Source organism: Taudactylus pleione, unplaced genomic scaffold (genome assembly GCF_031769625.1).
Source record: "Taudactylus pleione unplaced genomic scaffold, aTauple2 ptg001337l, whole genome shotgun sequence".
Taxonomy (NCBI): domain Eukaryota; kingdom Metazoa; phylum Chordata; class Amphibia; order Anura; family Myobatrachidae; genus Taudactylus; species Taudactylus pleione.
The window spans coordinates 249,138-391,566 of NW_028285737.1; the positions used below are offsets into that span (position 1 = coordinate 249,138).

Below are 142,429 nucleotides of genomic sequence, written 5' to 3' on the forward strand. Positions count from 1 at the left end.
ATGCTATCCTGCTGCTTCCCCTCTGGTTGGGACTACTGTCCCTGAGGATGACCAGAGGACCATATAGAGGCTGCTTTTGTTACATATATATCCACCTGGAGAACTTTGTGTAGTGTGGACGCAGTTGTTAGTAATTAGCCGATAAGTTTTCTGTGTTTATGTGTGAGAGCGGTCTAGATGGATATTGTGGTTCACCAACATCACTGGCTAATGAGGCTTCCTGCTCTGTGATGATGGCTAGGGGATGTTAAATAAGTCTGCATTTGGGGGAGATATACATTGGTGATGTACCATCTGCCTGTCCCTATGACATGTGCTGATAATGTACATGTGTCTTTATATGCCAAATTTGTATCTGTTTATCTATAGTCTTATTTGTTGTTTGTATATTTGTAATTGTAATAATGTGGTCACAGTTTGCAAGTGCAAATTAAACAGCTAAATATCTTCATTCATTATAGTAACACGGTGGTGAAGTGGTGAGCATTCCTATCTCACCCCACGGAAGTCTAGTTCAATTCCCAACCAAGTATGCTATATGTGTAGTTTGTATGTTTTCTCCAACCCTCTTAAAATCACACAGATGGGTTAATTGGCTTCAGACACAAATTAACTGTACTGTGCGTGTCCATGGGTTAGGGAAGATTGGGCCTTATTCAGATGTGGACGCTAATGCATTAGTTGCTGCGATCCTGTACTCAGCTGCCGTGCGTAAATATGCCGCTTGGAAATGTATTGAGATTCCCACCGGCGGCCTCTCAGGTCCAAGCAACTGCGCAGAAATACGCAGTGGTGGTCACAGATCCTTCGATAAACGATCTGACTAACCCTGTGGCCGCAGGAACTGAGGCACTGGCGCCATATTTTCTGCGCACGTGATCGCAGATGTAAGTAAACACCACATAAACCGTCACGACACTCCACCACTATTGCCGTCACTTGGAAATAGATCATCACTACAACCGTAGTCGCATTTTAATTGCCGCTCGTGCTCATTGCCGCAATGCATGCTCAGTCCACCAATCGCTCAACTACATGAACATCGAAATAGCCAAAAGATTGTAAGCTCCACTGGGGCACGGCCTGATATCAATGAGTAAATATCTGTAAAGTGCTGTACAATATGTATACACTATGTAAAGAACTGTGACTAATAATAGTTAGATTTCCAGCAGATGGACGCACAAGCAGAAATGCCTTGGAGGGAGATCTCATCGTGTCTGCGGATATTAATATAGAAGATAACATCACACAGGAATCTCCAGGAGATAATCCCGTTACTCTAATTATACATCCAGTACCTCACAGTGCAGAAATATCATGTGATACCTCTAATCATCAGGACTGTTCTCCTGATACCTCCGCTTTTGTTACACATAGTGCAGCTCATGCACCTGATAAATTATTTCCCTGTCCTGAGTGTGGGAAATGTTTTACATGTAAATCACAGCTTGCTAGACATGAGAGAACTCACACAGGTGAGAAACTATTTCCATGCTCTGAGTGTGACAAAGGTTTTACTAGTAAATCAAATCTTGTTGAACATCAGAGAACTCACACAGGTGAGAGGCCATTTTCATGCTCTGAGTGTGGGAAATGTTTTTCACACAAAGCATATTTTATTATACATCAAAGAAGTCACACAGGTGAGAGATCATTTTCGTGTTCCGAGTGTGGGAAATGTTTTACGTGTACATCAAAGCTTGTTTTACATCAGAGAAGTCACACAGGTGAGAAACCATTTTCGTGTTCCGAGTGTGGGAAATGTTTTACAGATAAATCGACTCTTGTTGCACATCAGAGAAGTCACACAGGTGAGAAGCCATTTCCATGTTCTGAGTGTGGGAAATGTTTTACACAGAAAGCACATCTTGTTACACATCAGAGAACTCACACAGACGAGAAGCCATTTCCATGTTCTGAGTGTGGGAAATGTTTTACACTTAAATGGCTTCTTGTTATACATGAGAGAACTCACACAGGTGAGAAGCCATTTCCTTGTTCTGAGTGTGGGAAATGTTATACACAGAAATCATATCTTGTTAAACATCAGAGAACTCACACAGGCGAGAAGCCATTTCCATGTTCTGAGTGTGGGAAATGTTTTAAACTTAAATGGCATCTTATTATACATAAAAGAACTCACACAGGTGAGAAGCCATTTTCATGTTCTGAATGTGGGAAATGTTTTGCACAGAAATCATTTCTTGTTAAACATCAGAGAACTCACACAAACGAGAAGCCATTTCCATGTTCTGAGTGTGGGAAATGTTTTAGACAAAAATCATATCTTGTTACACATCAGAGAAGTCACACAGGTGAGAAACCGTTTCCATGTTCTGAGTGTGGGAAATGTTTTACAGATAAATCGACTCTTGTTACACATCAGAGAAGTCACACAGGTGAGAGGCCATTTCCATGTTCTGAGTGTGGGAAATGTTTTACACAAAAATCATATCTTGTTACACATCAGAGAAGTCACACAGGTGAGAAACCGTTTCCATGTTCTGAATGTGAGAAATGTTTTCCACATAAATTAGCTCTTGTCGAACATCAGAGAAGTCACACAGGTGAGAGGCCATTTCCATGTTCTGAGTGTGGGAAATGTTTTCCACAGAAATCAAAACTTGTTACACATCAGAGAAGTCACACAGGTGATAAACCATTTCCATGTTCTGAGTGTGGGAAATGTTTTACACAGAAATCAACTCTTGTTAGACATCAGATTTCACACCGGTGAGCTAATAAAAAAACAGTTGTAGCAACACTCCAGTCACACAGTATTTTAAAATTTTAAGTTAACCATCCACAGATAATTGGAATATGTGTCATTAATATAAGACTGGAATTGATTACTCAGGTATTGTCTTATATTAGATATCGGCACCCCTCCAAAGTAATAACAGAACCATGTTGTTTATGGTCTACGTTTTATGCATTTCATTCATACACATAAAAAGATAAAATGCATTTATGATTTTTAAAAATAGATCGTACTATGGAACCTTATAGGTAGAGTCCAGCTTTTTGCGGTTTTGGAATAGTGGATTAATGGTGACGCACGAACTACAAAGTGTTTCTTGGTGGTGGTTAGAAAAAATATATTTTAAAAGAATAAGCTCTGCAGGGAAGGTGGAGGATGGAGCATGTGTGTTCTTGCAGTAACCATTCCGGGTTAGCGGGTGGCTGCAAGGTCTATTTTCCTACCTGCAAGAGGATTAGAATATTGCACCTTCTCTTTGGACTTGATTCAGAAACTGAAGGATATTTGCTTAATTGACAAAATCTCTCATCATTTACATATTGGATAAAATAATTGGTGCTCAGATGACCTCTGACACATGACACTGATGGCTTTTGGTCTTATGAAAAAGTGGATTGCTTCGGGGCCATGGCCAGGACAGGCATGGTGTAGGAGGGTAACTCCATAGCTCTCCGGCCCTTATTTCCGTAGTCTAACATCCTGAGACTTCCACTCGTGAGTTGACAGTGGTATCTGCTGGGTTACTTACCCCTCCATGTCCTGAGCTATTCTGGAGTCCCTGAGGCTGACTGCTGCTGAGTACTGGGAGCTGTTTGTTCTCTGTTACAACTCTGGTAATGGCCGCCATCTTGGATTTTGATCCTGGCTAATCCTGGCTCCACCACAGACTCTACAGTGTCTCCTGGTTCCAATCCTGCTGTGGTGGGAGTCACTGCTGTGGACTGCTGCAATTCAGCTGGCTTGCTATTACTATTAGACACTGGATCATACAGAATCAATGTAATCGACATTGATTACTTCTGTCTGGTGCTTATATCTGCAAGCACCTAGTATTCCTGTCCTGAGAATCTCCGTGATTACAGAGATCTAATTGGCCGGACTGCAACTGAAAATAGGGAGAATCACCCAGGATCCGCGCTGTCTAATCTGGTCGTCCATATGATATTCCTGCTGATATAACTTTCCTGTGATTTCTGCCTTGTTGATATTAGCTGCTGGGCTGTGTGGTATTTTTGTGCAGTGGGACATATAAAGCTCCCAGTGATATATCTATATATACTGCACTGCATATCCTGGTTCATATCTCCTGAAATTCTGTACTACCATCTGTATATTATGGATCATCTCCTCAAAGCTATTACTGATTCTGGAGCAAGGTTGATGGCTCAAGTGATGAGATTGCAAGAAGATTTATCTTTATGTTATAGTTTGTCCCAAGATGTGGCTCAGTGTCCTGAAATGGAGACTCATGTTCTCATTTTGGAAGGAGGTGATACACTTGTTACTTTTCGGCCGATCTCCTTTAAGTCTCAGAAAGTTGCATATTGGATACTCTCTGCTGCACTTGATGGCTGTTCCGATGATGTTTCGTCTCCTTCATTTTCCAGTTCTATAAATCTAAATACACCTGTTCAAATCCGATTTTTGGACTTATCTTCTTCACTCTCTGTGCATATATTCAAGTTTGAGGAATCCTCAGCTGTTGGGTTCTCTGAATCTACACCAATTCTTGCTAAAATCTGTTCTCCTTTCCTATGTACTTTGATGAAGATTGGGGACTTGTTAGCAGAGACTTTTCTATTCTATATTTACTCACCAGAGGTTGAGACCTGGCCTGAATAATACTTTAGAATCTACAGTATTGTTTGTTTCACTATTGAAACTTTATATATCTGTTTCTCTGCTTGGAGGGAGAGGTGGGGGTAGAGGAAAGGAAATATTTTTCTATTAATGTATAATCAAAGTTTTTGAATTTATATGCCTATATCTGTATATCCTGACTTTTTGCTACTTTATATTCTGTGTGGGGTTTATGTTTTAATATTTTCTAATGTGTGGAAGTAACCTATATTGTCTAGGCCGGAGAGCTAGGCTATGCCTATGGTCATTAGTTTTTTGCCTTGCTTAAAAATGTGACCTTAATATTTTATTTTTATTTTTGTTGCTCATTTTTTGCCCTTAATATTTATGTAAATTTACCATCCGATATTCAAGATTAGGGGGGTTGGGTTTTGTAAGTAGATTAACATAGTTTAGTGGGGGGGTGTTAGGGGATCCAAGTATAACTATGTTGGGCTAGGCTATACAGGGTGGGGGGTTATTGGGAGGTTTGTTTTGGGTGTATTTGTTTATGTTTCAATATTTTGGCTGTTTTTTGTTTGTGTGGGGGGGAAGGGGGTATTTAGTGGCAGAAACTGTTGCTAGGGGGGGAGGGTACTATGGGATCCAGTATACCTGAGTTGGGGTTAGGTTATACAGGGTGGGGGGTTATGAGGGAGGTTTTGCTTTGGATGTAATTGTTTAGTTTAGTTTTAGGTCTTACTATTTGGACCAGTGTGTATATTTTATTATAATGATCTCTTTGCTATTCTGGTATGTGATTTTGTATACCTTAGCTGCCTAGGGTGAGACATATGTATCATTTAAGGGTGTATTGTATGTTTTATCTCAGTATTCATGTGCTCGAATGGCGCCTTCGAGTTCTTTCTGCTATAACAACTTACATCAGGAAGTACTTAATATATACTGTTATATATATCTATATACCATATTGTAATCTCTTGTATTATACTATGTTTATGCTCAACATTTGATATGTTTGATTTTCATATCTGTCCTATATTTGATGAGTGTATTCTTGTATTTTATTTTATTTACTTTTCCTTATTTGTTTATGTATGTCTAAAAATAGCAATAAAAACTACTGAATTAAAAAAAAAGTGAATTGCTTCAGACAGTTATATTTATTGTACAAGCACAGCGCCATAGGTGCCATATCGTCAGAATTGTCCACTGGTTAGTATAAGATGTATTTTTTTTTTATCTACTCTGCTAAAGAGCCTCCTTATTTGGGTGTGATCAGCCCATTGAATAGCAAATATGGAATCCCTTAATGATCTTCATGAAAATTTGTCAGAGCGAACCAACCTCCCTTGTCGACGCGTTTCAACCATTATGGTCTTTGTCAAAGTCTTGATAGACCATAGTGGTTGAAACGCGTTGGAAGCTGAGGGTGGTTCTCAATCACAACAAGCTACCTTCCGGAGGATGGCTGGAAGAAGCAGCATAGTATAAACGGAGTCCCGGGGTGTAACAGCGTTACAGTGTATATTCTTTCTGCGCTCAAATTAGCCTAAATCTGATAGCCACACTTGTAGAGACTTAATGTAGGCTGTAATTGTTGTTTTAATTTTCTGAATGATTGTTTTTGCTCTTTATAATAAATTGGTAATGCACAAGATTCACTCTGGTTTTCCTCTTTCAAAAATTGTGTCTGGGAGAACATTTGATGTGTGATGAGAATATTTTGGAAGTCTAGACTCATAGGTGAGTTAGAGCTGGGAAAGTTACATATTATACATCACTCTCATATCATCACTGAGATAGTAAGTACATTACCATACATGGTGACCAGTCTCTGAGAGGTGAGGGAGCTGGGAAAGTTACATATTATATATCACCAATGAGATAGTAAGTACATTACCATACAGGGTGACCAGACTCTGAGAGGTGAGGGAACTGGGAAAGTTACATATTATACATCACTCTCATATCATCACTGAGATTGTAAGTACATTACCATACAGGGTGACCAGACTCTGAGAGGTGAGGGAGCTGGGAAAGTTACATATTATACATCACTCTCATATCATCACTAAGATAGTAAGTACATTACCATACAGGGTGACCAGTCTCTGAGAGGTGAGGGTGCTGGGAAAGTTATATATTATACATCACTGAGATAGTAAGTACATTACCATACAGGGTGACCAGACACTGAGAGATGAGGGAGCTGGGAAAGTTACATATTATACATCACTCATATCATCACTGAGATAGTAAGTACATTACCATACAGGGTGACCAGACTCTGAGAGGTGAGGGAGCTGGGAAAGTTACATATTATACATCGCTCTCATATCATCACTGAGATAGTAAGTACATTACCATACAGGGTGACCAGACTCTGAGAGGTGAGGGTGCTGGGAAAGTTACATATTATACATCACTGAGATAGTAAGTACATTACCATACATGGTGACCAGTCTCTGAGAGGTGAGGGTGCTGGGAAAGTTATATATTATACATCACTGAGATAGTAAGTACATTACCATACAGGGTGACCAGACTCTGAGAGGTGAGGGAGCTGGGAAAGTTACATATTATACATCACTCTCATATCATCACTGAGATAGTAAGTACATTACCATACAGGGTGACCAGACTGAGAGGTGAGGGAGCTGGGAAAGTTACATATTATACATCGCTCTCATATCATCACTGAGATAGTAAGTACTTTACCATACAGGGTGACCAGACTCTGAGAGGTGAGGGAGCTGGGAAAGTTACATATTATACATCACTCTCATATCATCACTGAGATAGTAAGTACATTACCATACAGAGTGACCAGACTCTGAGAGGTGAGGGAGCTGGGAAATTTACATATTATACATCACTCTCATATCATCACTGAGATAGTAAGTACATTACCATACGGGGTGACCAGACTCTGAGAGGTGAGGGTGCTGGGAAAGTTACATATTAGACATCACTCTCATATCATCACTGAGATAGTAAGTACATTACCATACAGGGTGACTAGACTCTGAGAGGTGAGGGAGCTGGTAAAGTTACATATTATACATCACTCTCATATCATCACTGAGATAGTAAGTACATTACCATACGGGGTAACTACATATACAAATATAAAAGTTCTCTTGAATCTGGAGATGTATTTACATGTGATTGCCAAACACTCAGGTCCATATAAGTAATACTATTATATGTATCACTTCATACATGTAAGGGGAACACAGTGTCCCTATTGTTAGTGACACAGGCTGCAGAGAGCTTTGATGTGACAGTCAGGATTGATGTATTATATGTGGACAATTCTAACATCACTGTCATAAAACGTAACATCATACACACATTTGTTCTTCAGGAGATTGCCCCATAGCACCAGCAGGTAGCCCCAGGCAGCAAGCCTCCGCAGCCTCTGCTGGACGGCAGGGGAGTAATGGCATTTATCAGTAACATGCACACGGAGAACTGGACGGGGCTCCTGCATCACTGAGGCCGATCTCTCAGGGCTGGATGATGGAGTGTCAGAGGCTGTGACAGACGCACTATTTCTCCCTATGTACAGTATAAATGGACCAATTTCTGCATAAAGACTCATAGGAGGCGGCTCCGTCACATTACAGCAGCCATCACCTGCTCATACCTCACTTTCTAAAGATTGGGAGTCCGACAAAATGGTGATGTCTGCAACCACCAGATAGTCAGTGACAGGCAGCCCCTACAGCTTGGTTTTATTCCTCTCATTGGTCTTTTCACTGAAGATTCAGCATATATATATATATAAACAAAGTTTCTTCAGGGTCCATAGGGCTCCACAGGGAGATCTTGGGGTGTAGGTGGTGGATAAGGACACCGGGCACCGTGCAGGTAAGGCTTTAGCTCCCAGGATGCATCAGTCCTTCCCCCTATACCCCGCCCCTGAGCCAAAGGCACCTCAGTTTCATCAGTGCCTGGCCGGGCTGGTCACCATTATGCAGTCGGTTGCTTAGGCAGCCCAGATAGCTTTTACTTTTATAATGTATTGATTTAATTTATATTTTATTGTGAGCGCGCAGAAGCAGACTGTCCACAGGTCGTCTACGTAGCCGCTCCTTCACCCCTCTGGGCGCCGCAATGCCAGTTTTCGCTGGTGCACTCGACGGGCATCCCGGGGTCTTAGCTAGCCGGCCCCACGGACAGACCCAGACTGCAACCCGGACATCAAGGGGACAGGTAATGCATTGGCAGTCATACCTCCGGCCTCAGGGGACAGACCGAAGGTACTGAGTGTGGACACAGCATGAATACCTAATGAGATATACACCCTAAATGTCGCTATTTAGCATTGTATGTCACAAGAAATAATTCCTTCCAGACTTTGATTGTGGTTCCAAAGCACTAAAATATATTATTCACCAAAAAGCATATAGTTACACGCTGTGATCTAAATACAAATAGCGCAAACAAATTATACAATCACAAGGTACAGTCGATGCATGCGCTCTGGATCCAGATTTCCCGGCATCAACTATGAAAACTCCGCCAACAGAAAAGAAAGATGACTAACTAGCAGATCCAGGGTGCCTGCTTATGTACCCTTGCAGAGATAGGCAATACAATAGAACGAGTTGGCATGATCCTATTGGTTCTTCCTCTTGGTTCTTCTATTACGATACAGTTCATAGGTCAGTTTGTATTGTGATAGTTCAGCCTTCCAACAGCTCTTTGTGTGCATTTTCCCGCTGAAGAACAAGGTAAACTGGCTAATAAACATTACATTACAGAGTACATTTCAATGCCTATCTCTCTATAATCCATAATTTCCTTGCCGATGGAACCGGAAGTCTGCAAATAAACAGTGGTTCAGAATAGCACCAAACACGGTCTGCTTATCATGTACTAAATCTTAGATCTTAAATACAGTCACTTCATAACATAATAAATAATGAATATAACCTTGAATATTAACCTTAATGCTAGGGAACCTTTCTATTCAAGTGTGCAGTGTGTAAGTATAAGGATATTAAGAAAAGACACTAGTATGCGTTGTGCGTCTGCGTGTTTGTGGAGTACACCATGGTACGTGCTTTGCAGGATTGTTCATATTATATGTTTTAGTAAATGTATGTATTTATATAATGAGGACTTTTAACAGTGCTCTATTGTGTGGTAAAAGGCACGACGCTAAATAATAACATTGCCGTATGTACTGATATTGTGTGAGATTCACTAAAATGGGGTGTTGAGCAGCCATTCGCAAAATGGCATCTTGTTGCCATTCACAAAATGGCGTTGTGCAGATTTTGATTTTAACAGATTCTGTCTCAGCCAATCATCCGGTTTCGACAGTCCACCCTTTGATAGCAAACAATACGCTATCACACTGATTTTAAAATTAATTTAGGCTTCCACTATGACATATTATTTAATGTTATATTATGGGATGGCACAAGATGGTTCATAAACCATCAATAATGTGTCTCTGAGGGGGACATAAAACTACCCTTATACGCACACCGCGGATCTTGGGAGAGCATGTGAGAGATGTGGGGATGCATCTAACCTATAAAGGAAGTCTTTAAGGGGATAGGGACTTACATTATTGGGATGTCTAAAATAACATTTCATAATAAATTTCATGCATGGCTATTTATATAGATCATCTGATGGTACATTGTAGTTCAGGGTTGTAATGCAATCCTTCATTTACCTCAGTATTCATATTGTTACTACTGAGCACCATCATAATTTCATTCCTTCGGTTTACCTTATTTTTACATTTTCCACATTTCAACACAGTAGGAACACAGCTGACACACAAGCCAATTACTATGATGACACCCAGTATAAGGATCAGGAGTTTACCCATACTAGCAACCATTTTTCTGGACCCACTCTCCTAGACCTGAGAACCATTTCACTGGGTTCAACCAAGAAACCCATTCTTCTACCTTCTCTACTTCAGCCACTGAAGCATTATGGTTCTTCCGAAAATACCATTTTAACTGCAGAATTTCATCCATCTTACGGAGGTAGTTGGGTCATTGGGTCATAGGTGCCAGACATTCCTTCTCCATTCTAAGTATTTACCAGCACTCACTCTATCCCAAACACTCAGAAAATTATTTAGAGGTTTATTATGTGTATAGAATCTGCATTTAAAGGCACAGTGATTAATGATAATACCAAGACCAGAAAACCTGGCACTGCTTAAACTGCAAAAATCTGAGATACAAACTTTTTACCAAAGATAGACACTTTTAGGAGTGTTGATAGTATGTACAAAATTTGCATTTGAAGTGTTGTTAATAAGTACAAAATTTGCATTTAAAGGCACATTGCTTATTTACCTAGACCAGAAAACCTGGTACTGCCAATAACTGCAGACTTATTAAACCTGAGATATAGTGTGCTATCATAGACAAATGTTTAGATGACCATGAAGAATGTTGCTAATGTGTTTGGAATCTGCATTTAAAGGTATTGCGACCATTGAAATTGCTGAAACCAGAAACTCTGGTATTACAACTATATATGTTTAAAGCACATATCTGGCAACTACATGTCAGATGCCTTGGGTCTGTCTCTGATATTCTAGCTACAGTATTTTGATATATACATACAGGCAGGTCTATATTATCTTTTGAACCTGCAATTTTTATATATCTGTGGAACTAAGTTCATCTGTGTTTTTCTTAGGTGTCTGGTTATGCATCTTTTTCCTTTTGGTTACCTGTGAATACTATGTTATATATTACACACAATAATTTAACTATTCATGCCTATTAATATTACATCAACACCTGCATCTGAGCAGCGTGGTTAATAAATATTTTCGCCCAACCATTAAGGATCGCTTCTCTGGGATATCTTCCCATTATCACTTGATAAGAAGTAATTGTACCCTATTGTCCCTTTATAAGGACAATTTTTTCTGTTTTTTTCTGTGTGTCTTTTATATGTTTAAGTACAATTTTTAATGCATATCTATTAAATATAACTATTTTAAATTTAAACTGAATAAGAGTGCCCCCAAAAAGAGTTTTTTTCTTTTTTGTTTTGCTCGCTTGCCAAAACCTACCCATCCACTCTATAAACATAAGCCCTGGGAAGCACCACCAACAATTAAGATTTATACTACCTGGTATTGCTCATAATTTCAGTTATGTTGGTGTACTATATCAAAAATAATAAATATTGATCATATTACTAAGTTTTGGTGCAGGTATTCATTTTTTGCTTTGAGGATCAACAAGTGTGTTATGTGTCTTGGGCAAAAGATACAAAATTGGACAGATAGGATGATCTGTAGTCAAAAAACCATGTGTGTTCTTATCTATCCAATAGTTACAAAGCGCTATCCCAAGTAAGGAATCCAGTTTATTTTTAAACCCAGCCACTGATTCACTCATCAACCCGGTGAAAGTACCAATGTCAGACAATTGACTTCTAATTTCCTTATCATAATCAACAGTGTCCTGTAAGACCAAAGCACCCCCTTAGGTTCTTCCAAAGGTTGATCAATGCAATTTTCTCTTAATGGGTTAAATTGTACCAAGTACATTTCTGTTTTTGAACTGAATCATGGACAGATTGATCCAAAAGTTGAGAAAAAGTTTTAATATTGGGGTCTTGTGAAGAAGGGCCTTAAGTGCTATTTTCTTTAACTACATTAGAACTGTCAGCTAGTTCATGCACTTCGAAATTGTTCCGCACCAGTATATTTTTGATAAAGCAGCCAACAGGCGAAACGCCCGTCGGCGTTTCCCCCAGTAACCACTGGTCACCATTATGTTATAAGACATTGATTTTGCTACCATGCACTTTTTGTTCCGACCTATCGCTATGTAAAAATGGTGGGGTAACACCACCCAAGTTATCATGGTGCTAAAGTATAGCCCGCACAAACAAAAATAATTAGGGAGATATTATTGTGGAGTTGCTAGCTAGTGATAGCCGGGGGTACTAATGAAGTTGAATTGAAACACAAATGGACATAGATACAGAACCCATCGAGTGTTACAAGATATGGATAGTTATAGTTGACATTGTTGATATCATGTTGCAATACATTTAGCTCAATTTGTATTGGAATAAAGTTAAAAGGAACTGAGGTCCCTCAGCCAGTATCACTCTTGCAACTAACAACAGTTAACTTTTCCAAGTAATATCACATCAAGATTATACATCTTTCAAATAGTGATATAGGACAATATAATCACTCCTTTTGACACTTATACAAGTTATTATAATCCTTTATAACAAGGATTAGGACTAGTCAGGATTGCTAACATGCAAAGTGACTAGCGGCAAAAAGGGATTTTAAATAGATTTTCTAGAAATCATATTTTCTTCTTCACATTATAACTATATGCACAATCTATTATTTTAATCAATATTTCGCCTATTTGTTTGAACACATTATTTTAAAGATGGAACTAATAATGATTGAATACATTTTATTTATTGTTGACAGGAAACTAATTTATTTACTGATTCTAAGTGCACCAATTAAAACTCTGTTTCTTTTCTCTTCTAAGACTGTCAGCTAGTTCAATTGAATCACAATTTTTTTCTTTTAATATGAAATTCCGTGCACGTTTATAATTATGAACCGACCACCTGAAGCTGTTAAAAGAAACGGTTACAATAAAGGACAGATAAGAGCTACATTTAAGCCTGACTTAACTTATAGGTAGAGAGATTGGGAGTTTGAAGAAATGGTGAAGTCTGCAACCACCTCACAAAGTGGCAGATTCAGTGAATCAGGGGCCGTCTGCTGTACTATGTGACTGATTCGTGACTGCTGTACCCTATGACATGATGAGTAAACAGCATTTTTGCATGTTTTATTGTGTCTGTTGGCATTATGTTATATTAATACACTTTTTCATTTTTGCATAATGGTGTGTTGGTTTATTTCTTGAATATGCTATATAATATAATACAGTATTGTTGCAAAAGTTTTAGGCATGTGTGGAAAAAATGCTGAAAAGTGAAAAAAAATTCAAATAGTTTATTTTTATCAATTAAGAAAAGCAAAGTGAATGAACAGAAGAAAAATCTAAATCAAATCAATATTTGGTGTGACCACCCTTTGCCTTCAAAACAGCATCAATTCTTCTAGGTACACTTGCACATAGTTTTTGAAGGAACTTGGCAAATATGTTGTTTCAAACATCTTGGAGAACTAACCACAGACCTCCTGTGGATGTAGCTTGCTCACATCCTATCTCTTCATGTAATCCCAGACAGACTTGATGCTGTTGAGATCAGGGCTCTGTGGGGGCCATATTATCACTTCCAGGACTCCTTGTTCTTCTTAAAGATAGTTCTTAATGACATTGGCTGTATGTTTGGGCTCGTCCTGCTGCAGAATAAGGTTGGAGCCAATCAGACGCCTCCCTGATGGCATTGCATGATGGATAAGTACCCGCCTGTATTTCTCGTGTCTTGAAAAAAGCTATAACCTGATATTAAGTAGCTGCATTGTAGAAAATGTGGAGCTATGGGGGAATAAGCAACTACATATTGTGTAATATTGCGGCCCCTGGTGTAAGTAGGCATGATTTAGGGGGAGATCTGGGGCTGATTCCACTGTGGGCCACAACTGTTTAGTTATTGGTATGGGCACTGGAAGTACTAAAACAACTGCCCAGGGAACTTTTTGTTGAGTAGATTGCTTAACTGCAGGGTTAAGAATGTTTTATCTTTTCAGTCAGAAGACTTTCTTTTTGGACTGCCATAGACCCTTTATTGAATAACTTCTAAACAGGGGCGGACAGACCTGAATCCAGCAAGTAAGCATGACTACTCCCAATCGCCACCTCTTTGCCTCTCAACCACTCCTCCTTCCCTCCCCTCACTCCACATTGACACTGGAGTCATGGACAGTAAATGTCAATTTGGTAGGGACTTCTGAAGAATTGTGTCTATAATATCACAAAAAATGTCTTCTGTACCTGTCCAAAAAATATAAAACATCGTCTATGTATCTCTGATATGATTGAATGTTGTTCTGAGCGTCATTCTGAAGGTCGAAAAAATAAGGCTTATTCAACACCATACATGTATGCATTGGCGTACGATGGGGCCAGGCAGGACCCCATCGCACAGCCTGACTTCTGTATGAAGACTGTACCATCATACAAGAATTATGGGTAAGCGAAAATTCAAGCAATGTTAAATAAAAGGTGATGTTTGGCCCCTTATAAAAGGGTCATCAGTAATTAGGTGTTTAACTGACGCTAGTCTTTCTACATAAAGGATGCAAGTACAGACTAGCAACAACTACACTACGCAACAGACAGTGATTAGGTAAGTGATTAATAGATGATCATTTCACTAATAATGCTGAGGTATCTTTCAAATACATAAAAATATTTTTAATACATGGATGGAGTAAAGCATCTAAATATTCAGTAATAGGCTGGCACAGAGACCCATGGGCAGAGATGACGGGTCTGCCAGGGGGTCTCTGTGCATTCGTATCAATCTTTGGTACTGTATAAAACAATGGGACAATTGGATAATCTATAAGTAAGGCCTTATGTGTCTCTGCTGAGATAACATTAGTTGAGACAGCATCAGATAGAATAGCATCCAGCTCCCTTTTAAACGTTTGAAAAGGTAGGGAAGACTCCGCACAGAAAGTAATTATATTGTACTACATATGTTGAACCAACATTAACTTTATTCAATACAAATGTAATCAATTACTCAGTTGGTGGTGCTCCCCAGAGCCAAAAAGTCATGTAAACAGACAAAAGAAAAAGAGGGCTCTTTTTCTGGGGCACGCTTATGTAAATTATTTGTATTAAAATATAACTTTTAATATTATCATTAAGAAAATATATCACTAGAAGATATCTTGGAGAGCAAATTCAAAATTCCTAGAACTATCACAAAAAATTTATATTCCACATAGACACTTGACAAAACACACACAAAACATACATAGAAAAATTTGGCGAGAAATATTGTTTTATAATCAATAGAGAACAAAGTTCTCATGTAGAGTACCCCTCACATGAATAAAATATCTATGACATTGATGCTCAAATATGGCAATATTTAAGGATATTACTATCTATGTGCTTGTCTGCAGACCATATGTGCAGACAAACACTAGATGTGTATAAAGAGTATAAGTGATAGCTATCTATTGGTGGTCAGTGGGTTGTCATCTGAGATCATGAACATAAATAATTACCCTTCAATGAAGAGATAATAAATCCGAGGCTATAACCTTGGAAGGATATGATGGAATATATCCCTCTCACGGCATATGAAACAAAAATCAGATATACAATAGATATTTATATATATATATGAAATATCTATTGTATATCTGATTTGTGTTTCATATGCCAATAGATAGCTATTGATACTTAAATATTGCCATATTTGAGCATCAATGTCATAGATATTTTATTCATGTGAGGGGTACCCTACATGAGAACTCTCTTCTCTATTGATTATAAAACAATATTTCTCGCCAAATTTTTCTATGTATGTTTTGTGTGTGTTTTGTCAAGTGTCTATGTGGAATATACATTTTTTGTGATAGTTCTAGTAATTTTTAATTGCTTTCCAAGATATCTTCTAGTGATATATTTTCGTCCATGATAATGTTCGTCCATGTAAGATGACGTTTTGCCTCTTTCTGAGATCCGTTTTTTTTGAGGGAAAAATCCGAACTCAACGTGCAAACTCGAACCTATCCGAGCCTGCACATCCCTAGTATTTATTGGTGGTAGTTATAGTAGTAGTGTAGGTATATATAGGAGGTAATTATAGTAGTAGTGTAGGTATATATAGGAGGTAATTATAGTAATAGTGTAGGTATATATAGGAGGTAATTTTAGTAGTAATGTAGGTATATATAGGAGGTAATTATAGTAGTAGTGTAGGTATATATAGGAGGTAATTATAGTAGTAGTGTAGGTATATATAGGAGGTAATTATAGTAGTAGTGTAGGTATATATAGGAGGTAATTATAGTAGTAGTGTAGATATATAGGAAGTAATTATAGTAGTAGTGTAGTTATATATAGGAGGTAATTATAATAGTAGTGTAGGTATATATAGGAGGTAATTATAGTAGTGTAGGAGTATAGAGGAGGTAATTAAAAATTATAGTAGTAGTGTAGGTATATATAGGAGGTAATTATAGTAGTGTAGGAGTATAGAGGATGTAATTAAAAATTATAGTAGTAGTATAGGTATATATAGGAAGTAATTATAGTAGTAGTGTAGGTATATATAGGAGGTAATTATAGTAATAGTGTAGGTATATATAGGAGGTAATTATAGTAGTAGTGTAGGTATATATAGGAAGTAATTATAGTAGTAGTGTAGGTATATATAGGAGGTAATTATAGTAATAGTGTAGGTATATATAGGAGGTAATTATAGTAGTAGTATAGGTATATATAGGAGGTAATTATAGTAGTAGTATAGGTATATATAGGAGGTAATTTTAGTAGTAGTGTAGGTATATATAGGAGGTAATTATAGTAGTAGTGTAGGTATATATAGGAGGTAATTATAGTAGTAGTGTAGGTATATATAGGAGGTAATTATAGTAGTAGTGTAGGTATATATAGGAGGTAATTATAGTAGTAGTGTAGATATATAGGAAGTAATTATAGTAGTAGTGTAGTTATATATAGGAGGTAATTATAATAGTAGTGTAGGTATATATAGGAGGTAATTATAGTAGTGTAGGAGTATAGAGGAGGTAATTAAAAATTATAGTAGTAGTGTAGGTATATATAGGAGGTAATTATAGTAGTGTAGGAGTATAGAGGATGTAATTAAAAATTATAGTAGTAGTATAGGTATATATAGGAAGTAATTATAGTAGTAGTGTAGGTATATATAGGAGGTAATTATAGTAATAGTGTAGGTATATATAGGAGGTAATTATAGTAGTAGTATAGGTATATATAGGAGGTAATTATAGTAGTATAGGTATATATAGGAGGTAATTATAGTAGTAGTGTAGGTATATATAGGAGGTAATTATAGTAGTAGTGTAGGTATATATAGGAGGTAATTATAGTAGTAGTGTAGGTATATATAGGAGGTAATTATAGTAGTAGTGTAGGTATATATAGGAGGTAATTATAGTAGTAGTGTAGGTATATATAGGAGGTAATTTTAGTAGTAGTGTAGGTATATATAGGAGGTAATTATAGTAGTAGTGTAGGTATATATAGGAGGTAATTATAGTAGTAGTGTAGGTATATATAGGAGGTAATTATAGTAGTAGTGTAGGTATATATAGGAGGTAATTATAATAGTAGTGTAGGTATATATAGGAGGTAATTATAGTAGTGTAGGAGTATAGAGGAGGTAATTAAAAATTATAGTAGTAGTGTAGGTATATATAGGAGGTAATTATAGTAGTGTAGGAGTATAGAGGATGTAATTAAAAATTATAGTAGTAGTATAGGTATATATAGGAAGTAATTATAGTAGTAGTGTAGGTATATATAGGAGGTAATTATAGTAATAGTGTAGGTATATATAGGAGGTAATTATAGTAGTAGTATAGGTATATATAGGAGGTAATTATAGTAGTAGTATAGGTATATATAGGAGGTAATTATAGTAGTAGTGTAGGTATATATAGGAGGTAATTATAGTAGTAGTGTAGGTATATATAGGAGGTAATTATAGTAGTAGTGTAGGTATATATAGGAGGTAATTTTAGTAGTAGTGTAGGTATATATAGGAGGTAATTTTAGTAGTAGTGTAGGTATATATAGGAGGTAATTATAGTAGTAGTGTAGGTATATATAGGAGGTAATTATAGTAGTAGTGTAGGTATATATAGGAGGTAATTATAGTAGTAGTGTAGGTATATATAGGAGGTAATTATAGTAGTAGTGTAGGTATATATAGGAGGTAATTATAGTAATAGTGTAGGTATATATAGGAGGTAATTATAGTAGTAGTATAGGTATATATAGGAGGTAATTATAGTAGTAGTGTAGGTATATATAGGAGGTAATTATAGTAGTAGTGTAGGTATATATAGGAGGTAATTTTAGTAGTAGTGTAGGTATATATAGGAGGTAATTTTAGTAGTAGTGTAGGTATATATAGGAGGTAATTATAGTAGTAGTGTAGGTATATATAGGAGGTAATTATAGTAGTAGTGTAGGTATATATAGGAGGTAATTATAGTAGTAGTGGTAATTATAGTAGTAGTGTAGGTATATATAGGAGGTAATTATAGTAGTAGTGTAGATATATAGGAAGTAATTATAGTAGTAGTGTAGTTATATATAGGAGGTAATAATAGTAGTGTAGGTATATATAGGAGGTAATTATAGTAGTGTAGGAGTATAGAGGAGGTACTTAAAAATTATAGTAGTAGTGTAGGTATATATAGGAGGTAATTATAGTAGTAGTATAGGTATATATAGGAAGTAATTATAGTAGTAGTGTAGGTATATATAGGAGGTAATTATAGTAGTGTAGGAGTATAGAGGAGGTAATTAAAACTTATAGTAGTAGTGTAGATATATATAGGAGGCAATTAAAAATTATAGCAGTAGTGTAGGTATATATAGGAGGTAATTATAGTAGTAGTGTAGGTATATATAGAAGGTAATTATAGTAGTAGTGTAGGTATATATAGGAGGTAATTATAGTAGTAGTGTAGATATATAGGAAGTAATTATAGTAGTAGTGTAGTTATATATAGGAGGTAATAATAGTAGTAGTGTAGGTATATATAGGAGGTAATTATAGTAGTAGTGTAGGTATATATATATATAGAAGGTAATTATAGTAGTAGTGTAGGTATATATATATATAGAAGGTAATTATAGTAGTAGTGTAGGTATATATATATATAGGAGGTAATTATAGTAGTAGTGTAGGTATATATAGGATGTAATTCTAGTAGTAGTGTAGGTATATATAGGAGGTAATTATAGTAGTAGTGTAGATATATAGGAAGTAATTATAGTAGTAGTGTAGTTATATATAGGAGGTAATTATAGTAGTGTAGGAGTATAGAGGAGGTAATTAAAAATTATAGTAGTAGTGTAGGTATATATAGGAGGTAATTATAGTAGTGTAGGAGTATAGAGGAGGTAATTAAAAATTATAGTAGTAGTATAGGTATATATAGGAGGTAATTATAGTAGTAGTATAGGTATATATAGGAAGTAATTATAGTAGTAGTGTACGTATATATAGGAGGTAATTATAGTAGTGTAGGGGTATAGAGGAGGTAATTAAAAATTATAGTAGTAGAGTAGGTATATATAGGAGGCAATTAAAAATTATAGCAGTAGTGTAGGTATATGTAGGAGGTAATTATAGTAGTAGTGTAGGTATATGTAGGAGGTAATTATAGTAATAGTGTAGGTATATATAGGAGGTAATTTTAGTAGTAATGTAGGTATATATAGGAGGTAATTATAGTAGTAGTGTAGGTATATGTAGGAGGTAATTATAGTAATAGTGTAGGTATATATAGGAAGTAATTTTAGTAGTAATGTAGGTATATATAGGAGGTAATTATAGTAGTAGTGTAGGTATATATAGAAGGTAATTATAGTAGTAGTGTAGGTATATATAGAAGGTAATTATAGTAGTAGTGTAGGTATATATAGAAGGTAATTATAGTAGTGGTGTAGGTATATATAGGAGGTAATTATAGTAGTAGTGTAGGTGTATATATAGAAGGTAATTATAGTAGTGGTGTAGGTATATATAGGAGGTAATTATAGTAGTGGTGTAGGTATATATAGAAGGTAATTATAGTAGTACTGTAGGTATATATAGAAGGTAATTATAATAGTAGTGTAGGCAGGGCCGGACTGGGACTAAAAATAGGCCCTGGCATTTACAGCACACAGGCCCACCTCGCGTCGGCTCCTGGCATAAACGCCTCCCCTTACTATTCCTGACTCCTCCCACATCTTAGTCTATACTCTTACAAATATAATTAATATCAGAACACCATACAAGTGAACATCATCCTCTGTATTAAAATATACACAACAGAGCACATCCTGCAGGGGATTCAAAAATGTGCCATAGTCAGACATAAGGGGCGGTATGTAATAGAGATCGAGTCTGCCGGAGGTGCGGGATTCATCCTGATTTCAATCGTTTTTTGAAAAGTTGCAGTCATTTACAGGGCAAAGCCATATCGGCTTTGCCCTGTAAATAACTGCAACTTTAAAAAAACGATTGAGGGCAGGGGTGCTGAACTCAGAGGATGACAAATGTGTGCACACGAAAGCATAAAAATGATACATGTTGGTTACATGTGTACATAAAGAGCATTGGTGCCTCCATCCACAATTGAAGCAAGGAGAATGCGCGCCAAAAAACCTTATGTAGTCTTGCTGAGAAGGGGCACGACCACACAATAGTACCCCACATTGGTGCCCCTTGCTCACATTTTACTGCACAGTGGAGCCCCATAGTCCGGTTATGTCACACAGTAGTGCTCTTTCTACATTATGGCAACACAGTAATGCCCCCAGAACACAGAGAGAGAGACTAGGGGGACATAGAGAGTCTAAGGGGACAGAGAGAGAGAGAGAGACTAGGGGGACAATAATAAAAATAACCCCCATTTTTGTGTATGGTGGGAGTTGATAATTTAATTAATACTGCCTCCCTATACTATCCCTACCAGTATGCAGTTTCCCCAGAGTATCACTTACCAGCCTTTCTAATGCTAGTGCTCAAAACCCCCTTTGTGTAGGAATGTAATCAATGTCATCATCATACAACAGTGCCTCCTTCCTTACTGTGTCACTCCAGCTCCCTATGTCTTTCCAGTCACGTGTACCCTCCAGCCCCCTTCGTCACTCCATCCACATGTCCCATGTCTCCCCTCCAGCCCCCTGTCACTCTAGCCACATGTGTCCCCTCCAGCGCCGTCACTCCAGCCATATCCCCCGTGGGTCCCCACTAGCCCCCTGTCACACAAACCACATGCCTCATGTGTCCACTACAGCCCCCTTTGTCACTCCAGCCACATGCCCCATGTGTCCACTACAGCCCCCTTTGTCACTCCAGCCACATGCCCTGTGTGTCCCCTCCAGCTCTGTATTTCTAGTCACCTACCCTCTGGGGCATATTCAATGTGGGAGTGAAAAGTCCGTGCTGGACTTTTCGCTCCACATCGGAGGTTTGAGTGGGGATAAAATATTGGGCGCGTGCCCGCTTATCCCCGTATTCATTGAAAAGGTGCGTAATCGGGACCCGGCGAAAAACTGACTGGCGAAAAGTCCTATGAGTTTTCAGGAATTGATCCTAGCACACCCCAAAATATGTCCTGACATGGGGAATCACTATACGTACCCCCGATTTGGCCTTCTGCATATTGTCGGGATTTTTAAATAGCCGCGGCAGGTGTTTTTCCCGACTTTGAAGAAGTGATGAAGAATAGCACTTAGGTTTTTTTTGGGCAAAAATTAACTATGCCCATCAAATTTGGGGTACATGAAAATGGGTGCAAGTATATTTTTAAGTCCCTAAAGTGCATTTTGAAATTCTTCAAAAATGCACCTGCCGCTACCACCCGCATTCTTTTAAACACCTGCTGCATACTTGGGGATCCCCCCCTGACTTAATTTCATTAATTAAAAAGTTGTCCCCCATATTTTTTTTTTAACCCCAAAATTCAAAAAATTTTTTTTTGGGGTGTCCCTATTTCTTTTGAAATTCTTTTTTGACACAGTTCATTTTTAGGGGCTATTCACAGGGGTGCAGGCTATTTTTATTAAGCCTGCACCCCCAAACCCCAATTCTCCATTTTTTTTCACCATATAAAACATAGTGAAAACTTATCCCCATTTTTTTTCAAAGACTTTTCGCACTGGCAAAAAGTCTTTGAAATTGAATACGGGGATAATTGTAACATGCGAACATTACGTAATCAATTAACGCCAAATCTGACTTTTCGCGGGCAAATTGAATATGGCCCTATGTGTCCCCTCCAGCCCGATCTGTCACTCCAGTCACATGCCCCATGTCTCCCATCCAGTCCCCTCTGTCACTCTAGCCACATGCCCTATGTCTCCGCTCTAGCCCCCTCTGTCACTATAGCCACATGCCCCCTCCAGGCCCCCCTGTCACTCTAACCACATGCCCCATGTCTCACCTCCAGCCCCCCCTGTCACTATAGCCACATGCCCCATGTCTCACCTCCAGCCCCCCCTGTCACTCTAACCACATGCCCCATGTCTCCCTTCCAACCCCCTCTGTCACTTTAGCCACATGCCCCCTCCAGCCCTCTTTGTTACTCCAGTCCAGCCACATGCCTCGTGTCTCCCTTCCAACCCCCTCTGTCACTTTAGCCACATGCCCCTAGTGTCCCCTCTGTCACCCCAATGACCTACCCTGTGTAGCCCTCCAGCTGCCTCTATCACTCCAGCCACCTGGCTTGTGAGTCCCCTCCAGGTCCCTCAATCACTGCAACCACATGCCTTGTGTGTCCCCTCCAGCCCCCTCTATCACTCCAGCCACCTGCCTTGTGTGTCCCCTCCAGCCCCCTCTATCACTCCAGCCACCTGCCTTGTGTGTCCCCTCCAGCCCTCTCTATCACTCCAGCCACCTGCCTTGTGTGTCCCCTCCAACCCCCTCTATCACTCCAGCCACCTGCCTTGTGTGTCCCCTCCAGCCCCCTCTATCACTCCAGCCACCTGCCTTGTGAGTTCCCTCCAGGTCCCTCTATCACTCCAGCCACCTGCCTTGTGTGTCCCCTCCAACCCCCTCTATCTCTCCAGCCACCTGCCTTGTGAGTCCCCTCCAGGTCCCTCTATCACTCCAGCCACCTGCCTTGTGTGTCCCCTCCAGCCCCCTCTATCACTCCAGCCACCTGCCTTGTGTGTCCCCTCCAGCCCCCTCAATCACTCCAGCCACCTGCCTTGTGTGTCCCTGCCAGCCCCCTCTATCACTCCAGCCACCTGCCTTGTGAGTCCTCTCCAGGTCCCTCTATCACTCCATCCACCTACCTTGTGTGTCCCCTCCAGGTCCCTCTATCACTCCAGCCACTTGCCTTGTGTGTCCCCTCCAGCCCCCTCTATCACTCCAGCCACCTGCCTTGTGTGTCCCCTCCAGCCCCCTCTATCACTCCAGCCACCTGCCTTGTGTGTCCCCTCTGGTCCCTCTATCACTCCAGCCACCTGCCTTGTGTGTCCCCTCCAGCCCCCTCTATCACTCCAGCCACCTGCCTTGTGTGTCCCCTCAGGTCCCTCTATCACTCCAGCCACCGGCCTTGTGTGTCCCCTCCAGCCCCCTCTATCACTCCAGCCACCTGCCTTGTGTGTCCCCTCAGGTCCCTCTATCACTCCAGCCACCTGCCTTGTGTGTCCCCTCAGGTCCCTCTATCACTCCAGCCACCTGTTTTGTGTGTCCCCGCCAACCCCCTCTATCACTCCAGCCACCTGCCTTGTGTGTCCCCTCCAGCTCCCTCTGTCACTCCAGCCACCTGCCTTGTGATTCCCCTCTTTCACTACAAGTACACGTCATGTGTGTTCCCTCTGTCCATTACTTTTAATTACTTTTCTCCCCTCTCCCCTCTAGAAAGTGCCTGTCAGCCTGCCAGTCTCACTAGTCACTACTCACTACAAAGACGTCCTCTTCCATGAACTGCTGCTTTGCTCCTCCACTGCTCCTTCTGTTACTGAAAAAGGAGTGAGCGCGCAGGTGCGGTGTGACATAACGTCGCGCTCGTATATTGGTTGATTTTCCAAGGCATGGGAGGCGGAGCTTATAGGAAGGCTTGCCCTGCCACCTCATCTCAGTCTGGGCCAGCGGCAGTGAGTACAGTGCTGCCAGGTCACAGGAGGTGCCTGGACTCCCCACATTTCTTTCCTGGCTGCAGCGGAATGATGTCACGATGCGTCCGCGTCATGACGTAATTCTGCAATGGCGCTGCTGTCTGAGCGGCAGCGCAGTTCCGCCCGGGAGGCAGTGCGGGCCTGTGGACATCTAGACCAGCCCATCTGGCCATCGGCCCTTCTGGCATTTGCCAGAATTGCCCGATGGCCAGTCCGGCCCTGAGTGTAGGTATATATAAGAGGTAATTATAGTAGTAGTGTAGGTACACTACCGTTCAAAAGTTTGGGGTCATCCAGACAATTTTGTTTTTTACATGAAAACTGACTTCTATTTATCAAATGAGTTGCAAAATGAATAGAACATATAGTCAAGACATTGGCAAGGTTAGAAATAATGATTTTTATTTGAAATAATAATTTTGTCCTTCAAACTTTGCTTTCGTCAAAGAATGTTCCTTTTGCAGCAATTACAGCATTGCAGACCTTTGGCATTCTAGCTGTTAATTTGTTGAGGTGATCTGAAGAAATTTCACCCCACGCTTCCTGAAGCACCTCCCACAAGTTGGATTGGCTTGATGGGCACTTCTAGCGTACCATACAGTCAAGCTGCTCCCACAACAGCTCAATGGGGTTGAGATCTGATGACTGCGCTGGCCACTCCATTACAGACAGAATACCAGCTGCCTGCTTCTACCCTAAATAGTTCTTGCATAATTTGGAGGTGTGCTTTGGGTCATTGTCCTGTTGGAGGAGGAAATTGGCTCCAATCAAGCGCTGTCCACACGGTATGGTATGGCATTTCAAAATGAAGTGATAGCCTTCCTTATTCACAATCCCTTTTACCTTGTACAAATCTCCCACTTTACCAGCACAAAAGCAGCCCCAGATCATCACATTACCTCCACCATGCTTGACAGATGGTGTCAGGCACTCTTCCAGCATCTTTTCACTTGTTCTGCATCTCACAAATGTTCTTCTGTGTGATCCAAACACCTCAAACTTCAATTCGTCTGTCCATAACACTTTTTTCCAATCTTCCTCTTTCTAATGTCTGTGTTCTTTTGCCCATATTAATCTTTTCCTTTTATTGGCCAGTCTCAGATATGGCTTTTTCTTTGCCACTCTGCCTAGAAGGCCAGCATCCCAGAGTCGCCTCTTCACTGTAGACATTGACACTGGCGTTTTGCGGGTACCATTTAATGAAGCTGCTAGTTGAGTACTTGGGAGGCGTCTATTTCTCAAACTAGAGTCCCTAACGTACTTGTCTTCTTGTACAGTTGTGCACCGGGGTAATTTCTCGCATGGAATAGCCTTCATTTCTAAGAACAAGAATAGACTGTTGAGTTTCACATGAAAGTTCTCTTTTTCTGGCCATTTAGAGAGTATAATCGAACACACAAATGTTGATGCTCCAGATACTCAACTAGCTCAAAGGAAGGCCAGTTTTATAGCTTCTCTAACGAGCAAACCCATTTTCAGCTGTGCTAACATAATAGCACAAGGGTTTTCTAATCATCCATTAGTCTTCTAACGTGCTTAGCAAACACAATGTACCATTAGAACACTGGACTGATGGTTGCTGGAAATGGGCCTCTATACACCTATGTAGATATTCCTTTAAAAACCAGATGTTTACAGCTGGTATAGTCATTTACCACAATAACAATGTATAGAGTGTATTTCTGATTAAATTAATGTTATCTTCATTGAAAAAAAACAGTACTTTTCTTTCAAAAAAAGGAAATTTCTAAGTGACTCCAAACTTTTGAATGGTAGTGTATGTATGGGAGGTAATTATAGTAGTGTAGGTACTGTATATATAGGAGGTAATTATAGTAGTAGTGTAGGTATATATAGGAGGTAATTATAGTAGTGTAGGTACTGTATATATAGGAGGTAATTATAGTAGTAGTGTAGGTATATATAGGAGGTAATTATAGTAGTAGTGTAGGTACTGTATATGTAGGAGGTAATTATAGTAGTAGTGTAGGTATATATAGGAGGTAATTATAGTAGTAGTGTAAGTATAGAATAGATAGGAGGTAATTATAGTAGTGGTGTAGGTGCTGTATATATAGGAGGTAATTATAGTAGTAGTGTAGGTATATATAGGAGGTAATTATAGTAGTGGTGTAGGTGCTGTATATATATAGGAGGTAATTATAGTAGTAGTGTAAGTATAGAATAGATAGGAGGTAATTATAGTAGTGGTGTAGGTGCTGTATATATAGGAGGTAATTATAGTAGTAGTGTAGGTATATATAGGAGGTAATTATAGTAGTAGTGTAGGTATATATAGGATGTAATTATAGTAGTAGTGTAGGTATATATAGGAGGTAATTATAGTAGTAGTATAGGTATTTATAGGAGGTAATTATAGTAGTAGTGTAGGTATATATAGGAGGTAATTATAGTAGTGGTGTAGGTATATATAGGAGGTAATTATAGTAGTGGTGTAGGTATATATAGGAGGTAATTATAGTAGTGGTGTAGGTATATATAGGAGGTAATTATAGTAGTGGTGTAGGTATATATAGGAGGTAATTATAGTAGTAGTGTAGGTATATGTAGGAGGTAATTATAGTAGTAGTGTAGGTATATGTAGGATGTAATTATAGTAGTGGTGTAGGTATATATAGGAGGTAATTATAGTAGTAGTGTAGGTATATATAGGAGGTAATTATAGTAGTAGTGTAGGTATATGTAGGATGTAATTATAGTAGTAGTGTAGGTATATATAGGAGGTAATTATAGTAGTGTAGGTATATATAGGATGTAATTATAGTAGTAGTGTAGGTATATATAGGAGGTAATTATAGTAGTGGTGTAGGTATATATAGGAGGTAATTATAGTAGTGGTGTAGGTATATGTAGGAGGTAATTATAGTAGTGGTGTAGGTATATATAGGAGGTAATTATAGTAGTAGTGTAGGTATATATATATATAGGAGGTAATTATAGTAGTAGTGTAGGTATATATATATATAGGAGGTAATTATAGTAGTAGTGTAGGTATATATAGGAGGTAATTATAGTAGTAGTGTAGGTATATATAGGAGGTAATTATAGTAGTAGTGTAGGTATATATAGAAGGTAATTATAGTAGTAGTGTAGGTATATATAGGAGGTAATTATAGTAGTAGTGTAGGTATATATAGGAGGTAATTATAGTAGTAGTGTAGGTATATATAGGAGGTAATTATAGTAGTGGTGTAGATATATGTAGGATGTAATTATAGTAGTGGTGTAGGTATATATAGGAGGTAATTATAGTAGTAGTGTAGGTATATATAGGAGGTAATTATAGTAGTAGTGTAGGTATATGTAGGATGTAATTATAGTAGTAGTGTAGGTATATGTAGGATGTAATTATAGTAGTGTAGGTATATATAGGATGTAATTATAGTAGTAGTGTAGGTATATATAGGAGGTAATTATAGTAGTGTAGGTATATATAGGAGGTAATTATAGTAGTAGTGTAGGTATATATATAGGAGGTAATTATAGTAGTGTAGGTATATATAGGATGTAATTATAGTAGTAGTGTAGGTATATATAGGAGGTAATTATAGTAGTAGTATAGGTATATATAGGAGGTAATTATAGTAGTAGTGTAGGTATATATAGGAGGTAATTATAGTAGTAGTGTAAGTATAGAATAGATAGGAGGTAATTATAGTAGTAGTGTAGGTATATATAGGAGGTAATTATAGTAGTAGTGTAGGTATATATAGGAGGTAATTATAGTAGTGTAGGTATATATAGGAGGTAATTATAGTAGTAGTGTAGGTATATATAGGAGGTAATTATAGTAGTGGTGTAGGTATATATAGGAGGTAATTATAGTAGTAGTGTAGGTATATATAGGAGGTAATTATAGTAGTGGTGTAGGTATATATAGGAGGTAATTATAGTAGTGGTGTAGGTACTGTATATATAGGAGGTAATTATAGTAGTAGTGTAGGTATATATAGGAGGTAATTATAGTAGTAGTGTAGGTATATATAGGAGGTAATTATAGTAGTAGTGTAGGTATATATAGGAGGTAATTATAGTAGTAGTGTAGGTATATATAGGAGGTAATTATAGTAGTGGTGTAGGTATATATAGGAGGTAATTATAGTAGTAGTGTAGGTATATATAGGAGGTACTTATAGTAGTAGTGTAGGTATATATAGGAGGTAATTATAGTAGTAGTGTAGGTATATACAGGAGGTAATTATAGTAGTGGTATAGGTATATATAGGAGGTAATTATAGTAGTAGTGTAGGTATATATAGGAGGTAATTATAGTAGTGGTATAGGTATATATAGGAGGTAATTATAGTAGTAGTGTAGGTGTATATATAGAAGGTAATTATAGTAGTAGTGTAGGTATATATAGGAGGTAATTATAGTAGTAGTATAAGTATAGAATAGATAGGAGGTAATTATAGTAGTGGTGTAGGTATATATAGGAGGTAATTATAGTAGTAGTGTAGGTATATATAGGAGGTAATTATAGTAGTAGTGTAGGTATATACAGGAGGTAATTATAGTAGTGGTATAGGTATATATAGGAGGTAATTATAGTAGTAGTGTAGGTACTGTATATATAGGAGGTAATTATAGTAGTAGTGTAGGTATATATAGGAGGTAATTATAGTAGTAGTGTAGGTATATATAGGATGTAATTATAGTAGTGGTGTAGGTATATATAGGAGGTAATTATAGTAGTGGTATAGGTATATATAGGAGGTAATTATAGTAGTAGTGTAGGTGTATATATAGAAGGTAATTATAGTAGTAGTGTAGGTATATATAGGAGGTAATTATAGTAGTAGTATAAGTATAGAATAGATAGGAGGTAATTATAGTAGTGGTGTAGGTATAGAATAGATAGGAGGTAATTATAGTAGTAGTGTAGGTATATATAGGAGGTAATTATAGTAGTAGTGTAGGTATATATAGGAGGTAATTATAGTAGTAGTGTAGGTATATATAGGAGGTAATTATAGTAGTAGTGTAGGTATATATAGGAGGTAATTATAGTAGTGGTGTAGGTATATATAGGAGGTAATTATAGTAGTAGTGTAGGTATATATAGGAGGTAATTATAGTAGTAGTGTAGGTATATATAGGAGGTAATTATAGTAGTAGTGTAGGTATATATAGGAGGTAATTATAGTAGTAGTGTAGGTATATATAGGAGGTAATTATAGTAGTGGTGTAGGTATATATATAGGAGGTAATAATAGTAGTAGTGTAGGTATATATAGGAGGTAATTATAGTAGTGGTGTAGGTATATATAGGAGGTAATTATAGTAGTAGTGTAGGTATATATAGGAGGTAATTATAGTAGTAGTGTAGGTATATATAGGAGGTAATTATAGTAGTAGTATATGTATATATAGGAGGTAATAATAGTAGTAGTGTAGGTATATATAGGAGGTAATAATAGTAGTAGTGTAGGTATATATAGGAGGTAATTATAGTAGTAGTGTAGGTATATATAGGAGGTAATTATAGTAGTAGTGTAGGTAGATATAGGAGGTAATTATAGTAGTGGTGTAGGTATATATAGGAGGTAATAATAGTAGCAGTGTACAGGTATATATAAGAGGTACATATAGTAACAATATAGGTATATATTAGGCGGTACATATAGTAGCAGTATATATATATATATATATATATATTAGGTAGTACATATAGTAGCAGTTTAGGTATATATACTGTATATTAGGTAGTACAGGTTGAGTCTCCCATATCCAAATATTCCGAAATACGGAATATTCCGAAATACGGAATATTTTCAGCATGACTGAAATAATGAAACCTTTGATTTTTGATGGTTTAATGTACATAAACTTTGTCTAAGGCACAAATTATTAAAAAGATTGTATAAAATAACCTTCAGGCTGTGTGCATAAGGTGTATATGAAACATAAATGAATTTCATGTATGTACACAAACTTTTTTTGATGCACAAAATTATAAAAAATATTGTCTAAAATGACCTGCAGGCTGTGTGTATAAGGTGTATATAACACATAAATGCATTCTGTGTGTATATCTGGGTCCCATTTCCAAGACATTTCATTATAATATGCAATTATTCCAAAATACGGAATATTCCGATATCCAAAATACCCCTGGTCCCAAGCATTTTGGATATGGGAGACTCAACCTGTACATATATACAAATCTCGGCATCGGGAGCCCGACAGAGGTGGAAATCCCGATCGTCCCCAGGTAAGTATAAACTAACCTAATTTTACTCCCTAGCCCTCCTTTAGGGTGCCTAACCTTAACCTCTCCCCCTGTGCCTAACCCTAATCCCCCCTCTAAGTGCCGAAACCTAACTCCCCCTTCCCTTCCGCCTAAACCCTAACCTCCCCCCGGGGATGCTTAACCCTAACCCTCCTTCCCCCTAGCCTAAACCTAACCTCCCGGGGGGGTGCCTATCCCTAAGTCCCCCCCGGGAGCCCTAAACCTAATCCTCCACCCCTCCGCAGCTGTCCGCACCCGGCACCCGGCATTCCTTCGATCGGGTGCCGGGCGTCAGTAAAATGACAGGCATCTAGATTTAGATGCCTGTCAATTAACACTCGCCAGGATTAAGTAGTCTGGAAGCCGGTGGTCGGCATTCCGTCCGCCGGCTTCATAAACGTATACAGTGCAGAGGTAGGGTTAGTACACAGTGGACACCACTATTTGACTACTGTTGTAATCCACATTATGGCACCAACCACTCAACTCAGTAAAGAGAAACGACAGTCCATCATTACTTTAAGACATGAAGATCAGTTGATATGGAAAATTTCAAGAACTTTGAATGTATCCTCAAGTGCAGTTGCAAAAACCATCATACGCTATGATGAAACTGGCTTTCAGGAGGAGCGCCCCAGGAAAGGAAGACCAAGAGTTACCTCTTCTGCAGAGGATAAGTTCATTAGCGTTACCAGCCTCAGAAAGTGCTACTTAACAGCACCTCAGATTAGAGACCACATAAAGGGGGTCATTCAGACCCGCTCGCGAGCAGCAGTACGCTCGCAAGCGGGTCGATATTCCCCACTGCGCATGCGTATGACGGAGGGAGCTCCGTCGTGCGCATGCACGAGACCCGTCGAGCGACGGGCTCACCATCGCTCCGGATCTCGCACCAAAGGGGGCGTGCTGTCCATGTTGATTGACAGCACGCCCCCGTTGGTGGGAACGCCTACCGTCTGAGGCCGGCCCCACTGACAACACTAGTGATGTCAGTGGGAGTGATTTTGGTTCTGATAGAGCCAAAATCACTCCAGGGCAGGGTCTCCGTCGCAAGTCCGATGGTCGCGATGGTCAAGACCATCGCGACCATCTTTTTGGCCGCTCGCATATGCTGTGGGTGGTCACCCACAGCTATGCGAGCGGCCAGGAGGCCGCTCCATTTTCAGGGAGGAGGGCCCTGATTCAGAGCGAACGCTCTGGTCAGAGTGTTCAGCTCTGAATCAGGCCCAAAGTCTTCACAGAGTTCAAGTAGCAGACAAATCTCAACATCAACTGTTCAGAGGAGACTGTGTGAATCAGGCCTTAATGGTTGTATTGTTGTGAAGAAGCCACTACTGAGGATGAACAACAAGAAGAAGAGAATTGTTTGGGCCAAGAAACACAAGGAATGGACATTAGACCAGTGGAAATCTGTACTTTGGTCTGATGAGTCCAAATTTGAGGTTTTTGGTCTTTGTGAGACGCAAAGAAGGTGAGCGGATGGTTTCTGCATGTGTGGTTCCCACTGTGAAGCATGGAGGAGGAGGTGTGATGGTGTGGGGGGTGCTTTGCTGGTGACACTGTTGGTGATTTATTCAAAATTCTAGGCACACTTAACCAGCATGGCTACCACAGCATTCTGCAGTGCCATGCCATCCCATCTGGTTTGCGCTTACTGGGACCATCATTTGTTTTTCAGCAAAACAGTAACACCTCCAGGCTATGTAAGGGCTACTTGACCAAGAAGGAAAGTGATGGAGTGCTGTGTCATGTGACCTGGCCTCTACAATCACCCGACCTAAACCCAATTGAGCTGGTTTGGGATGAGTTGTACCGGAGAGTGAAGGAAAAGGAGCCAACAAGTGCTCAGCACCTCTGCGAACTCCTTCAAGACTGTTGTAAAACCATTCCAGGAGATACCTCATGAAGCTGATTGAGAGTATGCCAAGAGTGTGCAAAGCTGTCATCCAAGCAAAAGGGGGCTACTTTGAGGAATCTAAAATATATAACATATTGTGATTTGTTTAACACTTTTTTGTTTAAAACATAAATCCATATGTGTTCTTTCATAGTTTTGATGTCTTCAGTATTAATCTACTATGTTGAAAATAATTTAAATAAACAAAATCCATTGAATGAGAAGGTGGGTCCAAACTTTTGACTGGTACTGTATATTAGGTGGTATATATAGTAGCAGTATAGGTATATATTAGGTGGTGCATATAGTAGTAGTATGGGTATATATATATTAGGTGGTGCATATAGTAGTAGTATGGGTATATATATAGTAGGTGGTACATATAGTAGTAGTATGGGTATATATATTAGGTGGTACATATAGTAGCAGTATAGGTATATATATTAGGTGGTACATATAGTAGCAGTATAGGTATATATATTAGGTGGTACATATAGTAGTAGTATGGGTATATATATATATATATTAGGTGGTACATATAGTAGTAGTATGGGTATATATATATAGTAGGTGGTACATATAGTAGTAGTATGGGTATATATATAGTAGGTGGTACATATAGTAGTAGTATGGGTATATATATATTAGGTGGTACATATAGTAGTAGTATGGGTATATATATATTAGGTGGTACATATAGTAGTAGTATGGGTATATATATATTAGGTGGTGCATATAGTAGTAGTATGGGTATATATATATATATAGTAGGTGGTACATATAGTAGTAGTATGGGTATATATATATTAGGTGGTACATATAGTAGTAGTATGGGTATATATATAGTAGGTGGTACATATAGTAGTAGTATGGGTATATATATATTAGGTGGTGCATATAGTAGTAGTATGGGTATATATATATAGTAGGTGGTACATATAGTAGTAGTATGGGTATATATATAGTAGGTGGTACATATAGTAGTAGTATGGGTATATATATATAGTAGGTGGTACATATAGTAGTAGTATGGGTATATATATAGTAGGTGGTACATATAGTAGTAGTATGGGTATATATATATTAGGTGGTGCATATAGTAGTAGTATGGGTATATATATATTAGGTGGTGCATATAGTAGTAGTATGGGTATATATATATTAGGTGGTGCATATAGTAGTAGTATGGGTATATATATATTAGGTGGTACATATAGTAGTAGTATGGGTATATATATATATTAGGTGGTGCATATAGTAGTAGTATGGGTATATATATATATATATAGTAGGTGGTACATATAGTAGTAGTATGGGTATATATATATTAGGTGGTACATATAGTAGTAGTATGGGTATATATATAGTAGGTGGTACATATAGTAGTAGTATGGGTATATATATATTAGGTGGTGCATATAGTAGTAGTATGGGTATATATATATAGTAGGTGGTACATATAGCAGTAGTATGGGTATATATATATTAGGTGGTACATATAGTAGTAGTATGGGTATATATATATTAGGTGGTGCATATAGTAGTAGTATAGGTATATATATTAGGTGGTACATATAGTAGCAGTATGGGTATATATATATTAGGTGGTACATATAGTAGCAGTATGGGTATATATATATATTAGGTGGTACATATAGTAGTAGTATGGGTATATATATATTAGGTGGTACATATAGTAGCAGTATAGGTATATATATTAGGTGGTACATATAGTAGTAGTATAGGTATATATATATATTAGGTGGTACATATAGTAGTAGTATGGGTATATATATATTAGGTGGTACATATAGTAGTAGTATGGGTATATATATATTAGGTGGTACATATAGTAGCAGTATAGGTATATATATATTAGGTGGTACATATAGTACCAGTAAAGGTATATATATATTAGGTAGTACATATAGTAGCAGGATAGGTATATGTATTAGGTGGTACATATAGTAGCAGTGTAGGTATATATATATATATATATATGAGTTACATATAGTAGCAGTATAGGTATATATATGAGTTACATATACTAATAGGAAAGGTGTATATACAGTATATATATTAGGTGGCACATATAGTAGCAGTACAAGTATATATATATTTGGTGGTATATATAGTAAAAGTATAGGTATATATTAGGTGGTACATATAGTAACAGTATAGGTATTGTCAAGCTGAATAATTGGCTGAGACAAGTTCAGTTTAAAATGTAATCGCAGCGATGCCATCTTGCGAGTGGCCGCAAGACTCCATTTTGGAAATGAGATCGCAAGACGCCATTTTGTGACCAGCGTCAATTCAAGTTACAACTCAGGAGCTAAGAACAGATGGCAATGTTTTTGTTAATCTACCAAGGGCAACTGGAAAAACAAGCTTTCTGAGTAAAAGTAAATAAGAATAGACAATGGGTATTTTTACATACAAATTGGGAATCCCTGGATGCAGATAAAGTATAGTTGTGGCAATTGTAATATAATCCAGGCATTGATCTACACAATTGGATTTGTCTGACTCCTAAACAGGTCTTAGCCCCACACACAGACAGGATGGCCCCAACTTCACAGCTTGATTCACAGTTCACACAAGAGTCTAGGAGAACAAAAGAGGTTTTTTTCCTTTGAACACAGGATAGGTGGGGGCCTGCTGACAAAGGGCATGTGGAACTACAACCCTCAGAAATCCACACTGCTGGATGTTCACTTCGTGTATGAGAAATTATGCACTTAAATCTCACCCATTAATAACTAGCGTCCTTATATCAAACCCCGAATACCCACACATTACATATTCACATATAAGGTTCAATAAGCTCTAAAGTGTATGATTTAAGTTGGTTCAGTTAGTTAAATGCTGAGAAATAAAGATATTTGATAACTAAGGTATTATACACGCTAAACAAGTCGTGTTTGGAGTTGTACTGATGCGTATTCTTTTTACAGTATTCCGGTGTTATCGGTGAGGAGATCACATCATGCAAACTCAAGTTATGGATCGCAGAGCCTACAAGCAACAAAATGTATATTTTAGGAACAACTGTTTAGGATGCTGCAGGGGGCGTGAAGAGGAAGACCCCCAGCTGTTAGAGGCAGGGAGTGTCTATTTGAACCAGCCTGTTAAATGTGCTGTAACAGATGCTTCTCCCTTGGGAACCAATGACATCAGGAACAAACTTCCCTATTGTCCTGTTTATTCTGGGGGGGTATAAATATGAGTGCACGAATGCTGGTTCTCAGTCTTCATGCTGAATGCTGTATGACTAGGGGGTCTCTTGCTGATGCCTATCTCCAGGTCCGGAAGCGCCTGCGTATGTATACTGTACTTGGGGTCTGTATAATTTCCTTTTGTGCCTAAATTGTGTCTCTCTCTGTGTCTCTCTCTATGTGTCTCTCTCTCTCTCTCTCTGTGTCTCTCTTTCTCTCTCTGTGTGTCTCTCTCTGTCTGTCTCTCTCTCTCTGTCTGTGTATCTCTCTGTCTGTCTGTGTCTCTCTCTCTGTGTCTCTCTCTCTCTCTATCTGTGTGTCTCTCTCTCTGTCTGTGTCTCTCTCTCCCTGTCTGTGTATCTCTCTGTGTGTCTCTCTCTCTGTGTGTGTCTCTCTCTCTCTCTGTGTCTCTCTTTCTATGTGTCTCTCTCTCTCTGTGTCTCTCATTGTATTTTGAAGTTTAATCATGCATATGACTGTATGATTTATTTGCGCTTATTGTACACAGATCATAGCATGTAACTGACTGTACTTTTACTTGAATAATACTTTGTGCTTTGGAACCACATGTTCTGAGTCTGGAGTCTCTATTTATTGTATGACTGCGTACGCAAATTAGCGTCATCCTTAGAGGTTTATAGGAAGGATTTTAGAAGGTACAGGCAGGGGTATATAGAGGTTCTTTTTAATATCAACAGATGGGGGCTCATCGAGTGAAGTCACTTACCTACTCACACGGCACATACGGCTATCGATGTCTCAGCAAAGGGTGGAGTGGCCACATGCAGGGTTTTCCTGCAACCGCTTTGTGCTGAAAAATCGCTATCCGTTTTCGTGTGAGCAAAGGAAGCTGACTAGAATCCAGGGACAAGAAAGGAAAAAGTTTGTTTTCCTTTGTTGATAGAACCTAATGCTTAGAGGGATGCCGCAGTATTGAGTACACGGCTGAGACGCATTTTTGCGTACGCAGTTAAAAAAGTCATTTTACGGTTGTGCGGTAGTCGCATTATTGTGTATGCGGCTGGTCACACAATAGCGTATACGTACTTCTGGTTGTGCTGCCACGTGTTTGAACAAAGCCAATGAGGTTTATATATATTTTTTTCTTCTATTACCAATATCTGGGTTAACGTGTATTTTTCTGCGCAGGAAAATGTGTGTAACAGTGAATATTTGTTGAACAAAGTTAAGGGTATCATATGATCCTTAAGGGCTAGGTGCAAGGGTTAGCCTAGCCGCTCGGTAAGCAGCTTTACCGTTCTATACACAGTAGCAGGTGTACATGTTGTCTTTGTTGTAGAGAGGTGCGTAGGAGCATCCGACATATAAACTCCTATAGGTGTGGAAGTTGCCTTACTAAATCTTATCTGGGTGTGGAAGTTGCCTTTTTCTAATCTTATCCAGGTGTGTGGGCGCATCCTGTTAATATCGTCCACAGGTAAGTGAAAGTATCTTGATTGTCTTTCACCAGTTTAAATCTTTATTGAAAAGCGTAGGATTTTGTCTCAGAATGGGAGCCATGCAAACAGTAATGATGTTAGACAATGATGTGCTGCTAATGGAGGCGCCGATTGGATCGGCCCGTCGTATCATGCATACTAAGTACGGTACTTATGCAATAAGGTATTGTGATTTATGGTTTAATATGATGAGGAAGAGTGTTAGACCGTTTCCCAGAATTGGTAGTTTTGATAAAAATGTGTTAGACAATGTCCGGGATCACATCAGTTTGATGCGCTCCCGAGAGAAAAAGGTTAAATATTTTGAATGTTTAAAACTGTGGCAGCATGAAGGGGATGCGTGGCTTAACAATGTGCAAATGACGCAAACTAGCGTCGTGAGCACATTGCCATGAAATACATCCGCGACGTTGAATTGCAATACGGGTGAGCCGCAAAATGGCGTGCACGTGCGGCAAGGTAGCGTTGTGGCGAGTATTGCCAGCAGTTCACACTCACTTCCCCCACCTTATGTGGATGGAGGTGCAAGTACAGTTACCAAAAATACCCATAAAAATGTAACAAGCAACTTGTACCCTCTCTTAAGCAACTATAAAGAAAATGTTCATGATGCGGATGATGAGAATATTGTAATGTCTGCCATTTCCCATGCTGTGCAGATGATAGATGCTGCATCACCACAATCACGGGTGGTGCCGCCATCTCCATCGGTAACAGCAAGGGAAGTGCTAACACCCTCTGCACCAGTAGAGGAAGTTGTTAATACCATACGTAGTAGCAGCAGATTAAACCCCCAGCCAGGTAACCAGGTCAGAGGTAGCAACGCTGCCGGTCTGCATCCCATTCGAACAATAACTGTTCCAAATGTAAATGCAGACGCGAACGGTATAGTGCCCACGAGGGAAGTAGTAATGCATTGTCCTTGAACAAGAGCAGAACTAAATTCCATCATAAATGATTTCCCCGATCCCAAAAAGGAATTAGCCAAATGTCAAAGATTTTGGAGAAATTTGAGTAGTTCTCATGAGCCCACTAATAAAGATTGGCGTGTGGTGTTAAGGGCCTGTCTGCCACGCAATACCGACGTAACAAAATTTATCACGGATTGTGTATTGGATGGTGACGTTCCCTTAACAGACCAAGTAAACCAAGGTAACATTTCCCGCATTGTAACTCAATTGGGTATATATTTTCCAGTAGTAGTTAACTGGAACAAAATTTTCACAATCAAGCAAAAGGAGAGTGAATCTGCAGGAGACTATTGTGATCGGGCTCTGCAGGCTATCACCCAGTACACTGGGATAGAAGATATTAAAGATAGCACTCACCACAGGGGAATGATAGTCACGGTACTCATGGAAGGTCTGAGAGACGACTTAAAGACTCGGGCTCAGACCTCACAGCCTGGCTGGAGGGGACTTACAATAAATAACCTCATAGAGTCTGCCATAGAACATGATAAAAATATCACAAAGAAGAGAGAAACCCAGAGCGAAAAACTAATGGCTGTCAGTATCCAAGCTCTGGAAGGAATGACAATAACATCACAGCCAACCGACACACCTGCACACACACACACACCTGCACCTGAACAATTACACGTCCTCACCAATCCCACACCACAGCAAACACATCCTTAGCCCACATATCATACACAACCACGTCCCATACTCATATCCCCCACAATATCCTTACCCTCCCTATCCTTACCCATACCCACCACCTTTCCCTCTTGCTCAAATCCCACAACAATCTTTTCATCCAACCTGTTCAAAATTATGTTTTAACTGTCCCCTAGTGGGACACGTAAGTAAGAACTGCAAAGTGAAGAACACCACACAGGAACACGAGTTTCCCTTGGGTTCATAAGTAACCCCAGTATCTTCTCCCAGGCCTTATATGACTGTTTACAATCTTTTCAACCTGCCAATGTATCTGTTCTAATGTAAAATGTGGACAATTTATTGTTGTATTTTAGGTCATGTTTAAATGATATTAAACTGTTGTGCTTTATCTCCCACTCATAGGACGCAAGGTTGCTAAGGATAAATGGCAGCCATGCCAGGCTGAGGTCGACTACTCGGAATACTATTCAACCCAGTGGCCCAGGCATTATTTAGAGCAGTAGCTATTAATAACAAGATTTAATTGCAGGAACCTGTATACTATATCCCTAGAATTATAAAAAAAATGATGGGGGGACTTATTTTACAGGTGACGTTTCCAAGAACATGTGAAAGGTGATGAGTAACAACACTAAGATTATCCCAGACTGTCTTTTCCTTTATTTGCCCCCCCTTAAGGATACTGTTCAAACAGGCAGCCTCATGTGAAAATATGATAATGAGGTTACTGTGCAGGGTCTCACGAAGATGAATGAGAATAACCAAAACTGAAAGCGTCTAATGTCTAATGCAACCTGTCATGATGTCAAATCTGGAAGAATTTGTTATGATTCAAATTTTTATAGCTCAGGTTGTTAGACTGATCGGTGGAAAGGTCCGTATCTGATGATACAACATCCTCAAAGGGTGGCCGGGGAAGATACGTGGGTCCATTCCACTCACTATAGGGAGGTTAACCAACCAGTGGAGATACAAGGCAGAGACAAGGCCGATAACGTGGACCTGTCAATTGCGAGCTTGTGCTGGAAGGATTAAAAAGGTGACGGTGAGATATCTGAGCTAAAGAAATGTGTAGATCAGTGCTTCCAGCAATGGAGTGGTCTGCTGTGGTCATCCTAGTTCTTTTTCTTTCCAGAGTTTTTGTCATGATGATCTGTTTGGGGATACTCAGTGTCTGTGATGGGGGACCGATAAAGGAGATGTGAGCTGATGGCGGAGCTGATGGAGTGGAGTCAGGAGGAGTGCAATGCCAATCAGGGGAGTATCTGACCAATTTTAGTATTGTAATTGTTATGTTATTTGGGAAAAATACTTCCAGAAGTTATGACCCTCACACATGTTGAAATGCTGGGTATACATAAAAGCACACTGTCACCCTATCTTCACATACAATATGAACACAGAGGCAAAAGAAATATGATGCGTCCGGTGTGTTCCTATTGTGTTGAAGTGTGGAAAATGTAAGAACAGAGTGAAACGAAAGAATGAAACTATGATGGTGGTCAGAAATGACAATATGTATACCGAGGTAGATACAGAACTGCATTACAACCCTGAACTAGGAAATACAATCGTTTGATGTATTATATTTAGCCATGCATAAAAAAATGTATTACTGAAATGTTATTTTTTTTAAAAAAACACCCCAAATAATGTAAAGTCTAAATTCCCCTTCAAGACTGCTTTTATAAGACTGGTGCATCCCCACACCTTTCACATAATCTTCCAAGATCCGCGGTGTGCGTATAATAGTAGTTTTATGTCCCCACCCAGAGACACATTATTGATGGACTAAGAACCACCTTGTGCCATCCCATAATAACACCAAAATAATATGTAAATGTAAGCCTAAATAAAATTTTAATAGCAGATTGTGATAGCATGTTGTTTGCTATCAAAGGGTGGACTGTCAAAGGTGAATAATTGGCTGAGACAAGTTCAGTTTAAAATTTAATCGCAGCGACGCCATCTTACGAATGGCCGCAAGACTCCATTTTGGAAATAAGATCGCAAGACGCCATTTTGTGACCAGCATCAATTCAAGTTACAACTCAGGAGCTAAGAACAGATGGCAATGTTTTTGTTAATCTACCAAGGGCAACTGGAAAAACAAGCTTTCTGAGTAAAAGTAAATAAGAATAGACAATGGGTATTTTTACATACAAATTGGTAATCCCTGGATGCAGATAAAGTATAGTTGTGGCAAATGTAATATAATCCAGGCATTGATCTACACAATTGGATTTGTCTGACTCCTAAACAGGTCTTAGCCCCACACACAGACAGGATGGCCCCAACTTCACAGCTTGATTCACAGTTCACACAAGAGTCTAGGAGAACAAAAGAGGTTTTTTTCCTTTGAACACAGGACAGGTGGGGGCCTGCTGACAGAGGGCATGTGGAACTACAACCCTCAGAAATCCACACTGCTGGATGTTCACTTCGTGTATGAGAAATTATGCACTTAAATCTCACCCATTAATAACTAGCGTCCTTATATCAAACCCCGAATACCCACACATTACATATTCACACATAAGGTTCAATAAGCTCTAAAGTGTATGATTTAAGTTGGTTCAGTTAGTTAAATGCTGAGAAATAAAGATATTTGATAACTAAGGTATTATACATGCTAAACAAGTTGTGTTTGGAGTTGTACTGATGCGTATTCTTTTTACAGTATTCCGGTGTTATCGGTGAGGAGATCGCATCATGCAAACTCACGTTATGGATCGCAGAGCCTACAAGCAACAAAATGTATATTTTAGGAACAACTATTTAGGATGCTGCAGGGGGCGTGAAGAGGAAGACCCCCAGCTGTTAGAGGCAGGGAGAGTCTATTTGAACCAGCCTGTTAAATGTGCTGTAACAGATGCTTCTCCCTTGGGAACCAATGACATCAGCAACAAACTTCCCTATTGTCCTGTTTATTCTGGGGGGGTATAAATATGAGTGCACGAATGCTGGTTCTCAGTCTTCATGCTGAACGCTGTATGACTAGGGGTCTCTTGCTGATGCCTATCTCCGGGTCCAAAAGCGCCTGCGTATGTATACTGTACTTGGGGTCTGTATAATTTCCTTTTGTGCCTAAATTGTGTCTCTCTCTGTGTCTTTCTCTCTGTGTGTCTCTCTCTCTGTGTCTCTCTTTCTCTCTCTGTGTCTCTCTGTGTCTCTGTCTGTGTCTCTCTCTCTGTCTGTCTCTGTGTCTCTCTCTCTGTGTGTGTGTGTGTGTGTGTCTCTCTCTGTCTGTGTATCTCTCTGTCTCTCTGTATCTCTCTCTCTCTGTGTCTCTGTGTGTCTCTCTCTCTGTGTGTGTCTCTCTCTCTCTCTCTCTGTGTCTCTCTGTGTCTCTCTATCTCTCTCTGAGTCTCTCATTGTATTTTGAAGTTTAATCATGCATATGACTGTATGATTTATTTGCGCTTATTGTACACAGATCATAGCGTGTCACTGACTGTACTTTTACTTGAATAATACTTTGTGCTTTGGAACCACATGTTGTGAGTCTGGAGTCTCTATTTATTGTATGACTGCGTACGCAAATTAGCGTCATCCTTAGAGGTTTATAGGAAGGATTTTAGTAGGTACAGGCAGGGGTATATAGAGGTTCATTTTAATATCAACAGTATATATATTAGGTGATACATATAGTAGCAGTAGGGGTATATATGAGGTGGTACATATAGTAGCAGTACAGGTATATACAGTCAGGTCCATAAATATTGGGACATTGACAGAATTTTCATATTTTGGCCTCTATTCACCACCACAATGGCTTTGAAATGAAACAAACAAGACGTGCTTTAACTGCAGACTTTCAGATTTAATTTGAGGGTAATTGCATCCAAATCAGGTGAACGGTGTAGGAATTACAACGGTTTCTATATGTGCCTCCCACTTTTTAAGGGGCTAAAAGTAATGGGACTATCAACTCAAAAGCTATTTCATGGACAGGTGTGGGCTATTCCCTTGTTATTTCATTATCAATTAAGCAGGTAAAAGGTCTGGAGTTGATTCTAGGTGTGAAATTTGCATTTGGAATCAGTTGCTGTCGACTCTCAATTTGAGATCCAAAAGAGCTGTCACTATCAGTGAAGCAAGCCATCATTAGGCTGAAAAATCAAAACAAACCCATCAGATAGCAAAAACATTAGGTGTGACAAAATCAACTGTTTAGAACATTCTTAAAAAGAAAGAACGCACCGGAGAGCTCAGCAACACCAAAAGACCCGGAAGACAACTGTGGTGGATGACAGAAGAATTATTTCCCTGGTGAAGAAAAACCCCTTCCCAACAGTTGGCCAAATCAAGAACACTCTCCAGGAGCTAGGTGTATATGTGTCAAAGTTAACAAGCAAGAGAAGACTTCACAAGAGTGAATATAGAGGGTTCACCACAAGATGTAAACCATTGGTGAGCCACAAAAACAGAAAGACCAGATTAGAGTTTGCCAAACAACATCTAAAAAAGCCATTACAGTTCTGGAACAACATCCTATGGACAGATGAGACAAAGATCAACTTATACAACAGTGATGAGAAGAGTATGTAGAAGGAAAGGAACTGCTCATGATCCAAAACATACCACCTCATCAGTGAAGCATGGTGGTGGTAGTGTCATGGCGTGGGCATGTATGGCTGCAATTGGAACTGGTTCCCTTGTGATGTGATGATGTGACTGCTGACAAAAGCAGCAGAATGAATTCTGAAGTGTTTTGGGCAATATTATATGCTCATATTCAGTCAAATGCTTCAGAACTCATTGGACAGCGCTTCACAGTGCAGATGGACAATGACCCGAAGCATACTGCAAAAGCAACCAAAGAGTTTTTTAAGGCTAAAAAGTGGAATGTTATGCAATGGCCAAGTCAATCCCCTGACCTGAATCCGACTGAGCATACATTTCACTTGATGAAGACAAAACTGAAGGGAAAATGCCCCAAGAACAAGCAGGAACTGAAGACATTTGCAGTAGAGGCCTGGCAGAGCATCACCAGGGATGAAACCCAGCGTCTGGTGATGTCTATGCGTTCCAGACTTCAGGCTGTAATTGCCTGAAAAGGATTTGCAGCAAAGTATTAAAAAGTGAAAGTTAGATTTAGAATTGTTTAGTTTGTCCCATTACTTTTGGCCCCTTAGAAAGTGGGAGGCACATATAGAAACCGTTGTAATTCCTACACCGTTCACCTGATTTGGATGTAATTACCCTCAAATTAAATCTGAAAGTCTGCAGTTAAAGCACATCTTGTTTGTTTCATTTCAAAGCCATTGTGGTGGTGACTAGAGGTCAAAATATGAAAATGTTGTCAATGTCCCAATATTTATGGACCTGACTGTATATATATATATATATATATATAATATATATATATACGTGTAGAAAACAGTGGCACTCACAGGACTTAGTAAAATGAGACTCAGGTACACAAAGAGGTGTATAGGATTCGACGTTTCAGTCGGTGAGGACTTGATAAAAGTCCTGTGAGTGCCGCTGTTTTCTACACGTTCATACATCAGGTTCTCCTAACAAAGATGGCACCTGGGCAAGTATTGATTGGTACTGTGGAGTGCCGGCTCCAGTGACTTTATATATATATATATATATATATATATATACATTAGGTGGTACGTATAGTAGTAGTAAAGGTATATATATTAGGTGGTACATATAGTAGCAGTATAGGTATATACAGTATGTAGGAGGTACATATAGTAGCAGTATATGTGTATGTATATATATATATATATTAGGTGGTACATAAAGTAACAGTATAGGTATATATATATTAGGTGGTACATATAGTAGCAGTATAGGTATATATATATTAGGTGGTACATATAGTAGCAGTAGGGGTATATATATTAGGTGGTACATATAGCAGCAGTATGGGTATATATATGAGGTACATATAGTAGCAGTAGGGGTTGATATATATAGGAGGTACATATAGTAGCAGCAGGGGTATATATATATATTGATAAAGCCTGAATATGTGACAGTACATATTCCATCAGCAATTCACAAATATATGCATGCTTATGTCTTTCATTATTATTTTCATTGCAATTAAGAGTACATAGAAATGATTCAGGATATATATATATTAGTTGTAAGTTGCGGAGGACCGACATGTGTGGAATGGCCTCAGGCCTAGAGATGAGGTCTACCCTCTCTCTAAAGTAGGCAGGTGTGTGTCTGAGGCAACAGTTATTATTGTTTAATCTAAAGGTATAAGTGTTATTACAGAAATAGGTATAAATCAGAACTGTGATTCTCTAGCAAGACAGAATAAAGGGTTAGTTGAATATGAACAGACTAGGAGACAGTAGGTCCCAGATCCGTATAAAGAAGGAGGGAGCTAATCAGGATAGCCTTGGCCTATATGCGGTCACCAGTATTTTGAGAACATAGAAAGGAGATTGTGGGTTTTGTTATGATTGAAACATATTATCAGTGAAATGTTTAGTGCGCATGAATATTGAATTAATTAATTAATATTCGCCATTTTAGAATGTCAGTAACAGAGAGGAAAAAGTATAAAAGATTGATCAAAAAGGGGAGGGGTGGGTCAGTCGGGTTGAGCAGGAGAGATCGTAGGTCGTGAGAGTCGCGGGGCGCTGGGCTGTAAGTATAAACATGGCTGATTGTCACCTTGGGAGTCTATGCTAGGCATTGCCAATAATCATTTTGTCACTGCTGTTGAACTAATGATTTTCATGTTGTAAGTCTGCTTTGACAATAATACCATAATACATGTAGAATTTATATTGATTATTAAGTAAAACATTGTCATTTATTTTACAGTTGGTATTGGTGTGAATTATTCCATTTCTTCTTATAATAAGTAAGGTTTAAAAATAATATCCAAAACACCTCGCGCTATCAATATATATATATGAGGTACATATAGTAGCAGCAGGGTATATATACTGTTGTGTTGGCTTGACAAAAGCGCGAAATAAAGCGCTGAAACGTTGTTTATACTATGCACTGACTTGTGTGCTGTTTCTTACGAAGTGCCGCCATTCGAACGATATATACAGCTTCCCTCATTTTGTGGCAAGACTGAGGAGGGCACCCGGCAAGTATACATCTTTATGACTTGAGTGGCGGATCTTTGGACTGTTATATATATATATATATATATGAGGCACATATAGTAGCAGCAGGGGTATATATATATATGAGGTACATATAGTAGCAGCAGGGGTATATATATATATAGGAGGCAGATATAGTAGCAGCAGGGGTGTACATATATATATATATTAGGGGTGTGCACCGGCCACTTTTCGTGTTTTGTGTTTTGGTTTTGGATCTGGATCTTTCTTCGTGTTTTGGATCTGGATTGGTTTTGCCAAAACCACCCTTCCGTGTTTTGGGTTCTGGGTTTTGGATCTGTATTTTTTTTTAAAAAAGCATAAAAACAGCTAAAATCACAGAATTTGTTGGTTTCTCTGCTCCTATGCTATTATTAACCTCAATAACCTTAATTTCCACTCATTTCCAGTCTATTCTGAACACCTCACACCTCACAATAGTGTTTTCATGTCCAAAAGGTTGCACCGAGGTAGCTGGATGACTATGCTAAGCGACACGAGTGGGCGGCACAAACACGTGACCCATCTAGGAGTGACACTGCAGTGGCAGACAGGATGGCAGTTAGAAAAACTAGGCCCCAAACTGTACATAATGCAAAGAAAAAAAAGAAGTGCAAGATGGAATTGTCCTTGGGCCCTCCCACCCACCCTTATGTTGTATAAACAGGACATGCACACTTTAACAAATCAATCATTTCAGCGCCAGGGTCTGCCACACAACTGTGGCTGAAATGATTGGTTCATTTGGGCCCCCACAAAACAAGCTGGCAATTAATGTGTCCCTGCACAAACTGGCTCTACGGAGGCAAGATGTCATCCTCATCCTCCTCATCCACCGATTCCTCACCCTCTTCAGTGTGTACATCCTCATCCTCACAAAGTATTAACTCGTCCCCACTTGAATCCACCACCACAGGTCCCTCTGTACCTTCTGGAGGCTGGTCTCCCTGGAAGAGCTGATAATTCATTTTGATGAACATCATCTTCTCCACATTCTGTGGAAGCAACCTCCTACGCCTTTCGCTGACAAGGTTCCCGGCTGCACTAAACACTCTTTCGGAGTACACACTGGAGGGGGGGGCAACTCAGGTAAAATAGAGCCAGCTTGTACAGGGGCCTCCAAATTGCCTCTTTTTCCTGCTAGTACAGGTATGGACTGTCTGACATGCCTACTTGGATGCTGTCACCGATGTAATCCTCCACCATTCTGTCAATGGTGACAGTATCATATGCAGTGACAGTAGACATGTCAGAAATTGTTGCCAGGTCCTTCAGTCCGGACCAGATGTCCAAACTTGGTCCTGCCTGCCCTGCATCACCGCCAGCGGGTTGCTTAGGATACCTAAGTTTTTTCCTGGCAGCCCCAGTTGCGGGAGAAAATGAAGGAGCCGTTGACGTGTCACGTTCCGCTTCAGCTGACAGTGTGTTCACCAGCAGGTCTTTGCACCTCTGCAGGCTTGTGTCGGCCGGAAAGAGAGACACCACATAGGCTTTAAACCTAGGGTCAAGCACGGTGGCCAAAATGTAGTGGTCTGATTTCAACAGATTGACCACCCTGGAATCCTGGCAAAGCGAATGAAGGGCTTCATCCACAAGTCCCACATGCCGAGCGGAATCGCTCCGTCTTAGCTCCTCCTTCACTTTCTCCAGCTGCTTCTGCAAAAGCCTGATGAGGGGAATGACCTGACTCAAGCTGGCTGTGTCTGAACTGACTTCACGTGTGGCAAGTTCGAAGGGCTGGAGAACCTTGCACAACACGGAAATCATTCTCCACTGCACTTGAGTCAGGTGCATACCCCCTCCTTTGCCTATGTCATAGGTGGATGTATAGGCTTGTATGGCCTTTTGCTGCTCCTCCATCCTCTGAAGCATATAGAGGGTTGAGTTCCACCGCGTCACAACCTCTTGCTTCAGGTGATGGCGGGGCAGGTTCAAGAGTGTTTGCTGGCGCTCCAGTCTTCGGCACGCAGTCGCTGAATGGCGAAAGTGGCCAGAAATTTTTCGGGCCACCCAAAGCGTCTCCTGCACGCCCCTGTCGCTTTTCAGAAAATTCTGCACCACCAAGTTTATTGTGTGAGCAAAACATGGGACGTGCTGGAATTTGCCCAGATGTAATGCCCGCACAATATTGGTGGCGTTGTCAGATATCACAAATCCCCAGGAGAGTCTAAGTGGGGTAAGCCACTGGGCGATGATTTCCCTCAGTTTCTCTAAGAGGTTGTCGGCGGTGTGCCTCTTACTGAAACCGGTGATACACAGCGTAGCCTGCCTTGTAACGAGCTGGCGTTTCTGAGATGCTGCTACTGGTGACGCTGCTGCTGTTGCTGCGTAAGGTGATACATCTACCCAGTGGGCTGTCACAGTCATATAGTCCTTAGTCTGCCCTGTTCCACTTGTCCACATGTCCGTGGTTAAGTGGACATTGTGTACAACGGCATTTTTCAGGACACTGAGGACACTTTTTCTGACGTTTCTGTACAGTCTCGGTATCGCCTGCCTAGTGAAGTGGAATCTAGACGGGATTTGGAACCGGGGACACACTACCTCCATCAATTGTCTAAATCCCACTGCACTAATGGCGGATACCGGACGCACGTCTAACACCAACATAGCAGTCAAGGCCTCAGTTATACGTTTTGCTTCAGGATGACTGCTGTCGTACTTCATCCTCCTCGCTAAGGACTGTTGGAGGGTCAATTGTTTAGTAAAAGTAGTGGTGTTCCTACTTCCTCTCTGGGATGATGAACGACTCCCAGCAGCAGCAACAGCAGCAGCGGCAGCAGTAGGCGTAGCAATGCAGGATCCTCCAGAGGAATCCCGGATAGGAGAGTCAGTCATGCCAGTGACATGGCCTGCAGGACTACTTCCGATCCTGACTAAGGAGGAAATTGACGAGGAGGGAGTTGACGGTGTGGTTTGCAGGCGCTTGGATACAACAGGACAACGGGATTTAGGTGTCCCTGGACTGCTTACGGTCTTAGCCAAAGTTTCTGAACTTGACAGTAACTTTTTATGAACGCGCTGCAGGTGCCGTATAAGGGAGGATGTTCCTAGGTGGTTGACGTCCCTACCCCTACTTATTTCACCTTTACATATGGTACATATGGCAAGACAGTTGTTGTCCGGATTTGGATAGAAATATTGCCAGACCAAAGAGGTGGAATGTTTGGTCTTCTGCCCAGGCATGACCGTGATGGGCTTTTTCATCCCACGGACAACAACTGTCTCCCCCGGAGCCTGATTTAAACAAACCACATCACCATCAGAATCCTCCTCGCCAACTTCCTCCTCAGCGCCAGCTACACCAGTATCCTCATCCTGTTGTACTTCAACAGTGACATCTTCAATTTGCATATCAGCAAGTGGACTGTGGGTGCTCCTTTCAGCACTTGCAGGGGGCGTGCAAATGGTGGAAAGAGCCACCTCTTCCCGTCCAGTGCTGGGAAGGTCAGGCATCGCAACCACCACCACACTTGGACTCTCCTTGGGGATTTGTGATATCTTCTTAGAAAGCACAGTTCTTCGCTGTGCTTTTGCCAGCTTAAATTTTTTTAGTGGGAGGAGGGCTTCCATCGTCATGTGAAGCTGAACCACTAGTCATGAACATACTAGGGATCGACCTTAGCCGTTCCTTGCCACTCCGTGTCGTAAATGGCATATTGGCAAGTTTACGTTTCTCTTCAGCTGATTTAAATGTCTTTTTCAAGGTCATTTTCCTGAACTTTGCCATTTGGGATTGTATGTGCCCTCTACTATGACATTGGGCATCGGCCTTGGCAGACGACGTTGATGGCATGTTATCGTCTATGTCATGACTAGTGGCAGCAGCTTCAGCACTAGGAGGAAGTGGTTCTTGATCTTTCTCTAATTTATTTTTATCGGAGAAAGTTTGGTCCTCCATTTATGTTATATCGATTTGATATATACGTGCGGCTAAACACAGAAAATAATTTTTTTTTTGGTTTGGACTGGAGTGTACTTTGTGGGTTACAGCACCCTTTAACGGTCAAGCCAGCCGGCCCTTTACTTATGACACAGGCGCACTCTTGGCACTACTTTGTTGATGCACGTGCGGCTACTGCGCACACAATTCACAAACACAGAAAATAATTTTTTTTTTGGTTTGGACTGGAGTGTACTTTGGGGGTTACAGCACCCTTTAACGGTCAAGCCAGCCGGCCCTTTACTTATGACACAGGCGCACACTTGGCACTACTTTGTTGATGCACGTGCGGCTACTGCGCACACAATTCACAAACACAGAAAATAATTTTTTTTTGGTTTGGACTGGAGTGTACTTTCGGGGGTTACAGCACCCTTTAACGGTCAAGCCAGCCGGCCCTTTACTTATGACACAGGCGCACGCTTGGCACTACTTTGTTGATGCACGTGCGGCTACTGCGCACACAATTCACAAACACAGAAAATAATTTTTTTTTGGTTTGGACTGGAGTGTACTTTCGGGGGTTACAGCACCCTTTAACGGTCAAGCCAGCCGGCCCTTTACTTATGACACAGGCGCACGCTTGGCACTACTTTGTTGATGCACGTGCGGCTACTGCGCACACAATTCACAAACACAGAAAATAATTTTTTTTGGTTTGGACTGGAGTGTACTTTCGGGGGTTACAGCACCCTTTAACGGTCAAGCCAGCCGGCCCTTTACTTATGACACAGGCGCACTCTTGGCACTACTTTGTTGATGCACGTGCGGCTACTGCGCACACAATTCACAAACACAGAAAATAATTTTTTTTTGGTTTGGACTGGAGTGTACTTTCGGGGGTTACAGCACCCTTAACGGTCAAGCCAGCCGGCCCTTTACTTATGACACAGGCGCACGCTTGGCACTACTTTGTTGATGCACGTGCGGCTACTGCGCACACAATTCACAAACACAGAAAATAATTTTTTTTTGGTTTGGACTGGAGTGTACTTTCGGGGGTTACAGCACCCTTTAACGGTCAAGCCAGCCGGCCCTTTACTTATGACACAGGCGCACGCTTGGCACTACTTTGTTGATGCACGTGCGGCTACTGCGCACACAATTCACAAACACAGAAAATAATTTTTTTTTGGTTTGGACTGGAGTGTACTTTCGGGGGTTACAGCACCCTTTAACGGTCAAGCCAGCCGGCCCTTTACTTATGACACAGGCGCACGCTTGGCACTACTTTGTTGATGCACGTGCGGCTACTGCGCACACAATTCACAAACACAGAAAATAATTTTTTTTTGGTTTGGACTGGAGTGTACTTTGGGGGTTACAGCACCCTTTAACAGTCAAGCCAGCCGGCCCTTTACTTATGACACAGGCGCACGCTTGGCACTACTTTGTTGATGCACGTGCGGCTACTGCGCACACAATTCACAAACACAGAAAATAATTTTTTTTTGGTTTGGACTGGAGTGTACTTTCGGGGGTTACAGCACCCTTTAACGGTCAAGCCAGCCGGCCCTTTACTTATGACACAGGCGCACGCTTGGCACTACTTTGTTGATGCACGTGCGGCTACTGCGCACACAATTCACAAACACAGAAAATAATTTTTTTTTGGTTTGGACTGGAGTGTACTTTGGGGGTTACAGCACCCTTTAACGGTCAAGCCAGCCGGCCCTTTACTTATGACACAGGCGCACGCTTGGCACTACTTTGTTGATGCACGTGCGGCTACTGCGCACACAATTCACAAACACAGAAAATAATTTTTTTTTTGGTTTGGACTGGAGTGTACTTTCGGGGGTTACAGCACCCTTAACGGTCAAGCCAGCCGGCCCTTTACTTATGACACAGGCGCACGCTTGGCACTACTTTGTTGATGCACGTGCGGCTACTGCGCACACAATTCACAAACACAGAAAATAATTTTTTTTTGGTTTGGACTGGAGTGTACTTTCGGGGGTTACAGCACCCTTTAACGGTCAAGCCAGCCGGCCCTTTACTTATGACACAGGCGCACGCTTGGCACTACTTTGTTGATGCACGTGCGGCTACTGCGCACACAATTCACAAACACAGAAAATAATTTTTTTTTTGGTTTGGACTGGAGTGTACTTTCGGGGGTTACAGCACCCTTAACGGTCAAGCCAGCCGGCCCTTTACTTATGACACAGGCGCACGCTTGGCACTACTTTGTTGATGCACGTGCGGCTACTGCGCACAGAATTCACAAACACAGAAAATAATTTTTTTTTTGGTTTGGACTGGAGTGTACTTTCGGGGGTTACAGCACCCTTAACGGTCAAGCCAGCCGGCCCTTTACTTATGACACAGGCGCACGCTTGGCACTACTTTGTTGATGCACGTGCGGCTACTGCGCACACAATTCACAAACACAGAAAATAATTTTTTTTTGGTTTGGACTGGAGTGTACTTTCGGGGGTTACAGCACCCTTTAACGGTCAAGCCAGCCGGCCCTTTACTTATGACACAGGCGCACGCTTGGCACTACTTTGTTGATGCACGTGCGGCTACTGCGCACACAATTCACAAACACAGAAAATATATTATTTTTTTAGCACTTGGGGGGAGCACCCCTGATGGACAGAGCACCCCCTGGACAACACTACAGCACCTCTTTAGGACTGGGCCACTGCACAGGACTTTGGAGTGGACACAGCCCCTATGGAGAACTGACTGCACAACACAGTCCAGCCAGCTCCTATGGACTTTGAAGTAGTGGACACAGCCCCTATTAACAACAGCAGCACAGCACAACACAGCCAGCCCCTATGGACTTTGAAGTAGTGGACAACAGCAGCACTACACTACACTACACTACACAGCCCTAACTCCCACCCTCCCTCTTCACTGTCCACAGCCGAGTGAGAAAATGGCGCCAACGCGGGTACCTTATATAGGATCCAAAACCCGCGAGACTCGGAAGGCGGGAAGATGACGTTTTGCCTCGATTTCAGAATCCGAGTCAGGCGGGAAAAGTCGAGCCTGACTCGGATCGGACTCGGATCGGGGGGGCTCGGGGGGGTTCGGATTTCAGAAATCCGAACCCGCTCACCCCTAATATATATATATATATATATATGAGGTACATATAGTAGCAGTAGGGATATATATATATATATATATGAGGTACATATAGTAGCAGCAGGGGTATATATATATATAGGAGGCAGATATAGTAGCAGCAGGGGTGTACATATATTATATATATATATATATATATATATATATATGAGGTACATATAGCAGCTGTAGGGGTATATACATATATAGGAGGTACATATAGTAGTAGGGTTATATATATAGAGGTACATATAGTAGCAGTAGGGGTATATATATATATATATAGGTGGTACATATAGGTCAGTAGGGGTATATACATATATAGGAGGTACATATAGTAGTAGGGTTATATATATGAGGTACATATAGTAGCTGTAGAGGTATATATGAGGCGGTAGTGAGAGCAGGATCCCGTGTCCGGGTACCAATGATCTGTCACCAGTAATATATTATACTGTGTGGATGACACATGGTAGATACAGGCAGTGACTGAGCTCTGGTCAGTATAAGGTGTGACAGGGAGACATGTAACTACCTCACACCAGGGCTGTGTAGTGTATACAGATAGGAGCTGGGTACTGGCTGTGAGGGAGGAATATAGCATGTACAGTATCATGTGTGTGTCATATATGTATATTTAGTGTGTCTCTATTATAGAAGTTTGGTCATCATCGCTCCCTAGCTCTCTATATGTAAGTAATTCCATCCCAGTAACCGCCCGAAAATGTCACACTGCAGACTCCGGCCTATGCGTTCCACTTGACTTCCGTGCGTGTCATCTGACTTCCCCACATTGCGTTCCACCTGACATACGTCCAGTGCGTTCCACCAGACTTCCGGCCTTTGTGTTCCAAACACCGGAACTCTGTTTTCCTCAATCTCAACTTCCGGGTCACTGAGGAGCGCAGAGAGATCATCATTCCACGCACAAGAGTCTGGCTGCTGGTAATTATGTTATTTTTATACAGGGGGAGCAGCCTGTGGTGTCATGTTATTATTATTATACAGGGGGAGCAGCCTGTGGTGTCATGTTATTATTATTATACAGGGGGAGCAGCCTGTGGTGTCCTGTTAATATACAGGGAGAGCAGCCTGTGGTGTCCTGTTAATATACAGGGTGAGCAGTCTGTGGTGTCCTGTTATAATTATTTTACAGGGGGAGCAGCCTGTGATGTCCTGTTATTATTATTATACAGGGGGAGCAGCCTGTGGTGTCCTGTTATTATTATTATACAGGAGGAGCAGTCTGTGGTGTCCTTTTATTATTATTATACAGGAGGAGCAGTCTGTGGTGTCCTGTTATTATTATACAGGGGGAGCAGCCTGTGGTTTCCTGTTATTATTATTATTATACAGGAGGAGCAGTCTGTGGTGTCCTTTTATTATTATTATACAGGAGGAGCAGTCTGTGGTGTCCTGTTATTATTATACAGGGGGAGCAGTCTGTGGTGTCCTGTTATTATACAGGAGGAGCCGTCTGTGGTGTCCTGTTATTATTATTATACAGGAGGAGCAGTCTGTGGTGTCTTGTTATTATTATACAGGGGGAGCAGTCTGTGGTGTCCTGTTAATAAACAGGAGGAGCAGCCTGTGGTGTCCTGTTATTAGTATACAGGGGGAGCAGCCTGTGGTGTCCTGTTATTATTATACAGGAGGAGCAGTCTGTGGTATCCTGTTATTATTATTATACAGGAGGAGCAGTCTGTGATATCCGGTTGTTATTATTATTATACAGGAGGAGCAGTCTGTGGTGTCATGTTATTACTATACAGGAGGAGCCGTCTGTGGTTTCTGGTTATTATTATTATACAGGAGGAGCAGCCTATGGTGTCCTGTTATTATTATACAGGGGGAGAAACCTGTGGTGTCCTGTTATTATTATTATTATACAGGAGGAGCAGCCTGTGGTGTCCTGTTATTATTAGTATTCAGGAGGAGCAACCTGTGGTGTCCTGTTGTTATTAGTATTCAGGAGGAGCAGTCTGTGGTGTCCTGTTGTTATTATTATACAGGGGGAGCAGCCTGTGGTGTCCTGTTATTATTAGTATTCAGGAGGAGCAGTCTGTGGTGTCCTTTTATTATTATTATACAGGAGGAGCAGCCTATGGTGTCCAGTTATTATTATTATACAGGAGGAGCAGTCTGTGGTGTCATGTTACTATTATTATACAGGAGGAGCAGTCTGTGGTATCCTATTGTTATTATTATTATTATACAGGGGGAGCAGCCTGTGGTGTCCTGTTAATATTCAGGGGGAGCATCCTGTGGTGTCCTGTTATTAATTTTATACTGGAGGAGCAGTGTGTGGTGTCCTGTTGTTATGATTATGCAGGGGGAGCAGCCTGTGGTGTCCTGTTATTATTTTTATTGTACAGGGGGAGCAGCCTGTGGTGTTCTGTAATTTTTTTATTATACAGGAGGAGCAGCCTGTGGTGTCCTATTATTATTATTATACAGGGGGAGCAGCCTGTGGTGTCCTGTTAATATTCAGGGGGAGCATCCTGTGGTGTCCTGTTATTAGTACAGGAGGAGCAGTCTATGGTGTCCTGTTATTATTTTTATACAGGAGGAGCAGTCTGTGGTATCCGGTTATTATTATTATACAGGAGGAGCAGTCTGTGTTATCCGGTTATTATTATTATACAGGAGGAGCAGCCTGTGGTATCAGGTTATTATTAGTATACAGGAGGAGCAGTCTGTGGTATCCTATTATTATTATACAGGAGGAGCAGCCTATGGTGTCCTCTTATTATTATACAGGAGGAGAAGTCTGTGGTATCCTGTTGTTATTATTGTTATACAGGAGGAGCAGCGTGTAGTGTCCTGTTATTATTATTATACAGGAGGAGTAGTCTGTGGTGTCCTGTTATTATTATTCAGGGGGAGCAGCCTGTGGTGTCCTATTATTATTATTATACAGGAGGAGCAGTCTCTGGTGTCCTGTTATTATTATTATACAGGAGGAGCAGTCTGTGCTATCCGGTTATTATTATTATACAGAAGGAGCAGTCTGTGGTGTCCTGTAATTATTAATATTATACAGGAGGAGCAGCCTGTGGCGTCCTATTATTATTAGTATACAGGAGGAGCAGTCTGTGGTGTCCTGTTATTATTATTATACAGGGGGAGCAGTCTGTGGTGTCCTATTACTATTATTATACAGGGGGAGCAGCCTGTGATATCCTGTTATTATTATTATACAGGGGGAGCAGTCTGTGGTATCCTGTTATTATTAATATTATACAGGAGGAGCCGCCTGTGGTGTCCTGTTATTATTATACAGCAGGAGCAGTCTCTGGTGTCCTCTTATTATTATTATAGAGGAGGAGCTATCTGTGGTGTCCTTTTGTTATCATTATTGTACAGGGGGAGCAGCCTGTGGTGTCTTATTATTATGCAGGAAGAGCAGTCTGTGGTGTCCTGTTATTGTTATTATACATGGGGAGAAACCTGTGGTGTCCTGTTATTATTAGTATACAGGAGGAGCAGTCTTTGGTGTCCGGTTATTATTAGTATACAGAGGGAGCAGTCTGTGGTGTCCTGTTATTATTAGTATACAGGAGGAGCAGTCTTTGGTGTCCGGTTATTATTATTATACAGAGGGAGCAGTCTGTGGTGTCCTGTTATTATTAGTATACAGGAGGAACAGTCTGTGGTGTCCTGTTATTATACAGGAGGAGCAGTCTGTGGTGTCCTGTTATTATTATACAGGAGGAGCAGTCTTTGGTGTCCTGTTATTAATATTATACAGGGAGAGCACCCTGTTGTTTCCTGTTATTAGTATACAGGAGGAGCACCCTGTGGTGTCCAGTTATTATTGTTATACAGGAGGAGCAGTCTGTGGTATCCTGTTGTTATTATTATACAGGGGGAGCAGCCTGTGGTGTCCTGTTAATTTTCGTACACAGGAGGAGCCGTCTATTGTATCCTGTTATTATTAGTATACAGGAGGAGCAGCCTATAGTATCCTGTTATTATTATACAGGGAGAGCAGCCTGTGGTGTCCTGTTATTATTTTTATTATACAGGAGGAGCAGTCTGTGGTGTCCTGTTATTATACAGGGGGAGCAGTCTGTGGTGTCCTGTTATTATTATACAGGGGGAGCAGTCTGTGGTGTCCTGTTATTATTATTATACAGGAGGAGCAGTCTGTGGTATCCTGTTATTATTAATATTATACAGGAGGAGCAGCCTGTGGTGTCCTGTTATTATTATTATTATACAGGGGGAGCAGCCTGTTATTATTATTATACAGGAGGAGCAGCCTGTGGTATCCGGTTGTTATTAGTATACAGGAGGAGCAGTCTGTGGTGTCCTGTTATTATTATTATACAGGAGGAGCATTCTTTGGTGTCCTGTTATTAATATTATACAGGGAGAGCACCCTGTTGTTTCCTGTTATTAGTATACAGGAGGAGCACCCTGTGGTGTCCGGTTATTATTGTTATACAGGAGGAGCAGCCTGTGGTGTCCTGTTGTTATTATTATTATACAGGGGGAGCAGCCTGTGGTGTCCTGTTAATTTTCGTACACAGGAGGAGCCGTCTGTTGTATCCTGTTATTATTAGTATACAGGAGGAGCAGTCTTTGGTGTCCGGTTATTATAAGTATACAGGGGGAGTAGTCTGTGGTGTCCTGTTATTATTAGTATACAGGAGGAGCAGTCTTTGGTATTCGGTTTTTATTAGTATACAGGAGGAGCAGTCTGTGGTATCCGGTTATTATTATACAGGAGGAGCAGTCTGTTGTGTGCTGTTAATATTAGTATACAGGAGGAGCAGTCTGAGGTGTCCGATTATTATTATTATACAGGAGGAGCAGTCTGCAGTATCTTGTTATTATTAGTATACAGGAGGAGTAGCGTGTGGTGTCCTGTTATTATTATTATTATACAGAGGGAGCAGTCTGTGGTGCCCTGTTATTATTAGTATACAGGAGGAGCAGTCTTTGGTGTCCTGTTATTATTAGTATACAGGAGGAGCAGTCTGTGGTGTCCTGTTATTGTTAGTATACAGGAGCAGCAGTCTGTGGTGTCCTGTTATTAGTATACAGGAGGAGCAGCCTGTAGTGTCCTGTTATTATTATTATTATACAGGAGGAGTAGTCTGTGGTGTCCTGTTATTATTATACAGGGGGACCAGCCTGTTGTGTCCTGTTATTATTATTATACAGGAGGAGCAGTCTGTGGTGTCCTGTTATTTTTATACAGGAGGAGCAGTCTCTGTTGTCCTGTTATTATTATCATACAGGAGGAGCAGCCTGTGGTGTCCTGTTATTATTATTATACAGGAGGAGCAGTCTATGGTATCTGGTTATTATTATTATACAGGAGGAGCAGTCTGTGGTGTCCTGTTATTATTATTATACAGGAGGAGCAGTCTGTGGTGTCCTGTTATTATTATTATACAGGAGGAGCAGTCTTTGGTATCCGGTTATTATTAGTATACAGTAGGAGCAGTCTGTGGTGTGTTTATTTTTATACAGGAGGAGCAGCCTGTGGTGTCCTGTTGTTGTTATTATTATACAGGAGTAGCAGCCTGTGGTGTCCTGGTTTTCTTATTATACAGGAGGAATAGTCTGTGGTGTCCTGTTATTATTATACAGAGGGTGCAGCCTGTGGTGTCCTGTTATTATTATTATACAGGAGGAGCAGTCTGTGGTGTCCTGTTATTATTATTATACAGGAGGAGCTGTCTCTGTTGTCCTGTTATTATTATTATACAGGAGGAGCAGCCTGTGGTGTCCTATTATTAATAGTATACAGGAGGAGCAGTCTGTGGTGTCCTGTTATTATTATTATACAGGAGGAGTAGCCTGTGGTGTCCTGTTATTATTATACAGGAGGAACAGTCTGTGGTGTCCTGTTATTATTATTAGTATACAGGAGGAGAAGCCTGTAGTGTCCTGTTATTATTATACAGGGGGAGCAGTCTGTGGTGTCCTGTTATTATTATACAGCAGGAGCAGTCTCTGGTGTCCTGTTATTATTATTATACAGGAGGAGCTGTCTGTGGTGTCCTGTTATTATTAGTATACAGGAGGAGCAGTCTGTGGTGTCCTGTTATTATTAGTATACAGGATGAGCAGAATGTGGTGTCCTGTTGTTATTATTATTAATAATATTATTATTATTATTATTATTAATATTATTAATATTATTATTATACAGGGGGAGCATTCTGTGGTGTCCTGTTAGTATACAGATGGAGCAGTCTGTGGTGTCCTGATATTAGTATTATACAGGAGGAGCAGTATGTGGTATCTGGTTATTATTATTATACAGGAGGAGCAGTCTGTGGTGTCCTGTTATTATTATTATACTAGAGGAGCAGTCTGTGGTGTCCTGTTATTATTATTATACAGGGGGAGCAGTCCTTGGTGTCCTGTTACTATTATTATACAGGAGGAGCAGTCTGTGGTGTCCTGTTATTATTATTATACAGGAGGAGCAGTCTGTGGTGTCCTGTTATTATTATTATACAGGGGTAGCAGTCTGTGGTGTCCTGTTACTATTATTATACAGGAAGAGCAGTCAGTGGTGTCCTGTTACTGTTATTATACAGGAGGAGCAGTCTGTGGTGTCCTGTTACTATTATTATACAGGAGGAGCAGTCTGTGGTGTCCTGTTATTATTATTATACAGGAGGAGCAGTCTGTGGTGTCCTGTTATTATTATTATACAGGGGGAGCAGTCTGTGGTGTCCTGTTATTATTATTATACAGGGGGAGCAGCCTGTGGTGTCCTGTTATTATTATACAGGGGAGCAGCCTGTGGAGTCCTGGGTTTATTATACAGATGGAGCAGTCTGTTGTATCTTGTTATTATTATACAGGAGGAGCAGTCTGTGGTGTCCTGTTATTATACAGGAGGAGCAGTCTGTGGTGTCCTGTTATTATTATACAGGAGGAGAAGTCTGTGGTATCCTGTTGTTATTATTGTTATACAGGAGGAGCAGCATGTAGTGTCCTGTTATTATTATACAGGAGGAGTAGTCTGTGGTGTCCTGTTATTATTATACAGGGGGAGCAGCCTGTGGTGTCCTGTTGTTATTATTATACAGGAGGAGCAGTCTGTGGTGTCCTGTTATTATTATTATACAGGAGGAGCAGTCTGTGGTGTCCTGTTATTATTATTATATTGGAAGAGTAGCCTGTGGTGTCCTGTTATTATTATAGAGGAGGAGCAGTCTCTGGTGTCCTCTTATTATTATTATTATACAGGAGGAGCAGTCTATGGTGTCCTTTTGTTATCCTTATTATACAGGGAGAGCAGCCTGTGATGTCCTGTTATTATTATGCAGGAGGAGCAGTCTGTGGTATCCTGTTATTGTTATTATACAGGAGGAGCAGCCTGTAGTGTCCTGTTATTATTATTATACAGGAGGAGTAGTCTGTGGTGTCCTGTTATTATTATACAGGGGGAGCAGCCTGTGGTGTCCTGTTATTATTATTATACGCGAGGAGCAGTCTGTGGTGTCCTGTTATTATTATTATACAGGAGGAGCTGTCTCTGTTGTCCTGTTATTATTATTATTATACAGGAGGAGCAGTCTGTGGTATCCGTTTATTATTATTATACAGAAGCAGCAGTGTGTGGTGTCCTGTCATTATTAATATTATACAGGAGGAGCAGCCTGTGGTGTCCTGTTACTATTATTATACAGGAGGAGCAGTCTGTGGTGTCCTGTTATTATTATTATACTAGTGGAGCAGTCTGTGGTGTCCTGTTATTATTAGTATACAGATGGAGCAGTCTGTGGTGTCCTGTTATTAGTATACAGATGGAGCAGTCTGTGGTGTCCTGTTATTATTATTATACAGGGGGAGCAGCCTGTGGTGGCCTGGGTTTATTATTATTATACAGGGGGAGCAGTCTTTGGTATCCGGTTACTATTAGTATACAGGAGGAACAGTCTGTGGTGTCTTGTTATTATTAGTATACAGGAGGAGCAGTCTGTGGTATCCTGTTATTATTATACAGATGGAGCAGTCTGTTGTATCTTGTTATTATTAGTATACAGGAGGAGCAGCCTGTGGTGTGCCTATTATTATACAGGAAGAGCAGCCTGTGGTGTCCTGTTATTATTATACAGGAAGAGCAGGCTGTGGTGTCCTGTTATTATTATTATACAGGGAGAGCACCCTGTGGTGTCCTATTATATTATTATACAGGGGGAGCAGCATGTGGTGTCCGGTTATTATTGTTATACAGGAGGAGCAATCTGTGGTGTCCTGTTGTTATTATTATACAGGGAGAGCAGTCTGTGGTGTCCTGTTACTATTATTATACAGGAGGAGCAGTCTGTGGTGTCCTGTTACTATTATTATACAGGGAGAGCAGTCTGTGGTGTCCTGTAATTATTATTATACAGGAGGAGCAGTCTGTGGTATCCTGTTACTATTATTATACAGGAGGAGCAGTCTGTGGTGTCCTGTTACTATTATTATACAGGGGGAGCAGTCTGTGGTGTCCTGTTATTATTATTATACAGGAGGAGCAGTCTGCGGTATATTGTTATTTTCTACTTCAGGGTCCATAGGGTATCCACAGGATACCTTGGGGTATAGGTGTGACGTCAGTCGCAGGGCACCAAAGAGTTAAGCTTTCAGCCTCCCAGGATGCACTAGGTCCCCCTCCTATACCCCGCCCCCGGGCCAAGGCACCTCAGTTTAGTTTGGTGCCCGGCCGGAGTCGGGTGCACCTGTTGGAGTGGGGGCTAGAAGAGCCCCTGAAGCTTATTCTTCATGCAGCTGTGGCTGCACAACTGGATGAACAGCATGGACAGTCAGTCCTGACGTCCATGCTGTCTTCCCTACACCCCGCCGGTACCAGAACGCCGGTACTGATCCGGGGATGCTGGTGGGCGTCTGGGGTCACAGCTAGCGGTGACCCCAGATGCTCCGGACCGTGGCCGGATTCAAGGGGGACAGAGGTAAGCAGCGGGGTCCCGCGGTGGGTCCCCGCTGATCACATGGTCCTAAGTCCCCAGGCAGGGGGCTCCCTGGGGACTGGCTGCAGCGTGGAGCCAGGCGACCAACCTGCGCTTCCACTACCCCCTGGGACAGCGGACCGCAGCAGAGCGGTAGCGCTGCGGCGTCCCAGGGGTTAAATGCATGCCAGGGGAGCGCGCCTTCCCTGTCTCACAGCCGGCGCCTCCCCCGCTGCACACAGCCCTCTCTGCATGCTGCCGACTGGTCCTGTGTCAGCGCTCCTCCCCCAGGCCAGCCTCCTCTCTGCTCCTCGGCGGCCATCTTCTCCAGAACGCATGGTGAACGCTGCTGGAAGCGCTGGACGGAAGCATCGTGGTCTGGGTCCCCCCGCATACCTCTCCTCCGCTGTGGTCAGGTCTGTGTATGCAGCGCTGTGTCCTACCAGGCCCTGTGTCTGTGTAGTTGAGTGATCAGCGCTGTTAGTGCAGGAATTGTTATTTTTCTGCATTGTATGTGACTGTGCTAGCGCTGCTGCCTGTAATCTTTTCTTCTCTAAACTGTCAGCTTTATTACTGTCCCTGTTCTTTCTGCTAAAGCCCTTGCGGTGCGGTGCTGCAGGGTGGTCTCTCGCCTATTTAATACTTAATTGGTGAGAGAGGTCACATACGTGGTGCCATCATGTCTGAAAGTGATTTTCCCCTCCGGCTACAGTGTACCACGTGCAAAGTACCGTTAGCGGAGGGGGAGGGTAGCGCGGAGGGCCTTTGCCGGCAGTGTTTGTCCATGGCGCGGCCTATTACGGTTACAGCACCGGTACAGGAGCCGCCCTGGGCTTGTTTCGCTCAGGCGTTAACAGCTTTAGTGGGCCAGTTAGCTCCGCAGCCCGCGTTTACTCCGATGGGTTTGTCCCAGCAGTCTGTGGTGTCGTCACCCATGCAGGGGTTCCCACGACAATTGGTGGTACCCCACAGTCTCCCTATTTCCCCGCTCCCGGGTTCTCAGGAGCCAGCGTGGGTTAACTCCCTGACGAGTTCTGTACAGCACTTGTCGGATGTGTTGCAAGGGGAGTCTGTGATGCGGTCTCATAAAAGGCCGGTGGCGTCTCTGTCCGCTCCTTATGAGGATGACGAAGGGACGTCTGATGATGGGGAGATTCTAGATCCTTACGATCAGGAACCTCTCCATACTAAGGACGCTGATGCTAAGTCCAAAGTATATATTCCTGGACTTATTAGGGCGGTCCGCACAGCCTTGGTGATTGAGGACGAAGTTCCCCCAGCGGCTAAATCTAAGTATGCCTTTTTCAAAGATGTGAAGGGCGATGCCACAGTCTTTCCTCTTTCGGGTCAGTTGGTGGACCATTTAGAGGAGGCGTGGAAACAACCTGGCAAAAGATACCAGCCGCAGAGACGCCTGGCGGTGGCTTATCCGTTCGCGGATAATTATTTTGCGAAGTGGGAATCCCCTCCACAGGTGGATTCTCACGTGACCCGTCTTGTCCGTAGTGCCACATTGCCGATGCCATCCATGTCCTCCCTTAAGGATGCTACGGACCGCAAGGTAGAAATCTGCCTGAAGTCCGCTTATTCCCTTGCAGGGGGGGCAGCACGGCCGGCTATGGCCATTTGCTGGGTTGCCAGAGCGATGGAGCGCTGGGCGGATTCATTAGAGGCTTCTTTTGAATCCGACTGTCCGGCCGATCAGGCGGAGTTGATTGGCAATCTCCGTGATTCGGCCACCTACATCAACGAGGCGGCTCTAGACATTAGTACTCTGGTGTCTAGAATTTCTTCAGCAGCGGTAGCTGCTCGTCGCACCTTGTGGCTGCGATCCTGGAAGGCGGAAGCAGATTCCAAGAAAGGTCTGGAAGCATTGCCGTTTACCGGAGAAGTTCTCTTCGGTCCGGATCTGGATAAGATTGTGGCCACGCTGGCGGCAGCCAAATCTGCCTGTCTCCCGTCGGCCGCTGCTCCTTCTGGTTCGGGACCATCGTCCTTTCGGTCATCTAGGGCCCAGGGCAGGCCCAAACCACAGTCGTTTCCTCGACAGGCTGGCCCTAAGAAATCGGTCAAGCCCCGGAAGCAGGCATGGAGTACCAGACGTCCGGCCCCCAAGCCAGATGACAAGCCTGCGGCCTGACGGTCCGGGCCTCCCTTTGGGGGATCCCAGGGTGGGAGGCCGCCTGCTACAGTTCGCCCAGTGTTGGTCGACCACTACGACAGACACTTGGGTTCTGGAGGTGGTTTCCCACGGATACGCCCTCTCCTTCCGGCACAGACCCCCGGCTCGCTTCTTCACCACGGGTCTTCCATCAGACCGGAACAAGGCTACGGAGCTGCGGAAGGTATTGCACACTATGCTCCAGGCTGGAGTTATAGTGGCGGTTCCATTCTCCCAGAGGGGCCAGGGTTTCTATTCAAATCTATTTTTGGTACAGAAACCCAATGGGTCATATCGTCCGATTCTCAACCTCAAAGCACTCAACAAGTCTTTGCGGGTCCCGAAGTTTCGGATGGAGACCCTACGGTCCATCATTCTGGCGCTGGAACCTGGGGACTACTTGGTGTCATTGGACATACAGGACGCTTACCTGCATGTCCCTATTCTTTGGCGCCATCAACAGTTCCTCAGGTTTGCAATCAGCAGCGACCACTTCCAGTTTCGGGCGTTACCTTTTGGCCTGGCAACAGCACCACGTGTTTTCACCAAGGTGATGGCGGTCATGGCGGCTTCTCTGCGGCTGCAGGGAGTCCGCATGTTGCCGTATTTGGACGACCTGTTATTGGTGGCAGGATCTCCAGAGCTCCTGTTACGCCACTTGGACCTGACCATTGCACTGCTGCAACGGCACGGCTGGCTAATCAACTGGCAGAAGTCCACTCTAATCCCGTCTCGGAGGATTCTGCATCTTGGAGCCTTATTGGACTCGGGACAGCAAAGGATCTTCGTGACGGAGGACAAGATCTCTGCTTTACAGTCAAGGGTGCGCAGTTGTCTGCACAGCCGCCGGGTGTCCTTACACTCGGCGATGAGGTTACTGGGCTCCATGGTGTCGGTGTTCGACATGGTGGAATACGCCCAGTTTCACTCCAGACCTCTGCAGCACCTGATCCTGTCCAAGTGGAACGGGCTGACTCAGTCTCTGAAGTCCCAGACGATTGTGCTCACCCAGGAGGTTCGCCTGTCCCTTACGTGGTGGTTAAAGACGACCCACCTCAACAAGGGACGTCCGTTCTGGGTTCCAAATTGGGTCCTGTTGACAACGGACGCCAGTCTTCGGGGCTGGGGAGCAGTTTCGGGTCCACACTTGTTCCAGGGCAGGTGGACGCCGACAGAAGCGGAGCTTCCAATAAATATCTTGGAACTCCGTGCGGTCTTCAATGCTCTCCAGCAGGCACAGCGGTTTCTCCAGGGTCGCCCGGTGCAGGTCCAGTCGGACAACGCTACCACCGTGGCCTACATAAACAGGCAAGGAGGAACTCGCAGTCGGGCGGCTCTCGTAGAGGTCTCTCGGATCCTGGTTTGGGCGGAGCGCAATCTTCCGGCCATATCAGCGGTCTTCATCCCGGGAGTGCTCAATTGGGAGGCGGACTTTCTAAGTCGCCAGGACGTTCATCCGGGGGAATGGTCCCTGCACCCGGACGTTTTTCAACTACTGGTGGACAGGTGGGGTCTTCCAGAAATCGACCTCATGGCGTCCCGGCACAACAACAAGTTGCCGGTGTACGGGTCTCGCACAAGAGACGAAGGGGCGTCTCTGGTGGATGCTCTGTCCGTCCGGTGGACGTTCCGGTTCGCATACCTGTTCCCTCCGGTCTCCCTTCTTCCACGGGTAATCCGGAAATTCAAACAGGAAGGAGGGACGCTCCTGTTGATAGCTCCCGCGTGGCCCAGACGGCACTGGTTCTCAGACCTTCAGGGTCTGTCCGTGGACATTCCTCTGCGGTTGCCGCTACGACCGGACCTTCTGTCTCAGGGTCCTTGCCTTCACCCGGACCTGACTCGGCTGTCTTTGACGGCGTGGCTGTTGAGACGGCCATGCTGAGGTCCCGGGGGTTTTCCAGCTCTGTGGTGCGTACCATGTTGCGAGCTCGGAAACCGTCTTCCGCGAGGATATACCATCGCGTGTGGCATACGTTCTTCCAGTGGTGTCGACCGAGAGGTTATGCACCGCGGGAGTTTCGTCTGTCTCGGATTCTCGCCTTCCTGCAAGCGGGACTAGATCATGGGCTTCGCCTTGCTTCTTTGAAGGTACAGGTTTCGGCCCTATCTGTCTGGTTTCACCGTAGGATTGCTACAATCCCGGATGTGCGCACCTTTATGCAGGGTGTTCTCCGCATTCAGCCGCCCTTTGTTCCACCTGTGGCGCCTTGGGATTTGGCTGTGGTCCTGAGGGCTCTCCAAGGACCGCCGTTTGAACCACTGGGCTCAGTGGATCTTAAATGGCTAACAGCTAAGACTGTTTTCCTTCTGGCCATTGCTTCGGCCAGACGTGTTTCTGAGTTAGGGGCTCTTTCTTGTAGACCCCCTTTCTTGGTTTTTTATGGGAACAGGGCAGTGCTCCGCACTCGGCCCGAGTTTCTTCCCAAAGTTGTTTCCCAGTTTCATATTAACGAGGAAATAGTTGTTCCGGCCTTTAACTCACCGGGTCTTTCCGTGGGTGAGGCCTCTTTGGATGTTGTGCGGGCCTTAAGGACTTATGTTGACCGCACTTCTTCGTTTAGGAAGTCGGACGCTTTGTTTGTCCTCTTTGGCTTCCGTAAAAAGGGTTGGCCTGCTTCAAAGCAAACTTTGGCAGCCTGGATCCGTATGGCTATTTCTGAAGCTTATCTTCATGAAGGCCTACCGGTCCCTCCTTCTCTGAAGGCTCATTCCACTAGGTCTGTGGGTCCTTCGTGGGCAGCTCGACGTGGTTCCTCGGCAGTTCAGATCTGCAAGGCTGCTACGTGGTCTTCTGTCCATACCTTCGTGAGGTATTACAGGTTTGACACCTTCGCCTCTCAGGATGCTTCCTTCGGGCGGCGGATTCTCCTTTCTGCACAGGAACGTCCCCACCCTTAAAGGATACTGCTTTGGGACATCCCCAAGGTATCCTGTGGATACCCTATGGACCCTGAAGTAGAAAATATGAGATATGGTAAGAACTTACCCTTGTTATATCTATTTCTACGAAGTCCATAGGGTTCCACAGGACTCCCGCCCTGTCGCACCTGTGCTGCAGATGGGCTTTGCTCTGGTCACCGGTTTTCCGTCTCCCTCTGGTGAGAATGTGATTCTTGTATGTGTCCAGATCTTTGTTCTCTCTCTTCCTTCTCCTCCTCCGGCCTATGGCTTGGTAACTAACTGAGGTGCCTTGGCCCGGGGGCGGGGTATAGGAGGAGGACCTAGTGCATCCTGGGAGGCTGAAAGCTAACTCTTTGGTGCCCTGCGACTGACGTCACACCTATACCCCAAGGTATCCTGTGGAACCCTATGGACTTCGTAGAAATAGAGATAACAAGGGTAAGTTCTTACCATATCTCATATTATTAGTATACAGGAGGAGCAGTCTGTGGTGTCCTGTTATTATTAGTATACAGGAGGAGCATTCTGTGGTGTCCTGTTATTATTAGTATACAGGAGGAGCATTCTGTGGTGTCCTATTATTATTATACAAGAGGAGCAGTCTGTGGTGTCCTGTTGTTATTATACAGGAGGAGCAGCCTGTGGTGTCCTGTTATTATTATTATTATTATACAGGGGGAGCAGTCTGTGGTGTCCTGTTATTATTAGTATACAGGAGGAGCAGTCTTTGGTATCCTGTTATTATTAGTATACAGGAGGAGCAGTCTGTGGTGTCCTGTTAATGTTAGTATACAGGAGGAGCAGTCTGTGGTGTCCTGTTATTATTAGTATACAGGAGGAGCAGTCTTTGGTATCCTGTTATTATTAGTATACAGGAGGAGCAGTCTGTGGTGTCCTGTTATTATTATACAGGAGGAGCAGTCTGTGGTATTTGGTTATTATTATTATACAGGAGGAGCAGTCTGTGGTGTCCTGTTATTATTATACAGGAGGAGCAGTCTTTGGTATCCGGTTATTATTATTATACAGGAGGAGCAGTCTGTGGTATCCTGTTAATATTGTTATACAGGAGGAGCAGTCTGTGGTGTCCTGTTATTATTATTATACAGGAGGAGCAGTCTGTGGTGTCCTGTTATTATTATACAGGAGGAGCAGCCTGTGGTGTCCTGTTATTATACAGGAGGAGCAGCCTGTGGTGTCCTGTTATTATTATACAGGAGGAGCAGTCTTTGGTATCCGGTTATTATTATTATACAGGAGGAGCAGTCTGTGGTGTCCTGTTAATATTATTATACAGGAGGAGCAGTCTGTGGTATCCTGTTATTATTATTATACAGGAGGAGCAGTCTGAGGTGTCCTGTTATTATTATTATACAGGAGGAGCAGTCTGTGGTGTCCTGTTATTATTATACAGGAGGAGCAGCCTGTGGTGTCCTGTTATTATTATACAGGAGGAGCAGTCTTTGGTATACTGTTATTATTAGTATACAGGAGGAGCAGTCTTTGGTATCCTGTTATTATTATTATACAGGAGGAGCAGCCTGTGGTGTCCTGTTATTATTATTATTGTACAGGAGGAGCATTCTGTGGTGTCCTGTTATTATTATAGAGGAGGAGCAGTCTTTGGTATCCGGTTATTATTAGTATACAGGTGGAGCAGTATGTGGTGTGCTGTTATTATTATACAGGAGGAGCAGCCTGTGGTGTGCTGTTATTATTATTATACAGGGGGAGCAATCTGTGGTGTCCTGTTGTTATTATTATACAGGAGGAGTAGTCTGTGGTATCCGGTTGTTATTATTATTATACAGGAGGAGCAGTCTGTGGTGTCCTGTTATTATTATTATACAGGAGGAGCAGTCTGTGGTATCCGGTTATTATTATACTGGAGGAGCAGTCTGTGGTGTCCTGTTATTATTATTATACAGGAGGAGCAGTCTGCGGTATCTTGTTATTATTATACAGGAGGAGCAGTCTGTGGTGTCCTGTTATTTTTATTATTATTAATATTATTAGTATACAGGGGGAGCAGTCTGTGGTGTCCTGTTATTATTATTATACAGGAGGAGCAGCCTGTGGTGTCCTGTTACTATTATTATACAGGAGGAGCAGTCTGTGGTGTCCTGTTATTATTATTATACAGGAGGAGCAGTCTGTGGTATCTGGTTATTATTATTATTCAGGAGGAGCAGTCTGTGGTGTCCTGTTATTATTATTATTATTATACAGGGGGAGCAGCCTGTGGTGTCCTGTTACTATTATTATACAGGAGGAGCAGTCTGTGGTGTCCTGTTATTATTATTATACTAGAGGAGCAGTCTGTGGTGTCCTGTTATTATTAGTATAAAGATGGAGCAGTCTGTGGTGTCCTGTTATTATTATTATACAGGGGGAGCAGCCTGTGGTGTCGTTATTTTTATTCAGGGGTGCATCCTGTGGTGTCCTGGGTTTATTATTATTATACAGGGGGAGCAGCCTGTGTTATACAGTTATTATTATTATACAGGAGGAGCAGTCTTTGGTATCCGGTTACTATTAGTATACAGGAGGAGCAGTCTGTGGTGTCCTGTTATTATTAGTATACAGGAGGAGCAGACTGTTGTGTTCTGTTATTATTATTATACAGGGGGAGCAGTCTTTGGTATCCGGTTACTATTAGTATACAGGAGGAACAGTCTGTGGTGTCCTGTTATTATTATACAGGGGGAACAGTCTTTGGTATCCGGTTATTATTAGTATACAGGAGGAGCAGTCTGTGGTGTCCTGTTATTATTATACAGGAGGAGCAGCCTGTGGTGTCCTGTTATTATTATACAGGAGGAGCAGTCTTTGGTATCCTGTTAATATTAGTTTACAGGAAGAGCAGTCTTTGGTATCCTGTTAAGATTAGTATACAGGAGGAGCAGTCTTTGGTATCCGGTTATTATTATTATACAGGAGGAGCAGTCTGCGGTATATTGTTATTATTAGTATACAGGAGTAGCAGCCTGTGGTGTCCTGTTACTATTATTATACAGGAGGAGCAGTCTGTGGTGTCCTGTTACTATTATTATCCTGGAGGACCAGTCTGCGGTATATTGTTATTATTAGTATACAGGAGGAGCAGTCTTTGGTATCCTGTTATTATTATTATACAGGAGGAGCAGCCTGTGGTGTCCTGTTATTATTATTATTATACAGGAGGAGCAGCCTGTGGTGTTCTGTTATTATTATACAGGGGGAGCAGTCTTTGGTATCCGGTTACTATTAGTATACAGGAGGAACAGTCTGTTGTATCTTGTTATTATTGGTATACAGGAGGAGCAGTCTGTGGTATCTGGTTATTTTTATACAGGAGGAGCAGTCTGTGGTGTCCTGTTATTGTTATTATACAGGAGGAGCAGTCTGTGGTGTCCTGTTATTATTATACAGGAGGAGAAGTCTGCGGTATCCTGTTGTTATTATTGTTATACAGGAGGAGCAGCATGTAGTGTCCTGTTATTATTATTATTATACAGGAGGAGCAGTCTGTGGTGTCCTGTTATTATTATTATACAGGAGGAGCAGTCTCTGTTGTCCTGTTATTATTATTATACAGGAGGAGCAGTCTGTGGTATCCGGTTATTATTATTATACAGAACGAGCAGTCTGTGGTGTCCTGTAATTATTAATATTATACAGGAGGAGCAGCCTGTGGTGTCCTATTACTATTAGTATACAGGAGGAGCAGTCTGTGGTGTCCTGTTATTATTATTATATTGGAAGAGTAGCCTGTGGTGTCCTGTTATTATTATACATGAGTAGCAGTCTGTGGTGTCCTGTTATTATTATTATTATACAGGAGGAGTAGCCTGTGATATCCTGTTATTATTATTATTATACAGGAGGCACAGCCTGTGGTGTCCTGTTATTATTATACAGCAGGAGCAGCCCCTGGTGTCCTGTTATTATTATACAGGAGGAGCTGTCTGTGGTGTCCTGTTATTATTAGTATACAGGAGGAGCAGTCTGTGGTGTCCTTTTGTTATCCTTATTATACAGGGAGAGCAACCTGTGATGTCCTATTATTATTATGCAGGAGGAGCAGTCTGTGGTATCCTGTTATTATTATTATACAGGAGGAGCAGTCTGTGGTGTCCTGTTATTATTATACAGGAGGAGCAGTCTTTGGTGTCCTGTTATTAATATTATAGAGGGAGAGCACCCTGTGGTTTCCTGTTATTAGTATACAGGAGGAGCACCCTGTGGTATCCGGTTATTATTGTTATACAGGAGGAGAAGTCTGTGGTGTCCTGTTGTTATTATTGTTATACAGGAGGAGCAGCCTGTGGTGTCCTATTATTATAAAGGAGGAGCAGCCTGTGGTGTCCTATTATTATTATACAGGGGGAGCAGTCTGTGGTATCAGGTTATTACTATTATACAGGAGGAGCAGTCTGTGGTATCAGGTTATTATTATTATACAGGTGGAGCAGTCTGTGGTTTCCTGTTATTATTAATATTATACAGGAAGAGCAGCCTGTGGTGTCCTATTATTAGTATACAGGAGGAGCAGTCTGAAGTGTCCTGTTATTATTATTATACAGGAGGAGCAGTCTGTGGTGTCCTGTTATTATTATTATACAGGGGGAGCAGCCTGTTATTATTATTATACAGGAGGAGCAGCCTGTGGTATCCGGTTATTATTAATATTATACAGGAAGAGCAGCCTGTGGTGTCCTATTATTAGTATACAGGAGGAGCAGTCTGAAGTGTCCTGTTATTATTATTATACAGGAGGAGCAGTCTGTGGTATCCTGTTATTATTATACAGGAGGAGCAGTCTGTGGTGTCCTGTTATTATTATACAGGAGGAGTAGTCTGTGGTGTCCTGTTATTAATATTATACTAGAGGAGTAGTCTGTGGTGTCCTGTTATTATTAGTATACAGATGGAGCATTCTGTGGTGTCCTGTTATTATTATTATACATGGGGAGCAGCCTGTGGTGTCCTGTTATTATTAGTATACAGATGGAGCAGTCTCTGGTGTCCTGTTATTATTAGTATACAGATGGAGCAGTCTCTGGTGTCCTGTTATTATTAGTGCATAACGGTGGGTTTCGTTCTGATTGGAATGAAATAGTACACACATGTGACCAATATGAGTGAGTACAAATGAACACACTTTATTTACAAGTAACAAACAAACAAGCAACAAACAACATACAAAGTATACAGTATACTCAACTTTTGTCTATGTATTCAGATGACACCGGTAAATCATCATCTTCAGCATAAGATGTACTTCATCTTATCTTCTCTCTGGGGAGCCCTCGTTTTCCAACGCCCAGATAATTCAATTTACATTGCAGGCACCTCTACTGCAGAGTCTTAGGTCCATACATGAGCTAATGGGTCCTTTGTGTACCTCTGGTTTATATACCTTGGTATAGGGTGTTGGCTTGCCGGATATTAAGCCCATATCAATTACATACAGTGCTAGGTATCAAGCACTCATTGGTCCAGCATAGCATTGACCAAACTTATCTCTATTGCACATGCTCTGTAATCACTAAGATGTTCAGACAAAGAGAATACAGTAATGACGTGTCCTAACGTCTGGAGATGAACTCTATTTCAAGGCTCCTTTGTATAGAGTCTGGACATCACTGCTAATTACCCATAATGCTTAGCATCTCTACACATCTTACAATGGAATGTAGCTAACTGATAAGAACATGTAGGCTATGAATGGCTCATTATACTTATAGTTGCAATAGAAATGACAGGTAGAGTAGGCCCCTCAAATTATGGCTTATTTGACCCCAAAAGGTCATTTGACCATTCTATGGAAAAACAGCAACTGTATTAAGACAATCTCATTTCAAACCTCAAGAGGCCTAGCAAGGGGTATATATGTGTGTTACAACTTACAACTTATATGCCTATGTAGAAATTAACTATTTAATCCACTGATTACAATTAGTATACAGATGGAGCAGTCTGTGGTGTCCTGTTATTATTATTATTATTATACAGGGGGAGCAGCCTGTGTTATACAGTTATTATTATTATTATTATTATTATTATTATTATTATTATTATTATTATTATTATTATTATTATTATACAGGAGGAGCAGTCTTTGGTATCCGGTTACTATTAGTATACAGGAGGAACAGTGTGGTGTCTTGTTATTATTAGTATACAGGAGGAGCAGTCTGTGGTGTCCTGTTATTATTATACAGATGGAGCAGTCTGTGGTGTCCTGTTATTATTATACAGGAGGAGTAGTCTGTGGTGTCCTGTTATTAATATTATACTAGAGGAGTAGTCTGTGGTGTCCTGTTATTATTAGTATACAGATGGAGCATTCTGTGGTGTCCTGTTATTATTATTATACATGGGGAGCAGCCTGTGGTGTCCTGTTATTATTAGTATACAGATGGAGCAGTCTCTGGTGTCCTGTTATTATTAGTATACAGATGGAGCAGTCTCTGGTGTCCTGTTATTATTAGTGCATAACGGTGGGTTTCGTTCTGATTGGAATGAAATAGTACACACATGTGACCAATATGAGTGAGTACAAATGAACACACTTTATTTACAAGTAACAAACAAACAAGCAACAAACAACATACAAAGTATACAGTATACTCAACTTTTGTCTATGTATTCAGATGACACCGGTAAATCATCATCTTCAGCATAAGATGTACTTCATCTTATCTTCTCTCTGGGGAGCCCTCGTTTTCCAACGCCCAGATAATTCAATTTACATTGCAGGCACCTCTACTGCAGAGTCTTAGGTCCATACATGAGCTAATGGGTCCTTTGTGTACCTCTGGTTTATATACCTTGGTATAGGGTGTTGGCTTGCCGGATATTAAGCCCATATCAATTACATACAGTGCTAGGTATCAAGCACTCATTGGTCCAGCATAGCATTGACCAAACTTATCTCTATTGCACATGCTCTGTAATCACTAAGATGTTCAGACAAAGAGAATACAGTAATGACGTGTCCTAACGTCTGGAGATGAACTCTATTTCAAGGCTCCTTTGTATAGAGTCTGGACATCACTGCTAATTACCCATAATGCTTAGCATCTCTACACATCTTACAATGGAATGTAGCTAACTGATAAGAACATGTAGGCTATGAATGGCTCATTATACTTATAGTTGCAATAGAAATGACAGGTAGAGTAGGCCCCTCAAATTATGGCTTATTTGACCCCAAAAGGTCATTTGACCATTCTATGGAAAAACAGCAACTGTATTAAGACAATCTCATTTCAAACCTCAAGAGGCCTAGCAAGGGGTATATATGTGTGTTACAACTTACAACTTATATGCCTATGTAGAAATTAACTATTTAATCCACTGATTACAATTAGTATACAGATGGAGCAGTCTGTGGTGTCCTGTTATTATTATTATTATTATACAGGGGGAGCAGCCTGTGTTATACAGTTATTATTATTATTATTATTATTATTATTATTATTATTATTATTATTATTATTATACAGGAGGAGCAGTCTTTGGTATCCGGTTACTATTAGTATACAGGAGGAACAGTGTGGTGTCTTGTTATTATTAGTATACAGGAGGAGCAGTCTGTGGTGTCCTGTTATTATTATACAGATGGAGCAGTCTGTTGTATCTTGTTATTATTGGTATACAGGAGGAGCAGTCTGTGGTATCTGGTTATTATACAGGAGGAGCAGTCTGTGGTGTCCTGTTATTGTTAATATTATACAGGAAGAGCAGCCTGTGGTGTCCTATTATTAGTATACAGGAGGAGCAGTCTGAAGTGTCCTGTTATTATTATTATACAGGAGGAGCAGTCTGTGGTGTCCTGTTATTATTATTATACAGGAGGAGCAGCCTGTGGTATCCGGTTATTATTATTATACAGGAGGAGCAGTCTGTGGTATCCTGTTATTATTATTATACAGGAGGAGCAGTCTGTGGTATCCTGTTATTATTATTATACAGGAGGAGCAGTCTGTGGTGTCCTGTTATTATTATACAGGAGGAGCAGTCTGTGGTGTCCTGTTATTATTATTATTATACTAGAGGAGCAGTCTGTGGTATCCGGTTATTATTATTATACAGAAGGAGCAGTCTGTGGTGTCCTGTAATTATTAATATTATACAGGAGGAGCAGCCTGTGGTGTCCTATTACTATTAGTATACAGGAGGAGCAGTCTGTGGTGTCCTGTTATTATTATTATATTGGAAGAGTAGCCTGTGGTGTCCTGTTATTATTATACAGGAGTAGCAGTCTGTGGTGTCCTGTTATTATTATTAGTATACAGGAGGAGTAGCCTGTAGTGTCCTGTTATTATTATACAGGAGGAGTAGCCTGTGATATCCTGTTATTATTATTATACAGGGGGCGCAGTCTATGGTGTCCTGTTATTATTATACAGCAGGAGCAGTCTCTGGTGTCCTGTTATTATTATTATACAGGAGGAGCTGTCTGTGTTGTCCTGTTATTATTAGTATACAGGAGGAGCAGTCTGTGGTGTCCTTTTGTTATCCTTATTATACAGGGAGAGCAGCCTGTGATGTCCTGTTATTATTATGCAGGAGGAGCAGTCTGTGGTATCCTGTTATTAGTATTATACAGGAGGAGCAGTCTGTGGTGTCCTGTTATTATTATACAGGAGGAGCAGTCTGTGTTATACAGTTATTATTATTATTATTATTATTATTATTATTATTATTATTATTATTATACATGAGGAGCAGTCTTTGGTATCCGGTTACTATTAGTATACAGGAGGAACAGTGTGGTGTCTTGTTATTATTAGTATACAGGAGGAATAGCCTGTAGTGTACTGTTATTATTATACAGGAGGAGTAGCCTGTGATATCCTGTTATTATTATTATAGAGGGAGAGCACCCTGTGGTTTCCTGTTATTAGTATACAGGAGGAGCACCCTGTGGTATCCGGTTATTATTGTTATACAGGATGAGAAGTCTGTGGTGTCCTGTTGTTATTATTGTTATACAGGAGGAGCAGCCTGTGGTGTTCTATTATTATTATAAAGGAGGAGCAGCCTGTGGTGTCCTATTATTATTATACAGGGGGAGCAGTCTGTGGTATCCGGTTATTATTATTATACAGGTGGAGCAGTCTGTGGTTTCCTGTTATTATTAATATTATACAGGAAGAGCAGCCTGTGGTGTCCTATTATTAGTATACAGGAGGAGCAGTCTGTGGTGTCCTGTTATTATTATTATACAGGGGGAGCAGCCTGTTATTATTATTATACTGGAGGAGCAACCTGTGGTATCCGGTTATTATTAGTATACAGGAGGAGCAGTCTGTGGTATCCTGTTATTATTATTATATAGGAGGAGCAGTCTGTGGTGTCCTGTTATTATTGTACAGGAGGAGCAGTCTGTGGTGTCCTGTTATTATTATTATACTAGAGGAGCAGTCTGTGGTGTCCTGTTATTATTATACAGGAGGAGCAGTCTTTGGTATCCGGTTACTATTAGTATACAGGAGGAACAGTGTGGTGTCTTGTTATTATTAGTATACAGGAGGAGCAGTCTGTGGTGTCCTGTTATTATTATACAGATGGAGCAGTCTGTTGTATCTTGTTATTATTGGTATACAGGAGGAGCAGTCTGTGGTATCTGGTTATTATTATACAGGAGGAGCAGTCTGTGGTATCCGGTTATTGTTATTATACAGAAGGAGCAGTCTGTGGTGTCCTGTAATTATTAATATTATACAGGAAGAGTAGCCTGTGGTGTCCTGTTACTATTAGTATACAGGAGGAGCAGTCTGTGGTGTCCTGTTATTATTATTATACAGGAAGAGTAGCCTGTGGTGTCCTGTTATTATTATACAGGAGGAGCAGTCTGTGGTGTCCTGTTATTATTAGTATACAGGAGGAGTAGCCTGTAGTGTCCTGTTATTATTATACAGGAGGAGCAGTATGTTGTGTCCTGTTATTATACAGAGGGAGCAGCCTGTGGTATCCGGTTATTATTATTATACAGGAGGAGCAGTCTGTGGTATCCTTTTATTATTATTATACAGGAGGAGCAGTCTGTGGTGTACTGTTATTATTATTATACTAGAGGAGCAGTCTGTGGTGTCCTGTTATTATTATAGAGGAGGAGCAGTCTGTGGTATACAGTTATTATTAGTATACAGATAGAGCAGTATGTGGTGTCCTGTTATTAGTATACAGATGGAGCAGTCTGTGGTGTCCTGTTTTTATTATTATACAGGGGGAGCAGCCTGTGTTATACAGTTATTATTATTATTATTATTATTATTATTATACAGGAGGAGCAGTCTTTGGTATCCGGTTACTATTAGTATACAGGAGGAGCAGTCTGTGGTGTCCAGTTGTTATTATACAGATGGAGCAGTCTCTTGTATCTTGTTATTATTGGTATACAGGAGGAGCAGTCTGTGGTATCTGGTTATTATTATACAGGAGGAGCAGTCTGTGGTGTCCTGTTATTGTTATTATACAGGAGGAGCAGTCTGTGGTGTCCTGTTATTATTATAATACAGGAGGAGAAGTCTGTGGTATCATGTTGTTATTATTGTTATACAGGAGGAGCAGCCTGTAGTGTCCTGTTATTATTATTATACAGGAGGAGTAGTCTGTGGTGTCCTGTTATTATTATACAGGGGGAGCAGTCTGGGGTGTCCTGTTATTATTATGCAGGAGGAGCAGTCTCTGTTGTCCTGTTATTATTATTATACAGGAGGAGCAGTCTGTTGTATCCGGTTATTGTTATTATACAGAAGGAGCAGTCTGTGGTGTCCTGTAATTATTAATATTATACAGGAAGAGTAGCCTGTGGTGTCCTGTTACTATTAGTATACAGGAGGAGCAGTCTGTGGTGTCCTGTTATTATTATTATGCAGGAAGAGTAGCCTGTGGTGTCCTGTTATTATTATACAGGAGGAGCAGTCTGTGGTGTCCTGTTTTTATTAGTATACAGGAGGAGTAGCCTGTAGTGTCCTGTTATTATTATACAGGAGGAGCAGTCTGTTGTGTCCTGTTATTATACAGGAGGAGCAGTCTGTGGTATCCTGTTATTATTATTATACAGGAGGAGCAGTCTGTGGTGTACTGTTATTATTATTATACTAGAGGAGCAGTCTGTGGTGTCCTGTTATTATTATACAGGAGGAGCAGTCTTCGGTGTAATGTTATTATTAGTATACAGATGGAGCAGTCTGTGGTGTCCTGTTATTATTAGTATACAGATGGAGCAGTCTGTGGTGTCCTGTTATTATTATTATACAGGGGGAGCAGCCTGTGTTATACAGTTATTATTATTATTATACAGGAGGAGCAGTCTTTGGTATCCGGCTACTATTAGTATACAGGAGGAACAGTCTGTGGTGTCTTGTTATTATTAGTATACAGGAGGAGCAGTCTGTGGTGTCCTGTTATTATTATACAGATGGAGCAGTCTTTTGTATCTTGTTATTATTGGTATACAGGAGGTGCAGTCTGTGGTATCTGGTTATTATTATACAGGAGGAGCAGTCTGTGGTGTCCTGTTATTGTTATTATACAGGAGGAGCAGTCTGTGGTGTCCTGTTATTATTATAATACAGGAGGATAAGTCTGTGGTATCCTGTTGTTATTATTGTTATACAGGAGGAGCAGCCTGTAGTGTCCTGTTATTATTATTATACAGGAGGAGTAGTCTGTGGTGTCCTGTTATTATTATACAGGGGGAGCAGTCTGGGGTGTCCTGTTATTATTATTATGCAGGAGGAGCAGTCTCTGTTGTCCTGTTATTATTATTATACAGGAGGAGCAGTCTGTGGTATCCGGTTATTATTATTATACAGAAGGAGCAGTCTGTGGTGTCCTGTAATTATTAATATTATACAGGAAGAGTAGCCTGTGGTGTCCTGTTACTATTAGTATACAGGAGGAGCAGTCTGTGGTGTCCTGTTATTATTATTATACAGGAAGAGTAGCCTGTGGTATCCTGTTATTATTATACAGGAGGAGCAGTCTGTGGTGTCCTGTTATTATTATTAGTATACAGGAGGAGTAGCCTGTAGTGTCCTGTTATTATTATGCAGGAGGAGCAGTCTGTTGTGTCCTGTTATTATACAGGGGGAGCAGCCTGTGGTATCCGGTTATTATTATTATACAGGAGGAGCAGTCTGTGGTATCCTGTTATTATTATTATACAGGAGGAGCAGTCTGTGGTGTCCTGTTATTATTATTATTATACTAGAGGAGCAGTCTGTGGTGTCCTGTTATTATTATACAGGAGGAGCAGTCTGTGGTGTCCTGTTATTATTATACTAGAGGAGCCGTCTGTGGTGTCCTGTTATTATTAGTATACAGATGGAGTAGTATGTGGTGTCCTGTTATTATTATTATACAAGGGGAGCAGCCTGTGGTGTCCTGTTATTATTAGTATACAGATGGAGCAGTCTGTGGTGTCCTGTTATTAGTATACAGATGGAGCAATCTGTGGTTTCCTGTTGTTATTAATATACAGATGGAGCAGTCTGTGGTGTCCTGTTATTATTATTATACAGGAGGAGCAGTCTGTGGTGTCCTGTTATTATTATTATACAGGAGGAGCAGTCTGTTGTGTCCTGTTATTATACAGAGGGAGCAGCCTGTGGTGTCCTGTTATTATTATTATACAGGAGGAGCAGTCTGTGGTGTCCTGTTATTATTATTATACAGGAGGAGCAGTCTCTGTTGTCCTGTTATTATTATTATAGAGGAGGAGCAGTCTGTGGTATCCGGTTATTATTATTATACAGAAGCAGCAGTCTGTGGTGTCCTGTAATTATTAATATTATACAGGAGGAGCAGCCTGTGGTGTCCTATTACTATTAGTATACAGGAGGAGCAGTATGTGGTGTCTTGTTATTATTAGGGAACAGGAGGAGCAGTCTGTGGTGTCCTGTTGTTATTATTGTTGTTATTATTATTATTATACAGGAGGAGCAGCCTGTGGTGTCCTGTTATTTTTATTATACAGGAGGAGCAGCCTGTGGTGTCCTGTTATTATTATACAAGAGGAGCAGTATGTGGTGTCTTGTTATTATTAGGGAACAGGAGGAGCAGTCTGTGGTGTCCTGTTGTTGTTATTATTGTTGTTATTATTATTATTATTATTACACAGGAGGAGCAGTCTGAGGTGTCCTGTTATTAGTATATAGGAGTAGCAGTCTGAGGTGTCCTGTTATTATTATTATACAGGAGGGGCAGCCTGTGGTGTCCTGTTATTAGTATACAGGGGGAGCAGCCTGTGATGTACTGTTATTATTATTATACAGGGGGAGCAGCCTGTGGTGTCCTGTTATTAGTATACAGGGGGAGCAGCCTGTGATGTCCTGTTATTATTTTTATACAATAGGCGCAGTCTGTGGTGTCCTGTTATTATTATACAGGAGGAGCAGCATGTGGTGTCTTGTTATTATTATTATACAGGAGGAGCAGACTGTGGTGTGCAACATCTCTGTGACCTGCTTATCAGTTTTTTTTATATAGCTGTGAATTGGGATTGGTGAGAAATACAATTAGCATCACTTAACACAGGTTATTGGATGTCATTCTGAACTCAATAATTATCTCTTAGTTTCTGGAATGAAACTAAGGACCTCATTCAGAGTCCATCGCTTGCTGCAAGCGATCGCTCTGAATGAGGGCGGCCGCTCACTTTTGTTAAGTGCCGCCTCCTGGTCGATTGCTAGGCTGTGGGTTACCACCCACAGCTCTTGCGATCTACCAGTGTGATGGTCGCGATGGTCAAGACCATCGGGGCTTGCGACGAGACCCTAAGGTTGGGTCTTGTCAACCGCAAGCCCCAGGGAGCTTCCGAGCAGGAAGCTCCCCACTGACATCATTGCTGATGTCAGTGGGGCCGCCCCCAAACGGCAAGTATTCCATCGGGAACGCCTCCGTTTGGCCGGCCACGCCCCCTGCCCGCCTCCCAAACGGGGCGAGCTGTCACTCACCATCGACAGCTCGCCCCCTTTGGTGCGAGACCCGTAGTGACGGAGCGCTCGCCGCTAGCCGGGTCTCGTGCATTCGCATGTCCAGTGTGGAAACATTGACCCGGTTGCGAGCGCTCATCGCTTGCGACCGGGTCTGAATGACCCCCTAAATCCAGACCAAAGTTTTCAACAAAATTGCACCATGTGGTATCTGGGAAGCTGAAATTTCTTATCTCATTTATCCTTTGGTGAACAAAACAGATGCTGTCCCAGCAATGAGAGCGTAAACTCAGGAGACAAACACTGTACAAAACAGACTTTTACCTACATTTATTTTAACAAATCTCTTTCCTGAAAATGAGCTGGAGGCTGCTACCACGGCTCTCTTGGGTTTGGGCGTTGTGCCCTCACAATACATTATTTTGTCTGGACTTTATTAACCAGTCTTATGAAGCTGAATCAGAGGAACTTAAGAAACATCATTATATTTATTCCTAGACAATTGGTGTTTGTGGAACCAGAGTCTTTATTAAAAGTCACATGAGCGTGAGATCCGTCCTGTACACTGATTTGCGTGTCACAGTGACATCACTTATATCTATAGTTGTGTTCATTCTAGCACCCTGCACCTGTTACAACCTGTGCAGTTCCTCTTTCCTGCTTGGGGTGTCGCTCTCTGCTCTGGTGCTTCTAACACATTCAGCTGATGCAACAAACTTTTGAGATATTGACCAGAGTGTTCTATAAGCATCAGAGCAGAGAGCGACACCCCTGACAGGAAAGAGGAACTGCACGATTTGTGACAGGTGCTGAGTGTTAAAATGAACACTATATAGTAATAATACAGAGACATGACTGGTTGATGAGGGGACATTGGGGTGTCACAGTGACATCACATAGCTATAGTAATAATACAGGGACATGACTGGGGAGGTGATGGGGATCTGGGAGTGTCACAGTGACATCACTTATATCTATAGTAATAATACAGGGACATGACTGGGAGGTGAGGGGATCTGGGAGTGTATACAGTGACATCACCTTTTTATATAGTAATAATACAGGGACATGACTGGGGAGGTGAGGGAATCTGGGAGTGTCACAGTGACATCACTTATATCTATAGTAATAATACAAGGACATGACTGGAGAGGTGAGAGGATCTGGGGGTGTCACAGTGACATCACTTATATCTATAGTAATAATACAGGGACATGACTGGGGAGGTGAGGGGATCTGGGAGTGTCACAGTGACATCACATATATCTATAGTAATAATACAGGGACATGACTGGGGAGGTGAGGGGATCTGGGAGTGTCACAGTGACATCACATATATCTATAGTAATAATACAGGGACATGACTGGGGAGGTGAGGGGATCTGTGAGTATCACAGTGACATCACTTATATCTATAGTAATAATACAGGGACATGACTGGGGAGGTGAGGGGATCTGGGAGTGTCACAGTGACATCACATATATCTATAGTAATAATACAGGGACATGACTGGGGAGGTGAGGGGATCTGTGAGTATCACAGTGACATCACTTATATCTATAGTAATAATACAGGGACATGACTGGGGAGGTGAGGGGATCTGGGGGTGTCACAGTGACATCACTTATATCTATAGTAATAATACAGGGACATGACTGGGGAGGTGAGGGGATCTGGGAGTATCACAGTGACACCACTTATATCTATAGTAATAATACAGGGACATGACTGGGGAGGTGAGGGGATCTGGGAGTGTCACAGTGACATCACATATATCTATAGTAATAATACAGGGACATGACTGGGGAGGTGAGGGGGTCTGTGAGTATCACAGTGACATCACTTATATCTATAGTAATAATACAGGGACATGACTGGGGAGGTGAGGGGATCTGGGGGTGTCACAGTGACATCATTTATATACTATAGTAATAACCGGGCAGCAGGGAGTTGGTCTAAGATATTAGTATAAGTCCCTCAGTTCTCACTGTAGTTGGGATTTTTTACATTGTTTACAGTAAATTGTTTTCTTTCTATCACTGAAACAAAGATGTCAGAGCTGCAGGAGATACTACAGCCGTGGCCAAAGTTTTAAGAATGACACAAGTATTGGTTTTAACAAAGTCTGCTGCTTCAGTTTTTATGATGGCAATTTGCATATACTCCAGAATGTCATGAAGAGTGATCAGATGAATAGCAATTAATTGCAAAGTCCCTCTTTGACATGACAATGAACTTAATCCCAAAAACAACATTTTCACGAAACACGTGCAGTCATCATTGCTTTGCACAAAAAGGGCTTCATAGGCAAGGATAGAGCTGCTAGTAAGATTGCACCTAAATCAACTATCGGATCATCAAGAACTTCAAGGAGAGAGGTTCAATAGTTGGAAGGCTTCAGGGCGCCCAAGAACGTCCAGCAAGAGCTACGACCGTCTCCTAAGTTTGATTCAGCTGCGGGATCAGGGCACCACCAGTGCAGAGCTTGCTCAGGAATGGCAGCAGGCAGGTGTTGAGTGCATCTTCATGCACAGTGAAGCGAAGACTTTTGGAGGATGGCCTGGTGTCAAGAAGGGCAGCAAAGAATCCACTTCTTTCCAGGAAATACATCAGGGACAGACATATATTCTGCAAAAGGTACAGGGATTAGACTGCTGAGGACTGGGGTAAAGTTATTTTTTCTGATGAATCCCCTTTCAGATTGTTTGGGCCATCTGGAAAAACGCTTGTGTGGAGAAGGAAAGGCGAGCGTTACCATCAGTCCTGTGTCATGCCAACAGTAAAGCATCCTGAGACCATTCATGTGTGGGGTTGCTTCTCAGCCAAGGGAGTGGGATCACTCACAATTTTGCCTAAGAACACAGCCATGAATAAAGAATGGTAAGAAAACATCCTCCAAGAGCAACTTCGTCACCAAACTGTTCTTGGATGGTTGGGAGAACAAGCCTTTTCCAGCATGATGGAGCACCTTGCCATAAGGCAAAAGTGATAACTAAGTGGCTCAAGGAACAAAACATCGAAATGTTGGGTCTATGGTCAGGAAACTCCCCAGACCTTAATCCCATTGAGAACTTGTGGTCAATCCTCAAGAGGCGGGTGGACAAACAAAAACCCACAAATTCTGACAAACTCCAAGCATTGATTAGGCAAGAATGGGCGGCCATCAGTCAGTATGTGGCCCAGAAGTTGATTGACAGCATGCTTGGGGCGAATTGCAGAGGTCTTGAAAAAGAAGGGTCAACACTGCAAATGTTGATTCTTTTCATAAACTTAATGTAATTGTCAATAAAAGCCTTTGACACTTATGACTACTTGTAATTTTACTTCAGTATACCATAGTAACATCTGACAAACAGATCTAAAAAGACTTTGTGAAAACCAATACTTGTGTCATTCTCAACTTTTGGCCATGGCTGTATATACTCTACATTATCCTGTATATAGAAGATTTTTTCTGTAAAATAGTACATTTGTATATAATGGAAAATAAACACCTGAATAAACAGTGCCATTTAGGTGGAGTTTAATTTACCTTTTTATTGCTATCTCCCCCAATACACAGGATTACACTGCGGACATCCGGTGAGTGTGAGACACCCAGCAGCCATCCCCATGTGTCAGGAGGACTGAGCAGGACCCAGAGCCCCATCACGGTGCCTCCACCTCACTCACTGATACATGAGAGACACAATAACCAGAAGATCCTGGAACTCACCAACAAGATCATTCAGCTACTGACTGGAAAGGTGACTGCTGGGAATGGGACATTATACAGTAACACCAGGGGATGTGTCTGGGTGATGACTGGAGAGGTGACTGCTGGGAATGGGACATTATACAGTAACACCAGGGGATGTGTCTGGGTGATGACTGGGGAGGTGACTGCTGGGAATGGGACATTATACAGTAACACCAGGGAATGTGTCTGGATGATGACTGGAGAGGTGACTGCTGGGAATGGGACATTATACAGTAACACCGGGGGACGTGTCTGGGTGATGACTGGAGAGGTGACTGCTGGGAATGGGACATTATACAGTAACACCGGGGGACGTGTCTGGGTGATGACTGGAGAGGTGACTGCTGGAATGGGACATTATACAGTAACACCGGGGGACGTGTCTGGATGATGACTGGAGAGGTGACTGCTGGAAATGGGACATTATACAGTAACACCAGGGGATGTGTCTGGGTGATGACTGGAGAGGTGACTGCTGGGAATGGGACATTATACAGTAACATCAGGGGATGTGTCTGGGTGATGACTGTAACATTGTGTGTGTCAGGTTCCTATAAGGTGTCAGGATGTCACTGTCTATGTCTCCATGCAGGAGTGGGAGTATATAGAGGAACACAGGGGTCTGTACAAGGACGTGATGATGGAGAATCACCAGCCCCTCACATCACTGGGTAAGAGGAGACTGTCATTTATTGTACAGGGGAGAGCAGGTATGGGGGTCTCCTATATACACATCATCTGATAATCACATATATACAATGTACTCAGTCACTGTGTGTCTCCTACAGATGGACCCAGTAACATAAATACCCCAGAGAGATGTCCCCGTCCTCTTTATTCCCAGGACTGTACAGAGGAGAATCGCAGGATCCCACAGGAGCATCAGGTAGGTGGAATTTAGGGTCTCACCAAATAATAAAATAAGTGACTTCCTATTTCCGTATCCCATGAGGGAAGAGACATTAGTCACTGGACTTGCTGAGTGATTATTGTGTATTAGGAATGCAGAATATGTATTGGTGATTCCCCAGGGACCTCAGAACATGTCACAGAAGTAATCACACAGGGATATAAGTAATGTGCACATAAGGAACCAGGGGTAATAATAGGCCCCTATACTGGGGCAGAGGTAACTTCTTGGGCAAAGGAAGCTCAGCCCTCAGTGACAGAATGTAGCAGAGGCAGCTGGATGACCTCACTAGTTATTACCACTGGGATATATTATCTTCTGCTGGTTCTCAGTGTGGGACACGTTCTCCACACAGCTATGTAATAAATGTATTATTATGCAGCATATGTTGCTTAAATGTTTCTTTGTGGCCCTCGCTATTGTATTACCTGGGTATGACCCATGGTCTGGGCTACCTAGGAGGACTGAAGCTGAGAACAGTGATTTATATACCTGATAATTCCTATTCCTCTCAGCACTCCTTGGCGGCCCAGTGTTCCCTCCCATCTTGGTTCTTATTATTATGTATTTTCCAGAGACAACTTGGAAAGTTACTAAGTGACAGTGTGTCATATGACCTGGGTGTAAACTTACTCAGTGAAGTTCAGGGGAGGATTTCAGTGGCAGGAGCTTGTGCAAATATGGCAGCGAGAAGCAAGTAACCCATAAGTTGTTATGGATTACAGTGAGAAAACTTTATCAAGGTTAAGCAGCATAGTTATGGATCATATGTTTTTCTTCTTCACCTCCATAGGGGAGACAGGGACAACGCTGGGGTATAGGCTGGCAGAGTCTGGGCACCAAACAGTTAATCTTTTGACATCCCAGCAGTCCAGGCTCCTCCTCCGCTATACCTCACCCCCAGCCATGCCAGTCTTCGTTTGGTGCCGCAGGGCTGAAGCAGCCTCATACTTAAATTTGTTTCTTTTCTTTTCGTTTTATAAGTAGGCAGCGCCTGGTGACCTACAGGATGCCAGCACTGCCGCTCCACCAACCGCAGGCGAGCAGTTCAGCAATCATGGGCAGGTCCTTCTCACTGCACACTGAGAACCCTGGCCACAGCCAGACCTCGAGGGAGCAAATAATGCTCTACTTTGTATGATCTGCTTATCCTGGCCCAGTGTCTAGATGTCCTCAGGGAACACCTCCATCTCACAATAGATCTTCTCCCTTCCCTTTGACTCTGTCTCAGGAGATGCTCTATCTGGGGCCCTTGCTAGACTCCAGAGTTCAGAGGGTCTTTCTCCCAGCAGGTTCTTACATTACCGCCATGTGTCAATACACTCTTGCATGCGGACCCTGGGTTCACTTGTCTCCACCTTCAACATGGTGGAGTATGCCCAGTTTCACTTCCGGCCACTTTAGATGGAGGTTCTGGCTCGCTGGCACTAATCCCATCAACAAATGAAACTGCAGACAATCATCCTATCTCGAGAGGTCTGTCTCCCCCTTTTGTGGTGGTTTCAGGGGTCCCATTTAGTCAAGGGCTGCCTCTTTTAGATTCAGAAATGGATCCTCCATACCACAGGCTCAGGTCTTCGCGGGTGGGGGGGCAGTGACCTGCCAGCAGTCCTTCCAAGGTCAATGGATAGCTCAGGTGAGCTGCTTTCCGATCAGTGTGATCCTGGTAGCTCTCGATTGGTCGCGATAGGCTTTGTATGCAGATCTTCAGAGCCTCTCCATCAATGCTCCATTGCGTCTTTCTCTATGGCCGGATCTTCTGTCACAGGGCCTGTGCTTTTGTCCGGACCTGGCTCGTCTCACTTGAGACTTGACTGGAGAGCCTGAAGAAACCAAAGATTTCTCCTTTTGAGACCTTGGATTAGGTGGACATTTGTTGGCTCATGTGAAAGATTATCTGTCTTCTGGCTGTTGCTTCAGCCTGGAGAGAGTCAGACTTGAGAGCGCTGTCGTGTCGCTCTCCGTTTCTTGTCTTTCACTCAGACTGGGCCGTTCTTCAGACTCGGTTAGGCTACCTTCCTAAGGTAGTTTCCAGATTTCACCTCAATTAGGAGATTGTGGTTCTGGCTTTTCAGTCACCAGATGGTTCTGCGGAGAAGACCTCTTTAGACATTGTGAGGCCCCTCCAGATGTATGTAGAGCGTACTAGAGATTCTGATTCCCTTTTCCTTTTCTATGGCTTTCACAAGCAGGGCTGGCTGGCTACAAAGCAGAACTTGGCCAGATGGCTGCATTTGACCATCCTCCTCGAATGCACCGGCGGACCTTCCTGCCTCGGCTGTGGTGACTGCTCATTCCACCAGGTCGGTTGGTACCTCTTGGGCAGCTCTTCATGGCGCCTCTGCTGAGCAACTTTGCAGAGCAGCTATGTGGTCTTCTGCTCATACATTCTCAGTTTCTATTCTTTTGACACCTTCACCTCTGCGGATGCGGCCTTTGGGCGGAGATGTTTCAGTGCAGCTATTCCTTAGGGGAATAGCTTTGGGACATCCCAGCGTTGTCCCTGTGTCCTCTTATTGAGGTGAAGAAGAAAAGGAGATTTATGTTCTATGTTATTTGAGATCCATATAGGGCGCCCACCCTGACACACCTGGCTTGTAGGGTTTTCCCCAGTTTCTGGTTCCCCTGTCTGTCTCTTCAGGTGTGTTTGATTCTGTGTGTGTGCTGGTCTTCCTTCTCCTTCTTCTCACTCCTGCCTTGGGCTTGCTAACATGATTTCCCTGCCTGGGACTGGGACCTGGATATAGGGGAGGAGGAGCCTGGGCTGCCGGGATGTCAAAGATTAACTGTTTGGTGCCCAGACTCTACTGCCAGCCAATACCCCAGCGTTGTCCCTGTGTCCCCTGTGGAAAAGGATTTAACCAGGTAAGAACATAAACCTCCTGATCACTATTAAGCAGAGTCTGGGCAGTTCTGAGGTCTGCATGAAGAGCAGAAGCGGATAATCACACACCAGCTGGGATCTGTACACTGTATCAGCAGGAGGAGCAGAAGCAGGTAGTCACACACCAGCTGGGATCTGTACACTGCATCAGCAGGAAGAGCAGAAGCGGGTAGTCACACACCAGCTGGGATCTGTACACTGTATCAGCAGGAAGAGCAGAAGCGGGTAGTCACACACCAGCTGGGATCTGTACACTGTATCAGCAGGAGGAGCAGAAGAAGGTAGTCACACACCACCTGGGATCTGTACACTGTATCAGCAGGAAGAGCAGAAGCGGGTAGTCACACTCAAGGTGGGATTTGTACACTGTATCAGCAGGAAGAGCAGAAGCGGGTAGTCACACACCAGCTGGCATCTGTACACTGTATCAGCAGTAAGAGCAGGTTAGTCACACACCAGCTGGGATCTGTACACTGTATCAGCAGGAAGAGCAGAAGCGGGTAGTCACACACCAGCTGGGATCTGTACACTGTATCAGCAGTAAGAGCAGGTTAGTCACACACCAGCTGGGATCTGTACACTGTATCAGCAGGAAGAGCAGAAACGGGTAGTCACACACCAGCTGGGATCTGTACACTGTATTAGCAGGAAGAGCAGAAGCGGGTAGTCACACACAAGGTGGGATCTGTACACTGTATCAACAGAAAGAGTAGAAGCGGGTAGTCACACACCAGCTGGGATCTGTACACTGTATCAGCAGGAGGAGCAAAAGCGAGTAGTTACACACCAGCTGGGATCTGTACACTGTATCAGCAGCAGGAGCAGAAGCGGGTAGTCACACACCAGCTGGGATCTGTACACTGTATCAGCAGGAGTAGCAGAAGCGGGTAGTCACACACCAGCTGGGATCTGTACACTGTATCTGGAGCCGGTAGTCACACACCAGCTAGGAACTGTACACTGTATCTGGAGCCAGTAGTCACACACCAGTTGGGATCTGTACACTGTATCTGGAGCCGGTAGTGACACTGGAGAAGTAGTAAAATTGCGCTAATCGACCAGCCAAATAAACAGCTTATTCAATTTGGTAGCTCTCACAGTAGGTTCTGCTACCTACTATACCAATTACAAGGGAAAAAGAAGAGTATGGAGAGTGTATTTGAATTATGATGAGAATCTGTAGATAGATATAATTGTAATATTTTATTGCAATAAACTACAAAGAATAATACATACAAAATGTGACCGTATATGATAACAGATTAGCACACCCCTATAAGTGAATTGTAATAGTCTGTGTAATTATATATCCTATAGATATAGGAGTAGGCAGCGTTCTGTTTATATGAGGACAAAGTCATAGTAAAATACAGGACTATGACAAGGTCCCTCTACACCGAAGTGTCCAAATAATGACGACCGCCCCCCACACTATTGGTAGAGTCCCACAACCTATAGAATGTAGCAGTACAGATGTATTACAAGGAGACGTACTTGTGGCTTCCTGTATGTAGACGATATTCCCCGGATCTCACAATCTGCCAGTGGATGTAATAAGACTAATCAGTCACTGCATGGGGCACAATGGGACGTGCACCTGTCTGTGTTGCAATAAATACTAAGGGACGTCCACACACAGCATAATAAGGTATCGGGATGAAGTTCCTTATATAGCAGCCGTTAATGCCAATGCGGCTGTATCATCCATGGTTCTGATGGAAAGAGGTAGCCAGTGGAACACCTGCAATGTGCTGTTGGCAATAAGGCACAAGTAGAGTGGGGCTTAATATGTGATAACACACCAGGAAATGGATATGAGAAATCCACAATGTGCTGACTTACTGCTCGGCACATGACTGTGGAGTTCAAACGGAGTTCTGTATCTGTGAAACACTGTGATCTCTGTAATGTACTGTTTTGTTATGTGGTGGGTTTAAGTAGGGCTAAGTCTCCTTGCTAATGTGATGTAGCGGAGCTCCATCTCCATGAGGCAAACAGATCTCTCTGCCTAAGGTGCTGTTTCCCAGTGCAGTGAGAGGAAGCAGGGTTCAATCTCTCTGCCGATGCAATATAACAGAGCTCCATCTCTGTAATGCACAATGATGATCCAGGTTATGTGGAGCTTTTAACCTGTGTATCAGGTGTGTGCCAGGGTGTAAGTCAAACATAAGTAAGTTGAACACAGGTAATCAAACACAAGCAAGAATTGGTTTATTGTATCACCTATCATTGTGTGCAGGATTGCTTGAATAGCACTTACAATCACCTAGCAGCAACTGCTAGGTTTTTCCTCTGCTTTACTGTGTCGGGATGCATTTGCATTAGGACTTGACAACTCGCATAACACTAGTGAACTTTCGCAATGTTGAAGACATTTTTTCTACACCTGTCACTCTTCCACTCAGCCAGCATACTTTCTTACCAGCTTCTCATACTGCCCAATTGGCATAGTTTACATGGAAGATGGGTAACACGTCCTGACAAAGGAAGAGGATGAGCTGCATTATATGCCATCCTATTGGGTATCTTTTTATAAACCTGTCTCTAGATAAGTTAGAAGGAATGTATCCCACTATAACAGCTGCCTTGGAGTACATCAAAGAAAAGTAATTTTCAGGTACATAATTTGCTGTTTTCTACAACATGAAGCTGGAGGAAACCGGACACTATGGATCAGAGAGTGCTGTGCAGAGACACCAGCAGGAGTATGAGCGTTTCCAGTGAATATAAAGTGAACATGCTCCTGTCTCCACACTCTGTACCTCATAGTATCCAGTGTCCCTCAGAGGACTGGGAGAAAATGATACATAATGCAAGTACAAAAATCCAATGTTTAATTATATGACATGTGTGCGTCTAATACACTAGTATTCTTCTGGCTAATCTCAGTTAATGGTACAGAATTATTAAAGTGTTTTTTATTGTGTGGGTTATTTAGAGTGAATATCTGACAAATGTAAAGGCAGAAGAAATAGAAGGAGAAGAGATGTATGTGACTGATATGAAGGCAGAAAATACAGAGGGAGAAGAAGAGACGTATGTGACTGATTTGAAAGCAGAAGATATAGAGGGAGAAGAAGAGACATATGTTACTGATATGAAGGCAGAAGATATAGAGGGAGAAGAAGAGACGTATGTGAATGATATGAAGGTAGAAGATACAGAGGGAGAAGTAGAGATGTATGTGACTGATATGAAGGGAGAAGAAGAGACGTATGTGACTGATATGAAGGCAGAAGATATAGAGGGAGAAGAAGAGACGTATGTGACTGATATGAAGGCAGAAGATATAGAGGGAGAAGAAGAGACTTATGTGACTGATATGAAGGCAGAAGGTATAGAGGGAGAAGAAGAGACATATGTGACTGATATGAAGGCAGAAGATATAGAGAGAGAAGAAGTGACGTATGTGACTGATATGAAGGCAGAAGAAATAGAGGCAGAAGAAGAGACATATGTGACTGATATGAAGGCAGAAGATATAGAGAGAGAAGAAGAGACATCTGTGACTGATATGAAGGCAGAACATACAGAGGGAGAAGAGACTTATGCGAGGGGTGATCAGCAGTGTAAGGAGGAGGAAATACTTACAGATATGAGCACAGGTGAGTAATAAATACTAATTACAGAAGAGTGAAATATTCTCTCTGTCCACTATGTTCGGTGTCATTTTAACCAGTGTCTTATATACGTAGAATTTGTATGTTCTCACAGTTTTTGCGTGGATTTCATTCCCTAGTCCAAAAATATACTGGTATGTTAATTATCCACTGACACAGTGGGCCTGTGTGTGTGTGTGTGTGTGTGTGTGTTAGGGTATTTAGATAGTAAGCTTCAATTTGTAAAGAACCCATGTAAATAACTACATATCTTGTATACAGCACTAAGATTGTCTAATTATAAGTAAATCATAATAATTCAAGCAGCACAATAATCACTTATTCCAGTGGTTCCCAAACTGTGCCCCTAGGGTGCCGCATCGCTGTCATCAGAGTGCCGCGGACCGGATGGAAGCTGCCGCCAGTTTTTTCCCTATCATCTGCATTGCGTGTGGATCTGGATGTGGGGCAGCGGTTAGGCTCTGTCACAGGAGGGGGACGCAGCCGGAGGGAACTGCTCTTATCACTATTGGAGTCAGAGGCATGACGGGGTGGTGCAGGGGGTGGTGGTCAGATGTGATTGCACAGGAGCAGGCTGGGCTGCCTGTTTTGACTCTGTGGCTGGAGGAGCTGAGGGAACGGTTGCGGCGCTGGAGCTTTATAGTATACGTAAGTACCGTTAGCTCCTGTGGAATCTATAGGGAGGGGGGAAACGGCTATGAGCGGCACACACTGTATACTAACTGGGATGGGGGGGAAAGCTATGAGTGGCACGCACTGTATACTAACTATGGGGTGGGGGAGACAACTATGAGTGACACACACTGTCTGTATACTAACTATGGGATGGGGGGAAAGCTATGAGTGGCACGCACTGTCTGTATACTAACTATGGGATGGGGGAAAGCTATGAGTGGCACGCACTGTCTATTAACTATGGGGTGGGGGAGACAACTATGAGCAGCACACACTGTATACTAACTATGGGATGGGGGAAAGCTATGAGCGGCACGCACTGTCTGTATACTAAATATAGGGAGGGGTGGGGGAAACAGCTATGAGAGATACTGCTACTGTCTGCAACTACTTGGGTCAAAAAGGTACTGCTCGGTATTTAGTTTGGCTTAGGAGTGCCTTGAAAAAATGAATGAGACTCTAAGGGTGCCTTGAACTGAAAACGTTTGGGAACCACTGTCCTATTCTACACCCTCCTCAGCCCCTATTATACTCCTGCTCTCCCCCTCACATCATGTCACTGTGTGTTACCAGCCCAGAGATCTGACCAGTCTCCTCCCCACACTCTCTGGTGTATCTCATACATCAGGAGCCATCAGCCCCTATTATACTCCTGCTCTCCCCCTCACATCATGTCACTGTGTGTTACCAGCCCAGAGATCTGACCAGTCTCCTCTCCACACTCTCTGGTGTATCTCATACATCAGGAGCCATCAGTCCCTATTATACTCCTGCTCTCCCCCTCACATCATGTCACTGTGTGTTACCAGCCCAGAGATCTGACCAGTCTCCTCCCCACACTCTCTGGTGTATCTCATACATCAGGAGCCATCAGCCCCTATTATACTCCTGCTCTCCCCCTCACATCATGTCACTGTGTGTTACCAGCCCAGAGATCTGACCAGTCTCCTCCCCACACTCTCTGGTGTATCTCATACATCAGTACGAGGGATGTCACTATAATAATTAAATCACTGATCAGTGTGATAATGCACCATGTGACATTACCCATAACCCTCCTTGTGTACTACCACATGTCATAATACCCATTATCTCCCTTGACTATTATTAGGTGACAGCCTGAATATCAGTAAGCTGTATACGTCCCATTGCAATGCACATTTCACACAACTCCAGTTGTGACAGCCACAGAGCTATAACCACACACCCATCATTGCACAATGGCTCCCTCCAGTCTCTGTACTTGGATGTTCTGTACTGTTGCTCCTTTATTGTTTATCTACTAATTTGGTAGCATGACTCTGGAGGGGAAGCCCTACCAGACGATGACCAGAGGACTATGTGTGAGGGCGGTCACACTGGCTAATGAGGCTTCCTGATCTGTGATGGTGGCAAGGGAATGTTGCCCAGCAAAGTCTGCATTTGGGGGGAGATATACATTGGTGATGTGCCATCTACCTGTCCCTGGGGCTGGGTCTATGACATGTGCTGATAATGTGCTTGTGCCATTTTATGCCAATATTTTATGTTAAAGAGTCTTATTTGTTGTTGGTACATTTGTAATTGTAATGATGTGGTCATAGGGCCTGATTCAGAGCCGTTCGCAATTTGCGGACGTTCGTTCAGGAAAAGGGGGTGGCTATTCAAATGAACCGTTCGATCTTAGCGGTCTGTTGACACCTCCATGTCTGAACGAGCGAACAAAACCTGCGGCCGCGATTTTGTAAAAAACGCCCCCTGGCCGCTCGCATCATACGTCATGTCCGCTATTTATTAGATTAATCGAGTACATCGAACAGCGTATGAACTGCTCGCTATTCTTGTGGCTGGTTTTTCCTACCACAATCTTGTGAGCAGTTCTGGCTATAAAATAACCAAGTGACGTGGTCGATGACGCTGCTGTTTTAATTATGCACACCCTAAAAACGCCTGTTTTGACCTTTAAGCACGCCTGCGTTCTGATCTCCACTCCCTCGTTTTTAAGCACCTTCCCCTGTTACCACCCACTAACGCCTCATCCTGTCACTCAAAATAGCAGGCACTCGCTATATAGCGAACAAATTATTTCTGACCGCACTGACTGGTTCGCGTATGCGTATTAAAATCCGTACGCATGCGCAGATGTGAAAACATCGCTCCGAACGGCTGCTTACGAGCGGCTCTGAATCAGGCCCATAGTTTGCATGTGCAAATGAAAGCACTAAATATCTTCATTAATTTTCTACATTCATTATAGTAACACAGTGGTGTAGTGGTGAGCATTGCTATCTCCCCCCACTGAATTCATGAAGTCAATTCCCAACCAAGATGCTATATGTGTGTAGTTTGTATGTGTTTCCTCCAACCCTCTAAAAATCACACAGATGGGATAATTGGTGTCAGACACATATTAACCGTACTGTGTGCGTGTCCATTTGGTAGGGAAGATTGGGCCTTATTCAGATGTGGACGCTAATGCATTAGCTACTGCGATCCTGTACTCAGCTGCCGTGCGTAAATATACTATTGCTACAGCCGCCTGGAAGTGCATTGAGACGCCCACTGGCGGCCTCGCAGATCCAAGCAACCGCATATAAGTACACACCGGTGGTCACAGATCCTTTATAGTCGTGGGAACTGCCATATTTTTTCTTCAGGGTCCATAGGGATTCACAGGGATACCATGGGGGATAATGTGGTTGGAGTGATCCAGGTACCAAACAGTTAAGCTTTGAGCTCCCAGGATGCCTCGGGTCCTCCCCCATGTATACCCCGCCCCCAGCCACAGGCATTCAGTTTTTCGTTTGGTGCGGCAGGAATTTGTCGCTGTCAACCTATTGACTGTCTAACATCTGGTGTCTATCTAGACATTATCTACCTTTTCACTGTAGATCTTTAGACTGGATCTTTCAAGGAAGATGGACAAATCAGGAACATCTACCCATAAACATTGTGGAGCTTTGAGCAGGACCTGCTCCAGGGCAGGCCGGTGCAGATCCAGTCCAACAACGCAACCATGGTAGCCTATCTCAATCATCAGGGAGGCACGCAAAGTCATGCAGCCATGAGGGAAGTTACAAACATTCTGATTTGGGCAGATCGTTATCTTCCGGCTATCTCTGCAATATTCATCATGGGAATCCTCAATTGTGAAGTGGACTTTCTAAGTCGTCAGGACATACACGCCGGAGAGTGGGCTCTCCACCCGGGGGTTTTTCAACTCCTGGTGAACAAATGGGGAGTACCGCACATTGGGCCTGATTCAGAGGAGCTCACTATTTGCGAGCGCTCGCTTTGAATCAGGTCGGATTTAATAAAAATATTAAATCTGCCTCCAGGCCGCTCGCATAGCTTTGGGTGACCACCCACAGCTTTTGCAAGCGGCCTGGCGATGGTCGCGACCATCGGGCTTGCGGTGAGACCCTTGTGGGTAGGGTCTCGGTACCCGCAAGCCCGAGTGAACTTCCTGCTTTAATAGAGCAGGAAGTTCACTACTGACATCACGAATGATGTCAGTAGGGCCACTCACTTTTCCTTCGGGAACGCCTCTGTTTGTCCAGCTACCCCCCCTCCCCGCCTACAAAACAGGGTGAGCTGTCGATCAACATCGACAGCCGCCTCGTTTTGTAGCGAGCCCCAGACCGAGTGATTTCTCACTCGCTCCAGGGCTCGCACGTGCGCAATGGCCGAACATCGACCCGCTTGCAAGTGTTAAGCGCTCACGAGCGGGTCTGAATCAGGTTCATAGACCTCATGGCATCATGTCACAACCACGAGGTCCCTAAGGTAGGGGTCCAGGACCAGGGACCCCTCAGCCACCTTCGTGGACCCACTGGGTAGTAAGATGGAACGTTTCAGCTGGTGTATCTCCTTCCTCCTATTTCCCTCCTCCCAAGGGTCCTCAGGAAATTCAAGCAGGAAGACGGAACAGTAATACTAGTGGCTCCTTTTTTGCCCAGACGTCATTGGTTCACCAACATACGGAATCTGTCCATAGACAGTCCATTTCCTCTTCCTCTATGGTTGTATCTGTTAGCACAGGGTCCCTGCCTGCATCCGCACTTACCTTGTCTGTCTTTGACAGTCTTCCATCTTAAGAGCCAAAGATTTCTCCAGCACTGTGATTCAAACAATGCCAAGGGCACGAAAGCCTTACTCTGCCCGCATCTATTACAGAGTTTGGCATCCTTTTGGTCAGTGGTGTTCCCACAGAAAGTATGACCCTAATGTTTTTAGGGTTTCCCGAGTACTTGCTTTTCTCCAGGCTGGACTACATCTGGTCTCTGCCTGGCCACCCTGAGAGTGTCACTGTCAGTCTGGTTCCAGTGAAGGATTGCTTATTTGCCGGATGTTAGAATATATTTTAGGGGGTTCTCCAAGTTCATCCACCTTTTGTCCCACCAGTAGCACCATGGGATTTGTCTTTGATCCTCAAAGGGCTACAATCTCCCCCATTTGAACCTCTGGACTCTGTAGATTTGAAATTGTTGACACTTCTTCTCCTCGCTATCTTTTCTGCACGCAGAGTCTCTGATTTGGCAGCGCACTCTTGTCGCTCCCCATTTTTGGATTTTTGAAGATAGAGCTGTTCTCTGTATAAGGGAGGGTTACCTTCCAAAGGTAGTGTCCCGTTTTCATGTAAATGAAGAGATTGTGGTTCCAGCTTTTCAGTCTTCAGACCTTTCTATAGATGAAGCTTCCCTGGGTGTGGTTCGTGCTCTCCGTATCTATGTGGAGCGTACAAACTCTGTGAGAAAACCAGATGGTCTTTTTGTGCTATATGGTTTTCACAAACGAGGTTGGCCAGCTAACAAATAAACTCTGGTTCGATGGTTATGTATGACTATCTCTCAGGTTTACACACAGGCTGAGCTCCCTGTCTCCAACACGGCGACAGCACATTGTACCCGGCCTGTTGGACCATCGTGGGCATTTAGTCATGGTGCCTCTGCTGAACAATTGTGCAAGGCACCCACGTGGTCTTCTGTCCACACTGTTCTTAGGTTCTACACCTTTGATACTTGTGCCTCTGAGAATGCTTCCTTTGGGCAACGAGTTCTTTCTGCTCTGGAGCGTTCCCACCCTTAGGGGAACTGCTTTAGGGCATCCCCATGGTATCCCTATAGACCATGAAGAAGAAAATGGGAGTTATGGTAGACTTACCTTTGATAACTCTTTTTCTTCAAGGTCCATAGGGCAACAGTGGGTGTGAATGAATGGTGCTGTCTTCTGTGAAACAAGGGAGATGTTCAAGGAAGGATACTTATCTCCTGTTATATGGATAATTTTGAATCCTGGTTCGTATTCTTTTTTGATGTTTTTCATTTTCTCCCAATTGAATTTGTTCATACATAAAAAATAGACATAATACAATAGTGTTGTTTTTGAAATTTTCTTAACTTTTTGTACAGTAATAATATACATGTGGTACAGGTGGAAATCTGTATAGATGTCTATAAATTCAAAATGGAGATCTAGATACGTGATACATATATATATATATATATATATATATATAGTTATACGTACAAGCAGCGGCACTCGAGCATAAATCAAAAATAACCACACGGAAGATCCGTATCCAGTCAACGTTTCAATTCAATAAACAAATTTTCATCAGGACAAAGTACAAGTACAAAGAACAAGACCCCGTCAGCGTCGGCGCGGCACTCCATCGCTGCCGTATGATGTCAGTCTGTCAGAGCCCGGTTGCTGGGAAACTAAAATACATAAAAATGAATCAACATGAAAAAACATAGCAATGTCAACAAATAACGCAGGGTTGCACAAAAAGCACAAAGGTATTATCCTAAAGGTATGTAATGGCCTGCATAATATTAGAGGTTCGATGACAAATACGTTAATAAACATACATGCATGGCCAGCTAACTAACAAATACTGAATACCAGATGAAAAAAATAGATAAATTAAATCTAATAGGATCATAAATGAATAAACTGCTATAATTAGGGCAATATTCATGAGAAATATAAAACGCTGATTAAATAGTATAATATACTGCTTAACACAGCAATCTCAGAAAAAACAATTTAGAACTAATTGTTCATTGAGACCCTTAGGACTAAGGGTCCCTAATTCATGGATCCAGCGTGCCTCCTTCTGCAACAATAATTTCGATCGATCTCCACCCCGTAGGGATTCCTGTACAGTGTCAATCATTTTGTACCTTAGTGATGATAGGTTATGCTTTTTATCACGGAAATGCTTTGCTACCGGTTGATCACATGTTCTGCCTTCTAAGGCCAAACGTATAGCACTCCTATGTAGCGCCATACGCTCTTTAAATTGGCGCATTGTTTTACCTATATAAAGAAATCCGCAAGGACAACGGATAAAATAAATCACGCATTTAGAGGTACAAGTAAAAATATGATGAATCTTGATCTTTTTCCCAGTAAGAGGATGCGGAAAGGTGTCTCCAATTTCCAGGAAACTACATGTTGTGCACCCTAGGTATCGATAGTTGCCTGGTTTTTTAGTTAGAAAGTGTGGAACAGATGTTTTATCCCAGCCGGAGATATCCGTTCTCACGACCCAATCCTTGATATTTTTAGCACGTTTATAACAAGGTAGTAAAGTGGCCTCTTTTAATAGCGGCAGGTCAGGTTCATTATTGATTAAAGGCCAATAATTTTTAGCAGCTCTCGTGATCGCAGAACTTGCTGTAGAAAATTGATTGATCCAGATAATAGAATTCTTCTTTGTTGAGTCACTTTTTTTATTAAGTAAGTTCTCTCTGGGTATTTCCATAGCCTTGTTCCTTGCAGCAATCACAGAAGTCCTGGAATAGCCCCTTTGTAGAAAACGATTCTGCACTATATCCAGTTGCTTTATCACATCCATGTCATCATCACAAATTCTGCGTACCCTCAAAAATTGTGAGTATGGTAATCCTTTTTTGAGTGCCCTTGGATGATGACTGGCAGCAGACAAGAGGGAATTGCAATCTGTAGGTTTATGATAGATGGATGTAATCAATTTTCCTTCCTTTTGTTGTATCAATACATCCAAAAAATGCACACTTTCCTCACTTACTTCGTATGTAAATTTAATATCTGCGTCCAGCCTATTGATTTTCATCATTAAATCATTAAATTCAGCCTTGGTACCTGTCCAGATCACAAAAATGTCATCTATATACCTTTTGAAGAACAATAATTTAGCCGCATTTTCCAGATCACTAAAAAATAAATCTCTTTCCAAAGAAAACATAAAGGCATTAGAATAGGCTGGAGCTACACATGAGCCCATAGCGCAACCTTGTAGTTGCATAAAGAATTCTCCATTAAAAATGAAAAAATTCCTTGTCAAAACTAAATTGAGTAAGTCTAAAAAGAAATCAATATCCGGTCCTGCATAATTCAGATTGTTGGTCAATAATCTTTTCATGGCATCTAACCCCCTTATGTGGGGGATACTCGTGTACAAACTTACAACATCGATGGTCGCCATACAGAAATGAGGAGGTAAGTATTGTAACTTTTTAATAAACACCGTGGTGTCCCTTAAATAGGTTCGTTCATCTTGTATAACAGGCTGCAGATAGGCTGAATTTAATGATGAAAATCAATGGGCTGGATGTGCATTTTTTGGATGTATTGATACAACAAAAGGAAGGAAAATTGATTACATCCATCTATCATAAACCTACAGATTGCAATTCCCTCTTGTCTGCTGCCAGTCATCATCCAAGGGCACACAAAAAAGGATTACCATACTCACAATTTTTGAGGGTACGCAGAATTTGTGATGATGACATGGATGTGATAAAGCAACTGGATATAATGCAGAATCGTTTTCTACAAAGAGGCTATTCCAGGACTTCTGTGATTGCTGCAAGGAACAAGGCTATGGAAATACCCAGAGAGAACTTACTTAATAAAAAAAGTGACTCAACAAAGAAGAATTCTATTATCTGGATCAATTAATTTTCTACAGCAAGTTCTGCGATCACGAGAGCTGCTAAAAATTATTGGCCTTTAATCAATAATGAACCTGACCTGCCGCTATTAAAAGAGGCCACTTTACTACCTTGTTATAAACGTGCTAAAAATATCAAGGATTGGGTCTTGAGAACGGATATCTCCGGCTGGGATAAAACATCTGTTCCACACTTTCTAACTAAAAAACCAGGCAACTATCGATGCCTAGGGTGCACAACATGTGCACCCTAGGCACCTTTCCGCATCCTCTTACTGGGAAAAAGATCAAGATTCATCATATTTTTACTTGTACCTCTAAATGCGTGATTTATTTTATCCGTTGTCCTTGCGGATTTCTTTATATAGGTAAAACAATGCGCCAATTTAAAGAGCGTATGGCGCTACATAGGAGTGCTATACGTTTGGCCTTAGAAGGCAGAACATGTGATCGACCAGTAGCAAAGCATTTCCGTGATAAAAAGCATAACCTATCATCACTAAGGTACAAAATGATTGACACTGTACAGGAATCCCTACGGGGTGGAGATCGATCGAAATTATTGTTGCAGAAGGAGGCACGCTGGATCCATGAATTAGGGACCCTTAGTCCTAAGGGTCTCAATGAACAATTAGTTCTAAATTGTTTTTTCTGAGATTGCTGTGTTAAGCAGTATATTATACTATTTAATCAGCGATTTATATTTCTCATGAATATTGCCCTAATTATAGCAGTTTATTCATTTATGATCCTATTAGATTTAATTTATCTATTTTTTTCATCTGGTATTCAGTATTTGTTAGTTAGCTGGCCATGCATGTATGTTTATTAACGTTTGTCATCGAAACTCTAATATTATGCAGGCCATTACATACCTTTAGGATAATACCTTTGTGCTTTTTGTGCATCCCTGCGTTATTTGTTGACATTGCTATGTTTTTTCATGTTGATTCATTTTTATGTATTTTAGTTTCCCAGCAACTGGGCTCTGACAGACTGACGTCATACGGCAGTGACGGAGTGCCGCGCGGACGCTGACGGGGTCTGTTCAGAGGGACGGAGTTGGTCTGCACATTGGGTGTCTTTGGTGTGGGGATGTATTTAGGTAAGTCACTTTTACTTGTTCTTTGTCCTGATGAAAATTCGTTTATTGAATTGAAACGTTGACTGGATACGGATCTTCCGTGTGGTTATTTTTGATATATGCTCGAGTGCCGCCGCTTGTACGTATACCTGTTATTTATGAAGGAGGGCACCAGCAGCAGTTGACATACATATAGCCCAGTGCCGAGTATATATATTTGTCAAATTTTCAGGAGAAATATATAATTTCTATGTTCTCCTGTAAGGTGGAGAGACGCACCTAACTTACAAAAGAAGGTGTGTTCATGAATTTGTAATGGTTTCTTTATATGGAAATGGTGCTAGTTCACATCCCACAAGATCCTCTTACATATATATATATCTGTATAGAATATATATAAATAGCACACCTGACTTACGTCCAGGTGGTGCAAACTGAAGCTTGTAATGTTTTCTTTGAGTGAGTGTATCAAATACAGCTGAAGAACTGAGTTCATGAAACAAAATATACACTCACACTCATGCGTACCGGTACTCACACTCCTTGTAGTTTAGACAATCCCTTCTGGGTATCTTTTCTTTAAGGGTTTCCACAATAAAAAACTTTAGTAATGTAGACTGGTATAGAATGTATTTTTATTCCAAATATATCATAAAAAAAAATTAAAAACATATATAGCAATTCGTCAGAATAATCTGCAAAAATGTACAAAAAACAAAGTCTGTAATGACGTGTAGAAAAATAGGTAGGAACTGCACTAGGACAAAAATCAACAAAGAGGCACGTGTGGAAATATATAGGTGCCAGCTCTATATATAGCAAGATGGTGAACAAAAAAGAGAAAATTACACATACCTCCTGTCCAAAAAAAGTGCAGTGCAAGGTTCCCAACATATGGAGTCTCCAGTACCCAACGCGTTTCGAGATGTACTCTTTTTATCAAGGTCTGGAGGTTCTCGGGTAAATGTCTTGTTTATATAGTGATTGTCAGTGACGTCGGAATGGTGTCACTTCCAGTGTACATCTTGCGGAAAAAGTGGTATTTAAACAAAGTTATTTCTTTTGAGGTTCTTCGAAGGCACTAGGAAACAAGCCTCAAGTCAAATCCCCACACGCCTCCGCATTCAATCTCTCGTGGGGAAACTTCCTCTCTAATCTCTCGCTCCAACCGGAAGTCCTCGGACGTCTGTAACTTCCTCTCGGTGAAACCGGACTTTTGTCCAGGAATGATGATGTTCGTCCATGTAAGATGACGTTTTGCCTCTTTCTGAGTTCCGTTTTTTTGGAGGGAAAAATCCGAACTCACGTGCAAACTCGAACCTATCCGAGCCTGCACATCCGTATTCAAAACACGTGCCGCATACTTGCAGAATAGTCCTGAACCTATTTCCCTATTGTTAAACAATTTTTTCCCATTTTTTTTTTTTTTTTCACCCCAATTTTTAAATTCATTTTTTGGGGTGTCCCTATTTTTTTTGTAAACTTTTTTTGACACAGTTCTTTTTTAAATGTCATTCCCAGGGGTGCAGGCTATTTTTTTAAGCCTGCACCCCTAAACTCCAATTCTGCACGTTTTTTCGCCACCTATTCAATGGTGAAAACTTATCCCCGTTTTTTATCTTCGACTTTTCAAAACTGCGATAAGTCTTTGATATTGAATAAGGTGTAAAAGTAAAACCTCCGATAATGACGTCATAGCTCCGATATTAACGCAAAAACTGACTTATCGCTCCCATATTAAATACCCCTGATAGTCTACAAAATATAAAAATTAGTCCAGAACTATATAAAATAGAGAGCTTTATTTTGTAAGTTCCCTAAAACTAACAATATTAAAAGGTGTAAAAATATATATTATATGATATATATAACAATTGAGGGTAAGTCCAGGTAAATAAAAATCTCATATCTCAGAAATCTAGATATAGATATGGAAGATATAATAAATAAATTCTAATATCCTGTCGTAAAAAAACAAATACTTCAGTAAAAATAACACCTGTAGGTAATATAAATAACATAAATAGTCACAATATAAGGAAATGTTTCTCAGGGTCATTACTCATATAAATATCTAGAACGACACTTATGTTGACAAGTTAACTTATGTGGACAACAACACATATATGTATATTAGTGCTACAAAAACACTGGGGGGAAGAAAAGAGAGAGATACAAAAAACACTAGAGTGTTTATATAAATAAAACTTCATCCTCGGTCGAAATAAAATATGCACAATAGAGGTACGAAAAGGCTGAGGGGACCAAGGTCATATTTTAAAAACTGAATGTTATTCCAGAAACACCCCCTGTATTTGTATTGGATTGTATGTTGAGGCCTTGAGGGCAGGGGCATATCTTCCTATTGGCCTAGATGGCCCTCGCCAGGGGTGCCGGCTGAGGGGGGAGTGCCGTTGCCGACATTAATGATCTCTGGTCTCCCGTCTCCTCTTACCAGTGTCCCGCAGTCAGCCGTCATTAGCAAAACATCCCTACTCTCCTTTTGTCTCCTACGCTCTGCTCTGTCCTCCATTGACTACTAATGTGTATCAAGCTTCTTATATGTCCCTTCATATCAGAAACATTTAAAATTAGAGAGACTAAATTTTTTTTTTTGTACCTAATATATCTCTTTCCCCACATTACCCACCATATACCAATCACCACTCACTGATTCTCATATGTCAATCATGCAGGAGAAGAGTGCCATATCAATCACAAGGCTCTATTTGCAAGGTAATTTGCATATATGCAAATTATCTTGTCCACAATGCATCTAGTTTATTTTTGTTGCCCTCTTTTCCTGTATTGTTGACATATAGAAATTAATAAACAGTGCATTGCATGTAGTAAGTGTTATAACTGAAAAAAAAATAATAATAATTATATATATATATATATATATATCCCTATTTCTGCAGGTGTGTAAATTGCACTACCCCCAGTGTAAGTATAGTAAATTTATCTTTCCTCAGTTTGAGGAACTTGCCAACTTGCCATGATCCTTGTAGGTTGTGGATACTTCCATGTTGGGGAATAGGACAAAATTCTTATGGATAGTTTTTATTCTTATATGGGTTTTAGGAAAGGACCATTGTGGGCTGTCATCCTAGTGAATTCTAAGGTGGAGTTATTAAAAAGCGTAATGAGGTATAGACAGCAGTATTTGAATATATGTAAATTACTTTACCCATAATGCATTTTGTTTGTTTTTGATGCAATGTTTTCAATCTTCCTGTGTGTTTTTTTTGCATTAATAAATAGTGGGTTGCAATAGAGTAAGTTCTATAAAAGATATATATATTCTCCCTATTTCTACAGGTGTGTGAATTAAACTACCACCAGTGTGTCTTATGGGGGGCATCCACTAGACAATTTTAGAAGGCGATTGAACGATAACGATATCATTATCGTTCAATCGTTTAAAAATTGTTTGCAAATCGTGCAGTAATTGTTTCGATGTACAATGCGCGCTCCCGCTGGTCGTTTGATCGTCTCCTCTATCGACTGAACATGCAGGTCAATTTCACTTGATTGCTTACAAATCGTTTACACATCGTTCACGCTGAACGATCAAACGATGAACCACTATCTGCCAACTATAGCTGAAAGCTGTCAATCACAGATTGAAACAACATAGTTTATCGTTAGATCTTTTGCAAATCGTTTGTAAATCGTTTGCAAATCATTTGCAAATTGTTCAGACTGAAAGATAAAATTTCAAGGGAAAAAATCAAGGGAAAATCGTTTAGAGATTGGACAAGGAGTAGATCGTCTAGTGGATGTGCCCCATTAGTTTTTTTTGTACCAGTAGAAACAGTCATTGGAGGGGGGCGCCAGTCCCTTGGTTTGCCAGGGGCACTCGGATCCCTAGATACACCCCTGCTTGAGGGATAGGTCTTTTTGTTGTGGATAGGCAGCAGTTTTTTTAGCAGGGCCACTTTCTTTTTCCTATCCAAATACTTTGTATTATTCACTTTTTATCCCTTCGAGAGAGAGAGGGTTGCAGCATGTTTAACCATAGGGAAAGAAGATCAACTAAAGTAGAAGAAGCCTTTAGATTCAATTTTAATGAGGAGGAAATAGACATGACAGATGATAATCTTGAAACAGCAATGCACAGATTAGAAGAGTGGCTTCTAAAAGAAAATAAATTATGGTGGGAAGTTGCCACACTAGAGAAATACACTGCTGAACAAATAATACCCAAGGGATTAAGAATGAACAAGCCACCAACATTTCAAGACGCTTCGGAAACCCTTCTGGGAAGAATGGAAGACATGCTCTTTCTCACTTATGAAATTAATACTTACATAAAGGAGAGAAAAGCTAAAATAAATCAATGAGAGAATAGATGTCCTAAAGCAGGGCTTGACACATTTTTCTAAAATCTAGGTGCCAGGACAAAAATGTAGGAGCCAAACCCCCCCTTCACCCAGGACAGTATTACTGAGCACCTTCTCCTTCCACCCCCCGCAACCAACCCTCACGGCCACACCACTAATGCCGGCCCTTTTTTTTTGGTAAGCAGGTATACATTTTGATGCCCCTCACTCCCCCCTCCATTACAGTCCCCTCAACATAGCCCCTCTCACTCTCCCTCATCACAGTCCCCTCCATCACAGCCCCTCAACATAGCCCCTCATCAGCCCCCTCCATTACAGCCCCTGGTATTACCTCTTCACAGCCCCTGGTATCCCCCTCATCACAGCTCCTCCATCACAGTCCCTCTTATCCCCCTCATCACAATTCCTCCATCAGTCACTTCCATCACAGCCCCTCATATCCCTTCTGCCTCCCCCTCCATCACAGCCCCTCATATCCCCTCTTCCTCCCCCTCCATCACTGCCCCTCTCACTCCCCCCATAACATTCTCCTACATCACAACCTCCTACTCAGACTCAGGGCTGCCGAGAGCCGCACAGGGCCCGGGGGAAGGGGGCGTGGCCTAATCACAGGAGGCATGGCCACACCCCCTTAGGCTTAAAAAAATTGACCCTCAGCTCTGTGGCATGCCATGCGGGGCGCAATCAGTGTGATCGCTTCCCCCCCACAGGCATAGGAGACTGTCTCAGCTGCTGCTTAGCAGCCGAGTGCAGTCTCCCACTGCAGCCCAGCACACAGCAGCATGTGTTGGGCTGCAGTGAGTTATGAGGGAGTGGGGGCTGTGCAGGATCCGGGCCCCTCCAGCAAGCCCGAGCAAACAGTACCCGCTCCCCCCCTGGCCTCCCCTGCTCATACTTAACTGCTGGCTCCAATAGCGGCAGTAGAGTACTGTCTGTGGGGGACAGCTCTGGCAGCGAAGTCGGCGGGCACCCTCCTGAGCGCTGCAGCGTGACTGCGCAGGCAGCTGTGTCACAGTGACACAGTCTGTTCGGAGGCTGCTTTACATGTCACTGGCCGGGTCAGGGTGCCCTCCTCTAGGTGGCACCCTGCGTAACAAACGTATATGTAAAACCTCCCTCCCTGCAAAATCTGGTCGCCAGGCTGCAAAATTTGGTTGCCATGGCGACCTAGCCCCCGGGATTTGTCGAGCCCTGTTCTAAAGACACTGATAGAACCTTTTAAAGATATATCAGTGTTTAAAGATCTAGAAAAGGAGATTACAGAAAGAATTGCTAAAAATACAGAATTTCTTGTTAAAAAGAAGCAAGGTAAGTTACAAAGAGATTATGACTATTACACATTTGGTATCATAAATTAAAAGAAGAATGGTCAATCTCAGTACAGAATAAAGGAGGATCCACAAGAGATACAAGGAAAGTTTCATCATGAACACAGGGATAATAAACGAAAGTATATTAATTCTGGAACTAGAACTATATAATAACTATAATATAACTATAATATAATATAACTATAATATATAATTAGAACGATAGCAACTCATACTATAGCAACCATGTGCCCTCAACTTCATATCATAGAAACACCATCAGGACATCAAATAGAAGTCCACATAGAAGAGTTCCAAGCGATAGGAGGAGTACAAATCCAAAAACAGATGATAGAGAAGATTTGAGAAGAAAGAACCATCATAGAAATAACGACGTTGACTACAAAGTTAGGAGAGCCACTTCCAGACATAGAGGACACCAGAAAAAGAGACATCTCCATACTGAACAAGGAATGTTTGAGAGAAAGGATCACATTTCCTGCAGTCCTCGTTCACCCTTGGTAAGAAAAGAAGATGGAGAGAGAAAAGAAAAAAGGGAGAATAGAGATTACCCCATCAGCATAAGAGGAACTCCAGAACCTTCAGAATCCAGCAGACCCCCCTTTTTAGGAGAAAGGAGGGCGAGGAGGAACATTCGGCACAAGAGAATTTGGAACACGAGGGAAAGGCTCCTGAACAACAGGCACTGAAGAAAACGGAAAAGAAGAAAGGAAAACAACAGTGAGTAAAAAGAAAAGGCGGTGCAGATCAGGAATTAAGAAGAAGGCTTATAATAAAAGAAATTCTCAAGTTAATATGAAAGAAAAATAAGTTAAAACTACAAAACACATCTTCAATCTTAGTAAACGCATACTTTCTAAGGATGAAGAAAGTCCTGTGTAAAAGGCTCAAATATGCACCCAGGGCCCATATGGATCACTTTGAAAAATGTATTGACGTTCAAGAAAAATCACTCTAAAAAAATTATTTGCGATTATAGATAAAGAACAAGCAGAAAACAAGGAGAAAAATAGAGTGAATGGCCTAGAGGCTGAGAACATTAAAGATAAGAATAAGATAAAGAAAAAATCTACTTTCTACCCTACCCACGTCAAAGGAAACTTTATTAATACCTTTTCCAAAGTTGTTATTGAAGAACTAAGAAACAAAAAAGAAACCGAAGGTAAAGTTCAATTTGACTAAAAAAGAAAGTAAAACTTTGCAAGATTTAGGAAAAGATGAAAGTAGTATTATTAAGTCCTGCGATAAGAGGGTTGGAATAGTGATCGTGAATAGAGATGATTACACAAAAGAAATATATAGGCAACTATCAGATACTACAACGTATATGAAGTTGAAGTCAGTTCATATGAACCAAATTAAAGAAAAGCTCAACATATTATTGTAAAAACATATTGTGACACAGTTAGGTTAGGGGGTCCCTCTCCTGGGTAGAGGACTCCTTCCTTACACACACACACAGCAGCAGGGAAGCAGCACACCAGTCTGGATGCAAGTACAAGCTGGTCGGCGCCAGTCTTTATTGTACAATGACAGAAATATAAAGAAAACATAAATATAAATCCTAGCCCTGTCGGGGCACTAACTTCACAGGTAGTTCCCTCACTACCAGAACCTGGCAGGGCCTAATGCCCTCGCCAGCAACACAGCACAGTACTCACAAATAGGTTTTTCAAGTGTCTCTGAGCAAACTCCCTGCTTGCTCTCCCAGGTGAGACAATCAGCCCTAAACACACTAGGCTTATATTGGCCACTCTCAAGTGGAAAACTAACAATCCTGTTACCAGGCTGCGAGAACCAAAACCTGGAGTGGCCGTGGGTGGAGCCCTCCCTCTCCTCTCACCCACAACCCCCAGGTCCCAAACCGGCTTTTCAAAAAGCCGAAACTCAAGCCTCCTACACTGCAGACTTTCTCCTGGGGGTTTAAAACACAAAAGACAGGAATCTGGGACAAATGTCCCTGCCACAGACCACTTTACCAGTGATCCTATCACATATCCCCCCCCTTTGTTTCGACCTGTGGGGCGGAACAACTGAAGCCCCCAAACAATGAACTCGTGACAACGCGTCAGCATTGGCCAGCTGGCTTCCTGGCCAGCTGTGTTCCACTGAAAATGTAAAAGTTTGTAACGCCAAGAACCATCTTGTAATTCTCGCATTACTGTCCTTATTTTCAGACATCCACTTCAGAGGGGCATGGTCAGTGATCAATTTCAACTTTCTTCTGACCAAGTAGTACCTGAGAGCCTCTAACGCCCACTTTATGGCCAACGCCTCCTTCTCCACTGTGGCATAGTTTCTCTCATGTACATTCAACTTTCTGCTAAGATAGAAAATAGGGTGTTCCTCACCCTCCTTGTTCTGGGACAGGACCGCTCCTATACCTACTTCTGATGCATCGGTTTGTACTATGAATTCCCTTTCAAAATTAGGAGTCATCAGGACTGGTTGGGAACACAACGCTACTTTCAACTCCTGAAAAGCTTTCTCTGCCTCAGGACTCCATTCTACCATGACTTTTTGTTTGCCTTTGGTCAGGTCAGTCAGTGGGGCTGCCATGGTGGCAAAGTTGGGTATAAACCTCCTGTAGTACCCCGTAATTCCCAAGAAGGCTCTCACCTGCTTCTTATTCAGAGGCCGTGGCCAGTTTTGTATGGCATCAACTTTATTGAGCTGAGGCTTTATCAGGCCTCTGCCAATGGTGTATCCCAGATATTTTACTTCCTCCATGCCTAGACAACACTTTTTTGGGTTGGCTGTCAAACCTGCCTTATAGATGGAGTCCAACACTGCTTGTACCCTGGGTAAGTGAGACTGCCAATCAGGACTATGAACGACCACGTCATCCAGATAAGCAGCCGCATACCATCTATGGGGCCTTAGAATCCTGTCCTTCATTCTTTGGAAGGTAGCAGGTGCCCCATGTAGCCCGAAGAGGAACATCTTGTACTGAAACAAGCCCTCTGGCGCTGAAAAAGCTGTCTTTTGTTTGGCGCTCTCGGTTAACGGTACTTGCCAATACCCTTTGGTTAGGTCAAGAGTGGTTAAATACCTTGCTGTCCCTAGTCTCTCAATCAGTTCATACACTCTTGGCATCGGGTAGGCATCGAATTTTGAAACGCTGTTCAACTTTCAGAAGTCATTGCAGAAACGCACACTCCCGTCGGGCTTTGGAATCAACACAATGGGACTTGACCATTCACTATGTGATTCTTCAATAACCCCTAACTCTAGCATATTTTTTATTTCTTTAGACACCGATTCTCTTTGTGCTTCTGGTAACCTATAGGGCTTTAGATTAACTTTAACCCCTGGGTCAGTGATGATGTCATGTTTAATGACCGAGGTTTTCCCAGGTACGTCAGAGAACAGCACCCTATTTCTAATCAGAAACTCCTTGACCTCTTGTTGTTGAATTGCCGACAGGGTTTTTGCCACGGTCACTTCGGGAACTAAGGGCCCTGGACTTACTGGAGGATCTCGGACGGCCGACAGTACCGTTCTATCTTTCCAGGGCTTTAACAGATTTATATGGTATATCTGTTCCGGCTTTCTTTTCCCCGGCTGGTAAACTTTGTAATTGACCTGCCCCACTCTTTCTAAGATTTCAAAGGGCCCTTGCCATTTAGCCAAAAGTTAATTTTCCACAGTGGGAACCAATACTAACACTCTGTCCCCAGGAGCAAAGCTGCGTAACCGAGCATTGCGGTTGTATACCCTCTGCTGTGCCTGTTGCGCCTGTTCCAGGTACTCTCTCACTATCGGCATTACCGCAGCTATTCTCTCCTGCATTTGAGAAACATACTCAATCACCGTTTTGTAAGGACTAGACTGCCCCTCCCATGTCTCTTTGGCAATGTCTAGTAACCCCCTTGGGTGTCTCCCATACAACAAGTCGAAGGGTGAAAACCCGGTGGAGGACTGGGGAACTTCTCTTATGGCCAACAATAAATACGGCAATAAGTAGTCCCAATCCCTACCATCCTTGTCGACCACTTTCCTAAGCATGTGTTTTAACGTCTTGTTAAACCTCTCGACCAGCCCATCGGTTTGGAGGTGATAAACCAAACTTCTTAACTGTTCGATTTTGAACAGTCGGCATAACTCTTTCATGACTTTGGACATAAACGGTGTACCCTGGTCAGTTAGTATCTCCTTAGGTATACCCAGCCTGCTAAAGACATGAACTAGCTCTCTGGCAATGGTCTTGGTTGACGTATTGTGCAACGAGATCGCTTACGGGTACCTGGTAGCGTAATCCATTATGACCAGAATATACTGGTGTCCCCTGGCAGACTTCATTAAGGGTCCAACCAAATCCATCGCTATTCTTTCAAACGGCACCTCTATGATAGGCAATGGAACTAGTGGACCCTTAAAATGTGGCCTGGGAGCATGATACTGACACTCAGGGCAGGATGTGCAAAAGTCAGATACCTCTTTATGAAGCCCGGGCCAGAAAAACCTCTGCATTATTCGCTCAGTGGTTTTTTCTACCCCTAGATGGCCTGCCGTTATATGACCATGGGCCAGATCCAACACTGTTCTTCTGTAGGCTTTGGGAACTATTAATTGTTCCACAATATCTTCCTCCTTCTTAGTCACCTGATATAACAAATCCTGCCACATTGCCATGTGGGAATAGGACAAAGGACTATCAGGGTCTATGGGTTTACCATCAACTACTTTTACATTCTCCCTGGCTTTTACCAAAGTAGGGTCATTCAACTGCTCCATGGCAAAGACCTCTCTTCTGACCTCTAAATCAGGCAGACGATCACCTGGCCCAACAACACTTCCCACCTCAATGGGAGGCACATCAGTTGGCGGGCCACCGTCACGCTCCGCATTCTCTAGTTCGCCAATCATAGTAGAAAAAGGGAATAACTCTGACTCAGAAGAAACTCCCTCCTCCACTACATCGACAACCTTCTCAAATGGATCGGGGTTGTTCACCTCTGGAACAAAACGGCTTTCCCACAACTTCCAGAAGTGAGCAAAGTCTCTCCCAATATTGCATCGTACATCAGACCATGTACCAAACCTACAGAAACTATAGCAGAACCACATGGTGTCTCGATGTTCACCTCGGCAGTAACATAATATCGAGTATCCCCATGTATGCAGGTCACACCAACAGTTTTCCCCTCACGCCGCAAGGGGTTCACCAGCTCAGCTTTTATAAGTGTCACCAAGCTACCAGAGTCTAACAGTGCCTCTACTCGGTTGCCATCTACAGTGAGTACACACATGTGCTTATCAGTCACAGCCTGCTGGTCAGCCGTACAGGCTATCTGTGCAAAGAAAGACCCCCTGCGGTAGACATGAGCAGTATCACATTGCATAGGTTCAGTTGTAAGTGCACAATTAGCGGCAATATGGCCGAAGCCACCACATCGGAAACACTGAGTCATATTAATGTCTAGTCGTTTACGGGGCAAGAACCTTCCCGGCCTGGCAGGCCTGTCTCCAGGTTCTACACCCTCAGTCTTAGGTACATTCCACCGCCCAGCACACTTCTCCCCTGGAACAGTCTTACCAGTGTCTGTGGGAGTTCGCCGGTGCGCCATCGGGGCTCGGTGGGGCATACTCATCAGCTCCTCAGCCGCCACGTACCTCTCTACCAGCTCGACCAACTGGTCCGCGGACTTAGGGTCTGCATGGCTCACCCACTTGCGCAGAGTCACAGGTAATGATCGCAGGTACCGGTCCATCATGACCCTTTCCACGATCTGTGGTCCCATCAGCGTCTCGGGCTGTAGCCATTTTGAGGACAGATGGACGAGGTCATGCATCTTGGCATCAGCCAGGCATAAGTCGAAATATGCTTTTTGTGGCTCCCCAGACAAAAAAGGTGCCACCAGACTTGCCCACTGCTCCTTGGGCCAACTCTCCCTCTCGCCCGTTCTTTCAAATGCGGCGAGATAGGCCTCCACATCATCGCCCGAAGTCATCTTTTGGAGGAAGTGACTGGCTCGTACGGAGTGAGTGGTGGTGGGAGGACCAGTATTAACATCTCTGGGCCGGGCGACCAGGTGCTGTATCACCTCTCTTATGGCCTGGCTGTTTTCCGCTAAGGCCTGGCGGGTTTCCTCAATGGCGACCTGTTGAAGTCTGTTTGTCTCCTGCTGAGCTGCTGTAGCTTGAAGCAAGGCCTTAATAATGTCCTCCATTTTGTCCTGGGGTGTAGGTTGGAAGCTGAACCATGCCTCTCTGAGCATTGGCTGACGCCTCCTCTATGGGACTCCAAGGACACAGTGTTATTTCCACACTCACAAATTGGGTGTCTGTCCCTTTAATTTTTAAACGGAAAGTTTTCCTCTCGCTGCAACTTCAGTGTGTGTGGGTGCCCGCATTCTCCACCATATTGTGACACAGTTAGTTTAGGGGGTCCCCCTCCTGGGTAGAGGACTCCTTCCTTACACACACAGCAGCAGGGAAGCAGCACACCAGTCTGGATGCAAGTACAAGCTGGTCGGCGCCAGTCTTTATTGTACAATGACAGAAATATAAAGAAAACATAAATATAAATCCTAGCCATGTCTGGGCACTAACTTCACAGGTAGTTCCCTCACTACCAGAACCTGGCAGGGCCTAATGCCCTCGCCAGCAACAAAGCACAGCACAGTACTCACAAATAGGTTTTTCAAGTGTCTCTGAGCAAACTCCCTGCCTGCTCTCCCAGGTGAGACAATCAGCCCTAAACACACTAGGCTTATATTGGCCACTCTCAGGTGGAAAACTAACAAGCCTGTTACCAGGCTGCGAGAACCAAAACCTGGAGTGGCCGTGGGTGGAGCCCTCCCTCTCCTCTCACCCACAACCCCCAGGTCCCAAACCGGCTTTTCAAAAAGCCGAAACTCAAGCCTGCTACACTGCAGACTTTCTCCTGGGGGTTTAAAACACAAAAGATAGGAATCTGGGACAAATGTACCTGCCACAGACCACTTTACCAGTGATCCTATCACAATATACAAAAGAAAGAAAGTGACTTCTTAATTGTAGAAAATCCTATAATCCCCACATTGTATACATTACCTAAGGTTCATAAGGATGCAGCCAACCCACCTGGAAGGCCCATTATTGCTGGAACAGACAGCCTTACTTCAAATCTATCATCACTTATAGATGGAGCCTTACAACCATTAGTAGTGAAAAGTAATTCATACTTGAAAGACACTGGAGACATTCTCGCTAAAATCAGAAATTTTACATGGAACGACGACATGAGACTGGCGTCCACGGATGTCACATCACTCTATACCTGTATCATCCACTCCAAGGGTCTAGAAGCTATATCCTGGTCTTTAGATAAAACAGATCTCCCTCCAGAGAGCAAAGAATTCCTACTGGAATCAATTAAATTTATCTTGGAGAATAACTACTTCAACGGCGATTTTTTTCCTGCAACGCATTGGGACTGTGATGGGCACCAAATTTGTCCTAAGCTACGCCAATCTCTTCATGAGCTATTGGGAGGAGACGTATATGGCGGTATAGCTTATAATGATGTGATTCTGGTTTGGAAAGGAACAGGAGAGGCTCTTGAAGAATACTTTTCACTGCTTAACACCAATAATATGAACATCAATTTTACATTGACACACAGCTGTGAACAAATCAATTTTTTCTCACAATCTGTGTAGAGGATTGCATGATTCAAACCAAGTCCTTTCGGAAACCTACCGATGTTAATACCTTTTATACCTATAGATAGCCAGCACCACGCAAATTGGCTCAAGAGTGTCCCAAAGAGTCAATTCCTTCAGTTGAGGAGGAATTGCAGCAATAATGAAGACTGTAAGGAGAAAATGTGTCAGATGAGAAGAGATTTCATGGAAAAAGGATATAACATAGAACAACTAAATAACACCATAGAAGATACCTTTTATGAAATCTAGAACCTTATTAATTGAACCTAAAAATAATAAAAATAATCAGTCAAGTACTAGCAAGGATAAACAAAAATGGGCCTTAATTACCAAATACGATACTCAATATAAACAAGTAGAAAAACTATTCTACAAACATTGGCACCTCTTATGGGGGTTCCAATCCTGAATTAAATCATTCCTGAAAAACCTTACTTCATATCAGAAGGCAAGAAATATTAAAAATCATCTTGTGAAAAGCACTCTGCTGGATGCTTCCAAATATCTAGTCTGGACCAAAGGGTTTCACAGATGTGGCTTATGTATTGGATGTAGGAATATTAAGAACGATCATGGTAAATATATGAAATTACAGTGAATGGGGTCAATCCAAAAATTTGTGACTTCATTACATGTGTTACTGCAAATGTAGTATATTTAGTTGAATGTACATGCGGTCTTGTATATGTAGGATGGACGACACGACCACTAAAAACCAGGATCTCTGAACACTTAAGAAATGTGAAAAAAGGACTCCCGACACACCATCTCTTCAACCACTTTAAGTTGCAACACATCTGTCTGACTTCACATATTCGCAGATTCATGGGCATTCAGCACACAAAAACATCATGAACTGGCCACAATAAGTATACAAAAAACAATCAAATTCTTTAGCGCTCTGTAGTAGGGGTATATCAAAGGTAGGAGGATGTATATATAATTGTGATACACCAAAAAAGAATTTTACCCTCCTTCAAATCTGATAATCATCTCTATATGGATGTTCCTGTTTAGTCAAGATGATATCTCCGACGACATAAAAATAAAACAAACAAAATTCTTATAGTGTAGTAAGTTCAAAATTAAATATGTGGATCTCAAATAAAATGGGAAAGGGTCCAAATCTTCCTTATTTCATCCAAACCAAACATGCTCTGATCTTAGGAGGATCACCCACAAGTGCATGTACTGTAAGGACACGGGATGATGCTTACATCAATATGATTATTCCATGTATGTAGCGATATCTTTAAACCCCGTGCTTTTGTAGTAGAAGTATGGGATCACCTCGTGTTGTTAGGCCTCCATTAAAAGACACTCACACTGTGCTTACTTGTATCAAGTTGAAAGAAATCACATAAAGGTATCTGTAATCTTCCTCCAAAAGTTTAACGTAATAATGCGTTTACTTCCACTCAAAAAAGGCAATTAGGTAAGAGTAGATGTTTATTAAAACACACATAAAAAGACAAACATATATTTTCCAAAAGGACAAAAAAATCTTAAAATATATAAAAATGGACTCTGTATCCGCCGGCACTAATCCATACATTAAATCAGCTTTTAGGAAACAGGACAGGTAGGTAAAAAGTAAATAACCCCTGTTCTCACCTTGTTTCACAAGCTGTAAGTGACCAGGCTGGATGATCCTATAGAACACACACTATCCCACCAACGCGTTTCGACCTTATAACATTCTTTTTCAAGGTGTCGAATATATGTTTGTCTTTTTATGTGCGTTTTAATAAACATCTACTCTTACCTAATTGCCTTTTTTGAGTGGAAGTAAACGCATTATTACATTAAACTTCTGGAGGAAGATTACAGATACCTTTATGTGATTTATTTCAACTTGATGCAAGTAAGCACAGTGTGAGTGTCTTTTAATGGAGGCCTAATAACACGAGGTGATCCCATACTTCTACTTCAAAAGCACGGGTTTAAAGATATCGCTACATACATGAAATAATCATATTGATGTAAGCATCATCCGTGTCCTTACAGTACATGCACTTGTGGGTGATCCTCCTACGATCAGAGCACGTTTCGTTTGGATGAAGTAAGGAAGATTTGGACCCTTTCCCATTTTATTTGAGATCCACATATTTAATTTTGAACTTACTATACTATAAGAATTTTGTTTGTTTTATTTTTATGTCGTCGGAGATATCATCTTGATTGAACAGGAACATCCATATAGAGACGATTATCAGATTTGAAGGAGGGTAAAATTATTTTTTGGTGTATCACAATTATATATACATCCTCCTACCTTTGATATACCCCTACTACAGAGCGCTAAAGAATTTGATTGTTTTTTATATATGTGTTGTTGTCCACATAAGTTAACTTGTCGACATAAGTGTCGTTCTAGATATTTATATGAGTAATGACCATGAGAAACATCTCCTTATATTGTGACTATTGTTATTGTTATTTATATTACCTACAGGTGTTATTTTTATTGAAGTATTTTATTATTTTATGACAGGATATTATAATTTATTTATTATATCTTCCATATCTATATCTACATTTCTGAGATATGAGATTTTTATTTACCTGGACTTTCCCTCAATTGTTATTTATATCATATAATATATATATTTTACACCTTTTAATATTGCTAGTTTTAGGGAACTTATAAAATAAAGCTCTCTATTTAACTATGGAGAAAACACACCTCCCGTGAATTCAGCATTCAATAGAAGAAAACGTCATTCAATGGACATTAACCAGGGAACTACATTCCCCAAGTATCTCTGTGGCTACCCGGGAACTTCCGATTTCGCCAAGAGGAAGTTACAGACGTCCGAGGACTTCCGGTTGGAGTCAGAGATTAGAGAGGAAGTTTCCCCGTGAGAGATCGAATGCGGAGGCGTGTGGGGATTTGACTTGAGGCTTGTTTCCAGTGCTCAAAAGAACCTCAAAAGAAAGAACTTTGTTTAAAAACCACTTTTTCCGCAAGACGTACACCGGAAGTGACGCCATTCCGACAATCACTATATACACAATACACTTACTCGAGTACCTCCAGACCTTGATAAAGAGAGTACATCTCGAAACTCGTTGGTTATTGGAGACTCCATATGTTAGGAACCTTGCACTGCACTTTTTTTGGCCAGGAGGTATTTGTCATTTTCTCTTTTTTGTTCACCATCTTGCTATATATAGAGCTGGCACCTATATATTTCCACACAAGCGTCTTTGTTGATTTTTGTCCTAGTGCAGTTCCTACCTATTTTACTACACATTATTACAGACTTTATATGTTATTTGCACATTTTTGCAGATTATTCTGACAAATTGTTAATGTTTTTAATTTTTTTATGATATATTTGGAATAAAAGTACATTCTATACCAGTCTACATTACTAAAGTTTTTTATGGTGGAAACCCTTAAAGAAAAGATACCCAGATGGGATGTCTAAACTACAAGGAGTGTGAGTACTGGTACGCATGAGCGTATATTTTGTTTCATGAACTCAGTTCTTCCGCTGTATTTGATACACTCGCTCAAAGAAAACATTACAAGCTTCAGTTTGCACCCCTGGACGTAAGTCAGGTGTACTATTTATATATATTCTATACACACATTTTTATATATATATATATATATATATGTGAGAGGATCTGTTAAATGCTTGGAAATGAATCATCACTACAACTGTAGTCGCATTTTATCGCAATTTAATTTCTGTGCATTGTGGCTAAGACGCATGCTCAGTCCACCGATAATTGCTAAACCGTCAACATCGAAATAGCGACCTCATCTGAATCAGGCCCATAGATTGTAAGCTCCGCTGGGGCATGGCCTGATGTCACTGAGTAAATATTCACTGTATAGTTCTGTGTAATATGTATATGCTATGTAAAGAACTGTGACTAATAAGTTATTTTATTTCCAGCAGATGGACGCACGAGCAGGAATGCCTTGGACGGAGATCTCATAGTATCTGCAGATAGTAAAATAGAAAATAACATCACACCGGACTATCCAGTAATCAACCCCGATACTCTAAATATACATCCAGTACCTCACAGTGCAGATATATCTGATTCTTATAATCAGCTGGACTGTTCTCCTAATACCTCAGCTTTTGTTACACATAGTGCAGCTCATACACCTGCTACAATATTTCCCTGTTCTGTGTGTGGGAAATGTTTTACATATAAATCGAGTCTTACTAGACATGAGAGAACTCACACAGGTGAGAAACCATTTCCATGCTCTGAGTGTGGGAAATGTTTTACAGTGAAAAAAGATCTTGTTAAACATCAGAGAAGTCACACAGGTGAGAAACCATTTCCATGCTCTGAGTGTGGGAAATGTTTTACATATAAATCACGTCTTGTTGAACATCAGCGATATCACACAGGTGAGAAACCATTTCCCTGTCCTGAGTGTGGGAAATGTTTTACCAAAAAATCACATCTTGATAAACATCAGAGAAGTCACACAGGTGAGAGGCCATTTCCATGTTCTGAGTGTGAGAAATGTTTTACAGATAAATCAACTCTCGTTACACATCAGAGAATTCACACAGGTGAGAAACCATTTTCATGCTCTGAGTGTGGGAAATGTTTTACAGATAAATCAGCTTTTGGTAAACATCAGAGAATTCACACAGGTGAGAAACCATTTTCATGCTCTGAGTGTGGGAAATGTTTTTCACGGAAATCAAAACTTATTGCACATGCGAGAATTCACACAGGTGAGAGACCATTTCCATGTTCTGAGTGTGGGAAATGTTTTACAGATAAATCAGCTTTTGGTAAACATCAGAGAATTCACACAGGTGAGAAACCATTTTCATGCTCTGAGTGTGGGAAATGTTTTACCTATAAATCACACCTTGTTGATCATCAGAGAAGACACACAGGTGAGAAACCATTTCCCTGTCCTGAGTGTGGGAAATGTTTTACCAATAAATCACATCTTATTATACATCAGAGAAGTCACACAGGTGAGAAACCATTTCCCTGTCCTGAGTGTGGGAAATGTTTTACCAATAAATCACATCTTGTTATACATCAGAGAAGTCACACAGGTGAGAGGCCATTTCCATGCTCTGAGTGTGAGAAATGTTTTACAGATAAATCAGCTCTCGTTATGCATCAGAGAACTCACACAGGTGAGAAGCCATTTCCCTGCTCTGAGTGTGGGAAATGTTTTTCAGTGAAAAAAGATCTTCTTAAACATCAGAGAAGTCACACAGGTGAGAAACCATTTCCATGCTCTGAGTGTGGGAAATGTTTTCCACAGAAATCAAATCTTATTGCACATGTGAGAATTCACACAGGTGAGAGACCATTTCCATGTTCTGAGTGTGGGAAATGTTTTACAGATAAATCAGCTCTTGTTACACATCAGAGAATTCACACAGGTGAGAGACCCTTTCCATGTCCTGAGTGTGGGAAATGTTTTTCAGTGAAAAAAGATCTTGTTGAACATCAGAGAAGTCACACAGGTGAGAGGCCATTTCCATGCTCTGAGTGTGGGAAATGTTTTGCACAGAAATCATATCTGGTTATACATCAGAGACGTCACACAGGTGAGAAACCATTTCCATGCTCTGAGTGTGGGAAATGTTTTTCAGTGAACAAAGATCTTGTTAAACATCAGAAAAGTCACAGGTGAGAAACCATTTCCATGCTCTGAGTGTGAAAGCAGTTCTTGTTAGACATCAGATTTCACACCTATGAGCTGATACAAAATGGTTGTAGCAACACTCCAGCTACACACTATTTTAACATTTTAAGTTAACCATCCACAGATTATTGGAATTTGTGTCATTAATATAAGACTAGAATAGATCACTCAGGTGAAACTTGCAGTATTGTCTTTATTCAATTAGATATTAGCACCAATCTCTGCAGTAATAACAGACCACATTGTTATATAGGGTCTACATGTTATGCATTTCAGTCATACAATTAAAGATTACATGCATTATAATATTTTACATTTGTTTTATTATGGAAACTTATGAATAGAATCCAGCTTTTTGCTGCTTTGGAATGGTGGATTAATCATGACAAACGCAGTACAAAGTATTTCTTGGAGGTGGTTAGAAAACAAATATATATTTTTTTGTAAATAGCTTTCTCTTTACTGTCTTGCAATTTAATAAAAAATATATATTTTTTCCTTTTTAGGAGAAATAAGCAAACTAATGGCATTTTCTTGAAAATTTTCTTGAAAAAGTAATTGTTTTGGCACTGTCTAAATAATACAAAAGAAATAATTTAATAACGCTTACATAATGTATACAATACAAACTATATTAAAAATTCCATGCAATGAGCTGCTCCAAACTCTGTAAGGCAATCAGAAATTAACCAGTCTGCTTTACATAAAAAGATAATTAGATGAAAATTATATAGTCCAGGATCTGTAAGAAATGTTGGTCCAATATAGGGATCTGCTAAAAGTGTACACATAGACCCGGCATCCCGATCGAAGGTAAGCCGGGTGCGAACAGCCATGGGGGGAGGTTAGGCTAGGGGCTCCTGGGGGGACTTAGGGTTAGGCACCCCCCTAGGAGGGTTAGACTAGGGGAAGGGCAGGTTAGGGTTAGGCACCCCCCCAGGAGGGTTAGGCTAGGGGAAGGCACCCCCCTGGTGACAGGTTTAGGCTGTGGGGAAGAGGGGGATAGGTTTAGGCACTTACTGTGGGAGTTATGGTTAGGCACTTGGGGAGGTTAGGGTTAGGCACCCCTAAGGGAGGGTTAGCGGAGGGGATTAGTAAATAGTAAAAATACTTACCTGTTGGGGTCTTCCAAAATCAGGATTCGAACCGCCGGACATGCGATCCCGGACTGCCCACCAGTGAGTATCTGTGCAGCTTTCAACTCCAGCATTACCCGTGCATGCATGATCGCACAACACCCGTTTGGTGGATACATCATAATACAGACTGTATTAACCAGAGATACACTTACAGACAAGTACTATTATATGTGGCAGTAAAAAGGATGTAACATTGGTGCCCTTTGCCTATATAGGAACTGGCATCAGAAAAGTGAGTAACTATTTTATTGCATGAACCAGAAATAACCTTTTGGCAGATACCTATATAGGACCAAAATTTGTTACAGGTCATGGACTCTTAATAATTATCCTTTTTTATGTGTGGATGATGGGTGTTTATTTTTGATTGCCTTACAGAGCTTGGAGCAGATCATTAGACTGAATTTTCAATATAATTTGTATTGTATACATTATATATTAGTTATTAAATTATTTATTTTACTAATTGTGTGGTTTCTCAAACAAGCGCTCCATCTACATTTTTTCTGATCATCTCTTTTAGCAGGTAAGCAGATCCTGCTGGTGGAGCTGCCAGTTTGAGTCTAATTTATATAGACTGATTGAGGGGCGCTCCTGCTTTCTTTTTATAAATAATACAAGACAGAAAGACAATTATTGTCGGCACTTGTCACCGCCACTGCAAATCTGTATTATCTAGCAAATGGCTCCATGATCATGTTCATATTTTCATTATAACATCTAAGCTCGTAGCTCAACGTCCAGGGCTCCTCATCATCTGCAAGTTCCTACTCTATGAAATACGCCTCATACCCCATTAATATGCAAGTCAGATGCACGCACCTCCCAGATACAGAGGATAACATCTAGGCAAATGCTGGCATGTGATCCCTCTGTATTCATTAATGGCATTAATAGTGTCACACAGCCGGTACCATGTATAATATGGATAACACCACCCATAGGCCTGTTTCCCTTCTGTTAGTGCATCAATAATTACTGACATTGAAATGTAAGAAGCCCAGAAAGTGTTAGAATAGGCTCAGAGGGGAAGCGGGGTAAAGGATGGAGCATGTGGTTATTATAGGAAAAATGTAAGGTTAGCGGGTGCTGCAGGGTTTATTCTCACACCTGCAATAGGCCTAAAATGTTACACCTTCTCTTTGGACTTGATGCAGAAAGTGAAGGATATTTGTTTAGTATACAATATCGCCCGTCATTGACATATTGAACACAATAATTAATGCTCATATGACCTCGGCACACAGGAAACTGATGGTTTTTGGTCTCGTTATTAAAAGAAAATTATTTGCCTCAGACAGTTACATTTATTGTACAAACACACTCAGCACCATAGGTGCAATACATTTAAAATTGTCCACTGGTTAGTGTAAGATTTTTTTTTTATCTACTCTGCTAAAGAGTCTCCTTATAAAGCATTTTCAACCATTATGGTCTTTGTCAAGGCCTTGATAGAACACAGTCGTTGAAATGCGTCGGCAGGTGAGGGTGGTTCTTTATCACAACAAGCTCCCTTCCGGAGGATAGCAGGAGAGGCAGCATAGTATAGCCAAAATACCGGGGTGTAGCATTGTGACAGTTTATACTCTCTTTGCGCTCACAACAGCCTGAATTTGGTAGGCAGACCTGTAAAGACTTATTGTATGCTGTAATTGTTTTTTTTTAATTTTAAGTATGATTGGTGTGATTTATTTTTGTGCTTTCTGTAATAAATCTGCAATATATGAGATGCTCTGTTATTTTTTCTGTTAAAAAATTGGGATGTTTTGGAGAAACTTTTTAGGTATGAAGACAGAGTTTTTGTAGACCAGACTGAGAGGTGAGGGAGCTGGAAAAGTTACATATTATACATCACTCTCATATGACTGAGACAGTAAGTACATTACCATACAGGGTGACCAGCCTCTGAGAGGTGAGGGTGCTGGGAAAGTTACATATTATACATCTCTCTCATATCATCACTGAGATAGTAAGTAGATTACCATACAGGGTGACCAGACTTTGAGAGGTGAGGGTGCTGGGAAAGTTACGTAGTATACATCGCTCACATATCATCACTGAGATAGTAAGTACATTACCATACAGGGTGACCAGTCTCTGAGAGGTGAGGGAGCTGGGAAAGTTACATATTATACATCACTCTCATATCACTGAGATAGTAAGTACATTACCATACAGGGTGACCAGACTCTGAGAGGTGAGGGAGCTGGGAAAGTTACATATTATACATCGCTCTCATATCATCACTGAGATAGTAAGTACATTACCATACAGGGTGACCAGACTCTGAGAGGTGAGGGAGCTGGGAAAGTTACATATTATGCATCACTCTCATATCATCACTGAGACAGTAAGTACATTACCATACAGGGTGACCAGACTCTGAGAGGTGAGGGAGCTGGGAAAGTTACATATTATACATCACTCTCATATCATCACTGAGGTAGTAAGTTCATTACCATACAGGGTGACCAGTCTCTGAGAGGTGAGGGTGCTGGGAAAGTTACATATTATACATCACTCTCATATCATCACTGAGATAGTAAGTACATTACCATACGGGGTGACCAGACTCTGAGAGGTGAAGGAGCTGGGAAAGTTACATATTATACATCACTCTCATATAATCACTGAGATAGCAAGTACATTACTATACAGGGTGACCAGACTCTGAGAGGTGAGGGTGCTGGGAAAGTTACATATTATACATCACTCTCATATCATCACTGAGATAGTAAGTACATTACCATACAGGGTGACCAGACTCTGAGAGGTGAGGGTGCTGGGAAAGTTACATATTATACATAGCTCTCATATCATCACTGAGATAGTAAGTACATTACCATACAGGGTGACCAGACTCTGAGAGGTGAGGGTGCTGGGAAAGTTACATATTATACATAGCTCTCATATCATCACTGAGATAGTAAGTACATTACCATACAGGGTGACCAGACTCTGAGAGGTGAGGGTGCTGGGAAAGTTACATATTATACATCACTCTCATATCATCACTGAGATAGTAAGTTTATCAGTAACAGCCACGCGGGGAATTGGCCGGGGCTCCTGCATCACTGAGGCCGATCTCTCAGGGCTGGATGATGGAGGACACAATGTCAGAGGCTGTGACAGACGCACTATTTCTCCCTATGTACAGTATAAATGGACCAATTTCTGCATAAAGACTCACAGGAGGCGGCTCCGTCACATTACAGCAGCCATCACCTGCTCATACCTCACTTTCTGAAGATTGGGAGTCCGACAAAATGGTGATGTCTGCAACCACCAGATAGTCAGTGACAGGCAGCCCCTACAGCTTGGTTTTATTCCTCTCATTGGTATTTGCACTGAAGATTCAGCATATATATATATATATATAACAAAGTTTCTTTTTCAGGGTCCATAGGGCTCCACAGGGAGATCTTGGGGTGTAGGTGGTGGATAAGGACACCGGGCACCATGCAATTAAAGCTTTAGCTCCCAGGATGCATCAGTCCATCCCCCTATAGCCCGCCCCTGAGCCAGAGGCTCCTCAGTTTCATCAGTGCCTGGCCGGGCTGGTCACCATTATGCAGTCGGTTGCTTAGGCAGCCCAGATAGCTTTTACTTTTATGATTTATTGATTTATTTTATTGTGAGCACGCAGAAGCAGAATGTCCACAGGACGTCTGCGTAGCCGGTCTTTCACCCCTCTGGGCGCCGCAACGCCAGTTTTAGCTGGTGCACTCGATGGGCATCCCGGGGTCTTAGCTAGCCGGCCCTGCGGACAGACCCAGACTGCAACCCGGACCTCAAGGGGACAGGTAATGCATTGGCAGTCATACCTCCGGCCTCAGGGGACAGACCGAAGGCGCAGAGGCTCTGTCCATCGTGATCGACTAGACCACCAGGGTTCATATGGATCCTGCATCCCGGTGGGTAAACAATCAGCATGGGGAGGTCCGTTTCCCCGTTAAATCGGCCCCTCAGCTCAGGGTGCCATTCCTCAGAGGACTCGCTTCCCTGAGCTGCTCTCCGACCATGCCCCCTCTGGTGTCTCCGGCGGCCATTTTCTCTAAGGCACAGCCGCAGTTCTCTCAGGGATATGCAGGGTCTGGTCCCCCTACATACCTCTCCCTGGAGTCAGTGTATGTAGCGCTATAGTGTTAGGATTTGCGGTTAGCAAATCATCTTGGTGGCAGTTCCCAGTCATAGTTGTTACCGGGATACTGCATCATGTCCTGTCCTTGTTCTGGCTTTTTGCAGGAAGCTGGAAATCCTGTCCTGTCTGTGTTTATATCATAGCCTGTCATTCATGTCTGTCTGTGTGTTTTGTATCATGTGCTTCACTAATTACTAGCTGTCTGGGTGCAGAGCTCAGGTGCACACATGCCTTTGATTAGGAAGTGCTCTCTCCAGGAATTGATTCTGATTGGACCCTGCTTTTAAGTTTCAGTCAGCCTTGCACTCCATGCCGGTTATACTGTCTGACAACCAGTGTATGCATATCTCTCTGAAGTCTGAACTTTTGCTGGTCTCCTCAAATTCCACAGTTCAAGTGTCCTGCACCTATCTGTCTGTTTAGTATTAGCCTGTGGAATATACTCTGCTGCTGCCTGTGGCACTTTCATTCCAGAGTCCAGCCAAGCTGTGTTAGTCTGCTTCCTGCCTGTGTTCTTGTGGTGCCAGAGTTCACCTGTCTGCCATATTGCTCCAGACACACCTCAGCCTGCATCTCATTCCGGCTGTCATAGCCGCACCGCGGCCTGCAAGGCTGCATCATAGCCTGCATCTCACCTCGGCTGTCATAGCCACACCACTGCCTGCAAAGCCACATCATAGTCTGCATCACATCTTGGCTGTCATAGCCGCACCACGGCCTGCAAGGCCGCATCATAGCCTGCATCTCATCTCGGCTGTCATAGCCGCACCACGGCCCGCAAGGCCGCATCATAGCCTGCATCTCATCTTGGCTGTCATAGCCGCACCACGGCCTGCAAGGCTGCATCATAGCCTGCATCTCACCTCGGCTGTCATAGCCGCACCACGGCCTGCAAGGCCGAATCATAGTCTGCATCACATCTCGGCTGTCATAGCCGCACCATGGCCTGCAAGGCTGCATCATAGCCTGCATCTCATCTCGACTGTCATAGCAGCACCGCGGCCTGCAAGGCCACATCATAGTCTGCATCACATCTTGGCTGTCATAGCCGCACCACGGCCTGCAAGGCCGCATCATAGCCTGCATCTCATCTCGGCTGTCATAGCCGCACCACGGCCCACAAGGCCGCATCATAGCCTGCATCTCATCTTGGCTGTCATAGCCGCACCGCGGCCTGCAAGGCTGCACCATAGCTTGCATCTCACCTCGGCTGTCATAGCCGCACCACGGCCTGCAAGGCGGAATCATAGTCTGCATCACATCTCGGCTGTCATAGCCGCACCACGGCCTGCAAGGCTGCATTATAGCCTGCATCTCATCTCGACTGTCATAGCAGCACCGCGGCCTGCAAGGCCACATCATAGCCTGCATCTCATCTCGGCTGTCATAGCCGCACCATGGCCTGCAAGGCCACATTATAGCCTGCATCTCATCTTGGCTGTCATAGCCGCACCACGGCCTGCAAGGCCGCATCATAGCCTGCATCTCATCTCGGCTGTCATAGCCGCACCACGGCCCACAAGGCCGCATCATAGCCTGCATCTCATCTTGGCTGTCATAGCCGCACCGCGGCCTGCAAGGCTGCACCATAGCCTGCATCTCACCTCGGCTGTCATAGCCGCACCACGGCCTGCAAGGCGGAATCATAGTCTGCATCACATCTCGGCTGTCATAGCCGCACCACGGCCTGCAAGGCTGCATTATAGCCTGCATCTCATCTCGACTGTCATAGCAGCACCGCGGCCTGCAAGGCCACATCATAGCTTGCATCTCATCTCGGCTGTCATAGCCGCACCATGGCCTGCAAGGCCACATTATAGCCTGCATCTCATCTTGGCTGTCATAGCCGCACCATGGCCCGCAAGGCCGCATCATAGCCTGCATCTCATCTTGGCTGTCATAGCCGCACCGCAGCCTGCAAGGCAGCATCATAGCCTGCATCTCATCTCGGCTGTCATAGCCGCACTGCAGCCTGCAAGGCCGCATCATAGCCTGCATCTCATCTCGGATGTCATAGCCGCACTGCGGCCTTCAAGGCCGCATCATAGCCTGCATCTCATCTCGGCTGTCAGCCACACCACGGTCCGCAAGCCCGCATCATAGCCTGCATCTCATCTCGGCTGTCATAGCCGCACTGCAGCCTTCAAGGCCGCATCATAGTCTGCATCTCACCTCAGCTGTCATAGCCGCACCACGGCCTGCAAAGCCACATCATAGTCTGCATCACATCTCGGCTGTCATAGCTGCACCACGGCCTGCAAAGCCGCATCATAGACTGCATCTCATCTGTCATAGCCGCACCATGGCCAGCAAGGCCACATCATAGCCTGCATCTCATCTTGGCTGTCATAGCCGCACCACGGCCTGCAAGGCCGCATCATAGCCTGCATCTCATCTCGGCTGTCATAGCCGCACCACGGCCTGCAAGGCTGCATCATAGCCTGCATCTCATCTCGGCTGTCATAGCCACATCATAGCCTGCATCTCATCTCGGCTGTCATAGCCGCACCACAGGCCGCATCATAGCCTGCATCTCATCTCGGCTATCATCGCCGCACCACGTCCCGCAAGGCCGCATCATAGCCTGCATCTCACCTCGGCTGTCATAGCCGCACCACGGCACGCAAGGCTGCATCAAAGTCTGCATCTCATCTCAGCTGTCATAGCTGCACCTCAGCCTGTAGGCTGCTTCCTAGCCATGTGTTACCCGGCTCTCAAAGACGCATATCAGCCCAAAGACTGCAACTCAGCAAAGTGTCACTTGGCTCTCAAAGCCGCATCCTGGCTGTCTAAATCGCCCCACGGCCTCAAGGTCATCTAGTACCTTGTATCTATTTTGTTGTGTCCGTCTTGTTCTTGTTTTTTGTCAGTCTTGTCATCGTCTATTCTTGTCTTGTCCAGTCTTGTCTGTATCTTGCTACATATCAGTCCAGGTCGCTCCTGCCCTGCAGCAATTAGTATTGTCGTGCCACTCATTGCCTGACTACCCAGCTGCACCACTGTCCCTGGACATTCCTGAGACCCATTATCTGTCGCTGCTGGTGTATCCTGTCATTTAAGCCTGTTTCAATACCATTACCTGCAGCCTCACTCCAGTTAGCCAGTTGTGGAAGGACTGCCACATCACCATCCTGTCTTGTCCTAGTCAGCAGTCCTGCGGTCTCTTGCCGGTTGTGTAAGCCTCCACTGCTGGAGGCATAAATCCCGGCGGCCACCTAAGTACTGGTGTGTAAATAATTCACTAAGGGAACAGCGGGTGGCTGTTATTGGTGGAAGATCCTCTCCCTGGCTCTACTGGTCTTACACAACCGTGCGTGAACCGTAACATATAGCCTACCTGACACAGCGTCTGTGTAGTTGATTGTAGTGCCAGTTTGCAGTTATTTCTTCATTGCTTGTGACTTATGCTAGTGCTGCCTGTCTGTTTCTCTCATTTACTGTCAGCATATATCTTCTCTTTTTCTCTGACTTTTGACCTAACATACAGGTGTATTCAGGGGTTTTCCTGTGCCTTACATCTATAGAACTAAGTATATGTGAGGTTTGTCACATACAGTTGTTCGTTGCACTGTGCCATATTTGGGCTGGGTGCGCCTGCAGCTTACCCAAGCATAAGACAGGACCAGTATATTGCATTTTTTTTTTTAAATCAGTATTTTTTTATTGATTTTAAAATAACATACACTATACTAAAAAAACACAATATACCAAATATAATGTGGCAAGCATGAGAAAACATATGGCAGTCAATATATAAAGAAATTTTTTCTACTATGTAAAAGTGAAAATTTGTCCTTTTTTCTTTCTATACAAATCCACAGTTTACAAGGCAAGATCGTGAAATTTTACATACGAGCGTATTAAAACACGGCAGAGGCAACTAAAAAAATTTGAAATCGAAATGAATTACTGTTCATTTTTAATTAATTAAAACCCACAATTTTTGCATAGCATTCGCCCTCTACAGGTCAGGTACGGAATTAGAAAAGGATTTAGCTTATCTACTATTTTTCTTTTCTATCTCTACTATATAAAAGCGAAAATTTCTCCTTCTGTCTTTCTATACTAATCCACAGTTTACAAGCCACTGTTACAAGCCAAGATCTCTCATGGTTCTACACCTAAAACACCAAAGAAGAATAAAAGCATTGTCCTGATTGGTTTATTGTTATATGCAGATTTGGAAACCATTCTTCTTGGGCCATCTGCAAGGTCAAGAATAAAAATATTAAAATTTAATTTTTGTTTCATTTCATAATTTAATTTTATAACATGCATTTTACTACATACTAAGGAATTATGGTATTTTATTCTGTAGCATATAATCTAAGTCTCTGAACATCATTTACTATGGCTCTCGCATGGAGTTTACAGTTACTTTTAAATGCTGTCTGAATTTATAACCACTATTGATATTAAGACAGGCTTATTATGAGTCTGAATATCGTAAAAATTGCTATCTGCATCCATGAGGAGAGATCCATTTGATTTACACTCAGGCCCATAAAGATGGTAACTATACTGGGATGCAAAAATGCAGTTCTCCAGCACAAATATTTATACTTGCTCATGCATCAGCTTACACAGCTAGATGGTGTCAACCGTGGCAACCAAACATTTTTGTCTACCTCCTTGGTTGCTGGACCGCACTATGGAACGTACAGAGGCTACTTCCGGTTCATTCCTTTGTCAGCCCCTGAAGGGTAAAACCGATTGGATGAATCTTATACACCATGGAGACCCTGAATGCCGAAAACAGCAGCACAAGGAATATGACGATTGTTATGATGACGATTGATCAAGTCATCATAACAATATTTGACAGTCCGATTTATCTACAGTCTGCATTTATTTACAATCTGCATTGAATGTCACATTATATGGCGTCGTTATATGTCTTTCTATATATATTTTATTTTGGTTTCCAGAATAGATGTGATATTATATTGATTAGTACTAATAGGTGTGGTATATTCACCCATATTCAAAACTATCATTTTTTTTTGCGCACATTTTACCTATATTATACCAACAGTAATTGCTCTGTCATGGCATATGGAGGCTCAGGCCTACTAGATGAGGGACTTCTTTCTCAAGCGGAGAGTGGGGCAATTTCTTTTACTGATGATGAAATCAGTAAAGTATTATTTGATAAATTAGATTTCAACACTTTGCCAGCTGAAACATGTGCCGATCTTTTCCATAGAGTATTGAGGCTTCAGAGGAGAGAAATTGATCTACAATTGAATGGACAATTTCTCTCTGAATATCATCGCCGTAAACAGATACTACGAGGATTCAGAATACATAATGTTCCAACATTAGGAAGAAATAACCCTGTGTTTTGTAGCAGGTGGTGTGCAGTATTAAATAAATGCTCATTAGATTTGATGGTCCTTGTAATAGAGGAGGTTGGCAGTGAGTTGAAGGTTTTGATTGAAATTGAGCAAGCTAATATTGTTACGTTACCTACATTACGTGAGGATAAAGGCACTAATTGGCTTGAGAGATTGCAGACACAAGTTGAGAATTATAAAAGAGATTTAACCTCCTTTAAATGGAAGAAACTTGATGTAGTCACTCTAGACTACCAAAACCACACCATTTACCGGCGGTTATTGGGTGATAACAATCAACCCAGATCTGGACAACAGGGGTATTTGAAAAAACGTAGACGGATTCCACATATTCCCTTTGAATCTGGGTCATCACTTTCGACCTCGGACACTGATGCCAACTTTGAGTCACAGAAATCTGGTGGCCATTTTTTAGATTCAGGTCTGAATCAGGAGTATATTCCTCCCAATATAGACGACGAAAGAATCGCAGACCGCACCCACGGAGGGGTAGTCACAAGGAGAAGGCAAAGGGGACGACGGATTTAAATTCTGTGTTTAATCTATCAAGTCAGATTCTTGATGAAAACCAACTGAGTGTGCTAGCTAAATGCCTCTCATATGTCCCGACATATAAACATAGTGATTTTAAGAGAACAGTAGACATTTATTAGAATGGTTACAAATGAAATGAAATCCCATGAAGTACCAAGAATATACAACAATCTAAACACTATGGAAGAGCAGGCACTGCATTCCCTTGTTGAAAACCCCAATCTAGTTATTAGACCTGCTGATAAGGGTGGAGCGGTGGTGGTACAAGATTGGGCTGATTACGACGCCGAAATCATGATGCAGTTGGCTGATGATAAGATTTATCATGTGGTTATGAGACCAGTTGATAGGATTAAGGCGTCAGTTGACATTAGATTACAAAATGCTTTGGTACAAGGATGGATCGATGATGATGAATTTCACTTCCTCACGGTAGACAAACCACGTTGTCCCATATTATACACATTACCCAAGATCCATAAGACTGTTGAAAAACCACCTGGCAGACGAATCATTTCTGCACAAGGTTCGGTCCTACAGCCTTTAGCTATATTCATTGATAATGAACTGCAACCACTAGTGAGTCAAAATGATACTTACCTTAAAGACACGGGACATCTGTTAGATTTATTGGGCAATGTGAGAGAACTGAATGATGTCATATTAGCAACCATGGACGTCAAGTCATTGTACATGGTCATCCCACATCAGGAAGGCCTAGAATCTCTGAGAGAAGCATTGATGGTCCGCACATCTAAGTGCATACCTACTGAATTTTTGATTGAACTGGCAAATTTAGTATTATGTGAAAATCATTTCCAATATAAGGACAAATTCTATTTACAAATATCCGGGACGGCGATGGGCTCGAATCTAGCACCGTCATACGCTAATCTTTTTATGGCCAAATATGAGAGAGAACATATCTCACTATATGGAGAACATATTGTATTTTACAGACGGTTCATTGACGATATTTTTCTGATATGGCGTGGCTCATCTCAAGGTTTCAAACATATGGTTAATAATCTAAATACATTAGTAAGTCCCATACGCTTCACTTTTGAAGCTGATACTAGATCCATCAACTTTTTGGATGTCAACATCAGTGTGATTGATGGAAAACTAGTTACATTATTATTTAGGAAACCAACAGATAGGAACCTGGCTTTATTGCCCACCAGCCATCACCCCACAGCCTTAAAGGATAATTTGCCGGTATCACAATTCCTGAGAGTTATGCGGATTAACACTTCAACTGAAATGAGAGAACTACAGTTGCAGGAAATGAATACTAGATTTCTTGACAGAGGATATCGGCCATCAACATTGTATAGATGTCTGAGAAAAGCCAATTGTATCTTTAATAACGTCTCTGACAAAGTGACCCCTAAAGCAGCCAAGGAGCAACGGATGACCTACACCACTACCTTTGATGGCAATGCTGGACGGACTCAAAAATCTATTAAAAAATTTTGGCCCATATTACAAAGTGATAAGTCACTTCCTTTTCAACACATGCCACCACCGATGATGGCGTACCGCCGTGGCCCGAATTTAAGACAGATGCTAATGAGGCCAACTACATATCCAGGCAAAAAGAGTATAAGTAATAAGTATCAAATTTATTACTATTCAGACCGGGAAGCTATTCTTGTGGGGGTTGTATAACATGTGCATCCATGGTAGAAGGGCCCACTTTTCCACATCCCCAATTTGGGTACAAAGATTCCCATTAAGTACAGATTACATTGTGCTTTGGACCATCTTATATATATCCTCATATGTCCTTGTGGCCTATATTATGTGGGCTTGACCGCCCGGAGATTCAGAGATAGGATGGCCAATCATCGAGCATCCATTAGGGCAGCTTTGCAAATGGGTAAAAGTGATAAGCCTGTGGCCAGACACTTTGTTGAAAAATTACACCCAGCCACATCTTTACGTTGCAAATTAATAAATTGGATTCCCCCGGATGTTGGGCATGATCGGATTTTACGCCTAAAAAGAAGAGAAAGTTTTTGGATACACAAACTTGACACAGTGATGCCTCGAGGGCTCAATGAGTATAATCCTTTAGGAGTGTTCCTGTAGTTCTATTCTTTATATTTGGTTGGTATTAAAATCATACTGACCTCTTTTCACATTCTTTTTCACTAAGTGGTGAAATTTGAGTTCCCTATTTAATCAATACATATATTCTGGCAAACAGATCCAAAAGTAAGGCTGCATAAGTTATTCTTTAAAATATTCATTTAGTGTCTGTAATAGTGTTTTTAAGTCTTTTAAATGATATTGTTCATGCAGTCTTGTATATTTGTATTATTGTACTGACAGACTGTCAGTCATATCAGGTTCCTGTAATCTTTTTGTGTGTGTTACATTATCCCACTAACCATGTGACTGAGAAGTCACATGATCGCTAGTAACAGCTGCTTAGACGAGGCGTGCGTGTCATCCTGACACGCGGAAGTCAGACAAGTGATGACCACTTCCGGTTGGACGGCTTTTTAGCCGCGACGGAGTAGGAGGCTTTACATCCACGAGGGTACAAGCTTGTACCCGCGGCGGTGTATGGCCAGTGACAGCCCACGATATACATATGTATCTTGGGGTAAGTTTTTTGGCGCATACTGTCTGATGCTTATATTATGCCCACATTATGCACGTCAGTTGGCCTTATACATGATTACCATTATGCTGCATTTTTTTAGGTCTTATGGTCTAGGCTTGGACCTAACACTTATTTGGCCTATATGAGATGTCTTTTCTTTAGACCATTTAACCATACCGTCGCTGGAAGTTACTAGAGGTATTGTAATATTATATCATTCGGCAGTCTGCATGCTGGGAGCACAGGCAAATTGGTAGCTCTACAGATAATTATTGCACTTTGGTGCGGTGTTAGGGCCTGATTCAGAGCCGCTCGTAAGCGGCCGCTCGTTCGTTCTGACCGATGTTCGCACATCTGCGCATGCGTACGGATTGTAATACGCATGCGCGAACCAGTCAGTGCGGCCAAAAATCGTTTGTTCGCTATATAGCGAATGCCTGCTACTTTGAGTGACAGAAAGAGGCGTATGTGGGTGGTAACAGGGGAAGGTGCTTGAAAACGGGGAGTGGAAATCAGAACGCAGGCGTGCTTAAAGGTCAAAACGGGCGTTTTAAGGGAGTGCATAATTAATACAGCAGCGTCACTGACCACGTCACTTGTTTTTTTTTTTTACCCCGAACTGATCGCAAAATAGCGGTTGAAAAAACCAGCCACAAGAATAGCGAGCAGTTCATACGCTGTACGATGTACTCGATTAATCTAATAAATAGCGGACATGACGTAGGATGCGAGCGGCCAGGGGGCGTATTTTTCAAAATTACAACCACAAGTTTTGCTCGCTCGTTCAGACTTAGAGGCGTGAACAGACCGCAATTAGCGAACGGTTCATTTGAATAGCCACCCCTTGTTTTAAAACGAACGACTGCAAATAGCGAGCGGCTCTGAATCAGGCCCTTAGTCCACATTTTGATATTTATACACAGATATATTCTGTATCAATGGTAGCACTTGGGTTTTACAGGAGCCTGATAGGTTATTTTGGTTTTTTTCTTATTCTCCACAGATGTATAACATTATTGTCTGAACACAACATTACTGTCATATGATTGTATTGAGGTCTTGAAAAAGGTCCAGATGTGTACCGAAACGTCGACCATAATCATATTCTTCTGATCAAGCCGTATGATGAATAAAGTTTGAGATGATATATTGAATGGCGAGTGCATCCTTCCTTCTAGGAAATCCATGTCTATATATATATATATATATCTGTATATATATATAAATATAGTAGTATAGGTATATATATATATATTAGTTGGTACATATAGTAGCAGTATAGGTGTGTGTATTTATATATATATATATATATATATTAGTTGGTTCATATAGTAGCAGTATAGGTGTATATATATATATAAATATATTAGTTGGTACATATAGTAGCAGTATAGGTGTATATATATATATATATTAGTTGGTACATATAGTAGCAGTACAGGTAAGATATATATTAGTTGTTACATGTAGTAGCAGTATAGGTGTGTATATATATATAATATGAGATATGGTAAGAACTTACCCTTGTTATCTCTATTTCTACGAAGTCCATAGGGTTCCACAGGATACCTTGGGGTATAGGTGTGACGTCAGTCGCAGGGCACCAAAGAGTTAAGCTTTCAGCCTCCCAGGATGCACTAGGTCCCCCTCCTATACCCCGCCCCCGAGCCAAGGCATCTCAGTTAGTTACCAAGCCATAGGCCGGAGGAGAAGGAAGAGAGAGAACAAAGATCTGGACACATACAAGAATCACATTCTCACCAGAGGGAGACGGAAAACCGGTGACCAGAGCAAAGCCCATCTGCAGCACAGGTGCGACAGGGCGGGAGTCCTGTGGAACCCTATGGACTTCGTAGAAATAGAGATAACAAGGTTAAGTTCTTACCATATCTCATATTTTCTACTTCAGGGTCCATAGGGTATCCACAGGATACCTTGGGGATGTCCCAAAGCAGTATCCTTTAAGGGTGGGGATGCTCCTGTGCAGAAAGGAGAATCCGCCGCCCGAAGGAAGCATCCTGAGAGGCGAAGGTGTCAAACCTGTAATACCTCACGAAGGTATGGACAGAGGACCACGTAGCAGCCTTGCAGATCTGGACTGCAGAGGCACCACGTCGAGCTGCCCACGAAGGACCCACAGACCTAGTGGAATGAGCCTTCAGAGAAGGAGGAACCGGTAGGCCTTCATGAAGATAAGCTTCAGAAATAGCCATACGGATCCAGGCTGCCAAAGTTTGCTTTGAAGCAGGCCAACCCTTTTTACAGAAGCCATAGAGGACAAACAAAGCGTCCGACTTCCTAAACGAAGAAGTGCGGTCAACATAAGCCCTTAAGGCCCGCACAACATCCAAAGAGGCCTCACCCACGGAAAGACCCGGTGAGTTAAAGGCCGGAACAACGATTTCCTCGTTAACATGAAACTGGAAAACAACTTTGGGAAGAAACTCGGGCCGAGTGCGGAGTACTGCCCTGTTCCCATGAAAAACCAAGAAAGGGGGTCTACAAGAAAGAGCCCCTAACTCAGAAACACGTCTGGCCGAAGCAATAGCCAGAAGGAAAACAGTCTTAGCTGTTAGCCATTTAAGATCCACTGATCCCAGTGGTTCAAACGGCGGTCCTTGGAGAGCCCTCAGGACCACAGCCAAATCCCAAGGCACCACAGGTGGAACAAAGGGCGGCTGAATGCGGACAACACCTTGCATAAAGGTGCGCACATCCGGGATTGTAGCAATCCTACGGTGAAACCAGACAGACAGGGCCGAAACCTGTACCTTCAAAGAAGCAAGGCGAAGCCCATGATCTAGTCCCGCTTGCAGGAAGGCGAGAATCCGAGACAGACGAAACTCCCGCGGTGCATAACCTCTCGGTTGACACCACTGGAAGAACGTATGCCACACGCGATGGTATATCCTCGCGGAAGACGGTTTCCGAGCTCGCAACATGGTACGCACCACAGAGCTGGAAAACCCCCAGGACCTCAGCATGGCCGTCTCAACAGCTGAGTCAGGTCCGGGTGACGACAAGGACCCTGAGACAGGAGGTCCGGTCGTAGTGGCAACCGCAGAGGACTGTCCACGGACAGACCCTGAAGGTCTGAGAACCAGTGCCGTCTGGGCCACGCGGAGCTATCAACAGGAGCGTCCCTCCTTCCTGTTTGAATTTCCGGATTACCCGTGGAAGAAGGGAGACCGGAGGGAACAGGTATGCGAACCGGAACGTCCACCGGACGGACAGAGCATCCACCAGAGATGCCCCATCGTCTCTTGTGCGAGACCCGTACACCGGCAACTTGTTGTTGTGCCGGGACGCCATGAGGTCGATCTCTGGAAGACCCCATCTGTCCACCAGTAGTTGAAAAACGTCCGGGTGCAGGGACCATTCCCCCGGATGAACGTCCTGGCGACTTAGAAAGTCCGCCTCCCAATTGAGCACTCCCGTGATGAAGACCGCTGATATGGCCGGAAGATTGCGCTCCGCCCAAACCAGGATCCGAGACACCTCTACGAGAGCCGCCCGGCTTCGGGTTCCTCCTTGCCTGTACCGGGTGACCCTGGAGAAACCGATGTGCCTGCTGGAGAGCATTGAAGACCGCACGGAGTTCCAAGATATTGATTGGAGCTCTGGAGATCCCGCCACCAATAACAGGTCGTCCAACATGCGGACTCCCTGCAGCCGCAGAGAAGCCGCCATGACCGCCATCACCTTGGTGAAAACACGTGGTGCTGTCGCCAGGCCAAAAGGTAACGCCCGAAACTCGAAGTGGTCGCTGCGGATTGCAAACCTGAGGAACTGTTGATGGCGCAAAAGAATAGGGACATGCAGGTAAGCGTCCTGTATGTTCAATGACACCATGTAGTCCCCAGGTTCCAGTGCCAGAATGATGGACCGTAGGGTCTCCATCCGAAACTTCGGTACCCGCAAAGACTTGTTGAGTGCTTTGAGGTTGAGAATCGGACGAAAGGACCCATTGGGTTTCTGTACCAAAAAAAGATTTGAGTAGAAACCCTGGCCCCTCTGGGAGAATGGAACAGGCACTATAACTCCAGCCTGGAGCATAGTGTGCAATACCTTCCGCAGCTCCGTAGCCTTGTTCCGGTCTGATGGTAGACCCGTGGTGAAGAATCGAGCCGGGGGTCTGTGCCGGAAGGAGAGGGCGTACCCGTGGGAGACCACCTCCAGAACCCAAGTGTCTGTCGTAGTGACCGACCAACACTGGGCGAACTGCAGCAGGCGGCCTCCCACCCTGGGATCCCCCAAAGGGAGGCCCGGACCGTCAGGCCGCAGGCTTGTCATCTGGCTTGGGGGCCGGACGTCTGGTACTCCATGCCTGCTTCCGGGGCTTGACCGATTTCCTAGGGCCAGCCTGACGAGGAAACGACTGTGGTTTGGGCCTGCCCTGGGCCCTAGATGACCGAAAGGACGATGGTCCAGAACCAGAAGGAGCAGCGGCCGACGGGAGACAAGCCGATTTGGCTGCCGCCAGCGTGGCCACAATCTTATCCAGATCCGGACCGAAGAGAACTTCTCCGGTAAGCGGCAATGCTTCCAGACCCTTCTTGGAATCTGCGTCCGCCTTCCAGGATGGCAGCAACAAGGTGCAACGAGCAGTTACCGCTGCTGAAGAAATTCTAGACACCAGAGTACTAATGTCTAGAGCCACCTCGTTGATGTAGGTGGCCGAATCACGGAGATTGCCAATCAACTCCGCCTGTTCGGCCGGACAGTCGGAATCAAAAGAAGCCTCTAATGAATCCGCCCAGCGCTCCATCGCTCTGGCAACCCAGCAAATGGCCATAGCCGGACGTGCTGCCCCCCCCGCAAGGGAATAAGCGGACTTCAGGCAGATTTCCACCTTGCGGTCCGTAGCATCCTTAAGGGAGGACATGGATGGCATCGGCAATGTGGCACTACGGACAAGACGGGTCATGTGAGAATCCACCTGTGGAGGGGATTCCCACTTAGCAAAATAATTATCCGCAAACGGATAAGCCACCGCCAGGCGTCTCTGCGGCTGGTATCTTTTGCCAGGCTGTTTCTACGCCTCCTCTAAATGGTCCACCAACTGACCCGAAAGAGGAAAGACTGTGGCATCGCCCTTCACGTCTTTGAAAAAGGCATACTTAGACTTAGCCGCTGGGGGAACTTCGTCCTCAATCACCAAGGCTGTGCGGACCGCCCGAATAAGTCCAGGAATATATACTTTGGACTTAGCATCAGCGTCCTTAGTATGGAGAGGTTCCTGATCGTAAGGATCCAGAATCTCCCCATCATCAGACGTCCCTTCGTCATCCTCATAAGGAGTGGACAGAGACGCCACCGGCCGTTTATGAGGCCGCATCACAGACTCCCCTTGCAACACATCCGACAAGTGCTGTACAGAACTCGTCAGGGAGTTAACCCACGCTGGCTCCTGAGAAACCGGGAAATAGGGAGACTGTGGGGTACCACCAATTGTCGTGGGAAACCCTGCATGGGTGACGACACCACAGACTGCTGGGACAATCCCATCGGAGTAAACGCGGGCTGCGGAGCTAACTGGCCCACTAAAGCTGTTAGCGCCTGAGCGAAACAAGCCAAGGGCGGCTCCTGTACCGGTGCTGTAACCGTAAGAGGCCGCGCCATGGACAAACACTGCCGGCAAAGGCCCTCCGCGCTACCCTCCCCCTCCGCTAACGGTACTTTACACGTGGTACACTGTAGCCGGAGGGGAAAATCACTTTCAGACATGATGGCACCACGTATGTGACCCCTCTCACCAATTATATATTAAATAGGCGAGAGACCACCCTGCAGCACCGCACCGCAAGGGCTTAGCAGAAAGAACAGGGACAGTAATAAAGCTGACAGTCTTGAGAGAAGAAAAGTTACAGGCAGCAGCGCTAGCACAGTCACATACAATGCAAAGAAAATCAATTCCTGCACTAACAGCGCTGATCACTCAACTACACAGACACGGCCTGGTAGGACACAGCGCTGCATACACAGACCTGACCACAGCGGAGGAGAGGTATGCGGGGGGACCCAGACCACGATGCTTCCAATGCAGGCTTCCAGCAGCGTTCACCATGCTTCTGAAAAGATGGCCGCTGAGGAGCAGAGAGAAGGCTGGCCTGGGGGAGGAGCGCTGACACAGGGCCAGTCAGCACAGTGCAGAGAGGGCTGTGTGCAGCGGGGGAGGCGCCGGCTGTGAGACAGGGAAGGCGCGCTCCCCTGGCATGCATTTAACCCCTGGGACGCCGCAGCGCTACCGCTCTGCTGCGGTCCGCTGTCCCAGGGGGTAGTGGAAGCGCAGGTTGGTCGCCTGGCTCCACGCTGCAGCCAGTCCCCAGGGAGCCCCCTGCCTGGGGACTTAGGACCATGTGATCAGCGGGGACCCACCGCGGGACCCCGCTGCTTACCTCTGTCCCCCTTGAATCCGGCCATGGTCCGGAACATCTGGGGTCACCGCTAGCTGTGACCCCAGATGCCCACCAGCATCCCCGGATCAGTACCAGCGTTCTGGTACCGGCGGGATGTAGGGAAGACAGCATGGACGTCAGGACTGACTGTCCATGCTGTTCATCCAGATGTGCAGCCACAGCTGCATGAAGAAAAAGCTTCAGGGGCTCTTCTAGCCCCCACTCCAACAGGTGCACCCGACTCCGGCCGGGCACCAAACTAAACTGAGATGCCTTGGCTCGGGGGCGGGGTATAGGAGGGGGACCTAGTGCATCCTGGGAGGCTGAAAGCTTAACTCTTTGGTGCCCTGCGACTGACGTCACACCTATATACCCAAGGTATCCTGTGGATACCCTATGGACCCTGAAGTAGAAATATATATATATATATATATATATATTAGTTTGTACATATAGTAGCAGTACAGGTAAGATATATATTAGGTGGTACATATAGTAGCAGTATCGGTGTATATATATCAGGTGGTACAAATAGTAGTAGTACGGGTATATATAATAGGTGGTACATATAGTAGCAGTATAGGTATATATATTAGGTGGTACATATAGTAGCAGTACAGATATATATATATATACATATATATATATATTAGGTGGTACAAATAGTAGCAGTATAGGTATATATATATATAATAGGTGGTACATATAGTAGCAGTATGGGTATATATATTAGGCGGTACATATAGTAGCAGTACAGGTATATATATTAGTTGGTACATATAGTAGCAGTATGGGTATATATATATTAGGTGGTAGATATAGTAGCAGTATGGGTATATATATTAGGCGGTACATATAGTAGCAGTACAGGTATATATATATTAGTTGGTACATATAGTAGCAGTATGGGTATATATATATTAGGTGGTAGATATAGTAGCAGTATGGGTATATATATTAGGCGGTACATATAGTAGCAGTACAGGTATATATATATTAGTTGGTACATATAGTAGCAGTATGGGTATATATATATGAGGTACATACAGTAGCATTATAGGTATATATATAGTAGGTGGTACATATAGTAGCAGTATGGGTATCTATATATTAGGTGGTACATATAGTAGCAGTATGGGTATATATATATTAGGTGGTGCATATAGTAGTAGTATAGGTATATATATTAGGATATATATTAGTATAGTAGTATAAGTGTATATATAAATATATATTAGGTACATATAGTAGCAGTATAGGTATATATATGAGTTACATATAGTAGCAGTAGGGGTATATATATTAGGTGGTACATATAGTAGCGGTATGGGCATATATAAATATTACGTGATACATATTTAAACTGCCTGGTTTACTATCAACCAGTATATATCCTGCACTATAATACACAAGATAAGCGCAGCACTTTTTTTTCCGATATATATATGTTAGGCGGTACATACAGTAGCAGTAGGGGTATATATTAGGTGGTACATATAGCAGGTGTATAGGTATATATATAGGAGGTACATATAGT

At 42.5% G+C, this 142,429-nt stretch overlaps 2 protein-coding genes across 4 annotated transcripts in view; both read left to right on the forward strand.

Annotated features, from left to right (window-relative positions):
* LOC148443061 (uncharacterized) overlaps positions 1-4,980 on the forward strand; it is a 100,995-nt gene extending 96,015 nt beyond the window's left edge. For 2 of the 3 annotated variants that reach the window (XM_088463281.1, XM_088463280.1), the window contains one exon: positions 1,176-4,980. In XM_088463281.1, coding sequence (XP_088319407.1) covers positions 1,176-2,740 — 1,565 coding nt within the window. In that variant the 3' untranslated portion in view covers positions 2,741-4,980. Of the gene's footprint in view, positions 1-1,172 lie in introns of all 3 variants that reach the window. The other variant, XM_088463279.1, reaches the window with a different exon arrangement.
* A 48,877-nt stretch (positions 4,981-53,857) lies between these two features.
* On the forward strand, positions 53,858-121,332 carry LOC148443063 (uncharacterized). The gene is made up of 6 exons (XM_088463271.1): positions 53,858-53,903; positions 84,454-84,637; positions 85,223-85,301; positions 85,419-85,516; positions 91,363-92,029; positions 118,965-121,332. Exons 3-6 carry the CDS (start codon positions 85,268-85,270, stop codon positions 120,695-120,697), a joined length of 2,532 nt encoding a protein of 843 aa, XP_088319397.1. The 5' UTR covers positions 53,858-53,903; positions 84,454-84,637; positions 85,223-85,267; the 3' UTR covers positions 120,698-121,332.
* Positions 121,333-142,429: the final 21,097 nt, after the last annotated feature.

Bases quoted from the DNA above. Each gene is read 5' to 3' on its own strand.
- LOC148443063 (XM_088463271.1), top strand. From the start codon at position 85,268: ATGATGGAGAATCACCAGCCCCTCACATCACTGG. The intron at 85,302-85,418 runs GTAAGAGGAGAC...TGTCTCCTACAG, and splicing joins CCAGCCCCTCACATCACTGG to ATGGACCCAGTAACATAAAT. The intron at 92,030-118,964 runs GTGAGTAATAAA...TTTTATTTCCAG, and splicing joins ACTTACAGATATGAGCACAG to CAGATGGACGCACGAGCAGG.